This window comes from Gopherus flavomarginatus, chromosome 6, assembly GCF_025201925.1.
Source record: "Gopherus flavomarginatus isolate rGopFla2 chromosome 6, rGopFla2.mat.asm, whole genome shotgun sequence".
Classification (NCBI taxonomy): domain Eukaryota; kingdom Metazoa; phylum Chordata; order Testudines; family Testudinidae; genus Gopherus; species Gopherus flavomarginatus.
In genome coordinates, this window is record NC_066622.1 from 88,131,193 (window position 1) to 88,275,371 (window position 144,179).

Genomic DNA, 144,179 nt, shown 5'->3' on the forward strand with positions numbered 1-144,179 from the left:
AACAGAAGTCCCAATGACTTTCAACAATACTTGTGTTCCTAAGGCACTTAGCCACTTTTGAAGATCCCACTCATTGCTCATAAGGATTTGTACCGTGTTGACTATGACTTGCCCATCTAATTCTTCATGCAAGAGGTTGAAAATATAATGAAGAGCCTAAACACTGTTTCTTACACCAGCCTACAAGCTTTCGAATTTCTAAACATTTAAGCTACATGCATGGAGGGGAAGAACAGTTTGTGGTGAAGGCACTGATATAGTGCTCAGGAAATAAGACCTGTGTTCAATTCCCTGTTCTTCCATGGTCTTGCTGGATGACCAGCCATGTCACTTCATCTCTCTGTTTCTCAGTTCCCTCTTTGTAAAAAGGAGGTGAGGATAATACTTCCTTTGTCTATTTAAATTATAAGGTCCTAGGCAAGGCCGGCTTTAGGCCTATTCCACCAATTCCCCAGAAGTGGGCCCCACGCCTAAGAGGGCCCCGCACCCAGTGAGATTCTCTTCCCTGGCTAGAGGCGCCTTTTTAGTTTTTACTCACCTGGAGCCACTGCAGGTCTTCGGCGGCACTTCGGTGGCGGGTTCTTTGCTCGCTCCGGGTCTTTGGCGGCACTTCGGCGATGGGTCCTTCGCTTGCTCTGGGTCTTCAACGGCACTTTGGCGTCAGGTACTTCAGTGCCGCCGAAAACCTGGAGCGAGTGAAGGACCCGCCGCCAAAGTGCCTCTGAAGACTCGGAGCACTGCCCGGTGAGTACAAGCCCCATGTGTTTTTTTACATTTTTTTTTTTTTTTTTTTTAGTCATCCCTGCCGGGACCCCATCGAAACTGTTCGAATTGGGCCCCACACTTCCTAAAGCCGGCCCTGGTCCTAAGAACAGTTATCGTCTCTTGCTGTATGTTTGTACACCACTTAGCACAGTGGGTGTCTCATGTTGGTAGTGCACTCCAGATGCACAAAACAAATGATAAATAATAATTGCCCACTTTATTGTGTATATCTCTCCATCCAACTACACACACATACAATGTTGAAAGATATATAAGACTGAATAGTCAAAATCTTCTGTGCTCAGGTCTACTTACTTTTCAAAGAGACAGCATTTAGGTACATAATTGTATTTCAAATTTACTGTATAAAACACCATTACCTCAACTTTGAACTTCTCAAATACAGTGCCTCTTGATATAAGTGTTATACCAATATAATAAAAACCAGCAGGATCTTATCAAAAGGGATAAGGCAAAGATGCCACATTTATTGTAAATATAATAATAAAGCAAAAGATAAAAGTAAACAATGTTGTTTGACTAATTCATCTTACTACTTATTCCTTATACACACACACACACACACACACACACACACACACACACACACACACACACACACACACATATATATTCATTCACACAGTCATCCATTCAAGTTCTGCATAGGTATTATAGTTACCAGCCTAGAAGTTGCTCATGCCAAGTAACTGGCCAGGTATCTTGGTCATGAGGATGGAGTTGAGTCTGTGTCAGATGCACCTGATGCTCCTGGAGGTTGGCAGCAGAACCAGAGACTCAAAGTCCTCCAGTCTTTAGAGCTCATTCTTATAGGAATTAATTCCTATGTTAGTCTATGGGAGCTGTGTCATCCTGCTGTTGCTGACTCAATCAGCAGATAGCACATTCCTGGTGGCTCCACATTGTCTAAAGTGGCACATTCCTGGTGTTGGGGTGGATCCCAGTTGACCCTCCGGGGGTTGTCTGGTGGTCCACTTGACACATTCTTAGGCCAATGGATACTCCCTTTCTATGCTGGCACCTCCCTAACCATTCATGTATATCAAGCATTTATCAACACACATTCCATATCTTAACCATATTTTAAATTACTGTCTCCACCGCTTTTGGGGTGTGTGTTAATTCCTATGAGACTCCCAGCCCTGTAATCACAGAGGGTGGGGTCTGTTTGTTTACATTGTATCAATTACAGCTTAAGGCTAGCATAGTGTTTACTTCAAGAACAAAGTCAATTAACTTGTTTGTAAGTTTTACATAGTAATAGAGTATCTTTCACAGGAGAGATACAATCAATGATTTCTGCAGACATTAGCTTACAAGTTTTAACAGAAGAACTAAAATATTTTTGTACTTGGTGAAACTGGGGGGGTCACTGTCACTTGGGGGAATCACTGTTAGTACTTTCTTTAATATCCCTACATAAGCCTTAGTTCATTTGTAGTGAATGAGGAAACTGCAGACAAAACATAGAAGGAAAAAAACACGAGAGATGCTGTTGAGAATAACTGGCAGATTTGTGATAGCCTTGTAATTGCACGATGCACTCTCTGAAATATTTACAGAATACAGCCAAAACTTTTTAAGCCTTGCTTAGAAAATTTTCATGTCCTGCCAAGAACAGCCTAGAGTGGGCATTCAGTCAGACACAGAGAGACTGTCTGCAAACCTATTCAGCAGACAGTAAAAGGCAAAATGGCAGCGATCACTGTACTGGAGGAACACTTCGAGGAATTAGCTGTCTTAGCTGTGCACAGAAAGAGGGCCCTCACTGCAGGGCTGACAGACACACTGAAACCAAAGTGAAACTAGCTTTTCATAAAAGTTAAAGACCAAGAATAAAGTTGTCATGATTCTCAAACTGAACTTAGCTAGATTCAGATGCACTGCATACTATCATTCTTTCTCTTTTCTTTTCTTCTTTTTTCCTTCTTTTAGAGAAAGAACAGATATAGAAATCCCTAAATAAGTTATACTCCATCTCTTTCTTCCACTTCACTGTCAATCTGACTCAGTTGGGTCACTTTTTCCTTTTTTTCTACTGAAATGCTCCTCCACTTCTTTCTAAGTGATAATTTCTCAACTGAGATTAAGTTTCACTTTATACATGCTCCATTTTTGGTAGGAAAGTTGAATCACAAAGCTAAAGGAATGTGAAGCCTTAAATCAGCATCCTGTGGTGTGTCCTGTTCTGCTCTTCTTCTTGAGGATAGACATTTTGTTCTGCATACTGTTAGTACTGAAGCTTATTCCATACAAAGCTATTTCTCACACATGTTGAAGTCTATATGTGCAATTGCCTATTGTGCAGGCTACAGTGTCAGAACATTTTTTTTTTAATATTGCGAAACTATAACAATATCTGAATACAAAATTTCGTCACTGAAAAGCTACAATACTGATAAGAATTCATACATTGTCTCTGGAATTCCAAGACACAATGTACTACAAATAAATAATAATAAATAATAATAACAATAAATGCAATTACTAAGAAAAAATACATTGATTTCTCTAAAATACCCCACAATAGGTATTTAATTTTTTTCTCTTTCATTTTATCATTCCCATCAGTATAGTTCAGTGCTTTACAATTTGTCACCAAATATACAAATACAATGAAATGTGTAGGCAAGAAATGGTATAGAAATTCTATGAAGACTTCAATGTTACAGAGCCTAATTCTGCAAAATTTACACAACTGTGTAACTTACCCAAAGATTTCTATTTAATTCAATGGGGCTACATTTAAGAGTAAAATCATATTTTACACCAATGTATTCAGATCAGGATTGCATTTAGTAGTGTCTTGTTATTATTTCTGAAGCCCTGATTCTACACTTTGCACAGGTGTAAATAACTACACCAGAGGTCGATTATTTATACTATGGCTCCTTTGCACTTCTTTGAAGTATGTGCAGAGGTAAAATTAAGCCTGTAAGGTCCGTTACGGCATACTGGCAAGAGCTGGTACACCTCCGACTGAACCAGCAGGGGTCAGCCTCCCCAGGACAGTGATTTAAAGGACCCAGGGCTCTTGGCAGTGGCCGGAGCCCAGGGCCTTTTAAATTGCTGCCAGAGCCCCGCTGCCAGAGCCCTGAGGTAGTGGCAGCAGCCCAGGGCTCTGGCAGTGATTTAAAGGGCCTGGGGCTCCTGGCCGCCACTACCGCAGTGGAGCCCCTGGCCCTTTATATCTCCGCCAGAGCCCCGCTGCTGAAGCCTCAGGTTAGTGGTGGTGGCTGGGAGCCCCGGGGCTCGGGCAGTGATTTAAAGGGTACGTGGCCCCAGTAGTGGCCCCCTGGGCCCTTTATATCACCTCCTGACCTCCAGGGCTCTCAGCTGCCTTCGTAGCTCCCACTACCATGGGGCTGCGGTGGTGATTTAAAGCGCCCAGGGCTCCCAGCCGCCGCTACCACAGCCAGAGCCCCAGGCCCTTTAAATATCAATTTAAAGGGCCTGGGGATTTAAAGGACCTACCCCCTCCAGTTGAGGCCCCACCCCTTCTGGTTGAGGCCACCCCCATCCCCACCCCACCCCTCTCAGGACTCCGGCGTACCAGTAAGTCCTTTAAGTTACATTCACCCCTGAGTATGTGTAACTCTAAGGCTCCTTTGCACTTCTTTGAAGTACGTGTAACTGTAAGGTCCCTTTGCACTATAAGAGTAGAATTAAAGGGCCCTAGTATAAATGAGAATCAGGGCCAAGATGCATGGCAGTGGAGAATTAGGTCACATATGAATTTTTAAGTATTGGTTCAGACATTTTTGAGTTCTGGGTATGCAAAACTTCTCTCTTTCTTAACCTGAAAAGTTGTATGTATTTTTCTCTCTCTCATAACTCAAACACAGTTGAGAGGATCATTCTATAATTTCTCCAATACATTCACCTCTGGAGGAGATCAGAGATAACCAAGATAACAAATGTCTGCACCCAAATGTTTTTTTCCCATAAGTTCATTAATTTTCATAAGTAAATAAAATGGTTTATATGGGAATTCTATTTATAACTCCAATTCTGCTTCTCTGGGCATTCTCAGCCTGGAGATCATGATCATCCTGCTTTTCCTATCTTGATAAATGGGAAGGGAATCCTGGCTAAATGGGATGATATCACGGGATGGCTCCAGTGTGGAAATGGGGGTTGCAGTGTGGAAAGGATTGAGAATCAGTATATTATTGTAAATATTGTAATACACTGTAGCATATATAAAGTAATTCAGAAAAGTTAAAAACAACATGTTTGTTGTATTTAAGTCCATGTCACTGGACTGGGAGTAAAAAAGACATCTCAGCTAGTAAATCCCTGTGTGATGTTAGTTAAGTCACTTCCCTCCTCCGTTTTTTCCATTTCACTAACTGTTAACTGAGGATACTGATGCTTACCTATGTTTGTGATGTGTTTTGAGATCTATGTATAAAAAAATGATGTGTTAATAACAATACTAAGATCTGGAGAGCCATGTAGGTTGGATTGTACAGGCAACGATGTGTGGGAATTTTTAATTCTAAATTGTAGTAACATAAAGCAGAGTCTAGACTGAGTAGTGGAGAAGGGATTCTGAAAAGGGAAGTACTGTTGACTGGATAAATAAATAAATACCCCCTGCAACAAACCAGCCACCACACTATCCATGCAACAGTGTTTTCTTTTGTTAAATGTTCTGTCTTGTCAAGAGATTATTTATATTGGGGCAAAACTCCCAAGTTTACAGACAATTTACGGTGCTGCTTAAAGAACAATCATAAGTGTGAAAAGAAATGTTTGCTGAATTATTGTGGCTGAATACACCAAGAGAGCACTTACTGCGCAGCTCAGTCTCAATTCCTCTTACATACATCACCACACAATCCTCATTTACTGCCAATGGCTTTGTGGGGTACAGATAGTGAATGATCAAACAGTGACTAACATTATTTATTATTCTGGAGTCCTGTTTGCCAGGAGGCCTGTAATTACTGTCTGTTTCCTTGACTCTTGAAGATTTTCAACCACCTGTTGGAATTTTCCTTCCGCCCCTGCCAGTTTTAATGGACGATACATCTTGAAAAACTCCACTACCCAAGGTTGTTACTATTGATTTATGCTCATTGTGCAACAGTGGATTTTCAGGACAAAATAAATGATGGCAGCTGGTCATTGCCCTAGAAGTCAGATACATCTGAATATTACTACTTCTGTCAGAATATTTCTGTCATAAGCTCAGCTGGGCCAGTGTGGCAGCATGCCAATTAACTATCTGATGACTATTAGAGGTTTCACTTGTGAGATTTTTGAGGTTTTATAGACTATTTAATTATTAGCTCTATCTTTGTCCTTGCTAAGTGGCAGTGGCCTTTTTAGCTTCCTCCAAAGCTTCTCATGCCCTTACATGTTTGTGAGGGCGCCTAACTCTTCCTGACCTCTTGCAGGTGTTAAAAAAATACTTGCTAGGTGTCACAGGTACTTAGAATGGGTCACAGCTGAGGGTGCAAATCTCAGGTCAGACTTTCAGAAAACAGGGCAGACATACTCAAACCAGTGGTATGGTCTATAATTAGATTTAACCAAACCACCAACAAATATGCGTTCCTGATCACTGTACTAGCTTACCATGAAGCCACAGCAAGTCGCCTTAGACACCCAGCCTATACTGCCACCCTGACACCTGGATTTAATGATGAAAGGTTATGAAAACCAAAAATTGTCATAAATTAGGTCATAGGTGCCGACTCCGTGGGTGCTCCGGGGCTGGAACGCCCACTGGGAAAAATTGGTGTATGCTCTACACCCACCAGCAGCCAAGCTCCCCTCCCCACCCCTCCGGCACCCACCCCGCCTCACTTCTGCCTCCTCGCCTGAGTGTGCCACGTCCCCGCTTCTCCTCCCAGCACTTGCCACAGCAAAACAGCTGTTTCACAGGGGGAGAAGCAGGAACATGGCTCTGTCAAGGGAGGAGGTGGGGAAGAGGTGGGGCTAGGGCAAGGATTTGGGGAAGGAGTCCAGTAGGGGCAGGGAGGGGTAGAGTTTGGGTAGGGAATTGGGGAAGGGGATGGAATGAGTGTGGGGCAGGGGCGGGAGGGGGCTGGGCAGGGGTGGATTCGGGGTGGGGGTGGGGGTCAAGCCACCACCGGAGCCAGGAGAAGTTGGTGCCTATGCATTAGGTTACTTCTAGCCCCAAAGGGCCAGTCACTTACCCCAGATCAAGGGATATTTCAAATCTCACCAAAGTCAGAGCTGAAGCCAATTTCTTTAGTAAACTAAATTAAAGATTTAAGAAAAGGAAATGAACGTTATTGAGAGGTTAAAGCAGGTAAAATACTTTACAGCATTCTTTGTTCTTATTTTATTCACACAAATTCATCAATCTCTACTGATTATTGCCTGTCAATATTTTGTGCCTCCCACTATATCTAGACAGGCTAAATATTTCAGTCCTGGTTCATATATTGGCTTAATATTGCTAGCATATTGTGGTTATAAATTATATGGAGGTGGTAAAATTACTGTATTGATTATTAGCTGTAAACTCAACTATTAAAAGCAATTTATTCAGCATGTTTGGCAGCTGGGATTCTGGAAACTGATAACCTCATTAATTTTCTGGATGTCCCTATCAAGGTTCTATACCCAGACAAGGCTGAAAGAGAATTAAATTCACAGAAAGACTATAAATGTGCATATTGATTCAAGTCTTTTGTTAAAATACTTTGTAGGTTCTATGTTGACATTCACCACAGTCATTCCAATCCAGAATACGTGTGTGTGTGTGTGTGTGTGCGAGACGGGGGGGAGGAGGGGAGAGGAGGTGGCTATGGGAGGTCTGATATCATCATAAATATCTGGTACTTCAGTGAATTTCACTGAGATCTTTAGTACTTGCTGCAATGGGTTGTGCGGGGTGGGGGGGCTGCGTGAACTGACAGGATTACAATGGGTAAATGCATATTGCATTAGTCAACATAATGGGGAGTGATTAGAGGGAGAATATTGCAACCTTCAGACTGATCCCTAGATAACCACTTAAAAGCACAAAAAAGAGGGTCATCATTCATCCAAAAGCCCTCTTGTAATCAGTTTACAGGAAGTCCATGCACTGCTTGGGAGAAATTGTGGTCAATAATGGCCCTGAAGTGCTTTTTGGTTTTATAGCATTTCTGAAAAGCTTCAGCAAGGAGGAAAAATTAAACAAAGGTATAAAAATGGAGACTTGGAAAAGGCTTTCAAAGCTCTTAGAAAGGGAATTGTACCACATAGCTAAACATCTAGCACAGCTGGAAATAAATAAGTGTCAGAAATTCAAGCCTACAGGATCAGTCCTTCAAAATGTGCTATGAGAAAGCGTACCTTCTATCACCGCTTTCCAGCTTGCTGAAAATCCTAAGAGATCTTGTTATGCTTCAGGTGTGAAGAGTACAACATCAGGCACACATAGTTCAAGATACAGGGCATTTGTCATGTTTTGTTCAATTTCTGTCTCTTCTACTGTTCTTTTATTCTTTTTGTCAATTAAATTTAGTGTTCGTTAACAATGCCAGGCTGCCAACGCTAGAGAATGAACTGAATACAAATAACATGGGCAGCGGGATTGGATGCTTCAGTGACTGCAGCCAATGTTCCTCATCCCAGAGCTGTGAGGAGATGAAAATGTAATTCAGGCATAATCCATACACTAGTGATAATTTAGTCTCCACAATTATTTCATGCTCCTTTCCATGTCCAGCTCTTGGCTTCTACTGACACCACCAATAAGTGTGCCAAACATGAAGATGTTGTCTTTCTTGAAATGTGATCTTCTATTCACTAGGAATTGTTTTGATACCATAAACCACTCTTTCACAAAGTATCAAATAACTTTCAACTGTTTGCGAATCTCAGCATGGTTAAATTTGAAACACCAAGAAGAAGGCAGAGATCTTCATATGCATTAAATTTAACATGATTCTTCCACTCCCTCTTTTGCAGCCTGTTTTTCAAAAATTTGTCTCTAATTTTGTCTTCCAGTCAACTGGGTATAAATCACACATTCTGGACATCTAATTACACAAGGTGCAGACAGTGGAGAAGCAGGCCCATAAATTTATAACTGTCTCTTCATTTATTTCCTATTACTATACTATATATGTAATCATTGGAGATGGACTGAGGTGACAGCGATCAGATCCAGTTTATAATTCTGGGTTTGGATTATATCTAAAACCCTGACAGTGGTTTTGATTTGAACTCAGATTCAACTGCAGAAACAAACTGACAACCCTTCTGTCAAGAACTTACACATACACATTCACCCAGGCGCATCTTCCATCCCCTACAGCAGTCACTAGCCACTAGACATCATCAGTGATGGGAAGCTGCATGTGTCCACCTCTTCTTCATAAGGGACACCTGAGGATCCCCAGCGTGCGATCTGCCCCAAACCTGGTTGTGGTCTTTAGGAACCTTTGCTTTGCTGGGGACTGCTGGAACACTTTGCACTCTAGCAACTATTCCAGCTTACCCTCTTTGTCTTGACACACACCCCTGCATTGGGGTGCAAGAGAAGGTAGGTGTACTAATCTGTGCTGCTGAGTCTATGCCTTTCTGTGGCATACTGTGCTGGGGAGTAATCAGCAAGTAATATAGGGGAAATTTCTGCTTCCTTTGAACAGCTTGAGTGGTGTAAAGAGAGTACAGTGGGCCGGAGAATCTTAAGTTTTGCATTTCCTGACATTTTGTGATAGATAAGTGCAATCTTAAAGTTGAACTGAAGTATGTATTTGCATTTTTATATTCAGTGAAGAAAGCAATAAACAGGATATACAGTTAGCCATCTTAAAATTATGGTTTGTCCTGCATAATGAACATTTTAGATAAAAAAAGATAAATGCCAGAATGACTACAGTTGCAAACAAAACACCTTATCTGGCAGTCCTTTGCAGCCAAACTATTACTGAAGCCTCAGTAAATACACTAAAATAACCTTAATGCTGCCCCATAGCTACGCCAAACTTTACTCTTCCTTCCTTCATACTGGGAAAGAAGAAGGTCTTCAAGTACCATTTAGTAATACAGCCATGGAATGAAGTGAGTGAGAAAAACCCACAAAAGGTGGCGGAGAGGAGATGAAGATCTTTACCAAGGGAAATAAACATGACACTTGGGGTAGGGCACGGGGAGTGAGAGAATAATGTAGTCTGCAGAGCTTTATGCATAAGAGCTTCATTCTGAACATCTGCAGTACACAGTTTTCTATGACTGCACTAGCTGGGAAGGGAGCCAACTCTAACCATAATTTCAACTTTTCCAGTCATCTTATATGTAGTTTGTGTACTGCGGTCAGTACATTTTCCTTTTGTGTTTCTCTTGTTTTCTTTTTTATTCAAGCTTCAGTTTAAGAGCTGTGTTGCAGTCTAGGGACCATAGCATACTGCTTTAGGCTGAGGAGAGGAATACATACATGGAAATACGTCAAAATGAACAGAGACCATGGGGCTGTAGTTGGGATAGCTAGCTATGATGTAATAAAAACACTCTGAAGTTCATGCAGTATGGGAAGTGGTGGTTGCTTGGTTGAAGGAAAGAATCCTTTTTGGTAACTCAATAAGTAACCCAGGTTGGGCATATGTCAGCTGACCTGGGTTTGCAGGGCTCAAGCTGTGGGGCTGTAAAATTGTGATGTAGACCTTTGGGCCTGGGTTGGAGACCGAGCTGTGGGACCCTTCCCATTCACTAGGTCCCAGAGTTCAGACTCTAGCCCAAGCCTTAACATCTACACCACAATTTTAAGAGCCCTGCAGCCTGAGCCCTGTGAGCCTGAGTCAGTTGACATGGGCCAGCCCTGGCATTTAATTGCAGTGTTGATATACCCTTATATGGAATAATTTAACTAGATGCATGTTGTGTTATTCTGAACAGCAACCTTCTAGAAGCAGAAGAGAGAACATATATTCTGTTCATTATCGGACTCCAAAACTGTGTCTGTGCTGAAAGTGCAGCTTGATTTCATGGTTTATTGAAATGAATCTAGTATCCAGTGTGACATTTCAAACAACAGCAACAATATAGTTTTCCAATACTTTACATTAAGCACATGTGTTTTGCAGTTAACGCAGCTGCCTCTGATACAAGAGTGCAATGGAAACAAAAGAACATGCTTAATGCACTGAACTTTGACCACATAACAGCAACTAGAAAATAAAATCCATTTATTTTTCTTCTTCCTTTTGCTTTAAGGAGCTGAATGGACTTTGTAGGAATGCTGCAGCAGGTTGTGAATGAGGATATATGAGATGAGAAAAACATGCCCTTCTGCTCAGAGGACAGGGTGAATGAGCAAAAGCAGATAGTGCTGCGATGTTGGGCTGTTTGTTCTCTGCTGAATATTCAGGTGCATTCATGGAAGGCTAGGAAGCCTGATAAAACAAAATATGCATCAAGGTGTTTGTCTGTTGCAAAGCACTAATCACTAGGAGAATGATTCAGTTAGGCAGTCAAGCCTTATTCAGAAATCAGTGAAGTCTATGAGAGTCTTTCCATTGACTTCAGTGAACTTTCAATCAAAAATACCATAGTCTAGATTTTTAAAACCCAGCCTTCTTTTATGTGATTATAATAATTATTGGATGCTATTTTGCAATTGGAGTTATCTGTATGCGCTTTTGATGTCATTTAAAAGTATAATTGCATAGTACGCAGATACAATCACTTAAGTATATTTTGAACTTATGTCATGTTTTCTTAAAATCCTACCTCCTCAACTTTCTGGTTAAGGCAGGAGTTAGGTGAACCCTGGTCTAATGCTGAAGCAGGACTCAGAGTAACATCCATTGAGTGGATTGGCAGGGTCCCAGCCTCAGCTCCCATTTTGTCTGAGTGAAAGAGGGATGTTCCTTCTTCCCTCATGTGACTGCCTTTAAGCCTGTAGGGTGGGGAAAATGGGGGAAGCCACAGAATTCAAGGGATGTATGGTGAAAATAAACTGGGATTTCTGAAGGCCTGTGAACCACCAGCAGGGTGAAGAGGATAGCCATTGATGGCTAACTTGCCTGCTTCCAGGTAAATCTACAGAGACAGTGATGGAATAGGTAAAATGGATTTTCACTCCTTGAATTCCCACTCCTTATGCCCATTTAACTGTCCACTGAATAGCTAGTTCTCCTATCTCTCACAGGGGCACCTTCATGACACCGGCATTTTTTCTCCACTGTGAATGTTTCCAGCCAAAGGTACAATAGCAAGCCAGGAAGCAACAGGGCTAGGTGTGATGAAGAGTCCCATGTAAAGGTAAGCACTCTGCTGGAAAGCAATTCCTTGCTTTGCCGTTAAAGTATCTTCCTGCTACATAAATTATTATTGACTCTGCTAAATAATAAATGAAGTCATATTACCAAATCAGCCTTTCCTTATGCAATAATGAAAACATCTTACTGATCTCCTTGCTCATCCATGACTCATTTTCAATGAGAAATAGAAGTGGCAAGAGCCATCTCTTGCAGCCTCTGACTCAGAAGCCTCTTTTAAAAAAAAAAAATTTTAACTTGTTATGTATTAAAATGCTCTGGATACTGGTTAACTTGCTTTGTTCAATATTTATTATTGTTTCACCTGCCTTGAAATGGGAGTAGCTAAACCTTTGACAAATGAATTCAAAGGCAGTCAAAATTCATTGTTCTTGCTATAATTGTCTTTATGTCCTCTGCTGGAATTTTATTTGGTACCTTCTGGTGACACCCTTCTGGAAATGAAATAGATATGCCTTCTGATACAATAGAACATCAGTAGCATACACACATCATTAATTCAGACATTCCTTAATTCACAAATGCCCAGTTGCCTTTTCTCACTTCTCGGCAATGATGTGAAGTCTACTATTACTAAGAGCCAGATTATCCTACCCTCCCACATGTTTTCCTACCCTCCCTACCTTACTCCACCTAACGTCACTGGGCCCACTTGCGGAATCAGGTGCTACTCAGTAGGACTGAGAATCTGGCACTATGACTTCAATCCCTTACAAAATATACCAGAAAACATTCATTACTATAGTTTGAAGTATCATAAATAATTTAGCATTGAACTACACATATCAAATACATGATCAGCATGAATATATATTGTGATCAGCTAACCTTTCAATTTTATTATTGTCCTTGTTTATGTGCTCACTAATTTGCAATATCCAGCCATTTACAGTGGGTCTCCCAATTAGCAAGGTTTCCTGAGGACTGTCTCTCTTTTATTCTCTGAAGCACCGTGCAAACTTATTGCATGATGTAAATATTAAATAATAACACAATCTCTATCTAATTTAGCAACAAGACACTAAAGGGACTATTGTATCTTTTTGATTTTGTGTAGGTACATGATTATCATAAATTACTGGAAAAAATGAAGGCAATATTCTTCTTTGGACTGATATGACAAAGACATACTTTAAAAGGTATAAAGTTTAAAGATGGACCCTTGTGCTTATAGTTATAATAGAAGGATAAAGGCTTGTGCCACTCCCTCTTTTTTCTAGTCATGGCACACACAAGAAAGTTTTTAAAAAATAAAGGGGACGTGTGGAAAAACCCAGCTGATTTAAATTAGTATTTTCTCTTTCACAGAGAGCAGCTAAAAAAGAAATCACCCAGATGTAAATATCCCTTTAAATTTCATTCTGAGATCTTCTCTGTCAACATAACATGATGTGATGCAACTGAAAAATGAAACGAGGGCAGCAATAGTTTAAAGTGACTGTTGTTTCCATTATAAAGTCCTGACTCATGGTGCTACAAGGGAACACGACATGACACGAGTAAGTGGTGAAATGGATGCAATGAACATCTAAAGCAAGGCATACACAGAGAAGCATACAACAGCTGCACATTAACAATCCAAGGCACTTCAGAAACAAACCAAAAAAGCCAGCCAGTCCAACCCTGCCTTATTTTTCCTGTCTTCTTTCCATCAACTGGTTTCTAGAGTGCTCTTCCCAGTCCCTTGCTTCTTTAAAATCAAAGCTAGATGTCTCTTTCCTGAACTATTTTAGTTATTTAAAGCCTTTCAGTGAATTTATCCCTGGCAAAAGACAACTCAGCAAACTAAGGTCCTCTGTTTATCCACAGAAATCACAATATTGTCAAACAACACAGCTCAATGTTTTGCCAATGTGATTACAAGCACAGCCAACGTGTGTGCATACTGGACAGAGGTGCTGGAACAAGGGGAGCTGGGCATGCAGCAGCACCCCTGTCTTGAAGTGGTTTCCCTCATATACAGGGTTGACAGTTTCATTCAATGGCTTTCAGAACCCCCACTATACAAATTGTTTCAATGTCACTGACACTGGATGATAATCAGAATACTCACTGTTGTGTTATTGCCGACATAATCTACATACAGACAAGGTACAGGTTTAGACCCAGACTGTGAGAAGAGCTGATCAGAAATGTTCTCTATATATGTTTTTTTTTTCACCAGAATATGCTGATTTGTCAAAACCAAGACTATGAAGGGGGCAAGAGTTTTGACGACTCTCCACATTTCAAAAAAATGTGAAAAGAAGTTTTGAAATTGTAAAAAAGTCCTATTTTAACATTTTTTTAAAGAAAATTTGTTTATCATTTCAAAATAACTTTTCATTACGTTTTAGTTCATTTATATTTTAAAAGGAAAAACATTTTTAAAAAGGTCAAAATCTAAACAAAATCTTTTGATTGACCCAATCCAATGTTTTTTGGATTATTGGACTCATTAACATTTTTGCGATTTCAACTTTTCAGTCTGATTTGGTATAGGAAAAATGTCCAAAATCTTGAAAATTTTCACAAGGAGAACAATTTTCCACCTGGCTTTGTGGCCACTTGGAGAAGAATGGGCAGCAGCAGGACTATCCCTCTAGTAGTTACACAGGAGTTACTCATAATAACAGCCCCCGAGCTCTTAGGACTCTGAACAGTACAGAAATTGTTCGTCCCTTGTCCAGGATATTGAAAACAGGGAGGGATGACTGTGGCCATGTTGACCCCTCTGCATGACCCAGATCCAGCATGACTGGGGAACCATGGAACAATTAGCTCCATGCAGCTGGAAGGATTAGGTAGTGCTGGCCCCATTGCCAAACAAGAAGCAGCAAAGGAGAAACAGATATAGTGGTACGGGCAGGCCTATGGCTTTAGAGCCACAATCAGACCCTTAGTAAGTAACTTGGCTATTTGGAGCCAGATCATGCCTGGCCTTTAAATGGGTATGCAAGGGAAGGGAGATTGTAAGGAGTTTTTTTCCTCTCCATCCTCATTCTAGAACTACATACAGCTGCACTTTCTGCACTTGGAGGACTGATCCCTCCATATTCCTCCCCAGTGAGGCAAGGTGCCCCCAAATAAGCATGGAGGAGTTTGAAGGAGGTGAGGGCAGGAGATCAGAGAAAGGTTTTAACCTGCCACTGAGCAGCAGGTGTCCTGAGATGTATTTGCGTTTGCAACTGTGAAATCCATGTTGCTATGATATGTAGAAGAGTTGAAGACTGTGATGTCCCAACCAACTATGGAATCATGTGCTTTGGAGCCAATAACAGTCTGCTAGGAACTGCTGATTCAGTTGGTGCAGAGGGCCTGACATTTACTATAATCTCTTTCTGCACAACCCATATAAAAATAGACTGAAATTTTATGCTGTCACTGTGATCCTACAACAGTCTAGACTGTGTCATGTACAGAAATTTATGGGAGAGAGAAATTGTTTTCCTGTTTGGCAATTCATTTCAGTAGATTCTGCAGCCACTTGATTTTCTCAGTTGAAAATCATTGATTTATTTGTCACAAGGGAAAATAGAGCCCAAGCACTGGTCCTTTTGCATTCAGAAAGACCTCAAGCAAATTCCCTTCCTTTACTTCAGCTGGCCAGGGCAGCTTCCATTTTCCACTCATTTCTAGTGACTTAGTACAATATAGAGAAATCAAATGAAAATATGTTACAAGATTACAGGTGCTGCAAATCAGAGCAACCACAGAGAAGCCCTGCGTACCTAATGAATACCAAAGCCAATACTTCTTTGAATTCCAATCCAGCTTTTCAGATTATCATGGAACAATAGTAAAAATGAAACAAAGCTGTTTCCTCTTCAAAACTGTCACACTTAGTTGCAACCTGCTGTATCCATGTCAGTAGTAATAAGTCATTTCACAGTTGGTCTGGAATCCCATAGGATTCATTTGGCACACACTCATCCTCTTCTACTGCTACCAGAGCTATTCCCTCTTAACTTTCCTTAGGATGGCAGGAGATCCAAAGTGAGATAGGACAACAGGACAGGAATACAGGAAAACTGTGTCCATATCCCAGCTCAACTACAGACAGCCTTTGCAACCTTAGGCAGCCACTTAATATCGTTTTTCAATTCTATCTGTCTATAGATCTATCTTTGTATAGATCTCTGAAAATGTTAAGGTGTTAATTTCATCCTATTGACACTGCATGTATCTATCAAGAGGCACAGAGGCAATAGAAATAGGGCAAGACATGGAGACATAGTTTAGTGTTCCCTGAATCAGATACTGAATCCAGTTTGATCCATTATACTACGGATACAACTGTTAAATAAAAACATTTCTTTGAAACCTGATACTCCTTGTTTCCTCAAAATGACCTATTCAATTTCCACTGAAGACAATGGAATTTTTTCATTGACTTCATTGTGAGTTAAATCAGGGCCTAAAATGTGTGTTAGTATTATTTTATCAGTATGGTCTAGTTAGTGGTTTGAACATTAAACATGGAGTCAGGAGAATTGAGTTATATTCTCAATTCTACTGATGACTTGCTGTCATTTCATACATCTATTTCTCTTTATCCTTTCCTATCTTAGTCTTATCTACATAGATGTCAAGCTCTTTGGGGCAGAGACTAGCTCCTAAAATGTGTTTGTACAACACCTAGCACACTGAAGCTTCACTTTCAGCTGAGGCTTTTAAGTGATACTGTAATAAATATAATTAATAATAATCATAAACTTTAACAAAACTTTTAAATAGTTTTGGTAACCACACATTCCAGAAGAATATACATTTTACAGTAAAGAAGGATGAAAGTTAAAGTATATAATCTGGTAGACAGAATTTTTTCAGTATGATATAGCAAAGAACCTGTTTACACTAGCAAAAAATGTCAACACCATAACTATTCTAGAATCTGCATCAGCTTCTAGGATGCATTTTAGAATTGCAACAGGTATAGCTTTAACTGACACCGACTACTATGTATTCATATATATTATTTAAAACCAAAAATATAGGGAGCATACATGGTATGATATGGCATAAATGTTTTGCCAGTTTGAGTCTGGTATGGCTGCATTGTCATGGCATGAATGAAAAATGCCAAATGCAAATCATACAGGTCTTTATTTAGACTGTAAACTCTGCAGCACAGACCATTTTGTGTTCTGTATTTATACAGAGCCTAGCACAGTGGAGTCCTGATCCAGAAAAGGGCTTTTAAGAACTATAGTAGTAGAAATAAATAATAATCCCAAAGAGGACTGATAAATCTTAACAGAACATCAAAGTTTCATATGATCTCTCTATGCCACAGAGGTTGAATTGGAGTTTAAAGAAACTGTAATGGTACTCTATTAAACTCTACTTGTGAAATGAGGTCATCCTGAGACTCCAGAATGAGACATTATTCACAGTAGATTGTGCAAATGTTCAGAATATTGTCATGTGTGTTTTCTGGGATCCATTGGGCTCCTTAGGATTGGCTTTACCTTGATGAGGCTGCACGGCTTAGCCTTAGCTCATTCTTGCATGGGAAAAAAATAAGTAGTGGTATCTTCCAAGCACATCCAGTCATGGCATCCAAATGAAATGTCATTCAGAGCAGTGTGCAAATCTCCATAATGTGATTCTTCCCCATTCTTCCATGCAGTGAAATAGTTCACAATATTGCTATCTACACTATCATCACTGGGCATCTGAGTTAGTGTACACTGAGTTGAATAGGGCAGTTTGTGTCTCTCAGAGATATTGTTTCAGGCTGCAAATCTAGGCAGATCAGTTTGCTTTCAAGGCTTTCACACAATGAAAACTGAGATTCAGTTAAACATGTTTGGCAGCCTGGAAGAAGGCTTGCCGTACCCCCTTGTAATAGCCCAATTCCAGCCCTGCTTACAGAACAACTGCTTTGAAATGATTTAGAGTTTAATTTAATATATATTGAAGTCAAGAGCCAGTGCTTGAACCAGGGTGTCCCAAATCCCAGGTGAGTGCTACCCTATTATCTATTCAAAAGTGGGTTTCTTTTTTAAAAAAAAAAGAAAAAGAAAAAAGAAAGGCTATGCTTGAAACAAATTTGAAACCTCAAAATATTTTTCAAAACAGAATTATTGTTTTCCAGGCAACTCTATAACTAATTCATCCGAGATCATTACAAACTTAACACAGACCATCTGCGAACAAAAAAGAGGCTGAGTTAATCAAATATTAAGATTTTTTTCCCCAGTCAAACAGCATTTTTCCTTTCAAAACAGAACCTAAGTCATTCAGCTCTACTTATTCATTCAGGAGCCCAGAGAATATTTATTGACCATATCCCTGGATATAGCAAGATGCTCAACCAGCTCTCCCTGAATCTACTCAGTCTCATGCCCAGGTGAAAAGTCAACACCCTAAGCCATGTAGGCTGGGAAACAGCTACAGTAAGCACATTTATTATTTAAGGAAAGGAATTGTAAAGTGATGAGTGTGTCCTCCAGTAGGCACTTGGGAGGAAGCAATGTGTTTTACTGTCCTCCAGCTCCAAGTCTTTCCTTTACCTCAGCAAATATACTGCTTCATTTCACCAGCACAAGTATGTAGTTTGGAAGAGCAATCCACTGAACTACCTCCTGTTTTGCTGGACACCTTAAATATTTTATTTTAGTCCCAGACTAAAGCACATGTAATGAACAAAATAAAGCAACCTTGCTGATAGTCTGTTTCATCTTTTTTTGGCAGAGGAATTGCTGACTCGTATCACATAGAAGAGGACAATAGGAGCTTCCCATAATGCCTGGTCTCTTTTTTTAAAGGGTCTTCATCAACATGATTTTTTAAAAAAAACTCATTTCTAAGTTTCTTATCTGGCTCATTCCTACTATTTTTATTTCACAATTCCATTTTTTAAGTATTATGTTTTATTTTTTGGCAGGGGAATTCAACACCACTTCAGCCTTTCCCTGTGTTTTCATTACTTCTTGCCCTGATGCAGGTATCTGGGGAGGAAAGAATGGGGCTCCCAACATCTGCCCAGGATCGCATTGTTCACTGGTCCCATGCTGGTGCAAATGGAGGGCTGAAGGTGATTCCTTAGCTGTTCCTAAAGCCTCCCTGGATTCATGCAGGAGTCTAGGATAAAAAATAAGTCTCAGTAACTCACAAATCCCATGGTCAGATACTATAGTAATGGGAAACAGTACAAAACCCAAAGAGAGACAGCCTCATGTAGAGATCTAACAAGTGAAGGGTTTCTCTTCTTTCTCAAGTTTTTCAGACCCACACTGTAACTATCTTGAAAAAAAAAGAGGTTTTTTTTTCCTGACTTCCTCCTGTTGTATCCTAACACCATGCAGGTTCCTTAGAAAAGAGAAAAACTCTACCCCCAAATTCAGAAGCAAACACAGGTGTGATACTGTCTTTCTGGTAAACACTCTCTGACCCAGGACAGTGCAGGTATAAGAGCACCAGAGTCAGACCTGATAATGAAGTCATCATCTTATTGCAAGAGTCAGGAAGTGCAATTGTCCATTAACCAAACAGTGAGGATGACTAGACACAAAAGGCATGTCTATATAGCAATGTAAGCCCTGGGTTAGTGAGACTCAAGTCAGCTGATCTTTGTTAGGGAACCCTGGGCTTGAGTGTCTACATTATATTTTAACCCCAGGTTAAGAATTTTCTGACCCATGCTCAAACCTAGGGCTCTGGCATCCACACTGCAATGCACAGACCCAAGTCAAAGTAACCATCTCCCAGAATCTCTCATGCCCCTCTCCCAAAATTGGCCACTCTTCCCCTAGGAACATGGTCCATTGTGGGAAAACTTTAGAGCTCGCCCTGCACATTACCAGGAAGCAGCTCACTTTGCAAAAGGCTTGATTGGTTCTGTCTCCATGGCAAACCCAGGAGGCTCTCCGATAGTGTGCTTGTAGGTTGGTGATCAGAACAGAATAGGTTAACACTGACCTGAGCTGCTGCCGTTTGCCGAGGGTGGGGGGAGGCTTCCATTTTCAATAGAGTGGGTTGCAGATTGTTGGGATAGAGAAGACTAAGAGAGTTGCCCCAGAGAATTGTGGGATACTTCTGGATGACTCCCAGGACCTCAGACAAGCAGGACTGCAGCTAAACTGCAAAGGCATAGGGCTCAGATCCTAGATCCAGACTTGACTCGAACTTGGACCCTTCAGCTCTGCAGGGTCCTGGGACCAAGCCCTGGGTTAGTGGAATTGCAGTGAAGATGGAATGGGGATTAGCCTTGAGTTTGGGCTAAAGCGTGAACTTACACTGCAATGTAGACATACTTCCAGAGCTGTCAAATGCCCAAATACACCAACTAAACAAACTTTTTTTAATGTAATCTAGTTCAGTTATAGTCATCTTAGGTGTTACTTTCAATTATAGAAGATAAATACATTTTAAAGACGTCCCCTGGAAATGTGATTTTCAAGTTGATGGTGTCCTTTTAAATGCAATGTACATTTTTGTATATTGTTCACTTTGTGCCACTTTCCTAAACCCTAAACAGCTTGAAACACCATAGACTGATGTTTTGTAAGAGTATTTCAATTGTATACATCTCCTAAACCTGCTACGTACCTCTCAAATGTTTATAGACTTTCCTACTGAATAGTGCTCCACAGGACTGTAAAAACACTCTCTAATATCCTTTTCTGGGGATATAAATAGAGGAATTCAGTCTCCAGTAATGAAAACATGGAAACTTTAATCAACTAAAATTCACTGGAAGGAAGGAAGAAAGGAAGGAAGACATGCATATACAGAATTAGGCAGTTAGGAACCAATATATTAACCTGTCTTTCAGATGAGCTATAAAGAGAATAAAATAAATAAATAAAAAGAGCAGGGCTACTCTTGAAGTATCCTGGCCAAATTCTATATGAATCCAGTAATTACATTACCTAAATTCCTCCATTTCTGAGTTGTCTTCTTCACTTCTGTGTTTAGAATTGCAGGTACCACTCTAATGGCTGTTAGATTTTGCCCTTAAAGGGGCTGCATTTCAGTGATGGTTGTAGTGAAATGATATGTATAATATAGATTCTCATCTTACTGGCACAAGTATAATCACCTGTGCTGGTGTTGCTCCTGAGTTACAGAGAAAGGAGAATCAAGACCTTAATCTGAATTAAAGCCTCTTTCTCTCTCTCTCTCTCTCTCTCTCTTTTATAATCTCACTTTCTAAAGTTTGGTGTCACCTTGCTACTTCTGGTGCAACCCCTCTCATCAGCATGTTGAATATAATTATACCACAGTCACTATTAATGTCTCAACTATAGTTACTTCTTGAACTAACTTCTGGGTTACTTAGATTTCAGATTAAAACAGCCTTTCATCTTATATGTGCTATAGAACCAACTGCTACAAAAAGTGGTAGATGAAGGTGTTGAGAAATTAACTTCACTAAGCCGTGTCCAGTTCTGATATTTGACCCTTCTATTTCAAAGTACCTGAAGTCACCTATTATAACATGTTTTACTGGACTCTATTACCTCCTTCAGTCTACTTTCTTACCCACACTTCCTATATAGTTTATAGCCAGGCATTCGCTCCTTGCACAAATGTCTATTAATAACATTCATGGAGAGGCAGTGACCTCTGCCTTAGGAGTCTTTATGTTCCTGTTCCTTCAGGCCTAAGAAAGAGCACAACAACCATAGTTTCTATAGACGAGAGAGAGTATGTCTTACAGGATAAAGGGATAATGCCACAAGTATAGCTGCCAGGTAAGAGAAAGACCATATGTTACAACAGAATTATGGTTCTTGTTAAAGAAGGGGTGGGGCTCAGAAGAACCCCATCTTGTTTGGCCTCAATGGGACTGTACATAAGTGCGGAGAGGAAGACCCCAAGCTCAGATGGCTAAAGGGGGCCATTCAATCAAAATAAACATATCAGTGACCCATCCAGAAAAAATAAAACTGATGTCCCAGAGGAGAGAAAATGTTTAAAGAGTATGATTTGTCAAACAGAATTAGAAAGTCAGAAATCTGAATTTGGTTCAGGCTTAGTTCAACATGTCTAACCTCATTTGTTTTATTATTATTATTATTATTATTATTTATTATTATCACCATCATTCAAATGAGCCTTACCTCAAAAAATAAGTCACTGTGCTAAGAAAAGTCATTGGTCCTTCAGCTTGGATCAGGGAATGTGACGCGATACTATTCCTGTAGAAGTTCAGACAGCTTGTGTTTGCCTCAGTCATCTTTTCCTGAGGTGGTAACATCCTGTGTGATGTTGTTTTGTGTGATATCCCAAGACACTGTCATTTCAGATGCTGTAAAATCCTAGAAGCAAGAGAAGGAGCCAGGGGATGTGGGGAAGAAATAAAAGGGAAATGTCATTAAATACTAAGAGACTTCAGATATCCATCTACTGTTTCCAAATCATAGCAAGCCTTTATGACTTGTTAATAGATCCATAGCCAGATCACAGAGTATGTCTACAGCTAGCATGGAAAGGTACTCATCCCTATAAACTATAGCTTTAGGTCTTTCGCAAATTACATATATGGAAGGCATTAAAAATATGGTTGGGTTCTTTATTAATTGTAAATAAGCTTGAGAAGAATTATAATGAACTAGGAAAGAAATGTACACATTACACAAAGAAGTACCAGGAGGAGCAAGAAAAAATAATAGAAAACAAAGGAAGAAATAACCCAAAGTGTTGAAGTTGCTTAAGCCCTTTTTAAGTAGGGCTAACACTACTAAATTGCAATGCCTTTTAAATATACTACTCTTCCTAGCACAACTAGGCTGCTGAGCCTTTTGATGTGCATCACCCTCTGACTCTTTAATACCCATTTTCTGTAATAATACCAAGATGACATTTTATGGCTCCCCTTAGGGTTAATAAGGCCCAGGGCCTGATTTTTAAACCCTTGAGGCTTACAATTGCATACTTAATTTTCATGCGCAATTACTGTCATATGAAACTGTGTGACCAAATATTATCTTAGACATTTGTGCATGCAATGCACAATTTTGACATGGAATCATAGTAAATCAGTGCACAAATGAGGTGTGCAAGTGCCTGAGTGGACTTTTAAAAAAATCACACACACAGTCTTTGTGTGTGTGTGTGTGTGTGTGTGTGTGTGTGTGTGTGTGTGTGTGTGTGTGTGTGTGTGTGTGTGTGTGTGTAAGTAGATAGATCAATCTGAATTTTCAAAAGTAACTAGTGAGTTGGGTTGCCTCAAGTTTTGAGTACCCAAATTGAAGCATCTTACAGATGCTTGATTTTTCAGAAGTGTTAATCATCTGCATTCTGAAACTCAAAGACCCATAAAGATTTATCAGGTTGGGTGCCCACAGATGGAGGTACCCAAAAATGGAGGCACTAGTTACTTTTAAAATAACAGTCACAAGAATGAAATGCCTCCAAGCTGCATGGTAATTTTTTAAAAACCTATAATAGAGGCTCAAATTAAATATATACCTCAAATTAAAAAAAAATTAGAAAGAGGACTAAAAAATGCTACAATGGCTAAACAACAAAGTGGCAGCCTCTAAAAACTGGAAGTCAAATCCAACTGAGGAAAATAGAACGAAGCATAAACTCTGGCAAGTCAAGTCTAAAAGTATAATTAGGCAGGCCAAAAAAGAATTTGAAGAGTAACTAGCAAAAGGCTCAAAAACCAGCAGCAAATTCTCTTTTAGTACACCAGAAGCAGGAAGTCTGCCAAACAACCAGTGGGGCCACTGGACAGTCAAAGTTCTAAAGGAGCACTCAAGGAAGACAAGGCCATTGCAGAGAAACTAAATGAATTCTTTGCATCAGTCATCACTGCAGATGATGGGTGGGAGATTCCCACACCTGAGTCATTCTTTTTGGGTGACAAACCCAAGGAACTCTCTTAGACTGAGGTGTCCGTAGAGGATGGTTTGGAACAAAATTGGTAAATTAAACAATCATAAATCACCAGAACCAAATGGTATTCACCCACAAGTTCTGAAGGAACTCAGATATGAAATTGCAGAACTACTAACTGTGGTGTGTAACCTATCACTTTAAATCAGTCTCTGTACTTGATGTTTGGTGGATAGCTAATGTGATGCCATTTTTAAAAAAAGCTCCAGAGGCAATCCTGACAATTACAGTCAGGTAAGTGTAATTTCAGTACAAGGCAAATTGGTTGAAACTATAGTAAAGAACAGAATTATCAGACACATAGATGAACATAATTTGTTGAGGAAGAGTCAGCACAGCTTTTGTAAGGGGACAGCATGCCTCACCAATCTATTCAAATTCTTTGAGTTCAACAAGCATGTGAACAAGGGTGATCCAGTGGATATAGTGTACTTGGATTTTCAGAAAACCTTTGACGAGCTCCCTCACCAAAGGCTCTTAAGCAAAGTAAGGAATCATGGGATAAATGGGAAGATCCTTTCATGGATCAGTAACTGGGTAAAAGATGGTGAACAAGGGAAGGAATAAACACTCAGTTTTCTCAATAGCAGCGCCCCACAGAGATCTATACTGAAATCATTCATAAATGATCTGGAAAAAGAGGCAAGCAATGAGGTGGCAAATGTTGCAGACAATACAAAATTACTCAAGATAGTTAAATCCAAAGCAGACTGTGAAGAGTTACAAAGGAATTTCACACAACTGCTGAATGGGAAGCAAAATGGCAGATTAAATTCAATGTTGTGTGACAAAGTTCCTCTTCTACCTTGGTTTGTCCTGCACTCCTTTGGCATATTTGCTCACCTCAGTGATCTTCCCCGTCAACTTCTCCTGTGTCTAATCAGGAGTTGGGAGGTTTGGGGGGAACCCGGGCCCACCCTTTACTCTGGGTTTCAGCCCAGGGCCCTGTGGATTGCAGCTGTCTATAGTGCCTCTTGTAACAGCTGCATGACAGCTACAACTCCCTGGACTACTTCCCCATGGCCTCCTCCAAACACCTTCTTTATCCTCACCACAGGACCTTCCTCCTGGTGTCTGATAACACTTGTACTCCTTTGTCCTCCAGCAGCTCTCACTCTTACTCTCACTCTCCTTCTCCCTCTCAGCTTCTTGCTCCCAGCTCCTCACACACACTTTCTCTCCTCTAGCTCCCCCTCACCTGACTGGAGTGAGCTCCTTTGTAAACCCAGATGCCCTGATTAGCCTGCCTTGATTGGCTGCAGGTGTTCTAATCAGCCTGTCTGCCTTAATTGGTTCTAGCAGGTTCCTGATTACTCTAGTGCAGCCCCAGCTCTGGTCACTCAGGGAACAGAAACCTGCTTCTCCTGTGGCCACTGGCTCTCCCTTCGACTGCTCTGCTGTAGAGGAAGGACGGAGAGTGCTGCTGCTGCTGCTGTTCCTCCTGGGTGCTGGGACCTCGCTGCTGCTACTGCTGCTGTTACTGCTCCAGCTGCTCCCCTGGCTGGGCTAGACACCACCACCCACCCCCTTTCTCTGCTATCTGCTTGATGGCTGGGTGGTAGATCCCCGTACAGCCCTTGAGGGGGGGGGCACTGCTGGCCTGCTTCCCAGAGAGGAGGGGAGTGAGGTACCCCAGCTCTTGTTGCTGAGGATACCATCTGAGCGGGGTCCCTCCTGCCCGGGCATCAGACCACCACCACCTAGAGCTGCTGGGGCTACTGTGGCTGTTGCTGGGGATCTGTTGGAGCCCCGAGAAGGAGGAGAAGGAGGAGTAGAAGAGGACCGCCTGCTGCTGGGAGACCACGTGAAGACCGCTGTGGAGCTGGCATTTCTGGACTGAGTCTTTTTCGAACTGTGCTCTTGTGGTAGGGGTTTGGACTGTGTCTGTTGGGACACTGGGGGTGTGGCGTGGAGTCTGCCCTCGGTCCGTCCATGTTCCCCTTCGCCCCTACCACCATTGTTGCCCCCTCCACCACCCCTACTGGCTGTTTTCCTTCTGCTTCGGACTCCTGCCTCTGGGACTGAGCTGCTCGCCTGGCTCACCACGCCCGCTTCCATCATTTGGGCCTGCAGCAGCAGCAGCCAAGCACTGACTTTTGCACAAGTGCCCGTGGGCGCACACTCTCCACCGCACCCTGGACTGACCCCTTTCCTTTGCCACATTTGTCCGCCCCACCTGTTTCCTTCTGCAGCTCTCATTGTCCTGCCCCAGCCCTGCAGCTAGCCCCGTGGTCCCTCCACCCCATTCCCAGCTCACCCTTCCCCCCCCACCCTGTGATCCCCCAGCCCTGATTGGTCCCTTCCCTCGTGCGCCCATGCCCCCTCCCATGCACTTGTGCCCTTCCCCCATTTGAGTTTGCCCTTGTTCACTGCAACCCCCCATGCTGTTATCCCCCCTATCCCCTAGTGCAGCTAGAGGAGCCGGAATCCCCTCTGAGTCGGTGACCTGACACCCTCCCACCCCTAGATCCTTGATTGCTCCCCACGCCCCTTCAGCCTTCCCTTTCTGGCACCCTCCTCTCCTGCCTGCAGCCTCGCGGGGAAGGGTGGTCGCCTCCTCTCCCTCCCCTCCTCTCGCTGTTTGTCCCCCCCCCGCTCTCGTTATGGCGGGGGATGCGGAGGGGGAGACCCCTCACGATGCTCCCACTGCGCCTCCTCCATCTGACCCCGTGTCCATTTCCCAAGCCTCTACCTCGACTGCCACTGCCTATGCACATACCACTGCCCCTGCTGGGACACCGGCGGCGGCGAGTACTGGGGAGACCTCCGCTGCTGCCACGTCCCTCACCCCTTCCAATTTGGGGGGAGCCCCCCCAGCCAGTGGGAAAGGTCGGAGTGGGAACAAGGGTAAGGGCCCTGCTAGAAGGCCAAGTCCTTCATGGCAGAGACTGCTCCTGCTGCCGCATCCCTGCTACCGGCCTCAGCATCCCTCCCTGCTGCTCCCTCCACCAGCTCAGTGGGTCTCCCTCTCCTGGCCCCCAAGGCGTACGCCCAGGTGGCGGCGGCCCCTCCGCCTGCCACTGCTCCTCCTATCGCCGTTTCTGCTACCATCTATAGCGGGCGGGGCCCCTTCCCCACCTTGACCGGGAAGCATAGCGTCCGTTGCCTCCTGGTGCTTGCCTTGCCCCACGTGGAGACCTATGTGCGGGCGTTGGCGAGAGTGGTGGGGCCCACAGCCATCGTGACGGCCTCCAAAATGTACAGGAAGTTGCTCTTCTTCCTGGCATTGGAGGCCGCCGCCCAGGAGGTGGTAGAGACGGACCTGGAGGTGGGGGGCGTGTTCGTTCCCCTGGAGCTGTTGGAAGACCTGGGGGTCCACTTAATCCTGACCTCCATCCCTCCCTTCCTGCCCAATGCTGCCCTGCTGCCCGCCCTTTCTGCCCTGGGTCTGACCCCAGTCACGCAGGGGGAGGACGACCCTCTGCTAGCAGGCCTCGATCTGGGCGGCCTCACCCCGGTCCCCATGTCCCCGAGTTCCCTTCCCCTAACCGCTGCTTCTGCTCCCACCCCTGAGGGTCCCCTGGATTCTTCCATCAACCCAGCTGCAGATGGCACCCTGTTGACAGCCACCGAGCCCATTGGGGTGACAGCCAATGCCCCGCTGCCGAGACCCGGTTCCCAGTGGGTGTCCCTCCTGGGTGTGGAGGACCTGCCCTCCTTCCTAGGCAGGGACCCCATTGACGAACATCTGTCTCTGGATACTGAGGCTGCCACACGTGCCACAGTGGCTGAGCCCAGCATCTTTAGGGGTCCCTTTCCTACTTCCCAGATCCCTGAGCCTGGCCAGGAGGAGCCACTGTCCAGCGGCTCAATTATAGAGGCTCAGGATCCTACCTCTACCCCCTTCCCAGATTCTCTCCCTGATCCCCACACGACTCCTGTTAGCCCTGTCCTTGTCCCCCCCACCTCATGTGATGCCAGTGCTGCCCCTGGGATTACCCTCCAGGGAGTGGCTTTGGTGGTTTTTCCTTGTCCCGACCCACCAGGGGCTGCTGTTCTCCTTCCGCCGTCCCTTGTTGCACTGGGGAGTGGGATGGGTAGCGTGGCATCGGCCCATCTGACTCCACGTCGGGGGTCTGCCCCCTGCCTGCCCACCCCGGTGGGCCACGGGGCTGTGACTTGGGCCCCACTGGGGGACAGTCATAGATCAGTGATCCCGCCCCCCCCCATGCACTGAGGGAGGAGCTGCGGGAGTTCCTTGAGGACATCTGTGGCTCCCGTAACAAAGTCCAGCTTGCGCTCCAGCGGTGGGAGGATTTCCATCAGATCCTCTGGGCAGCGAGGGCCCTCGTAGGGGAGGGTAAGAGGACCGGAAAGCAGGCTGCCGCAGCCTACCAGCAGGTCCGCCTCTTCTGCGACTCCTTACTCACCTATGGGGTAGGTCACGGATTGCTGCATGGCCCAATGGAGGCTGTGGATGTGTCTGCCGGCGAGGATCCCCCCAGCCCTCCTCATGGCACCGATCTTCTCTGCCACGTTAAACACCTGGGGCTGTAGGATGGGTCTCTACAGGAGCCAGGCGCTCTCCTTCCTTCGGGAAGAGGGGTACTCTGTGGTTTTCCTGCAGGAGACCCATACGGATCCAGCCGCTGAAGCTAACTGGTGGCTGGAATAGGGGGACGGGGTCTACTTTAGCCACCTCTTGGTTCGCACGGCTGGAGTGGTGACCCTGTTCTCCCTCGACCTAAGGCCTGAGGTGCTGGGAGTCACCGAGGCTGTGCCGGGCTGCCTGTTGCACCTCCGGGTCCACATGGAGGGGCTTGTGGTTAATCTCGTCAATGTTTATACCCCGACATCAGGTCCGGAGAGGTTGCGTTTTTATCAGACAGCATCCGCCTTCCTCCGCTCCCTGGATCCTCTTGAGTGCCTGGTCCTGGGCGGGGACTTTAACACCACCCTCGAGGAACGGGACCGCTCGGGGACCGAGCAGTACCCTGCTGCTGCGGACGACCTCTGGGAGATCATCGAAAGCCACTCCCTGGTGGACGTCTAGCACGACCACCACCCAGACGACATCTCGACGTTCTCCTTCATCCAGGTGGAGGCGCATCAGTCGCGCCACTCCCGGCTGGACCGCATTTACCTGTCATGTCTCCAGCTTTCACGAGCCCACTCCTCCAGCATTCGGCCAGCCCCCTTTTCAGATCATCACCTTGCCACCGTGACGGCCTCTCTCTGCGCAGAGAGGCCGGGGCTGGCCTATTGGCACTTTAATAATAGTTTGCTGGAGGATGCGGGCTTCGTGGCTTCCTTCTGGGAGTTCTGGCTGGCCTGGTGAGGGCAGAGGAGTGCCTTTCCCTCAGCACGGTGGTGGTGGGACCTAGGGAAGGTGCGCGCCCGGCTCTTCTGCTGTGACTACACCTGGGGCGCCAGCAGATGGAGGGATGAGGTGATAGAGCAGTTGGAACTGAAGGTCTTAGAGCTGGAGAGGCGTCTGGCCGCGAGCCCCAAGGATCCATTCCTCTGCGGAGCGTGCCGGGAGAAGTGGGAGGAGCTCCGGGCCCTCGAAGACCATCGGGCCTGGGGTGCTTTTGTTCGATCCCACATTCACCTCCTTCAGGAGATGGATAGCGGCTCCGGCTTCTTCTACGCCCTGGAGAAAAGGAGGGGGGCCAAGAAGCACATCACTTGCCTCCTGGTGGAGGACGGCACCCCCCTCACGGATTTGACAGAGATGTGCGAGAGGGCCAGGGTCTTCTACGTGACTCTTTTCTACCCGGATTCGACTGATCCTAATGCTTGCAGAGTACTATGGAACGGACTCACGGCGGTCAGCGTGGGTGACCAGGACCGACGAGAGTTGCCTCTCACTCTGGCCAAGTTCTCGGAAGCCCTCCGTTGCATGCCCACCAATAAATCTCCGGGCATGGATGGGCTGACCATGGAGTTCTACCGCGTGTTCTGGGACGTCCTCGGCCCAGACCTGGTCACCGTTTGGGCCGAGTCTTTGCAGAGCGAGGTCCTCCCTCTCTCATGCAGGCGAGTCATGCTCGCCTTATTGCCAAAGAGGGACGACCTCCACGACTTATGGAATTGGCGTCCAGTCTCACTCCTCAGCACGGACTACAAAATCGTTGCAAAGGCCTTCTCGATGCGGGTAGGGTCCGTGCTGGCAGACATGGTTCAGCCAGACCAGACCTACACCGTCCTGGGCCGCACAATCTTTGATAACTTGTGTCTGGTCCGGGACCTTCTGGAATTAGGGTGTAGGGATGGTCTGTCGTTCACCCTCTTGTCCCTGGATCAGGAAAAGGTGTTTGACAGGGTGGATCATGAGTATCTTCTGAGCACTCTGCGAGCGTTTGGCTTCAGACCTCGGTTTGTGGGTTCTTTCCAGGTGCTGTACGCTTCTGCAGAGTGTCTGGTCAGGCTCAACTGGACCCTGACCGAGCCGGTCAGCTTCGGGCGGGGAGTACAGTGGGGTGCCCCCTCTCGGGCCAGCTGTATGCTCTGGTGATCGAGCCCTTCCTCTGTCTCCTAATCAAGAGGTTGACGGGGTTGGTGCTTTGGGAGCTGGAGCTGCGGCTGGTCCTGTCGGCATATGCTGAAGATGTGCTCCTCATGGTCCAGGACCCGGGGGACTTGGCGCGGATGGAGGCTTGCCAGGCTGTGTACTTGGCTGCCTCCTCCCCCCAGGTCAACTGGGTCAAGAGCGCTGGCCTGGTGGTCAGGGACGGGTGGCAGGCGAGCTCCCTCACACCCACGCTTCAGGCCATCCGGTGGAGCATGGGTCCGCTGCTCTCTCTTGGCGTTTACCTTTCTGCCACGCATCCGTCTCCGTCGGAGAACTGGCACGGTTTGGAGGGCAGGGTGACAGAGCGGCTCCGGAAATGGACAGGACTACGCCGGTGTCTCTCCCTTCGGGGGAGGGCACTGGTGCTTAATCAGCTGGTCTTGTCCATGCTCTGGTACTGGCTCAACACCCTGGCCAACCTCCGGACAGCGATTCTGGAGTTCTCTTGGCCAGGGGTTCACTGGGTCTCTGCAGGAGTCCTCCACCTGCCCCTGGAGGAGGGGGGGCAGGGCCTGAAGTGCCTACGCACTCAGGTCCATGTCTTCCGCCTCCAGGCCCTGCAGAGGCTCCTGTATGGTGCAGGTAGTCTGGCATAGAGCGTATTGGAGCACGCCTTCCTCCGCCGCTTCCGAGGGCTCCGATACGACCGGCAGCTCTTTTACCTCCATTCGAGAGGTCTTCCGCGAGACCTCTCTGGGCTGCCGGTCTTCTACCAAGACCTCCTCCTGATCTGGAAGCTCTTTTCAATGACCAGGTCCGTGGCGGCCACCGTGGGGGTTGATCTCCTCGCAGAGCCCCTGCTACACAACCTTCAGCTTCGTGTGCAGATGGCAGAATCCCCAGCGGTGCGCCAGAGGCTGGTCTTAGCGGGAGTCACCAGGGTCAGAGACTACGACCGGGGAGACTGGCTGGATCCCCTGAAGCTTCTTAGCGCATGGGGCTCTCCAGCCCTCGTACACCCCAGCGTGTACTTCAGGAAGTGAAGGCCGCTTTACAGCCCACTGCTCGTGCCTACCTCGACTGGGTCCTACCTCGGCCCCCCCGCCCTTTCACTGCGAGCCGGCTGCACGATCTGCAGCAAGTTCTGTTCCAGACCACGCCAAGGAAACATCTGTACACACTCATGCTCCACACTCTCCACTACACCTCAGCCTCGCGTCCCGCCCTGATACCAAATGATGGGAGCTCCTGCCACCTCTCTAGGGTGAGAAGCCTCTGTGGGCCAGCTTATACTCTACCCTGATCCCTAGGCCTGCCGAGGATGTCAGCTGGCTGCTCCTTCATGGGGCCATGAGCATGGATGTGTACTTGGCGCGGTTCACCCATGTCCCCAACACCTGCCCTTTTTGCGGCATGATGGAGACCCTGGCGCACATTTATTTAGAGTGCGCCAGATTGCAGCCCCTTTTCCGACTCCTCTTGAATATCTTATTGCTTTTTTGGTTGCACTTTTCCCCTCACATTTTTATCTATGCATTCCCCATCTGTGGCCCCACAATGTCGCGGGATCTCCTTATCAACCTCCTCTTGGCCCTGGTCAAACTAGCCATCTATAAAACCAGGGAGAGGAGGTTGGCTGATGGGATTTCCTGTGACTGTGGGGCCTATTTTTGATCCTCCATCCATTCACGCATCCGGGCAGAGTTCCTCTGGGCGGCATCCACTGGCTCCCTTGACGCCTTCGAGGAGCAGTGGGCGTTGTCCTAGGTTCTCTGCTAGGTGTCTACATTAGGTTCCCTTCGTTTAACCCTATAACCTCACTCCCGATCCTGTTTTTTCATTAGTTGTCCCACGAAATCATTTGGTGTCACAGGCCTGTGGATCCTCCCCTTAGGCTGGGGGGAGGTCCTTTAGAAGTGGGAGGGCTTCGCCCGCCCACCTCCTGGATGCCAGTAGGACCAGACTCCTGTACCCCACTGGCCTGGGTCTGTCACAGTTGATAAATGCAAAGTAATACATCTTGAAAAAGAATCTCAACTATACATACAAAATAATTGGGTCTAAATTAGCTGTTACCACTCAAGAAAAAGATCTTGGAGCAACTGTGGATAAGTCTCTAAAAACATCCACTTAATGTGCAGCAGCAGTCAAAAAAACAAACATAATGTTTGAAAACCATTAGGAAATGGATAGATAATAAGACAACAAATATCATAATGTCACTATATAAATCCGATATGCCCACGCCTTCAATACTGAGTGAAGTTATGATCTAAAAAAAGATATATTGGAAATGCAAAAGGTACACAGAAGGGCAACAAAAATTATTAGGGGCATAGAACAGCTTTCATATGAAAATAGATTAAAATGATGGGGATAATTCATCTTGGAAAAGATGTGACTAAAGGGGTCCATAGAATCATGAACGGTGTGGACCAAAAAAAACACATAACACAAGAACCAGGGGTCACCAAAGAAATTAATAGGCAGTAGGTTTAAAACAAACAAAAGGAAGTACTTCATCACATAATGTACAGTCAACCTGTGGAACTCATTGCCAGGGGATGTTGTGAAGTCTAAGAGTATAAGTGAGTTCAAAAAAGAATTATTGATCATAAGCCAGTTCGTTTATAAGCTGACCCCCACAAGATGGATAAGTAAAAATGGAAAAATGTTATGACCATTCAAAAGCAGACCCTATATTTCATGGGTCAGCAAACTTTAGCTCCTGGGACATCAGGATAAGCTGCTGGAGGGCTGAGATGGTTTGTTTACCTTGAGCGTTCACAGGCATGGAGGTAAACCTAAGTAAACAAAATGTCCCGGTGTGCCAGCTGCTTACCCTGACGGGATGGGACAGCAACTGGTGGGGAAAATTTTGGGAGGGAGAAGCTGGGAGTCAGGGGAGTAACCCCTGTGACCACACCCCACCTGACTCTATCCCTAGCTCGGGACTCCCACACTCTCCCCATCCCATCCCTTCCAATCTTATCTGGGGAAGGCCAGGGGAGGATGTCTTTGACCAGGCTGGAGCTGCTCCAGCAGGCTGGACAGCGCAGTCACAGCCTGATCTGGTGGGCCAGACCAGGCGGAGCAGCTGCAGCATGTTCCAGCTGGGCCAGGCAGCACAGCTGCAGCGTGCACCAGCGCCCGGGCATTGCAGCCACAGCCTGGTCTGGGGGGCGGGGCTGAACTGCACAGCTGCAGCCTGCCAGCCCTGGAGCTGCAGCTGCTTCTGAGGCTGGGAGGAGAACAGCATGGCCAGAAGTGGAGAAACTCTGGCCCTGCCTCTTCCCTTCTGGCTCTGCTGGCTGTGCTGGCTCTCCTTGCTCCCTTTGTTGGGGGGAGGGGCTGTGTCCCACCTCTCCCTCTCTATACTCATTCATAAGCTGACCCCCTTCTCTGGTGCTTCCCTTTTTTACTAAAAAAAAATTGGCTTATGAAGGGGTATATACTAGATTAACTCATGGAAGATAGGTCCATGAACGGTTATTAGCCAAGATGATAAGGGATACAACCCCATGCTCTAGGTGACCCTAAATGTCTGACTGCCAGATGCTGGGACTGGATGATAGGGATGGATCACTTCATAATTGCCCTGTTCTGTTCAGTCCCTTTCAAAGATCTGGCACTGACCATTGTTGAAAGACAGGATACTGAGCTAGATGAACCATTGGTCTTATTCGGTATGGGCGCAATTTCCTATGTTCTTATGTTATGTTTGAAAATTCAGCTCATATACAACAAGTTTATCTTTCTTCATGAGTCCTGAATTTAGATAACATTTTGTGTGCTGAATATTGCTCAGTATAACCCAGGTAATTCTAACTTTGAGAAATAATATGAATTATGATCGCTACCATTCAGTAATAGTAGTCCATTCATTTCTGTTTGATTTCTGTTCCTAAGAGAGTTATATTTTAGCTGAGGGGAAAGAGCTGAATAATTTTACGAAGGGTATTTTCTGATACTTAATGTATTCATTATCAGTTAACTATGATTATTAAAACGAATTAGCTAATTAAAATAAGAGAAGTACTACTTTGCATATTGAAGACAAACTAAGAATAAAGATCCTGATTTGGATGTCATATCAGTTTTATATCATTGTGACTCCATTGCCTTAAATGTAGTTGCTTCTGAGTTACATCAGTAGGAGATCAAAATCAGGCCCATACTTCAAAGCACTTCCTATTTCATTCCAAGATAGCCATGAATGCTAAACTTCATAATAATCAGACCAGTTTACTCCGCTGGCATTTGCTTCAAGTCTGGTAACCTAGTTCCAATCTTACACTAGCAGTATTGTCAGCTCCAAACATTCAAAAATCATGAGTCAGGTTTCCCCAGAATCACGAGATATGATTTTTAAGCCAAAGATTTTCAAAAATAATAAATGTAAGATTCTTTTTGGTTGTTGAAAATTTAGGGCTCATGTTTTCAAACTGTTCTCTGCAGCCATACAGACTAAAATCTTGTTTTTCGAGGGAAAAAATTGAAAGCTGAGATTCTCATGAAATCACCTCACTTCTTGTTTTGGGGCTTTAAGAGAAGCGACAAACATTGAGAAATTGGTGATAATATCATGACAGCTGCCACCACTGTGATCTCACATTGATGAAATTACATTAACTTCATCAGAGTACACCAGTGTAAGGAAATCAGAATTAGGGTATGTCTATATGTACAGTGCTGTAGTGTCACAGCTGTTCTAATACAGCTGCTCTGCTGCAGTGCATCTGGTGAAGATGCTCTATGCCGATGGGAGAGAGAGCTCGCGTTAGCATAAAAAACCCACCTCCAAGAAAGGCATAAGCTATGTCGATGGGAAAAGCTCTCCTGCTGACAGTGCTGTGCAAATGAACACTTATGTTTGTGTAACTTTTGTCACTCCCGAGCGACATAAGTTTTGCAAACTTGGGCTGTAGTGGAGACATAGCCTCAGGTTCTCAGAGTTTTCTCTCAACAGTAAAAGAAGAGCAAAGAAATTTTTTTCCCTACATTTAATTCCACATTTCTCCATAACTAGGTCACTCATTTAAATATTTTTGAATGTGATGTTAGAGTGGCTACCTCAGCACAGTGATATGAAAAGAATAAATGACAGTAATTGATATTTTTATAGCAATACACCAGATTGTCTCATTAAATTCAATCCTGAACAGACAAAACTTAGAGTTCCCTTTTGCAAGCCAGGGCTTTGAGTCATTCAACTCTTTGTTTTCCTTCTGTTCCTTTGCAAACCTGCAAAAATGCAAATAAAAATAGCCCTCTGGTAATCTGAGTGTTAGTGTACTGCCTGGAGACCTTGCTTTAGAACTTGCCAGAATAAAAAGATGTTTCATGGACTCATCCCAATTCCAATTGTCCACAGTGTATGCTTGTGTCACGCTGTCTGGAGTGGCTACCTCAGGGCAAACCATCAAAAACAGGGCCAACACCTCAAACTGGTGGAATGATTAGATTTCACTAACTGCAGTTCGTACCTAGTCATGTGCATACAAACTAATTTCTTGGTTTCTCCTCCAAACTCTTCCTACAGTAACATATGCTTCTCCCTCCAAGATCAATGCTTCACATACAATGAGATTGCCAGAGGATAGACTATGACTTGGATTGCATGCCGGTGCAGGGGAGTACTCCTGACAACCCTTAAACCTTACACAGACTACCTGGACCTTGGATTCAGATGCACATATATAAGCATGCAACATGTCCACTATTCATCTCCAACAAAACAGACAGGTATGGAGAGCAGGGGAAGAGAGGAAAATGGGCAAGGTTTTGGCTTTCCGTACTATGCTCACCATTGCATTTGCGTCAGATGGGGAGTAGCATAATTTGCTGCTGGCACAGGCAGCAGTGAGGAAGCAAGGAGGAAATTATGCCTTAGGACTGTGCTTCAAAGCATAAACTACTCCCATGAAATTTAGCTCATTTGTCAATCTCTGAGGAGAATCTCAGTCAAGACTGCAGTAGCAGGATATTTCACATTAGGATTGAGATTCAGTGTGTGAGGATTTGAGGAAAGAGTTTTTGGGCCCTGCACTTTCACTGGACGTGCTGAGTTTTTTATGTATTATTATTAGTGGTAGTAGTATTCCAACAAAAAAAAGGTGTATTGAAACCAAGTTTCTTCTGTATTTCTTAGTTCGTCAGTGGTGGTTTGTGTTTCGGCAGAGCTCACCACATGAGCCATCAAAAGCCAGCTAAATAATTCACTAATATATCCAGTCTGCAAAAGTAACTGGAAACATTAATGATCTTCACCATGTTATTAAAGAGAACTATCTTCCTGCTGCAGGCCTTATTCAGTCCTAACTCCTGGATATTCTTGCCTTACAAAGCAGTAGAAGGCAGGATTCACTATGCTAATTTATTAGTAATTGATTTTTATTATTATTATTTTATAATTACAATAATGCCTCAGAGCTGTTGGAGAGTGAAAATATTTAGAATCATATATAAGTAGTAACGGTCAATCTTGAGCCTGCTGAAGATCAAAGTGTGCTCTGACATTTGGTGGGTATTGCTAAATTAACTTTGTGATGCTTGAGGATGGAAAATTTGTGCTAAAACTGCAAGATGTAGTCAAACTAAAATGTTGTGTAAGCTGCTTGCTAAATAACTGATAATAGCATGTCCCCACTAGTGGTGCAAATAGAATTCATTTCTTACTGGTAGGCTGCACTCATGGGAGGAGCACAAAGGGTGGGCATGTGACTTCCTCACATTCCACTCCTCCTGTGTCTTTCCGGTATGGCATACTAGCTATAAATATCTTACTGGTATGACTTACCAGACCATACTGCCCTACTTACACCACTGGTTCCCATCCAGGTCAATGACCACAAAAACAGGGAAGTTGAGGTAAATAGGGACGTACAGTTGAAGAAAACACCTCTGCGGTTAAGTAGTCAATAGATAGCCTGATCACCATATATGGTTTATGTATGAATAATAACAATTAATCAATGAAATGGCTAATATTGCATGTGTTTGATATTAATTGCAAGATGTTTAATTCCACATGCTGATTGGAAGTAAACTACTGAATATGTAATTTAGATATGAATATATATGCTAGAGCATAAGGAGATAGTTGGAGATCGTAGGAGCAATCCATCATTAACCACCTGTACCCCGGGAAAAGGCAACTGATCATTTATCTTTTTCTGTATATCTACCACTGCTTTAATAATAGTTGTTAATCATAATAAATAGTTTGGTTGAAATAAAAGTTTGAATTAATAAAGCTGAGTTTCTTGATGCGAGTGCATTAAATTACACCCAACAGAGCCCCAGTCATGGCCCAAGACCCCATTGTGCTAGGCACTGAACAAACAGAAAAAAAGATAAGGGGGAGCTCTGCCGGTTGCCAGGAGGGCAGCAGGTGGCTCCGGTGGACCTCAAGCAGGCATTTCTGTGGAGGGTCCACTGGTCCCGTGGCTTTGGTAGACCTGCCGCAGGCGTTTCTGCAGACGGTCCGCTGGTCCTGCGGCTCCGGTGGACCTCCCACAGACACGCCTGCGGCAGCTCCACTGAAGCGCGGGACCATCGGACCCTCCCCAGAAATGCCTGCGGGAGGTCCACTGGAGCCGCGGGACCGGCGAGTGGCAGAGCGCCCCCCCGCGGCGTGCCGCCGTGCTTGGGGCCCCGAAAATGCTAGAGCCAGCCCTGCCCAGAATAAACTCATTATAACTAGCAGAGCTATGCTCTTCAGAAGTTGAGGTGGATGAACTTTACTTTTCTTTAACAATCCTCTTTCTTTGGCAAGCCTGAATAGGTCCACAAAATACTAAATATAAACAAAACCATCCAATTTCTTCCCATGGCCTCAGCCTAGTGCACTTTGATAACCTGTGACTTATAAAGCCTTCACTAATGTACATTACAAATGAAGTACTAATGCAACCTTAACTACATCAAGAGTGCTTTAATGTTATCTCCTATAGCATTATGTTCTCTGATAACTTTTATATTCTTATAGATTGGGCAGGGATGGTGTCCCTAGCCTCCGTTTGGCAGAAGCTGGGAATGGGCAACAGGGGATGGATCACTTGATGATTACCTCTTCTGTTCATTCCCTCTGGGGCACCTGGCATTGGCCACTGTTGGAAGACAGGATACTGGACTAGATGGATCTTTGGTCTGAGCTAGTATGGCTGTTCTTATAAAAATAGGTTGGGAGGGGCCATTATGTGTTGATAGTTTACATTACACTGTGAATATTTTTTCCTTTTTCTTGTCCTGTAAGCTATGCTGAGATTGACTGTACATCTGTATCAAAAACAAATGTTCCAAAGTAAGAGCGCTCTTTGTCAGTATCTTGCATTGATCGTACTTGAGCTGCTGGTGCCTCTGGTAAATGACTTCCAACTTCAGAGTCATTAGAGAGCTATGAAGCTCTTAATTTATATTCCTAATCGGTGAGCAAACTGATAAACAGAGGACTATTTTCAAGGATTTAGTCTACCCAGTCTCAAAATGCACAAGATCTTCTTTACCCCATGCACGATGTACTTGTTTCCTTGGAAACCATAATACTATGCCTTGCACATACAAATTTGATTCAGAATGAGATTTAGTGATAGGGAGTGGGGGTGAAACTCAAGAAAGTTTTTTTTTCTCCTAGTTCAAGGATCTTTCATGCTCCATTACACTGGAGTTGTTAGCATTGTTTTATTGATAATTTTTGGGCACCATTATTACAACACAACAGCATCTGCTTCTTAGGGAGTATCTGATTACCTGGTGTGTCAAAATCAGGTTATCCTCAAATTTGCCTCCATTTCATTCAAATCTTTCTACAAACTGGCATTTGAAAGCCAAATCATTAAAGGGAAGTAAGAGAAAATCTTAAGCTACATGAAATGAGCTCTTGCATTTAAACCAGACTCCATCTTCTGCTATAGTAATCATCCTTAAAAAGTCACAGTTTGCTAACAGTTAATACACAGTTATGTTTGAGATACTAGAGTGTTCCTCTATGTTTGAAATAGGAAATAGTTGTGGAGTCTTTGACTGTTGGTAAATGGTGACTTTTAATGTCATCGTACTTCATTTGTTTTGTCCTGCAATCTGTGTCTTTGTTACACATTGTAAGGACTGTGGCACACATTTTGGATTTGGTCAGCAATGGAGCCACTGTTGATAAGAAGATAAAAACCACTGCCTTCAGCTTTGATGCTGAAGTAATAGAGAAGGAATGTAACTGTGTGTAGGAAAGCAGTGATGCCATTTTAAAGGGACAGGATGTCACTTTCACAAATGCCTCCATATGGTGCCATTTTCACCTTATTACTGAGGATGACATAAGAGTTTGTCATCCTGACTTTCATAAAAGGAAAAAAAATGTCCTGTCATTTGTAGAGATGCCACCTGTTCACACGGGCACCTCAGTGTCCAGGCAAAGCCAATAATTGCCTCTCCTTTAGGTCACTTTTCTTTAGCATTAGCAGCAGGACTATGACAAAAGAGAATATCATTCTATTCATTGCAGAGATGGTGAAGCAGAAAATTCACATGCTATGCACTTTCTGATCTTGTGGTATAATTCAATCCTGGGCCAGAAACATGGGTTCAGGCCCACTTGGATTCAAAGCAAAAGTCCTATGTATTTCATTGACAGCGCATAACAAGGGGTCTGAATTCTGTTGCACTCTATAGTAGCACACCAGAAACTCTGTAGCAGCTTCAGACAGTAATCCTTGTGTCACATAGCATTAAACGTAATTGACTTTATATAAACTATAATTGATCATTTTCAATTTTCTGCAGAATTTTGTACTGAAATGCCCAACTATACAATTGAATTTGTTGGAGGGAAAGCACTGGGAGATAAATTGTGGGAAGGGTTGGAATCTTTCAGCTGCCTTCTCTCATCTTCCTTCTCTTCCTGCCTCCCCAGTTATTTCATTCTTATTTATCTTACTTCTTCTACTCACACAAATCTTACAAACAAAACTCTTATATAGCCACTTCACAATCTCTGATTCCCATAAAAAACAATTGGTTTAATCAGAAAAAGAAAATCTTTATGGCCTGAAAGCGGTTCTCAATTAACATTGATGTGGACAAACCTTTGCTTACATGAATTTTTGGAAACACCTTTAACCCTCTACCCCAATTCCAAGTACTGTATGAAAGGCATGTGCCATGAGGTGCTAATATTCCATTTCTAAAGTGCTTGCATGTTTTTGAATAACTTTTCCCTACTACTAACAACCGAATGCATTTCCAATTCCACTAGCTGTCAGGCCACTGGAGGGCAGATCCTCAAGTCTAAGCAATTAACAAAAAAAAAATTTTCTTGTTTCTAAAGTCAAGCTGGAATCATGATCTTCTGAACATCTCATGGTACTTGGTTAGCACTGAGAGCTCAGGGAAGCAAATTTAGCATTGTCCAACCTTCAACTATCTTTATCTTTAAAGAAAAGATGAGCAGGAAAAATACTTCAAGCTAGTTAGTTTGACCTTGAGTGAGAACAAAGGTTAGAGAGGTAAGATACAAGAAGAACATAAGAACGGCCATACTGGGTCAGACCAATGGTCCATCTAGCCCAGTATCCTGTCTTTCAAAAGTGGCCAATGAAAGGTGTTCGGAGGGAATGAACAGAGGAGGCAATCATTGAATGATCCATCCCCTGTCGTCCTCTCCCAGCTTCTGGCAAACAGAGCCTAGGTACTCCTAGAGCATGATAATTTAAAAGAGATTTTTCCCCACATGGTCTGTGTGCTCTTAGATAGAGCTGTATTTATTAAGGCTCATGCATCACTCAGAGTGCAATATGCAGTGCATCATTTACAGTAGCAGTAACTTTTTTTATGTCAAAGCTGAATTCAATGCTTACAAAAGATCCTAGACTGACAACACTAGAAAATGATGCCCTCTAGTTACCCATAGTAGAGAAAGTGCCTGGATAGTGAGATAGTATGTTTTCCATTATATCATTTCACTAACATACATACTAACATACTTGACCTGGAGGGAACCACTCTAACGATGAGAGATTAGTTCTGCCTTCACATCCATTAAATACTTAATTTCTGTGATGATACTGCCAGTAAGGATGTAGAGTGGAGTAGTGGTTTATGTGATGCAGTTACTTATCCACTAGAAGATGGACTTGTATTATCAATTCATTCCAGAATTGTCACCAAACAGCTGTCAGATGGAAATGACTTTTGATTGCTCTGAGTAGGCCAAATTCATATTATCAACATAGAGATAAAAGGTTCTTTATCCCATAGATTTCCTGGTCTATTCAGTCTCCTTGCTTTAGCAATCATAAATATTATCTACACATTTACTTCTTCATTCATTTTAGATATTGCGGACAAAATCAGCTGGCCTGAAATATTAGGGTGGTGAGAAAAACAGATATGTCAAAAATTTCAAAAATCTAAATTTTGATTTTTAATAAATTTACCAAAGATGTTAGAGGTAGAGGATTTTTTTAAAACTTTCCAAAATTATTCTTCCAATGTATTCATAAAAAGTATTATTGTGTATTATTTATATTTCCCCTATAACTGCTTATACCACTTGATAACAAGTAAAATGTACTTTAACACAGAGATTGTCCATAAGATTATTCTATAGAGTTGCTCTGTACAAACACAGTGTACACCTATATAAAGACGATATCGGATGTACAGTATGTTTTTGCATCCAGGAAAAATTTGAACAATATGTCATATTTTTGCTATCTTCCTTATATGCAGAGTTCTAAGTACATGAATGAAAGCAAACTACTATCTTTTGATCCTTAGGAAGACATTGAAATCAGAATCCTCCCTGACACCATAATAATTTTGATTGTGAAATCAACTGTGGTGGAAATGACAAGATTTTGATTTCAGGTGAGTAATGAGCATGAGCAGATGAAATATTAGGACCTGCTCTTGCATTCACTGAAGACAGTCTGCACTTATGCATATTCAAAAATGTATGCTCATACATATGACCACATTCTGTAGATTCAAACAACCATGTGGACTTTAAAGTTTTTTTTTAAATTGGTTTTATTTATTTATATATTTGTTTATTTAATGGAGTCTGCGCTTCTGGTGGTTTATTCTGAAAGTAGTACCCCACCATTAGTGGGGCAGAATGAATATGTTGAGGTGGTCAAAAGGTTAGAAAATTCAACCACTGTACTTCTAATTATATATCTTTAAAGAGTAGAAGATAAAAAATATATATCTATAGCTGTGTGTGTGTGAAAACAGCTTGTGATTTTGAATATCTCTTCTGAGTCACAATTAAGGTTAAGGCAATATGTAAGGTGAAATATCTGTATTGATGGTAAATGTATATATAAACTATAAATGTAATAGAATTAATATGCAAATTACTTTAGCTAGTCACTTCCATTCATTTTAATGCCTAGAGTTGTTTTTAATTTATTTTTGTATAAGGGTTAGATTATTTACTGAGCATTCTTAATTTTTTGTTATTGACTTTTTATTTTACTTTGTGTGTGTATTGTGACAGGGTCAGGCCAGATGGCTACAGAAGAGTGATAGAAGGCAGATATATTAGCCCCAGATTAAGCAAGTCCCTTTTCTCTTGGTAAGATAACAGGGGCGATTGCAGAACAATCAAGAAGCTGCAGGAAAGCAGGCTAATCAGGGCACCTGGTTTAAAAAAGAGGAGTTGACCTTGACTATGGGTCCCACCAGAGGGGAAAGTCCCTGGCCTGTCCCCCGACTCCCTAGGTGGATCAGCAGAGACTGCAGAGATTGTCCTCCTTCCTTTTCCCCATGCTAGCCAGTGATGAGGTTAACTGAGTGAAGGACAGGTTTGAGACACAAGCAAAAGTAGCCAAACTGAGGGCTGCCATGAATCTCTGAGGACAGCAAATCCACCAATAAATGCAGGACCCACCAAGGCAGAGGAGGAACTTTGTCACAGTATATTATTCACATACATACACAGAGACCTATTAAGTATATTAATCATATAGGCCCCAATCATCAGCTGATGTAAATCAGCTCCATTAGTCCATAGGATTTTGCTATCCTAGTGTCTTGTGATATAACAGTGCTAAGAAACTAAACACATGTGAATGTAGCAAACTTTCAAAACTACACTAACAATCTATTTCTCTTCCTCTTTTTTTTCTTATGGAGGCTCTGAGATGACTGTGTGGAATTACTCTGGCAGGTTGGAAATAATGATGTACAAGGTAAGAAACCCCTGCCTAGAGCACCAGGCAAGTGAGAGAATACAGATAGGGTTGTGTGATCAGTACCCTGTTTGCTGTCTGCGAGGTTCACAGATACACATGATGCAGCTCAGACAGTGATGACTATTAAGCCCAGTGGTTTCAAGAGAGAGAGAGAAGCAGAAACTAGAAGTACAAAGTAAAATGAGAGTGTATGGCTTACTGGGCTACCATGGTGGAGAGAGAAAGAAAATGGAGTTGCTAACATAGATTATAAAATGGGTTACAAGCCCTTAATAGTGAGTGACTATATCAGTGATAGGTGTATGCAGGTAATTATCAGTATATATAAGGGTAAGGATTTCAATTCAAGTAGGTGTCATCAATGCAATTCTCCTCCCCGTCCCCCAATATGTTTGATTAATTCAACTGCTTAAAAATTTTAAATAAGGGTTTATAAGCCTGTGAGCCAAATTCAAAAGCCTGATCAACACAAGATGGTGTTTATTGCCTTTTGTGAGAGAGCTCTCAATTAGGGAGAGCAGCTGAAAATTTGGCAGTGTTGGTCACAGAACAGATGTGGCCAGAGAAGTGGTAGGATGCAGAGTTTCAGTGTATGCCCTAGACAACCTCTGATGACTGGACTTTGATGGAGACCCCAGCAAAGATGAATGCTCCCGCTCCCTCTGTAAACTCTGTGCTGTATCCTGCCCCCTGTTCACAGTGGCCATCCCTAGTACACACAGATGCAATTTGTATCTCCTGACAGCAGTAGGGTCCAGGTTTTTCACAAAGAATTCTGTGAAAAATTCATCCCACTTTTCAACCAGCTCTAGTACTAATTAAAAGGTATTATAAAACTGTCCTGCATCATTTTTCAATGAGAGAGAATGTAAGTACCCTGAGAGGGAGGAAAGCACTATAATAAAAGAGAGGTCTGAAAAACTGGAGGAACTATGTTTTTCCTAGGGCTGGGTAACTTGGATACCTTTTCATGGCAACACTAACAAACTGCAGTCTGCATTTTGAACCCTACTTGGTCTCTGTGGATCCAAACTACATGGCAAGTTTAGATTTATTTTCTATAGAGTGGTGCTCTCTGGAAAGAAGGAATGCGAGTATCAGTTTGACTCATCTGTCTCCTCCAAATAGATTGATAGAGTTTAAGGCCATACTGAACCATTTGATCATCTACTCTGACCTCCTGTATAACACAGGCCACTGAATTTCATCCAGTTACTACTACACTGAACACGAATTAGCCATCTAATCAGAATGTAAATAGTGGTGAGGGAAGGAAGAGAAAGCCAAGATGGGGAAATTGGGTGAGCTACAGCCTGTGAGGAAAGCAGAAGCATGAGCTTCAGGAAGTTGTGTGAAAAAGTTGCAGTGGCATTGAAGGGCATAGGTGAGCAATGACAGAAGATAGTATGGTCTCTTTCATGGCATTGTAGTGGCTCGGACTTCAGATGAAGAAATTTCCTTTCATGATGTTCTCCAGGGCTAAGTTTGTAGTCACTGTGAAAGCAGAAGCATTTGTCAGAGTTTGGTTCTTTGTGTCCAGCCACTCCTGATCAGTTTTGGTTTCTCCACTGCTGAAGGTTTTTTTTTTCATTATTATTTTTTAAACTACCTCCCCTCTGTTCTTGATTTCTTTCTATGGAAGGGAATTCATTTTTTATTCTTTTTAAAAATCTTTCTTGTTTCAGTGCTCATATTATTAGGAAATCCACTGTGGGTGACTCAGAAAACATATTTTGCCTAGAAAACAGAGAGAGAATGAAAGAGAGAGAGGGAATTTGATTGGCTCCAAAAGCAGAAAGAAATATTGCCTGGGAGAAAAACATAGTTCCTGAGACAGTAGTATGTTACCTAAAGGTGACCGAGGAAGGTGCAAAACTGAATGGTTTTTTTACCCTAGAACTATTTTCTTTCTTTCTTTACTAATATTACAGAATTATCTTATTAAAGATTAGGGATACTTCTTCCCAGTTTCCTCCTTTCCCTATGGAAGGAGCAACCTTAGGGAAAGGGTAGGCTCCAGGAAGAGACTTCAGGAAGGGGGACAAACTGCAGGCCCCAAACTCTGAATAGAGTTCCTCCACATCCATCTCCTTGAAAGTGCTGCTGCTAAAAGTGGGAGACAGATAATGCCAGACATCTTTCCTGTTGACAGTGGATATCAAGTGGAGAACTGCAATGTAGACTATTACTCTCCCTCCATGAACAAGCACCTGCGTACTCAGAAAATGAACAGGAATCTACCTTTAGCAAATGGGATTTTAAGAAAACAATCCTAAAGGTTAAAAGAAAGGGAGATACTGTTAATGGACAGTCAGCCAGATAAATACAGCTATCTATCTATAACTTACCATGTCACCCAGTCATAGTTATACAGTAGAATAATGAAGCCCTATAGTCTAGATTTAGTTCTGTGGTCATTGTATCCATCAGTGTCTTGATGGATTAAATTTTAATAAGGTCTCATGTCTAAAAAGAAAAGCCTGAATAATAAAGAAGCAGGCTAAGAGAGATATTTCTTTATTCTTGGATGAGATGTAGATAGCCAAAGTGAGAGCATGCTGGATGAGGGCTGCCAACCTGAGGGCAGCTAGAATGTGTGTATTCCTCTGTGTGAATAAATGCAGGATTTTTATAGCTGAGATTTTTCAAAGCCACTTGAGAGGATTCAAAAGGAAAATGTTCATTCATTTGGATTGGAATTGTGTCTCTAAATCCTATGTGAGGCTTTGGAATTCATAGCCTTCCTGTATAAAGAGGGAAACTCATTTTCCACGGAGAGCAAGCCAGTGGATCATGAAGAGAACTGGACAAATCTTTTGGGGTTAAACGTTGTTTTCTCAAAAAATGCAAATTTGGTCTCAACTGAAACATTTTGCAAATTTTTGTTGAATTCATAGAATTGTTTCAGTCAAAAAAAATCTGAAACTGAAACATTTCATTTTGACTTTATCTAAATAAAACATTTCAATTTTTTTTATTTCAAACAACTTTTTGTTTAGAAATTTACTTCAATTCCATTAAAAAGTGTTAGAAGAGTAAAAAAAAAAAGTTAGAACCAAAATGAAACCTTTTGTTTTGGATTAAAGAAAATGTTTCATTGACTATTCAGTTCAGCCAGCAAACTAAAAAAAATCAGTTATTCATACACCTCTGTTCAGGATCATATATAATTTGACACCTTGTACTCCAAAACTGGAGGGGGCATTGTCTTGCACTGCAAGCTTTAAACTGAAGGCTCTCTTTGAGCCAGTATTAAATGTATGAAAATCCCATCTCAGGAAAAGATTTCCATGGAAACAGAAATTAGGTTGGGCAAAGTTATTTTTTGTTAGGTACATTTCTTCTCTTTGTATTTTTTGCCTTTTGTCCCTCCTTCCTCCTTCAAAGGCTTCCATTGAGATCTTACATCCAGCAGGTGTAATCTGTGATTGTTGGCTAATTTAATAGAACTACGGGAACAAAGGAATTTCCACACTGGATCAAACAGACTCTTGGTCCATCTGGACCCCATCACTTGCCTCCAGCAGTGACTGGAATTTGATGCTTCAATTGTGCAATATACATGGGTGGGATGGAGGAGGGGGAAATCATTTAAATCTCGAACCTACAGGAAATTAGTTTGCACTCTGAAGCATGAGATTTGATTGCCCTCATTATCTTAGTTTGTTTAGCTGGCAATGTTATTAATAGACATAACATTATCGAGACCTTTTTTAAAATCCAGTCACAGGATTTGTTTCTATGCTCTCCTGTGGAGGTGAATTATAGTATGAATATACAATGTGTTAAAGAGTTTTTTTCTGTGTAATACATCTGATTTTGTTGCCCTTAATTTAATTAAGTATATCTTTGGTCTTGTGTTATGGACAGAGATGGGTTTGAACCCCAAATTTCAGATCTTAGGCTTGCTCTACACCACACAGTGAGGTTGATGTAAGGCAGCTCACATGTATGTCAGTGTACACACTACATCCTTGCTCCAGCCAATGTAAGAGCCCTACTACACCCACATAATAATTCTGTCTCTATGAGAGGCATAGGGCATATGTTGGTGTAGTTAGGGCGATGCAGTGTCCATACAGACACTGAGTTACTTACATCAGCTATCTGCTATCATTCTTGTCCATTTCCTGGCTCCATGCTGGAACCATGAAACGGACAAGAAAGCCACTGGTTCAGTGAGGGACTCCAGCTAGAGCCCGGTTTTCCCAGGCTCCTCACTCCCAACCGGGCTGCATCTGTCCCGCCCAAAGCCCAGCTTTCTTCCAGCACCCAATTCCCAAGCCAGTTGTTGCCCGGGCTTCCCACTCTGAGCTGAGTTGCACCTGCCCAGCTCCTTGTCCCAGCTGAGCTGTGCCCACCCAGCTCCCCACTCCCTGCTGCCAGCTGAACTGCTGTCCAGAGGCTGCTGGCTCCTTGAAGAAAGCCCAGTGCAACTGGCAGTTTCGATTCCAGAGGCACCCAGGGCTGAAATAATAGGTAGTGTGGAAGGGCATGATTTAGGTTCTTTGGGAGCACAGTGGTTACAGAGAGGCAGGCAGGACTTGAGAAACACCTATTTGTACATATGCCTCAGATCCTGCTAAAAGCAACTATTCCTGTAGTATTGAAGTTAATTGGAGCATTACAATTGCAATGAGAACAGGATCAGAGCTTTTTTCTCTAACTCAATCACATTAATCACACCAAAATAACAAACAAGCATTCTAAACTTTCAAAGGAGAAAAATAATTAAAAAAAAAAGATTGAGTGCTTCCGGAGAATTCCCCCGTTCACAAATGGGAGCAATGAGTTTTACTGCATGGCTTTATGCAGAAAATATGTCTTTGTGCTGGGTTTCATAGCCCTTCGCAATCACATTTTCTGCCATCTCTGCGTACCGAAAAGGTTACATTTCATCCCTTGCAGCGAATCCTGCTGCTGAGCTCACCCAGAAAGCTTGTACAACTCTCACATGACCTTCCTTCCGATTCATGTACCAGCGAAGCCAGTCATGTAAAAACTTTACAAATGTCTTCCCCCCACTCCTCCAAAGGCTCCTCACTGTTTGCTGAAGTATCCAAAGGCCTGAGGGAAATTTTGCTGACAAGCATGATCAAGGGACCTAGAGGGGAAGCAGCTCTTGTGGAACCGATTTTTTTCTAGGGCTTGTTTATATCTTTCTCTTTTTTTTTTCCAGGCCACTTCTTGGCAAAGCCTGTGATGCTAGAGACACAAAGATGGTGAGATCACAAGCACAGTGAAAACAATGAATGAAGAGAAGCCAATTCCAGATTTTAAAATGTACAAGAATCATGTCTTTGCAAGGTAGGATGGTAGGAAACCTGCTTTTAGTGCCAGTCCTGCAAAGAGCTCTCTGCAATAAGAGTTCATTGCAGGATGGAGGCCTTAATCGTTTCTACTGTGTTTCCTGAGAAGGAAATGCCCCTCAAGGTAGTGACTTCTGTGCAATGTCCTTTATAATATTACCCTTGGGGTTGAACTCCTGGACACCAAAAGGGCATGTTGATTCTGAAATGATTAATGGGGAGAGTAGATTTGGGCTATAGGAGAGGTGGGGACAGCTGTTGATGGCCTATGGAGTAATATAATATGGGGAAAACGTATTATAAACCATCACATGGTGGGTTTTAAAGATAGCAATGTTTGCCTACTTGTGCTCATTCACAACAGAAGAATCCATTGTTCTCTTTCATATTGCAGTTTTCAGAGACTGGGCATTCTCTCTGTGTTTACTTGCACATTCTTTATTAGCTTAAATGAAATAAATAAGGTTGTTCTATAATGAGTTTTGCTGTATGCTCCGTAGATGGAATTACTTTTTAATTAAATATTCCATAATTACATTAAGCACAATTCAACATTACTTCTATTAAAAGTAATGTCAATGTTTACAATATAGGCACTGTATGTTTTAATCAGTGATACTGTTAATCATAGTAGCTATATTAGATATTACAGTATTTTTCTGCAGAGTGAGTGTGTATATCTTTGAAATCATTTCTAAATAGTTGTCTTTAAGTGACTGATTGCAAGAATTTTGTCATTGATGTATATGCAATTCTTGATATTTACTCCATATTATTTTGCTTAAGGAATAAAATATTTGTTTTAAGTGTTCACATGATGTTTTTAATTATTTTAAGGTTTGGCTAGATATCTTCTGCATATAAAGTAAAATCTATAGCTTCTAGAGCCAATAAAAAGTTAACGATGCTTAAAATCCTTCAGCTATTGCTTAGTGTTTCAGCTGCATAGCTAAAGGAAAGCAATTATAGGCTAGTTCTCCTTAGAGTACTGTAGAGTATTGTATTGGCTTAGCATGCATGTTTGTTATGTTGCTCTCTACTGGCTGGCCCATACATAGGCTAAGGCAAAGATTTTTCAACAATCAGCTGATTTCAGTGGGAGTTAAGCTTTACAATTTACTATAAAGCCTAAATCAGGAGTTAGGAGCCTGAAGTTAATTTTCTGGTTTTGAAAATCTTCAAAATAGTGACCAAACTAGTGGAAGTTGCTCAGCTACTGGAGTGATGAAGGAAGTGTAAGAAAATATGTAGATTAGAACTAAATTTCTACTATCACCAGCTAAGAGAACTCTTTTCGTACAAGTGGGAGAGGCTTGCCTTTCTGTAGCAAATTCATCAGGTTTCTAATCCCAGCTCCCCAGGACTGAGTGTATAATTTGTCTGATAATTCTCTCTGTCATCTGCAGCCCATTATAACATTTCTAAATTATTGATGAGTGGGAGAAGCCTGTTGTATAAATGTTAGAGCTCATGCAAATTGCACCTTTTCAGTTAAATCCTGCCTTTGACTGATCTTTTTTTTTCTCCTCACGGAGATTCAGACTAGTCTTCTTACCTTATGTTTATCTTAAATTGTGCTTCTATGAAGTCCAGGAAGCAATTGCTACTAACATTCTATGGCCTCTGAAGGAATTTGGTTGTGTGAGACATGTGTGTCAGGGGGTTTATATGCATGTGTTCTAGTGCACAAGGTTCTGAAAATATGGTGGAATATGTGCCCCTTATGTTTGTTCTTTGCATAACCCCAGATTACTCTGTGACGTTACCCAGAGTACAATCTGGTTCTGGACAGATGAACAATTGCATCCTCTCAGTTCTCCACCATAGGGTGCCTTTTACACTCATTTGCTCTGTCATCTACCACTCCTGGTCTGCTCACACTCAGCCTCTGGCATGTAAGTTACCTCCAGTTATAGTAAGAGTGCTATAGCCAGTCACTCTTGAATTACACTGCAGAGCAACACTTGCAATTTGCCAGTCCCAGATTTACCCCCAGAAATATTTTATACTGCCCAGCTCTCTTCTGGACAAAATAAGCTCATGTAAAGTCTGCCCCTATTAATAGAAATGATATGCATAAATTCAGTTATTCCAGATGGAGTTTCCCAAACACTTTAATCCATAAACACTGGTTTAGATAAATTGGTAAAAGAAGTTTATTAACTATAGAAAGATAGTTTAAGTGACTACAAGTAATGAGGCATAAAAAATCCAGAATTGGTTACATGAAAATAATAATAAAACACAACTAATGCTTAACTTAACAAGCTAAAGTAATTCAAAGCAAATGTCTCTCTCACTACATATTTCACCAATCTTAGTGGCTGAATTCCTTTCAGTCAGGATCCCTCCCCCAGTCCAAAGCTGTTTCTTTTGCTCATCAGGTGGTGTGGAAGCAATGAGTAGAGAGAAAAGGAGGAATAATTTGGGGTCTCTCTTCTTTCCTCTTACAGTTCTCTTTTTCGAGAAGCATCTCCAGCTGATGTTCAAGAGATACAAAGTCTGTTTAGATGGGAACTCGCACCTGTTTCTTTGTCAAAATGTAGATTTTCACTCTTATCCTCTTTCCTGACAAGGAATGCGCAGTTAATCAGGCGATGGCCCATTTGATATTTTGACACCTGGCTGAGGCATTGGCAAGCCTTTTGTGTCTGAGGAACTGGTTTGTGGCTGATCCCCCAAACTTGGAACTTGTCTTAATAATACCATACAGAGGAATCTTATAACTTTACATGCAACGTTGCCACACATATTTTTCTAAGACAATAACGATCAGCAAATTTTGAGTTTTCAAATGATATCTGACAATGCATACTTTGTGAAACATTCATCATACTCTTTAAAGGGGGTGAACATAGGGGCACAGACTGTCACAAACTGCCATCCTCAGAGGTAGAATAATATGTGAAAAGCAACATGTGATGTGGAAAATCTAAAGGAAGTCCACTCTCACACAAGTTGTTGAAAGGAGATGCAAAAAACAAACACTCAATTTACTCTGCAAAGAAAACAAATATTGAGTTCTGGGAGCATGGTGGACAAGGGGGAGCTGTGTGACATGCTCTAAGTACTGGAACTTGGAATATTTTACTTAGGGAGGTTCTGGAATCTCCATCCTTGGAAATTTTTAAGAACATATTAAAGAACGCCTGTCAGAGATGGTCTAGGTATATTTAAACCTGACCCAGTGCATGGTGATGGACTAGATGTTCTCTTGAGTTTCCTTCCAGTCCTACGTTTCTATTATTCTATTTGTTAAACTATTTTGCATAGCTATTTCCACAGTATACATGACTTAGAAATGACATGGCATTGGAAGACGGCAGGGAGAAGAATTCTGTTAAAACTTTTCCAAACCTAGCAACAAATGATTTTTTTTATTTATTTTGTGGGTGAAAGTACTGAAGATGTCCATTTTTAATAAGTGTGTACTAATTGCTTAGGGGAGGAAGGGTGAAATCTATCACACAACTTTGTAAAATGTTCCTTCTTAAAAGCAAGTTACATCCCAATAGCTCAGAGTAAAATGAAGGATTTTGACTCTGGGAACCCTGAGTGGAGATGACAGGTCTTTTCATGAGTCACAGAAAGTCCTTGGGTGCTCTCCTCTTCCTATACCTGAACACCAGACAAAATCTGACCCTTAAGGAATACCTAGCTATTCTTCTCAGAAAGCTGCTAATACCAAGCTAGTTATGCAGCTATGTTACTGCAGAGTCCTGATAGAATGGGGAAGGGTAGAGGGATCCATCTTTAGATTTTTACTTGGGGCCAAGAACATTGTTACTGCACAAGCTATTTTCATACATCAACAAAAATAAATACTAACAGCAGCAAAGCTAAACCAGAACACCCTTTGTCTTTTTTTCCCTTTGGTCAGTTCCACTGTTACTGAAAGTATAACTGGAGTGCAACACACTTCACACTGATGTCTATATCTCAATAGTAAACATCTTTGTCTTAGAAACAAAGCTCAGTGCAAAGTTAGTCTGCAAAGGGAAAACATCTTCCTTGAACTCCAAATTGGTAAAAAAACCCAGAGGTACAAATGCTTAAAAGTGGTTGTCATAAACAGATGGTTAAGGTTTAATACCTCTTTTACCTGTAAAGGGTTAAAAAGTTCACCTAGCCTAGCTAACACCTGACCAGAGGGACCAATGGGGGTGTCATAAACAGATAGCTAAGGGTAAACGTCTCTTTCACCTGGAAAGAAGTATCTGAAACACCTGACCAGAGGACCAATCAGGAAACAGGATTTTTTCAAATCTGTGTGGAGGGTTTTTTATGTGTGAGTCCTTTGTTATGGGTCTTCTGCCTGCACTCTCTCGGCTATGAGGGGGTTTCTATTTCCTGCTTTCTAATCTTCTGTTTCCAAGTTGTAAGTACAGAGATCATAAAAACAATAGGAGTTATTGTTTTTTTCTTTTGTATTTACATGTCTATAGTTGCTGGAGTGCTTTGAATTGTATTCTTTTTGAATAAGGCTGTTCATTCAATATTCTTTTAAGCAAATGACCCTGTATTTGTCACCTTAATACAGAGAGACCATTTTTATGTACTTTTTCTTTCTTTTTATATAAAGCTTTCTTTTTAAGACCTGTTGGAGTTTTTCTTTAGTGGGGGACTCCAGGGAATTGAGTCTGTGCTCACCAGGGAATTGGTGGGAGGAAGAAGTCAGAGGAGAAATCTGTGTGTGTTAGATTTACTAGCCTGACTTTGCATTCCCTTTGGGTAAAGAGGGAAGTGCTTGTGTTTCCAGGACTGGAAATAGAGAGGGTGGACTTCCTCTGTTTAGATTCAGGGAGTTTGCTTCTGTGTATCTCTCCAGGAACACCTGGAGGGGGGAAGGGAAAAGGTGTATTTCCCTTTGTTGTGAGACTCAAGGGATTTGGGTCTTGGGGTCCCCAGGGAAGGGTTTTGTGGGGACCAGAGTGCCCCAAAACACTCTAATTTTTTGGGTGGTGGCAGTTTTACCAGGTCCAAGCTGGTAACTAAGCTTGGAGGTTTTCATGCTAACCCCCATATTTTGGACGCTGAGGTCCAAATCTGGGACTAGGTTATGATAGGGGGAACAAGATGTTTCAAAAGGAAGGAGGGAAGTTTTTCCTTTGTTGAGAGTTTCAGTTTCAGCCGGAGTGAAAAAAAATCAAGGAACCAGCCTCTTATCAGAGTAGTAAGTTTTAGAAAGGAATAAATAGGTTTATGTTTATTTCTTTGTAACCTGTCTTATGCAATTAGAGGTAGAATCAAATTGGGTATTTTTTTGTGTAACTAAATTGTACCCAGGGGAACATCCTCTGTGTTTTGAATCTGTTGTCTGTGAGAGTAGCTGGTGTGCTAATCTCTCCCAGAGGGTTTTCTTTTACCTTTCTTTTCTTTAATTAAAAGCCTTTTTCTTAATACCTGATTGATTTCTCCTTGTTTTAAGATCCAAGGGATTGGATCTAGACTCACCAGGGAATTGGTGAAGGAGTCTCTCAAGGCTACCTAGGGAGGGGAAGGTTTTGGGGGGACAGGGACTGATCCAGACACTGAAAATTCTGGATGGTGGCAGTGATACCAGATCTAAGCTATTAATTAAGCTTAGAAGTGTCCATGCAGGTCCCCACATCTGTACCCTAAAGTTCAGAGTGGGGAAGGAACCTTGACTGTGGTACTAGAAGGAAAACCCTCACTGAAAAGCACAAAGTCCAGTCCAATCCAACCACAGATATGGCTCTTGTTTTTTTGGTTCTATTGCTCTGAGATTCTTTCACTAAAGATGCAAAAAGGTGGAAATAATGTGGCCATATCCATCTGACATTCTGGGGTGCAATGCAGACAAGTGTGGGTCTGTGTCACCTCCTCACTGCAACCTGAGTGCTTCACAATGCTTTGCTGTTGTAGCTCTGAACCTGTGCTCCTCACAAACAGCACATGGGCTACATCAGGAGTATCTGTGGATGGCCATAGTCCTGGTCCAGCAACTCTGACCCCAGAAGCCTGTCAGCAAACACAAGTCACACTCTGGCTTTCAGCAGACCTTCATGACTACTTGCAGGATGACCCAAACATATTCCCAGTCCAGTATTTTCCCCCAAAAAACATGCCCTCTCCTGGACAGTCTAGATATATTAGGTCTGTTGCCCCTTTCAGTAGATCTGTATATAACAGCCTGCTACTTAAATGGAGTTACCTACACTGTTCACAACACTGGATTAGTTTTGATTAAAGAATAAAACAAGTTTATTTATCCACAAGGAGATAGGCTTTAATGAGTGGTAAGTATAAGACATTAAAGTCAGAAATGGTTACAAGAGAAACAAAGATAAAAAGCTTCTTAGTACTAAACTTAAACTAGACTTGGTTCAAAGTGAAGACCCCTTACATATTTCTATTATCACTGATGACCAAATTTCAGGCCAGGATCTGCTCCCAAAGTCCAATGGCTGTTTCTTTTGTCTTCTTAGGTGAAAAGGAGAGAGAGGGATAGAGAGTGATAACTTGAGTGGTTTTGCCCCTCACTTTTATAGTTCAGTCACTCTTTGAAATGCATTTTCCTGGGTTATCCCTAGATAAAATTTCTTCCAGCTGTGAGGATGGAGACATTGGGTCTTGTCATGAAAGAGGTTCATGCTGTCGTTTGCTAAAATGCAGGCTTGCCTTGTCTCCCTTTTGCTATTTCAGGAACCTAATCCACTAATTATATATAGATTGCAGTAAACATAAATTCGCTTTTTTAAGACCTTGCCCAGTTCTGCCTAGTCAGGGCTATGTGGGTTTGAACATGTGACACCAACTTCATTCAGGGAGCATTTATAACTTTTTACCATATTATTGGCCAGCAAGTTATTATTTTCATATGATACATTACAAGGCATATTTTGTACAAAGGTTATTACAAGAGTGTGCAGGATGTGACCACGGACTGCATTTGGTCACAATCCCTCAGATGAAAGGTATTTGAGATGGCCTTTCTTGAGACTTAAGTTTTTCAAGTGAAGAAAGAATATATGGCCAAGAACAAAGCTATGGTCTTGGTAGACAGAAAAAAATATGCCTCAGCTTTGAATGGAGCCAGTGCAAGAGGATATGTAGCATATTAGACAAGCAGTTCCTGTTAACTGTCTTAAGTGATTGCACTTGCACTCCTGAAATGTTTGGATGATTTGAAGTGTGATGTAAATTCATCTTGTGAGACTTGAGTAACAGGGAAAGACTGGTAGGGATGAAGGTAACTCTAAAACAGATAAGTTAATGGTTAGAATGAACTCAAGTGGGAAACTTCTGGCAAGTGACTCTACAAGTGTAAGCAATCCTGGGAAGGGAGCCATTTGTATAGACACCTGGGGGACTTCTAGCTGGCAGGAAGTCCATATTTCTGGCTAGAGCCAGGTAAGAATGGAAAAACAAAGTTTGGAAAAATTGTGAAAAATTCTAAGTCTTTTTTAAAATTTATTTGAACTTTTCCGCCCACAAAAACAAGACAAAACATTTTTTGAAAATTTGAGTCTTAGAAAATATTGGCTTTGTGGTTATTCTTTTTCCTTCCAATCTCTCCATTACCTTCAACCCTTTATATCTCTGTTCTCCTTTTCCCATTTTGCCACTGCAAAAAGGAAGGTGAAGAAATGGGAAAGGTAGAATAACGAACTGTAATAACAAAAAACGGAAACAAAAAAACCTCAAAAAGCTGTAAAACTTCTGAAGAAAATAACTCAAATGCAGTACTCAGCTTGCAAATGGAAAGCATTTTCTTTATTTTTTTTTAAAGTTGTGAGTGTGTTCAGTGCTTATGAAATAAAGAGGCTGACAGCACTCAGAGCCATGCAGAGGACAAGAACTTCATGCATTTTGCAGGCCCCACACACCCATCCACCCTCTGATAAGTGCACTTACCTCCTGATGTTCACCATCCTCTTTTATTCAAGTCTTGGAACTCAATAGAGCTCTCCCAGTGCATTTTCTTTCTGATCTGTAGTACCCTCTACTAGTCAAGACATGAGCCCACATACAACTTTGCCCAGTACACCTTAACTGGGTCCACAACATCCAGTGTTATTCAGGGGCCTCTTTTGAGCACAGAATGCCATTCATGCCAAATTGCACATTGGTCTTAATAAGGTTACCAAATTCATTTTCACTTGTGTGAAATCTTAGTGACTTCACTTGTCTAAATATGAAAAGTGAGGAAACAAATGAGAGTACTAGTGTGCTTGAAGTTTGCTATGTGATTTAAAGGATTGAGGCCTTATCTGTTCAGTTACACAGAGATTTGCTGTCTATTAGAGCTGTCTGAAAAAGATAATGACCTTTTTCCACTATAATTTTGAGGAAAATTTCATCCCATTTCTCTTTTTGTTTAATTTTGTATTTTTTTAAAACCAATCCTATCATTGGTTGAAAAATAGAATGACATTTTCATTTTATTTTGAAATGTTATGAGCAGCTACAACACAAAACACAGTGCATATATGGGCACACACTTTCTTCCATTGATTTTAGTAATTTCAACACAAAGTATATGACATCAGAACTCTACAACTCCAAGGCCCAGAGGCAATCAAGGTTAGGAGGATAACTTTCATCTCTTCAGCTCCATACTCTTGTGGATTTAAACTTGAATTTTAACATCATTTTTTCAACTTAGTTTTTCTATTTAATTATAGAGTAAGGGCACCCTGTGTTCCAAGAGCAATCATCTTACTGCCATGTTATTCTGAAGCCTGCCTTCATTCAGTATGACACATGCTGGTTATGAAATACGCTACCAAACAGAGTTATAATGAAGTGAGACTGGGGAAAGATTAAATTGGAATCCGAAGTAATGCCAGCTAAGAAAGCCTACCTCCATTTTATTATTACTATTATATTTAATAAATAATTTTTCATTCCCATGAAAGAAAGAAACAAATGAAAGCTTTCCAGTGTGGATATGAAAAGTAGCTTAAGACAGGCATAAAAATATGTTTACTGGCTTACAATTGCTGAACTTTTCATTCTAAATGGAAAGAAATAAAAGCAAACTGAAAGGTTTTCAATGAAGATATAAAAAAGAACAAAACCCACTTAAGAAAAAAAGATAAATGAATGTTCTAGGTTATGCTGCATGAGTTCCTTGATAAAAAGGCCTTGCAAATGCTGTATCCATGCAAAACAGAATTATCGGGTTTTAAGCTTGATAGCAAACCTTGTTTAAAGCTCCACTGATGGCTATGGAACACTGGAAAATATCTATTTAGAAATATATCTGCTTACACTTTTATTTATGTTTGTTTGTTTTGTATTACTCCTTCGTAGTCCATCAGATCTGGCTGCTTTTTCCCTATGTAAACTCACAATCCTGTTTGGAGCAACGTAATCAAGTTTATCCATGATTTTGCACTGGGGATCATGGATCTTGAGATGCTTCTGCTTTAGTCTGGAAAGTGGCCACCAAGAATAAAACTGGCTGACCTTCTGTCTGTTTTAATACCCAAGACTTAAAAGTATTAGAGAGAGGAATTGCCTGACTGAGTTTTCCAACTTGAGTGAAATGGGAATCAGGTATATGAGGACTTGAGTCTTTTCTTATGTACATGGGTGTTATAGATGCATACACACAACCATCTTACATAGGGCCCAATTCTGTGAGGTACTGCTTTTACAGTGAGTTGAGGGAACACAGCTCCCCACAATATTATACCACCATGTGAAGTATGCACTAATATTATTAAATATGAAAAAAATGATCTAAAGGATAAAATCCTGGCCCCAGAAGGACCAGGGTTTCACCCACAGACTTTACACCAAATATATTGAAATTAAACAATACTCTGTATTGAGAGTGTGTCCTCAAAGAGCTAAGGCTTGGGTATATGACTGAATATTTAAGCAGGAGTCACTATATCTTCTTTAGACAATCAGCTTTCTCAGCTGCAAAATAATAGCCCAAATCTTCATATCAGTGATCACCCTCAGCTCCCATCCTTCTAATGGAGCCTAGGATTCACAGCACCTGACATGATCAAACATAGGCATTGTGACCTCAAATAGTGCATATTTGGTACTTGTTAAGCAAGTGGTGACCTGTGACTTCTGACTCTCTACCAAATGCTATTCATTTAATTACTAGTTCACCACTCCACCCCAACATCACCTAATTTGTCTTTTTTATCTACTTGGTGCATCCTGACTGACATGGGGATTCTCCGTTATATGTCTGTACGGTGTCTAGCTTTTTCTTTCTAAGGCCCATCATAACATGCTATAAAAATGCCAAGGCCCATCTGTGTCATAATAACTGGTTTTCTGCATGTAAAAGCCAGGGCTAGCATTAGGGGGTAGCAAGCAGGGCAAAGCTACATTGCTCAGGCTTCAGCTTTAACCAGGGTGGCAGAGCTCAGGGCCTGGGCTTTTAACCCATGTGACAGGTCTTTGGCTTTCTGCCCTGGGTCCTAGTGCGTCCAGTCCTGGCCATGCTTGGCGGTGCTCCTGAAACCTCCCTCTTAGGGAGCCTCAGACCTCTGGTTGAGAACCACTGCCCTAGGCAGTAATGTCTTTTATTTCCTTTCCCAAAGTATTAACAAATGCCATAAAAGAGAAATCAAAATGTTCAACTGTTGAAATCAAAGCTCTGAAAAAATATATTTTCAGAGTACTTGCTTCATTGTATTTCAAGTTGAAGGCTGTCACCGAAGATGAAATCACTCCTTTGGAATAAGTAAATAGAATTTGATTATTTCACTTTCCAGTTTATATAGACATCTCTTCTGATAAGTTGTTTTTTTTGGGGGTGGGGGGGAGGAGGGGCAGGGGGAAAGGGGAATGGAAGGAGGTTTGACTTGCTTTTTGTAGAATTATGATTTTTTTCTCTCTCTCCATTTCAAAGCAAATAGATAATGCACATCCCATTTCTGAGAAGTCACATCAAAATGTATTGAGAGACAAGCTTTATGGAGTTTCCCTCCATTAATTAGTAGAAAGATTTAAGATTATTAAATGAGCTAGGTTGCTTTGTGAGCTGAAGGATGCACATTGCTTTCCTCACAGTTTTATTCCCTCTATCTCACATTTCAGGACAGACTGGTAATTCTGAAGTGGTTTCAGCTATGAGAAGGTCTGACATATGCAGAATGTATTGTATGTTGTCTGTGTTCATAAAACCATCACTAATTATTAATTACAATGTTCTATATATCTCACCATGCTGTTGCTTACCTCCAAAATTTGGTTTATTAAGCTGAACTTCCAAAAACATTAAATCATGAGAATCAAGCTTATCTTGAGTACTGTAGAGAAAAACAACTAAGCTGTACTATTGCGTGCAGTACCTGGGAAAACAGATTACAGATGTAGAAGCTGCATCACTCTAACTACAACTGGTTTAAAGGCCAAATTTAGTTAGCCATTGCAAGCCCCTCTGCTGATACATTTATATTGCTTTAAAACTGATTACAACAGTTTAACCAATGAGATTGTGCACACAAGGCTCTGCGCCAGTTTAACCACAGTATTTTTGAACTAAAACTATTAGTTTTAGTTAATCTGTTGCAACTTTTTGTGTCAACCAAGTCCAAGGAACATTTATATATGTGACATGTAGCTAGAAAGGGTTAAACAGCTTGCAGGCTGAATGATGCAGAGCCCACATTTAAAGTTATGTTAGAAAGGTATGCAAATAGTAATTAGGGCCATTCTTGCTAAATAGATTAGAACTTTGAAATGCAAACCTATATTGCTGGAAGTAATACTAATTGTGTGTATCTTAGATGCTACTCCTAAGCAAATAGTTCCTGTCTGTCACTGTAACTATTGATTCAGAGATCAAAAGGGAATACTAACATTTGGATGAATCTTGAGTAAAACAATGTCATTGTCTATACAGGGGTTGGCAACTTTTCAGAACTGGTGTGCCAAGTCTTCATTTAGTCACTCTAATTCAAGGTTGCATGCCAGTAATACATTTTAATGTTTTTAGAAGGTCTCTTTCTATAAATCTATAATATATAACTAAACTATTGTTGTATGTAAAGTAAAGAAGGTTTTTAAAATGTTTAAGACACTTCATTTAAAATTAAATTAAAATGCAGAGCCCCCTGGACCAGTGGCCAGGACCTGGACAGTGTGAGTGCCACTGAAAATCAGTTCACAGGCCGCCTTTGGCTCACATGCCATAGATTGCCTACTCCTGGTCTATATGTCTCTTTGAAGTTTGTAATAGACAGCCTAATGGATAGGTTGCCATATGTTAATTTAGGTAACTAATTACTGGTGGTGTTTAGAAAGCAAAAGGTTACATCAGAAACCTATTATTTAACCAGGACTGTGGGTCAAGTGGATCTAGAACACTGTATAAAAAGACCCTTGAGTCCTGATCCTGTTCATCTCAGATCTGCTTAGTCTTCATCGGGGGGAAGTTTGAGTCACAAGACTGAGGTCCTATTTATGCTAGTATGTCCTGAATACAATATTTGGACATTGGACTATAACCTATGAACTATTTCTAAAATTACTCTTTGTAACTACAAAGTTCACCCTCTCTATGAATCTGCACCTAAATGAATTGAACACGTCTGTATGTATATTGATCTTATAACCATACTCTCTTTTGTTTTTTAATAAAGTTTAGTTTAGTTAATAAGAATTGGCTGCAGTGTGTATTTGGGTAAGATCTGGAATATTCAATAACCTGGGAGGTAATGTGTCCAATCCTTTGGGTTTGGTAGAACCTTTTCTTTTAAATGATGAAATAAGATTTTCAGAAATCATCATATTTGATGGATGGAGGCCTGAGGCTGGATCACTTTAAGGGAACTGTGTTGATGGACATCTGAGTAAGCAGTAAGGTAATAAAGAAGCTATTTTATATTGGTTTGGTAAATCTAAGTATTGGAATATCCACTAGTTTGCTGGTGATTGCCTCATTTTTTGCAGTTTAACCTAATTGAGTGACCACAGCTGGCTCCCCACTAGGTCCCCGATTGCAGTATCACATACTGAATTTAGTCTGGCGGTGCTCTACAGGTGTTATACCATTTTCGTTACCAATGCACTGTTACTCTTTTTCATCTCTGGTAATACAAGATGTTTGTTTAAGTCCTACAGTCAAATCTAGGCAGTGCCTTCATTATACTACAATGTGTTCCTTGGTAAGAATGTGTGATATCCATACTGCTGGTCAAAATTTTCAACATTTATCTGCAATACTTTACCAAAATTTTGAATTTCAAGAACAGGGAGAACAGTACAGTAAGAAATAGACTGAAACCACCCATGCAAGTACTTTATACAATAATAATTCACTAATTTGAATTTGATCCTGTTTATTTACTACATACCAAGACCAAATTCAAACCAGTGAACTAACATTTAAAATAAAATAGTTTAGTGATCTGCAGTAGTAGTCCAAAACACTATGACTTGTAGTGGTTAGATTGAAATTTTGGGGCTATTATTTTACAATACTGTAATATGAGGCTAATGTAGCACTTAAAGGCTGTGCCGCATTATCAATTTCCATAGCTATCAATTCCCTTGGCTGTCTATTCTCAAACTCTGAATGATGCTTCATTTTCCTATTCTGTGTTTCCCTTGGTGGGGCAAAGGATTATCATCTTAATCAATGAACCTGGATTCTACTATTCAAAGCTCCTTTATAAGACCAGATCTGCAGACAAAAAAATTTGGATCAATGATAAAACCGTGGATATTACTTTTGCATTTTGCCTCAACCTAATAATCCATGCAGTTGTCACCTCAGGGGTGGACAACAGAAATGCACTGTTGTACAAATACAACTCATACTACAAGTAGCGTAGACCAGCTTCCGTTGACTTCTGTACTCTCTATTGGCTGCCATATGACATTCAGGTGAAATTTAAGGTACTGGTCATACTTATCTACAAACCCCTAAATAGTCTTAGCCCAGTTCTTTCAGAGGGTAATTTGATCTCTGTGTTCCACTACCACATTTGTGCTCTGAAAGAATACATTAGCTAGATATCCCTAATGCAGGCCTTCATCTCTGGAATTCAATCCTATGAAAAATTGACTAACCCTCAACTTGGCCACATTAAAAAAGATGCAGATTTCTCTCTTCATCCAGGCTTTACAGGAATGACAAGCATTGGATTTCCCTGATATTCATCTGCTGTCTCAAGTCTAAGGCACTGAATGCACCTAAAATATCACATGGATAGATGATTGACAAATACTTGTTTCAACAGTAATAGTAATTTATAAATATAGCATTTTATTAATAACACCACAAGCAGACATTTTTCCTTGGTCACATAAAATAGCTTGGTAAAGAAAATCTCTTCTCTGGTCATGAATTGTCTCCTCTTTCTGTATATTTTAACCAGTACACCCAAGCACTGCTTTACTTTGTTGGATTGCTTGCTTCCATCCTTGTTTGGTTGGTTAAACATGACTGGCAACTGCAAATTGAGTTATCAACTGGTATAGTGAAGAAATAAAATGAGGAATTCTTACTAATTTTAGTGATGTATATGCCACTGCACAATATAAAGGAAACAATGCAGGAACAATCTAGATGAACAGTTCAATTGTTTATCCTTTTTAGTTTCCAGGACTCAGACAATGCTACAAATTAAACAAGAGCCTCTCTAAAAATGGGATATTCATGGATTTGGAATTCCTTAAGCCATCTATGGTAAAATAAGACTATTCACAATTTTGTTGTTGTAAATACAGAGAAGTAAAAAACAACACAGGACGTCTATATTCTATTCTTATTAAAAAAAGAAAAAAAAACCTGTGGAAGGGGGGCAGGGAATCTTCTCTTCCATAATGATCTGTTTCCTTTTTGAAACAAAACTCCAGCACAAGGAATAGTTTTGAGGTTTTTATTTTTAAGAAAGGGCTCATCACTCATTATCTTCCCAAGTGTAATAGAAATGTTAACCCCTCAAAACAGCTGTTTCTGACTTATACATCATGTAGACAAGATTGGGTTCCTGTGAAAATTACAGCAAAATGGCCATTCTTAAATAATACAAATTAGCATCTACATAGCCTTTATATGTGCAATGTACAAATATTAAATAATTGATCCTTGCAACACCCATATGGTAGTGGGATAAGTATTTCCTCCATATTACAGCTGGGAAAACTGAGATGAACTGACCTGTGCCCAAGACAATACTAGGATCTAGTGGTAGAGCTGGGATTAGAATTTAGGGCTGTCCTGACTCCTGATCATATGCTCATTCTTTCAGATCATGTTGCCAAAGAAAATAAAAGCACTGGTGAAGGATCAAACACATTTGGAGCATAGAGCGGACATCAAGTGAAGAACAAAAGAAATACCATTACTTCCACCTTTCCCTGTCAAGTGGACCAGGGCTGTATTTTCAAAAATTAGGAGAGCAAGATTTGAGCACCAAATTTTCTTGGGAACCTCTACATTTCCATATCATCATGCAAATTACACTCAGTGGTCACTTGCCTGTTTTTGTAGGCATGTTCATATATTATGAGCATAATTTGTTTGAAAATCTTTGAAATATTTGCCCATCCTAATTTTCCATTTATGGTCAGGTTCTGTCTGGGCTTTAGGAGATTAAGTGACTTGTTCGTTTTTAAAAATTTACCCACAATAAATAATTTGCATTAAGATAGCACCTTTCATGCAAGGGTCTGAGTTCATTGTAAATACTAAACTTCAGAACCCCTCTAATGAGATAAAAAAAACCACCTTTTGTTTCAGTAAACATGCAGATGATGTCGATTGGTCTTACACTGATTTTACATTTTTCTCATTCTTTATGTAGCCAAAAAGTACAACCAGTGCAAAGTTAAAAACCAGCAAGTTTCCAAAGCCTGCTGCTTCTATGCCACAGAAAGGCAAATTAAAACAATTTGTGACTGGAAAGTTGTGCTTTGATGGCTTGGGATCTCACTTTACATTCTACCTGATGGGTATCTGTCAATATATACAGTACTGTTTTGCCTAATTAGCCCTGATATCTCTTCTCCAAAATGTATCTAACAAAAACAAAGCTCAAAAGAAATGACTGCCAGTCTCTGGGAATCATATTTAATTCAGAATAGCTATTATTACTTTGATAAATGGGGAACAGATTTAAAAGTGAGCACATAAAGTCAGGAGGCACAACAAAGGAATAAACAAAGGAATAAAGTAAATCTTTTCATACTCTAGCTGCACAGCCACATCCCTTAGTTTTATGACATTCTGAAGGAAAACATTCTCCTAGCGATAGCAGCCAATATGAGAGGTGGACTGGAATTCCTGCTTCTCTCACAGAGATTAAAGATAATTAACACCTCAAGTCCTAAGAACATGTCTAACCCTGAGGGTTTTGGCATGCTAGAGTGCTCAGCTTCAGTTACTCCACTTGTGCAATGAAAATTATTCTCTCCTGTCTCACAAAAATGCAAGGGCTCAGAATGGGTAGCTACAAGGAAGGCATTTGCATCCTGCTGTACAATAGATCTGGTTGAAGTTTCTGTAGAAAGTTTTCTGATTGAAAAAATTCCATTGACATGAAAATGTATTCTAAGCAGGAAAATGTCAGTTTCCCACTACGGGGAATTTTGAAGTCAACATTTGTGTTTCAAACCAATGTTTTGAGATTTAATGTTGTGGTGTTTCCGTTTTTTAAAACCTAAAAAAATATTCAAAATAAAATGACATTGTAAGTTGATTTGAAACCTAAACAAGAAAATTCCCAAGGGAAAACCAAAATTTTTCAGCTGAAAAATTTCAACTGAAGAGTTTTCATTTGAAATTTCTTATGGGAAAAATACCAGTTGTTTGATCAGTTCTAGTATATACTGGCTTTTTTTTTTTGTCCTTTGACAGTTCCTGCTGTGGAGTCCAGCACTATTCAGGTATATCTGGCTATTTATATGGCCCCTATCACTTTTGTAAAGGAACACCACAATAAGTGTATTTATCCCTACTTCACAGGGCTGTTGTGAGGAAGTACTGTTCTCCTCAGTTTACTGAGGAGAATTTCAGTCTGATTATGGCTAGTGTAAAGCAGCTTCATTGACTTATTTATTATCATTGCAGTAGTGTCTAGGAGTCCCAGTCACAAACAGGGACTGTTTTGTGCTAATCACTGTACAAACACAGAATGAAAAGATAGTCCTTGCCCCAAAGATCTTAAAGTCCAGGACAAAAGACAACAGGTGGATGCAGGAAGACAGACGAGGAGCACAAGGAAACAGTGAGACAATGTTCAGCATGATAGACAGTCATCACAGCATACCATGGTTAAATTTTTTGTAGGCTTCATGAAAACACAGAGTTTTAAGGAGGACAATGAGGGCTAAACTCAGACTTTAAGGTCAGAAAGGACCATCATGATCATCTAGTCTGACCTCTTGCATATTGCAGGCCACAGAACCTCACTCACCCAGTCCTCTAATAGCCCCCCTAACCTCTGGCTGAGCTACTGAAGTCCTCAACTCATGATTTAAAGACTTCAGGTTATAGAGAATCCATCATTTACACTAGTTTAAACCTGCAAGTGACTCGTGCATATCTCTAGTGCCCTAGTCTCTGCCAATCTGACCCTGGGGAAAATTGCTTCCTGACCCCCCAAATGGTGATCAGTTAGCCTGAGCATGTGGGAAAGACCCAGCAGCCAGGCACCTGGGAAAGAATTCTCTGAAGTAACTTAGAGCCCTCCCCATCTAGTGTTCCACCACCAACCATTGCAGATATTTGCTGCTATCAGTCGCTGATTAGCTGATTAACTGATATATCTCCAGTTTATAGCCTAATTTAGTCCCTAAATTAGTCCCTAAGTGCATGCACAATTAAATTTCATCCCCTTTTTCTACTACTCCGGTTTACAAGGTTGTCCAGATTATTTTGTATGATATTCCAGACTTTCTCCATATTGGCAATACCTCCTAACTTTATGTCATCTGCAAATTTTATTAGCAGTTTCCCACTTTTTGAGTCAAGATTTATCCCTAAGCAACTCCACTAGTAAATTTTTTCCAGCCTGACATTTCATGGTTCAGTATGACCCATTGTAGTCTCCTCTTTAACCAGTTCCTTATCCATCTCTGAGGTCTCATATTAATTCCTATCTTCTCCAATTAAACAAATAATTTCCCATGTGGTACTGTGTCAAATGCCTTATTTAAACCCAGGTAGGTTAGATCTACTGCATTTCCTGTGTCCAAAAAAAAAACAAACAAAAAAATCCAACAACACAGTTATCTTCTCAAAGAAGGAGATCTGGTTGGTTGGGCATGATCTACCTTGTGTAAAATTACATTGTATTTTATCCCAATTACCATTTACCTCTATGTCCCTAACTACATTCTGTTTCAAAATTTGTTCCAAGACCTTGTACACAATTCAGATTGAACAAACAGGCCTATAGTTTCCCAGTGTGACACTCTGAACCTCACATTCACACCATGGTGATATAATTATGATATGTTTTGTACAAAGTATACCTTGTGAGAAATCATTTTAAAAGTCTTAATCTGTTGAATCCTGTTAAATTGTATGGGCTATCATTGTATAGGAAGTTATGAAGTTTTGCTATGTATGTGCCACTGAAACATTGTGTGAACACCCACAAACAGCCTTTCAGGTACAGCAATAAAAAGGCCAAACAACATTGATGGCTCATTCAGGAGAATACAAAACACTCACAAGGATTACCCCAGGAACTAGGTACAATGGAAACCTCTCAGAGATAGCACGTACCCACTGGAGACTGTTTGACTCATGTCACAGCAAAAAATCTTTTCAGCAAGCTGGAAAAAGATGTTAAAGGGGAAATGACATCATCAATTAGCCTCACTTTTTCTACAACATATCAACTGGAAACTCCATGGAACAAAGATTGAACTGGGGAAGGCGGGGGATGGAGGGGTGTCATCCCAGGCAGGAAAGAAGAAAGCCTGCCTGTGTATTAAAGCTTGGTGGACTGTTGGTTCTATCTAACAGAGTGAGACACTGCTTGTTTCAAATCCTATCTAGTTTAGAGAACTTAGATTGTGTTTTTGTTTTATTTCTTAGGTAATCTACTTTGATCTATGCTATTAGTTATAATCATTTACAATCTATCTTTCTTTAGTTAATACATTTGTTTTATATTTTTTACTTATAACAGTGTGTTTTGCTAGAAGTGCCTGCTCAGGAACAAAAACTAGTGCATTGTCCATTCCACTTATATTGGTTAGGCTTTTGACCAGGGCAAGACAGTACAGTTCTGGGGTCCTAGGCTGTGGAGAAGCCTTCATGTAACTGCAGCTAGGTGTGTCCCTGCCTATGTAAAGGTTTGTGTGAGTGCAAGACCAGGAGTGGTTCACAGCAGCACAATGTGAGATGGAGGCCAGGCTGGTGAGACAGAGAGCTCAGTGTTACCTCAGTTCCTGGTTGCACCCCAGTTCATCTCTACAATAGACTTAACCAAGGGGTACTGGCAAGTACCGCTAGATGAACCTGCCAAGGAGAGGTCAGCATTCGTCACCCATGCGGGGGTGTATGAATTCAATGTCCTTCCTTTCCTTTCCTTTCCTTTCGGCATTTCTGTTTTCTGTCAATAATTTCACCCCTTCTTGTGATAATAAATCTGGTTTAATCCAGCAAGGCGCAACAGGCCCATAAGATGGAAGCATCATGGGAAGGGCCATTCACGGTCCAAGAGCGCCTGGGAACGGTCAATTACCTCATAGCATTTCCCAATTCCTCACTAAAACCTAGAGTTTACCATGTTAATTCTCTCAAGCCTTTCTATTCCAGAGACTTACAGGTTTGTCAGTTTACAGTCCAGGGAAATGAGGCTGAGTGGCCTGACGGTGTCTACTACGACGGGAAAAAAGACGGTGGCGTGGAAGAGGTGAACCTCTCAACCACCCTGGAACGTCTGCAGCGGCAACAAATCAAGGAGCTGTGCACTAGCTTTGCCCCATTGTTCTCAGCCACCCCAGGACGCACTGAACGGGCATACCACTCCATTCATACAGGTAATGCTCACCCAATCAGAACCCACCCTACCGGGTGTCTCCTCATGCCCAAGCTGCTATAGAACGGGAGATCCACAACATGCTACAGATGGGTATAATCCGCTCATCTACCAGTGCATGGGCATCTCCAGTGGTTCTGGTACCCAAACCAGATGGGGAAATACGCTTTTGCGTGGACTACCGTAAGCTAAATGCGGTAACTCGTCCGGACAACTATCCAATGCCACGCACCGATGAGCTATTGGAAAGGTTGGGACGTGCCCAGTTCATCTCTACAATACACTTAACCAAGGGGTACTGGCAAGTACCGCTAGATGAACCTGCCAAGGAGAGGTCAGCATTCGTCACCCATGCGGGGGTGTATGAATTCAATGTCCTTCCTTTCGGCCTTCGAAATGCACCCGCCACCTTCCAGAGGCTGGTAGATGGTCTACTAGCTGGACTGGGAGAATTTGCAGTTGCCTACCTCGATAATGTGGCCATTTTTTCAGACTCCTGGCCCGAACACCTACTACACCTGGAAAAGGTCTTTCAGCGCATCAGGCAGGCCGGACTAACTGTTAAGGCCAAAACGTGTCAAATAGGCCAAAACAGAGTTACTTACTTGGGGCACCAGGTGGGTTGAGGAACCATAAACCCCTTACAGGCCAAGGTGGATGCTATCCAAAAGTGGCCTGTCCCAAGGTCAAAGAAACAGGTCCAATCCTTCTTAGGCTTGGCCGGATACTACAGGCGATTTGTACCACACTACAGCCAAATCGCTGCCCCATTGACCGACCTGACCAAAAAGACCCAGCCAAATGCAGTTAAGTGGACTGATGAGTGTCAAAAGGCCTTTACCCAACTTAAGGCAACGCTCATGTCTGACCCTGTGCTCAGGGCCCCGGATTTTTACAAACCATTCCTAGTAACCACAGATGCATCTGAGCGTGGTATAGGAGCAGTGCTCATGCAGGAAGCAACAGATCACAACTTCCATCCTGTCGTGTTTCTCAGCAAGAAACTGTCTGAGAGGGAAAGTCACTGGTCAGTCAGTGAAAAGGAATGCTATGCCATTGTGTACGCCCTGGAAAAGCTACGCCCATATGTTTGGGGACGGCGGTTCCAACTACAAACTGACCATGCTGCACTAAAGTGGCTTCATACTGCCAAGGGGAACAACAAGAAACTTCTTCGTTGGAGTTTAGCTCTCCAAGATTTTGATTTTGAAATTCAACACATCACAGGAGCTTCTAACAAAGTTGCTGATGCTCTCTCCCGTGAGAGTTTCCCAGAATTCAGTAGTTAAAAAGTGTTCTTAAAATGTATAAGTCTGTTAGTTATATACTTAGTAGTATATGTAAAGGTGCATGTGTTGTAGTAATCTGTTTATTTTAAAGTTCTAGAAGGAAATCGCCGCCAGTGAGATTCCCCACTGTCTGCAATTTGGGGGTTGTGTCATAAACAGATAGCTAAGGGTTAATGTCTCTTTCACCTGAAGCACCTGACCAGAGGACCAATCAGGAAACTGGATTTTTTCAACTTTGGGTGGAGGGAATTTTGTGTCTGAGGTCTTTGTTTGTCTGTCTGCCTGTTTTCTCTGAGCTTTGGAGAAGTAGTTCTGTTTTCTAATCTTCTGTTTCTAAGTGTATGGACAAAGAGATCAGATAGTAAGTTATATGGTTTCTTTTCTTTGGTATTTGCATGAATATAAGTGCTGGAGTGCTTTGATTTGTGTTCTTTTTGAATAAGGCTGTTTATTCAATATTCTTTTAAGCAATTGACCCTGTATTTCGTCACCTTAATACAAAGAGACCATTTGTATGTATTTTTTCTTTCTTTTTTATATAAAGCTTTCTTTTAAGACCTGTTGGAGTTTTTCTTTACTTCAGGGAAATTGAGTCTGTACTCACCAGGGAATTGGTGGGAGGAAGAAATCAGGGGGAGATCTGTGTGTGTTGAATTTGCTAGCCTGATTTTGCATTTCCTCTGGGTGAAGAGGAAAGTGCTTTTTGTTTCCAGGACTGGGAACGGAGAGGGGGAGTCACTCTGTTTGGATTCACAGAGCTTGTGTCTGTGTATCTCTCCAGGAGCACCTGGAGGGGGGAAGGGAAAAAGGATTATTTCCCTTTGTTGTGAGACTCAAGGGATTTGGGTCTTGGGGTCCCCAGGGAAGGCTTTTCAGGGGGACCAGAGTGCCCCAAAACACTCTAATTTTTTGGGTGGTGGCAGCAAGTACCAGGTCCAAGCTGGTAGCTAAGCTTGGAGGTTTTCATGCTAACCCCCATATTTTGGACGCTAAGGTCCAAATCTGGGACTAAGGTTATGATAGCTAGGTCTTAGAGTGTCTGAATTCTGAGAACACCCACCGTGTCTTTTAGGTTGGAAATACCGCAGCATGAAGTTTGGCATTTCTGTTTTCTGTCAATAATTTCACCCCTTCTTGTGATAATAAATCTGGTTTAATCCAGCAAACACTACCACATTAGAGCTTAGTACAGTGAATACTGCCATTTCCTGCAAAATACAAAAAGATCCCAATCATTTAAGACCAAGTATAAGATTGTCTGTCTCCAGCGGGACTAGACTAGTCATGGCAATAAGCTCACGAGTGGTAATGTTTGCAAGGTCAGGCCCTTAGTTCGTGTTCACAGTTCCCTAGGTTTCCCTTTGGTGACTGATATTGAATTCCTTGTACAATAAAACTTTGTTTGAAATCATTGGGTGTGCCTGAATAATAGAACTGGAATTTAGGTGTTAGGTGTAAGGAAATGGGTTCCCTTCTTACTGCAGCTTCTATTTGTACATGAAAATATGGCAGCTGTTTTCTCAAAGTCCAACCATGGGAAGTATGGCCCCACAGTCCACAGAAAAGAGACTCCTCTGGAAATATTTGTAAGGCTGGAAATGGAAATTAACCAACAAGGCAACACCACATTTAATTGGATTGTAATTACAACATGGCAATTTATATTGTGGGGTTTGTGCAGCCTTACTGCCCTCATCTAAACCTAGCCCAAGGAGTCAGGGGTAGATAGATAATTGGTTCAGTAAGTGGCTGTTCCTTTAATATAATAATTTACCTAAAGGGAGCTCCTCTATGTGCAACAAAGAAGAGTTTGAGTAACTGAGGGCATTTGTTAATAACAAGGCAGAGATTAGGCTGGTACTGTACTGTATTCTCAGGATGCTACAGGCATACCAACTGAATTCACTCCATACCCTCAGATACATTATGTGGGGATTCTAAACATAGCAAGAAATTGTCTAAGAATGCCATTAGAATCCACACAGGGACTTCCTTCCCTGACCCATCACAAGCCTCATCTAAAACTATCTTCAGTCTACATAAACTTTCAATTAGCTGAGAGACAAAGCAAAATAGAGTTGAGGCTATAATTAGAGGTAGCTCCAACAGAAGCTCATCTTCCTATGCAAGGTTGAAGTATTCGGTTATGGCAGAATACACATTGGAGCATTGTCTTGACTGCAATGTTAGCAGCACCTCTGCAGCACAATGTCATTTATATAAGGAAAGGACTGTGGTGGAGACTGGAGAAATCTCATAAGATTCAGAAGCTGGATTGGCATATATACCCAAGGGATTAGATGCTTATTCAAAGTTTTCTAACTATCCAAAGCTTATGGTCTGCAATATGGAACTTTCCATAAGATCCTAGTATTTCCTGCTTCCAGCTCAGCTGGAAATACCACAAGGACAGATTTTCTTGGGCTAAAGTGAACATGATTAAAAATGTACCTTTTACTGCTTTGACTGTTATTTGTGGTATAGGGTGACCATATTTCCTTATGCTGAATACGGGACACCTGGTAAAAATATTCATATTCCAGTGAGTTCAATGGCAATCAATTAGAACTATGCAGTACAAATGTTCAAATTAACATCAAGTTTATTGAGCCTCTGTTGCAAAGAAATATTGCCTAGGTGGATTCTTTTAATTTACCTTCTTATCTTTAAGGCTTTAGGGTTCACACAGGGAGGGGTGACGCACGCACCCCTGCCTCCCACACACACACGAGGAGAAGTTACACACACAAACTCCTGTACACCTCTCTCACATGACTGACCGACCCTGCCCAGCACTCTCCTCCCTTCATGCCTGGCTGGGCCTCTGGGATGGACTCACCTCTCCTGGTACCTGGCACTGCATCTTCCTGAGGCAACACGTGGAGTGGGGGTATGTAGGGGTCACATGTCCCTCGCCCCAGATTCCTGCCAGGATTCACACCACACAGCACTGTGTGGGAAGGAAGGGATAGGAGCTGCTTCCAACCACAGGACAGGAGGACGGGGTGAAGCGATGACCTGGCCTGTGTGTTTGCAGAGCTCATCTCTTCCATCCCTCCCCCTGTACCTGGAAGCAGCTTGTCTCTTCCTGCCAGCACAGTGTTAAAAAGCAGCTAACATCTCCAAGGCTGCTGCTGGCTACCAACATAACCCAGATGTCTCTGTCCCCTGGCTATAGCACAGGCAGTAAAGGGTTAAGCCATAAGAATGTATTGTGCACCTGGACCCAGGGAACCTGACTGCAGGACTTCAGCTTGGCCCAGCAAGAGAGGTTGCCTAGGGGATGGAGCAGTCCCGTGATCCCTCAAGGCAGAACCTAGAGTAGGGGGCCAGGTGAAGAAGATGCTAAGCCCCTGTCTTGGGGGTTGCTGTGGAGCCTGCAGGTTTAGGGCGTGAACAAGCTGGAAATCACATCCCCTCCCACCATTCCAGAGCTTAGCTGAGGGGCAGAGAGGCTTCCCTGTGCCAGCGCTATGTGGAGCTTTGGTGTATGCAGGGCTCAGCGCTTCCTGGCCAGTGCCCCAGGCTGGAGGGTCTTGGGCTTTTCCGGGGTGTCAGCCTAGCCAGAAGCAGTGGGGGAAGGAAGGAGCCTGCCAGCCAGGCTGTTGGTGAGCTCAGTGCATTGACCAGGGGCTGGTTCGCTGCACAGCGCTGAGAGTGGGACATGCCCCACCAGGCGGGAATATAGAGGAGCAGTATGGCTGAAGGGAGAGACAAAGCAGGGAGAGGACACCAAGAGAGGGAGTAAAGGGCTGATGGGTGGACAGCAGAGGCAACACGTAAGCAGCTGCTGCCTAGCACCTGCCTAAACTTGCCAACCACTGCAGTTCACAGTGCACAACAAGTGCCGGCCAGAAATGGGATGGAGGGGACAGGGCTCTGCTGGCCAAGAGCTGACACGTAGCAGGGTCTGTGCTGACAGACCATCAGGAGGAGTGGCTGGCCCTGTGTGCTGGATATTTGCCCCACCACCAGCCTTGCACAACCAGCTCCATTGTTGGCCACTGGATCCCCCAGCCCCCACTCACCGCTGTGGGAAGGTGGCTGACAAGCAGGTATCTGGCCAGCAGCAGGACCAGCCAGTACTGGGGAGTGGGGGGATAGACACAAAATGCATGATACTTTTCCCATTTTTAAGAAAAAAGTCAGGACACCTGCAGGAGGGCTTTAATACTGGACTGTCCCTTTAAAAATGTGACATCTGGTCAACATATCTATACAGAGAATGTGGAATCTTCTCAAAGTATGATAGTGTGTACGAGTAATGCCTAGAGACCATCTGTTGGAAATAGCAAGAGCCAGAAATAAGGCATTCTTCAGCAAAAGTAGAAAAACCAACCTTTCTACAAGCAAAATAAAAAGCCAAAGACTCAGGAAAAGGTCAGCACTCCCAGGCTAAGTTCCCAAGGTCATAACCCCTAACCCTCTCTAGGCTGCTATCAGGCCGCTCCTCTCCCATTCCCTGGGCTTTCAAATATCTTGCAACCTTAACTTGGAGAAACACTCACTTGGCTGTAGGCTGTAGGCTGAACAGTTTGTAGCTTATATTTTAGATCTAGCCATCAATTTCCATCAAAACCTGAAAGTTTTCATCTGTAGGTTGCCAGTAATAAAAAAAAATGGGGGTCTTGACATTCTACATGGGGAGGAGGGGGTGTGAATCCTGACCTGCTCTATTGAATTTCCCTTTCACTCAGAAAAGTCCTTTCTTTCCCACATGTAGTACTCAGCCTTCTGTAACCCACTTAATTCCAAGCATAAAAGAGAACTTCTGCTTCTGAGAGGCAGCTAGTCCTTTGAATCCTGCTTAGCTAACTATTCCTCTCCTGACTGTTCATTCCAGTGGAAGGGCCTCCTTCCTAGCTTCTGGTTTTACAGGGTTGAGCTGACTGCTGAACCTGACAGCAGGCTAGGCTACTAACCCCTTCCTTCCCTGTCCCACTGTGCAGTTCATACATTCCATCATGATCAGTCATACCCTGAAACTGAAAGATTTAAGGTTTCTCAGTATATTGTACCAGGCCCGGTCAGAGACAAGGACGTGCTGAATTGCAGAAATGAAAAATTGTTTAAAAAATGAATAAACCAATTATCCAGCCATTTACTTACCTCAAACAAAAGTTAATTTCAGCTGCGGTTTGAGCTCAGCATGAAAGTTTGGGTCAGTTCTTATATGAGGAGAATGAGCCAACCTAAGGATGCAGAGCATGCCTAAAAATGATAGCATTTGTTAGGTACAGTATGTTATTTCCAGTAGGTCTGCTGAGTAGAGAAAGAAAAAAAGACTTTATTATAGGTCACATTTTAAACAGAAAAATATTGAATTCATCTGCCTCAGAGCTGTTAATCTCATCATATAAATAGCCATAGTAAATAGATTTACTTCCATTTAAGAATGAGTTCTTTGAATATCCTAGAAATAATAGCAAAGTACTAATAATAACACAAAGAGCAGAATATTCTAGCAGATTTATAAAGCATTTTATCTGCCTGGTGGGATTAAGACTGTGATAAATCTGCTGTTGTTTACAAACATGTGATTATCTGTGGCACTACTGAATGTAGAAAAACAGGAATTGCCATATTGGTCCAGATCAGCAGTTCATGTAGTTCAATGGTCAGTACCAGCTGCTTCAAAAGAAAGCCAACAGTAGGAACTAATGGAATAACCTACTCACTTGAAAAGTTTCAATTTACTCCACCTCCCACACACTCTTCCCCCCAAGCTAAGGAGTAGTAATTTGCAGTGGGTATAAATTCCTTTAGAAATGAATACATTCTACACTCTAGGGTATGTGTTTCTAAATGAATGAATTTCTAGTAAATGTACTAAATAATTGTTTATATGTTTCCCTATATTACCTCTGTGAAGGACATTACTATCATATGCCATTGAACTCCTGTGGAATTGAATCCTGAAAGGTGCTTAGCATCTTTTGGGACTGGGCCCATAGCAAATCTAATTCAAGCTCCAATTACAATTCAGAGAGAAGCTAACTTTCCAGTGGCACAACCTTACAAGTCCAATAGCCTAATCGTCCATTTCTGACCATTCATAATTCAGATTGTTCACATATTACATCATTTATGAGATTGCAGTCTCCGGTTTTAATTGAGAAAGCCCATAAAAAGCAAAGAGGAATAACTACCAACATAATAGTAGGGCAACCTGATAGTTTATGTCCCCCACCTGTAAGCTCCTCTATGTGGGCACAAGGATCCAGCCATGTGGATCACTTTTCAGGATATGGACTAGGTTTGTAACTAATGCAAACTAAAAACTTATTCCTGGAATCTGTAAGTTTTGCTCTGGCTTCATTTTCCAATAAAGTTCATGCCAGCTTCCTGCCAAGAACAACATACCACCAATGAGTTAACAAACAGATCAGCAGCTCACAGTGTCTCAGAGACTGAAAACAGCAGAGGAACATGGGGTGGACAACAGATATTTCATTACAGAAGAGAAACACTGTAAGAAGCATTTGACCTGTAAAAATTTACAGGGTGATTATACCACTTATTATAAGACAGATTAAAAAACAATTTTCCAAAACCTTTTGTCCAAGTGCACATTGAACTAAGAGAGCCAGTGCTCAAAAATAAAACCGGTGCCTTCCAGATATCACATGTAGCTGTTATCGCTTGCTTCAGATGCAAATGGGAAGATGAGAGGTAGCACAGGAACTTGCAAGAGCCATGCATCAATCAGCCCTCAGTTCGCAGGAGACTGATGCCCCTTTTGGTGCACTTTTGCAAAAGCATACTGAACACTCCCCATATTGAGCTTGCTGGAGATTCTGAGACTAAAAATACATTATTGATCTAGATCAATGTACTGAGATATTGGTAACAATAGATTAAATGCCTGAGAAGTGTGGGGATCATGCTGTGATGGTTGTTTTTTGCTTTTGCATACAGAACATATGCTTGGGACAGACGCACATGTTGGCTGATTGTAGGCCAGATTCTGATTCCATGTCCTGCTTGCTTCACGGTGGAAAGCCAGCTTGATCTACTGATTTGGGACTCTTCTGGTATAAAAGCATCTCAATGTAGCACAGAACTGATATAAAAGACATGTCTGGAGCACCTCTGTGCTCTGGCAAGCCCTGACTGTGTAACAGCCCTGCTAGGCAAGTCTAAATCAGGCCTAGTATCCTTGAAGCCACCTTTCTCCCACTCTGTCAGCTGGGCCAAGCAGAACTGAGGAACTCGCCCAAAATGATCAGTTTTATGATTCTCGTTCCTGCGGTGTACGTGGGGCAAAGTGTGGCAAAGGTGAAATTGTTAGGACCATCGGAGTAAAGCTAGATGACATTTTTCATCTGATTTTTTTTTAAACCAAAAAATGCAGATTTAGGTCAATGGAACCATTTCGTAAATTTGTGTCAGTTTCACAGAAAGGCCATTAAATGAGCCAAAGAAAAAAAAATTTAACCATAGTCACTTCTTATATATACTGTTACTTTGTGTGTAAGTCAATACATTTACAGAAGTCTATTTTTAAGAATATATCATAGGCAGGGCCCAGAAAAAGAAAAGTTCAACATTTTCTAAAATTCCCTTATTCTGCTTATTTCTCTCTTCTGTGGCTTGTTCAGGATGTTCTCATTATCAGAGTAATGTGTATACAAATGATATCATGTTACTCTTTATTTGGCCACTCAAAACTAAGGAATACAGCTTATATTTCAAATACTTATGAGTCAGAGTGTGATGCTGTGTTGGAATGAGACCACAGGGCATAGAAAAACTATGAAAAAATGCCAGAAAATTAATAATGAGTGAATCAGATGTGTGAATATAGTAATGGGTAACAATATAATAACCTGGATAGATACACAGAGAGATCTATAGATTCATCAATTGTAAAGAAATCAAGATCTGATAATGGACACTCCATTCCACAAGCAGACAAAGAGGTTAAATTAATCAAATAAATTACTGAAAATAATTTACTCAGCTCTCCTCTTCCTTGATTCCCATCTGTTAGATTAACAACTACAACAAGAACATAAGAACAGACATACTGGTTCAGACCAAAGGTCCATCTAGCCCAGTGTCTTATCTTCCAACAGTGGTCAATGCCAGGGTGTCTCAGAGGGAATAAATAGAACAGGTAATCATCAAGTGATCCATTCCCTGTCACCCATTCCCAGCTTCTGGCAAACAGAGGCTAGTGACACTATTCCTGTCCATCCTGGCTAATAGCCATTGATGGACCTATCCTCCATGAATTTATCTAGCTCTTTTTTGAACCCTGTTATAGTCTTGACCTTCACAACATTCTCTAGCAAAGAGTTCCACAGGTTGACCATGTGTTGTGTGAAGAAATACTTCCTTTTGTTTCTTTTAAACCTGCTACCCTTTTGGTGACATTTAGTTCCTGTGTTATAAGAAGGGGTAAATAACACTTCCTTATTTGCTTACTCTGCAACAGTTATGATTTTATAGATCTCAGTCATAGCCCGTCACCTTAGTTGTTTCTTTTCCAAGCTAAAAAGTCCCAGTCTTAGTAATCTCTCCTCATATGGAAGCCATTCTTTACCCCTAATCATTTTTGTTGACCTTTTCTGAATCTTTTCCAATTCCAATATATCTTCTTTGAGACGGGGCGACCCACATCTGCATGCAGTATTCAACATGTGGGCATACCATGAATGTATATAGAAGCAATAGGATATTTTATGTCTTATTATCTACTTTTTCCTTAATGATTTCCAACATTCTGTTTGGTTTTTTGACTGCCTCTGCACATTGGGTGGATGCTTTCAGAGAATAAGCCACAATGACTCCAAGATCTTTCTTGAGTGGTAACAGCTAATTTAGACCCCATCATTTTATATGTATAGTTTGGATTATATTTTCCAATGTGCATTACTTTGCATTTATCAACATTGAATTCCATTTGCCATTTTGTTGCCCAGTTACCCAGTTTTATGTTATCTGTTTGTAGCTCTTCACAGTCTGCCTGGGACTTAACTATCATGAGTAGTTTTGTATCATCTGCAAATTTTGCCACCTCACTATTTACCCCTTTTTCCAGATCATTTATGAATATGTTGAATAGGACTGGTCCCAGTACAGACCCCTGAGGGACACCACTATTTACCTCTCTCTATTCTGAAATCTGATCATTTATTCTTACACTTTGTTTCCTATTTTTTAACCAGTTACAAATCCATGAGAGAACCTTCCCTCTTATCCCATGACAGTTTATTTGCTTAAAAGCCTTTGTGAAGGACCTTGTCAAAAGCTTTCTGAAAATCTAAGTACACTAGAACTTCTGGATCTCCCTTGTCCACGTGCCTGTGGATCCCCCTCAAAGAATTCTAGTAGATTGATGAGGTATGATTTCACTTTACAAAAACCATGTTGACTTTTCCCCAACATATTATGTTCAGTTATGTGTCTGACAATTTTGTTCTTTACTATAGTTTCAATCTGTTTGCCCAGTATTGGTGTCAAGCTTACCAGCCTGTAATTGCCAGGATCACCTCTGGAGCCCTTTTTAAAAATTGCCGTCACATTAGCTATCCTCCAGTCATTTGGTACAGAAGCTGATTTAAATGATGGGTTACAGAGTACAGTTAGTAGTTCTGAAATGTCACATTTGAGTTCCTTCAGAACTCTTGGGTGAATACCATTTGATCCTGGTGACTTATTACTGTTTAGTTTAGCAATTTGTTCCAAAACCTTCTCTAATGACACCTCAATCTAGGACAGCTCAGATTTGGCACCTAAAAAGAATGAGACTGACTGAAGCATTTTCCATGCTTCCTTCAGTTTCTATGGTCTAATATTCACAAAGCATTCAACAACTCCTCTTTGGCATGCACCTGGCAACCCTTCACTGGCAGTTGCCTCTGCTAGCTACCTTCACAGGTTTAATATGACCAACAAGTCAAGGTTTTAGAATGTGGTACTGCGGTGTACAGGCATCTACTTGGAGCAACTAGTGAGAACTGAGATGATTTTACCAAGGTTCCTCCCACAGCAGTGAGTCTTGGAGAAGACAACCTACTGAGGTCAGTAGAGCAGTTCACACTTCAAAGCTATTTGTTTCAGGCTGGTTGCAGACTCAGGTAGGCACTTATCCATTAATTACACTCAGGTCACTTTTTCAAGCTTTTCTTCACAATGTTGAAGGATAGAAACTCACTTTTTCTTATAAATAAAAACTAATACTCTGTTATAAATCACATCATTCCAGAAGCTGGGGCCATCAGCATGGTTGTGGAGTGTTTATCTCTTAATCAGGCCCTGTATGGCGATTGAAACCCTGGGCTGGCCTATGTCGATATCACATATGTCATTCAGGAGTGTGAAAAAGCTGGCACTCCCATGAGCGATGCAAGTTAGAGCAACCTAAGTGCTGTCCACACGTGTGCTATGTTTTTAGGAGATGGTGTCCCACTGACATAGTGGAGTAATTATGCAGATGAGAGAGTTCTGTCCTGTCGGCATAGAGCGTCTTCACCAGACATGCTATAGCAGAACAGCTGCATTGGTATAGATGCAGTGATGTAGCACTTTAATATAGACTAGTTTATTGTCATTGATAGACTGGAGCAGTGGACTCATTCAATGCACCTTCCTGAGCTCCTGTATTTACATCCGCATAGTCCCTATTTCATATATGAAATTCATTTACAACTTAGCATTACCTTATACATTCTCTGTTTTACTGCTGAGACTCTTTGTGATGGGTTCTGAGGTTATGATAAAGTGTTTAAGATACAACTGTATCATCTACTCTCTTAGGGCAGTGGCTCTCAGCCTTTCCAGACTACTGAACCACTTTCAGAAGGCTGATTTGTCTTGTGTACCCCCAAGTTTCACCTCACTTAAAAACTACTCACTTCCAAAATCAGACATAAAAATACAAGTGTCATAGCACACTGTTACTGATAAATTGCTTACTTTTACCATATAATTATAAACTAAAATCAATTGGAATCTAAATATTGTACTTACATTTCAGTATATAATATAGAGCTGTATAAAGAAGTCATTGTACAAAATTTTAGTTTGCGCTTTAGTTTGTATTTAGTTTCTAGTGTTTTTTATGTAGCCTGTTGTAAAACTAGGCACATATCTAGATGAGTCGATGTACCCACTGGAAGACCTCTGTGTACCCCTAGTTGAAAACCACTGTCTTAGGGTATGTTTCCAAGCCTGGAAATATTTTTTGATCAGCAAGAAAAAGACATAAACATCCTGTTTTTCATATTTGTCAAGATGCAAGGAAAATATCAATTTGAAATCTATCTAGATTATAAATAACTCTGGCCCTTAAAGAGTTTGTGTTGGCTAGTACTTCAAGCATAAACTGTGCTATATCTATAACGTTACATGATATCTTCACAAAAGTTCTTATTTTGTCAAGATCAAACTGAAATACCCATCTATCAAATGTGCTATGATATAAAGTCCTTAATTTTATTTCCAAGCTCTTGCACAGACTGGTTTGCTGAACCCTATTTGTAACACTATTAAACACGACAGTGAATCATTAATAAGTATTGATGTTTTGCAGCATGAAGTCTGACATGACACCATGTTCTTATTCATGATACAAATCAGAAAATTAAAACAACAGAATTTCAGAAAACTCTTTAACCTGCTATTTCTAACCCAATGATCTGGGGAGAAGAAGGAATTTGGAGGCAGCAGAATTCAGATGCAAAATCTGACAGGTATCATGACCACTAATTTTCTAACAGTGAAATCTTCAAGGAACTATTTGAGTAGCCATGAACCATAAACCAGTGAATCCATTAAGGTTACTTTTCTTTAACTAAATGAATGTGTGTGATGGGACACAATTTGGAAATTTGGACAAGAGAACGCTTTTTGTAGAAGCTTGCCAGAACCTCAGACAACATCTTCTTCCACTTCCCCTACAGATTCATTAACAGCAAATTCCCTTCTTCTGGTAATTACTTAAAGCATCACTTATATGAATGAATCTCATGTCAGCTGAGAACCTGGAAAACTTTCTCATTGCCTTTGCTGTTTATACTTTTGCTGTTTTCATGGAGGGAGTTTCTATGTTTGGGAGGTTGTCCAGATTCTTTTCCTGCTGTGGATCATTCTTTAGCCTACCACTGCAAGAGAAGAAAGCAGCATGGTAGGTTTGGTTGAAAATGATCACGTGGCTTTGTTTCTAAGCCCCACCTCCCTCACTCCAGTGACTAAGGATTCTGAGGATTTATTAGTATTAAAGTAAGAATCAGATGAAAATACCAGAGAAGCTAGGATAAGCAAAATGAGTTACACAGTGTTACTTATGATATATTTAGCTCACGGCCCTCTACCTTAAATAAGATTCCCCTGTTGCTCTTCTCCATCAGATGACATAAATCTCCCTCAGCAGAACAGAATTTTACAGACCATTGCTTCAGGGAAATGTCCAGGAGAATTAAACAGAACACAATAGCATGGTAGCTTCATATCAGAGATTGCTAGAGGCCACAATACTGTAAACCTTTAAAGGGGGAGTGGGAAACGGGGGCTGAAGACAAGAAAAGGAAGCAGTGAAAAATGAGTGAAGGAAAAAGGAGAGAAAGGAAGGAGAAAGTGATCAAGAAGAGAACAAACAAACAAAACACAACACAACAAAAATAAAAAGAGCACTAGGAGATTGAAAAGGAGAAAGGAGGCTTGGAGCATTATAGCTAAAGCAGTGTCTTAGTCAGAGCCACTGGAACTGGATTAGATGCTTTGGGAAAACTAACAAGTCCTCACATTCTTGAAGTCAAAGATTTGGTGACCCCTATAGGCTGTTAGGATACTGTGTACTACATAGGAGACTTCTCTCACTTTGGCTTGTGTAATGATGGAGAGAGGTCTTGGGAAAAAGTAAATTCTCTCTTTTCCCAGGTAAATGAATGTCCCTGGACTTTAGTGGAGCTGATAAAACTGCTCATCCATCTGAAACAAGGGTGCCTAATCAGCAGTGATCTAGGAGGACATGCATCTTCAGAAGATGAGGGTAGCCTCTAAACATTAACAATTCAAGTTTTTCTTCCATTGAAGATTAAACAAGTCATGAACCCAGGAGGCAAGGTCTTAGTAGGATCACATTTCTTGATCTTCTCAGCTAGACAAGTTGACCTCAGTTTATGAGTATGTTGCTTGTTTTTGACTCCCTCAGCTCTGTTTCCAAGAAAGGAGGATTTATTCTCAAGTATCTGTAAATATGATGATGTGGTCATTTGTAGAGTCTCCGATATAGAAACTTATATCTCATCCTTCTTAAACTTTCAATTACCACTCTCACAAGGTGAAATTCATGCATGTGCAGAAGGTCAGCAAATATGTAAGTCCTGTTTAAGGGCTGTTTACAAATATGGCAAGCCGAAGCAGTGTGATTCTCAGTTGGCCTTCATAGGGCTCCTGGTTTTAATGCCAGATCTTGGAGCAAAGTCCTTCTGGGATTTAGTAACTAGCTAGTTACATCACATCACAAAGGCTATGTCAGTTTAGTTGAAAACTAGCTAGAGTTTACTTATATGTTGCAGGATTCAAACACAGGCTAGATGAACTGAGCCAGAGGCATCCTAGCCGCTGCACTATATCATGGGATGCCGCTTCTCTAGAATATTCTTTTAAGGGCAAAGTCTATGTTTGAAGCTTTTTGCTTCTGCTGCTGGAAAGAAAGAGACACCATTTCTCACTCCTTGCTTCCTACTGTTCTGCTCCGTGTGCATATGGTAAAATTCATATTAGGAGGCTTCCAACAATCCCCCTAGAGACTGATGAATGCATCTCACTGTGGGCGTTTTCCCTACTATTCAATATATTCTCTTTCTTAATTCCACTCCTTTCTTCCTAGACACACTTGTACCTTGCTAAATAAACCTTCTCTCTCCCCTTGGTGTTTACACCCTCCAGATATGTGTACACTATTACCCCACCACCCCTTAGTAATCAATTACCCATGCTACTGCACACAGATCTTTTAATCTTTCCTTATAAGGCTCTCCCCAGCCACATAATCATTTTTTGTTGCTCTTCTCTGAACTCCCTGCAATTTTATTTATTTTTGTGGTAATAAGATGCCTGTAACTGAATGAAATATTCCAGGGCTCTAAAGAGAGGGGTTATTACATACCTGCTATATATTGAGAGATGTCTGTATACGGAGCAAAACAGTCCACTGGCCTTTTTTCCTGTCATCTCATTTTACAGATTTAGGTCTGACTACTGTCATTCTCCTCCAGTATTTCCTGGCTTCCAGGCTTGTCTCTCTCATTGAATAGCAATGTTTCAGATTATTTCTCCCCATATGTATTCAGATTTCAAGGTACTGGCGTTTCCTATGGGAATAACAATTTCTGGTTACCATCTTCTGGCCAGAAAGGGACATATCACAGCTCAGTACTCTATTTCATTCCTAGAGAAATCTCTAAAATTCAGCTCTCTGAAGATTTTTCCCCCCCTTAATTTAAGAGTTGAATTCAGTGCTTGTGAAAAGTTCTAGCTACAACATTCTGGAAATAAGAAATGAGCTGGATCAAATCCCCAGATCTGAACACCACCCAACTTTTAGTGAAGTTCAGATTGAATCTTTGCTATACAGCTGGCCTCATTAATGTACTTGATCAGACACCGCAGTGACTGGTGTGTAAACTAAATAGAATAGAATATCTATTATGGAATAAAAGAAAATCCTGGATCTAAACACTCTTCACACTTTGGATCAGTTTAGGTCTGAACCCAAGCTCTCAGAGTCAAGCACACTGCTACTGGAAAATGAATTTTTCATTCATAGTTACCTGGAGTGTAGCTACCATACTGTTCCATTTATGTGCTGGAGCATTTCGGAGAGTGACTATCTTTATGGGTGACATGAACCTCCATATTCATTCACTGTCTGGCCTCACTGAGGAGAGAGAAGGTTTGCAAAGGTACCAGCTGGGATTATAGCTTTTGTGATGTCAGTCCTTTGGCACTGGGAACTGGACTAATTAGCCCTTAATTGCCCACTTCATTTTAAGTGGTCTCCTACAGCATGAGTGAAAGTATTTTGCTTAACAATCTGTCTCACTTTGTATTTGGCTCAGATACTCTGGTTACTTTCTCCAGATCTGAGGAAGAGGTATGTGAAGCTTGAAAATTTGTGCTTTCCACCAACAAAAGTTGGTCCAATAAAAGATTTTATCTCACTCAGTCTTGTCTATCACCCATTTTGTCTCAATATCTATCTCATAGAGAGCAATGAAAAGCCATCAAGATAGTAATACCATTCTGGCACTGCTTCTCTCAGTTACCTTTGAGCTGGAGGAGAAACCATTAACACTTCAGTTTCCTGTTTATGATTTTTCTAGTCTTAACTAAGATGGCCACAGACATGGCATGTTATGTTTTTTATTTAATATTTTCTGCTTGTCATGCAGGACATCAGTGATGACTATATGCATGTATAAATTGTGATCAAATCCAAATAAGTGTATGCAGCACTTTTATTTTATCATGGCACTAAAGCCATTTTCTGATGTAATATAACCAGTAGTAAGTGACCTGGGAGAGAACAGTACTGCAATTCCATCAGTGCAGTACATCCATTTTTATGCAATCTCTTTCAAGGTCTTTAGTGAAAACAGCAGCATGCTTATTGATGCAGCTAGTCTCATTGATGCAGATTGTCTCAGAGCGATAATATGCAATTTTCACATTAAAGTGCTGTTATTGACATAGAGCGAACTGTTTTCCTAGTGACCAATCTAAATATCTGCAATGATATGAACTTGATTGTTTTTCTGTCCTTTTAAGCTTTGGAACTATGATTCAAGAACAACTTCACTGAAGTGTTGAATAGTCTCTAGGGAAGAATATTTTGCAATCAATAATATATTAGTGAAAGGGTGGTACATGCATGAATGATCTAACTGATGGATATGTTTCCTCAATTTAGGCTTTGTTATCTTATTTTAATTTTCTATAGTTCTTGCATCTTAAAGTCTTTTGGCATGAGAATAAGCTACTGATTTTGAAATGAGGGCTGCTCTACATGCTTGCTTCCTTGCAATAGTGTAGGCTGACTCACAAGTCTCCAGGTCTGACTCAGCTGCCATGCATGTCTTTGTCCTGACCAAGTCAAAGATCAAGAAGAGGGATGGTATTTCAAAGGAAGTTCAAAAATGATAGAAGTAAGGGCTTACATTTTCGGAAGTTACTAGTGACTTTTTTGGATGCCTCCATATCAGGCATCTTAAATGGACCTGATTTTCAAAGTCTGGCTGTTGAGAATTTTCTGAATACCTGGCCCCCTTATAAGGTGTCCCAAGTTGAGCACCCAGAAACTGAGGCAACCAAGTCACTTTTGAAAATCTAAGCCTAGAGTGCCTGATCTTGAGACTGAAACTCTATATTGTGTCCATCTATTTTCTGCCTCGATTAAGCATAATAAATTCATTTCTACCAGATAATACTATTATAAGTAATATTCTAGAAAAGTAAGTTCAGGTCAGGAATTGCCAGTAAGTAGGAACACCCAAAAAGAATAATTCTGGTGAGAGAACTTTGCCTTTGCTCAAGTAGTTCATAACTGCATTACTTGAAATAAAAGACTGCACTGGTACTGTCTTTTCTTTTGTGGCTAGATGACCATTCAAAAAGATTTCTCCTGGAAATTTTACTCATTTTATCCTCCTTCCACATGACATCTGTTTCATGAGTGTCAGGGAAAGAGATCAAACAAATTTAATGTGATCTTGTAAAGGAGTACTCTGAGGTTTGTCTGCCAGATGATGGGAGAACCTGACCATACCCAGTCAGCTGCGGATTACCATTTTGTGGGGCTCTGGGCCGGAGCAAGTGGGAGCTCCTCCCCAGACCTTCTGCCTGCAGTCCCCCATCACCCCTGGTCCTCCTGCTGGGGAGAAGGGTTGGGGTATGGAGGCTTCTCCCGCCCACTTAGTGCTTCTGCCGGGGGGGAGTGGGGTTGGGGCATGGGGCTTCCCCTGCTCCCAGGCAGGAGCACTGGATGGGCACGTGGAGCAGGGCAAGCCCCCACATCCCAACCCTGCCCCCTGACAGGAATGCCAGGTGGGCGGAGCAGGTCGGAGCGTAGGGGTGCCTATTTTTCCATGGCCCCTGTTGGCTCAGTATCTAATCTGCCACTGCACCCACTTACTTGAACTGGGAGGGTCTTGCACAGGGCCAATTCCTTACTTATTACCCAGGCCCTTTATCCCTTGCTGGTCTTTTAAGTCTCTCTCTGGGAATTCACTGCTGTCCCGGTATGGTCAGGGTGAAGAGCTTCTGGATGGAGTTCCTCCTGTGGCTCTAGGAGTCACAACAGCAGTCTCCTGCTTGGCAATCGTTCTCCTTCCCACCTCCTATTTGACTGAAGTTTCCTCTCTTTTAAAGACTTCCTGCCAATCATACATGACTGGCAAGGCCAGAGGCCCAGGGCAAGCCCTGTCCCCCAGGGCCCTCTGACACATTCTTCATCAGTGTGGGGTCTATACACCCCATCACAGATCTGTTTAGAGTATTTTCCAGATTACAAAGATTTTTTTTTTTAATTTGTCTAACATTTTGGAGTCATTTGTGTAACACTCACTCAGGAAGAAGAGCACTTATCGAAGCACACACTGAAAGTAACAAGACTGCTTGCATGAACAAGTGCTGACCACTATGAGTATGGGTTGCACAATTAAGCCTTGTGTGGGATATTTTCAAAGGCATGGAAGGGGTAGTTAGGCACCCATCCACTCTGGAAAGTCATTGGGTGCCTAATTCCCATTTGTATCTTTGCAGCTTTTCCTCTGTATGTTTTGTTATTTCAAATATGCTATTGAAGATTCAACATTTTGCATGGGCTGCCTCTTGACCTCTGAAAATACAGAAGTAATCAACAAACTAAGAACCCCTAAGCAAAAGTGAGTCAAGAAAGCACCCTGAAAAATCTATTCAGAAAGAATTAATACATAATGTAATTTGTATGCTAACTCAAAAGATTTTTGGATGTTCTTCTTATTTCCCATTGGATTAGATAGCTATGCCCTTTTAATACAATGTATTAAATTTTAATGCTTTACATCAAGCATACTCTACTATATTGAAACTACTGAACATCTCAGCATAAAAGATTCTGCAACAGATATAATGCAATCACTTTCCCATTATTGGTACAATACTAAAACCAGAGTGAAAATAAAACAGAGCAAGAAGCCATTCTCTACATTTCTATTAAAATAGATTCCTAAATTAAAATTTAAAATAGTATAATTTTGCTGTGGGGAAAAAAGGAGATGAATAAAAAACCCAAAGGACCTGTTTTTCAGTGCCCTAATATTTCAAATTCATCTTACAATTTTCTGTATGTATAAGAAATTCAACACGAGAATCTATTTCAATCTGCAGTCAATCTGAAATGATGGTGACTCCAAAAAGTAGACCAATTTTCTCCTAGTAGATGCATTCAGCAAATAATTTGCAATAGTGAATACATTTGAAGAAATCAGAAGGTGTGTGAAGATGATTCATAAACAGAAAAAAAAAACTCTGTCAAGCTACTCTACAGAAAGGGTACAGCTCTCAAAAGGCTACATCTATGTTAATGTACAAAAACTTTGTTGCAAAGCAGGTATGGTTTCTACACACGTAACCTACCTGACACAAACACATGAGAACATGGAAATGAAAAATTGATCCTAATAGTGCATATCCTCTACTCCTTCACTCAAATCTTACCATTACCACAATCTTAGTATGCCACAGACCATGCATCACAGTCTCACAGCCTTATCTTTGCCACCTCAAAACATCCCTCTACCAAGACTACTCTTTCTCAATAGGAATAGCTGTGTCTGTTTGCCATAGTACTGTGTTGCAGTGGAAGAGTATAGTTTGGTAAAGAGGGCAATGGAAGGCTGGGACCCTTCAAGGTGCAGAGTTCTGGCTGTGATATGTAATCTGGGGTGTGTGGTGGCTGTAGTACTGATGATGTATAAACATTCAGTTATGACAAATGGCTAAAATTATATTAAATTCATTTTTTATTTAAAAGACCTGCATGTTACACCAGATCTACTCAGGATGCACACCTCTCCCAAATCTGGTCAGTTAACAATGAGAGGTTGGACAAACAAGGTCAAATTTCAGTCACAAATCAACTTCAAAGACTTCTCATTAAAAAAATTATGAAGAGAAACCAAAATGAAGACAACACAGAAAATTAAAAGGCATAAAACTAACACTGTATGAAATTTCATACTAAGGATACCAACTTTTAGAGAAAAACAAGGGTTTATGCCCCATTTCAGAACACAACTCTACTTAGGGGGTTGCTATCAGGTGCCTCCATAGTATATGCCTCAATGTAACCTTATGCGGGCTGCAGAAGCCGCACAGAAGATTATGGGGCATCACAAGCTATAGAAGCTTCAAAGTTTGAGTGGATAAATTTTAATAGTGAGAGGCAGTATCATCCTTTGGTTCTCGCAGTGTTGTTGCATTCCCAATGCATTGTAGAAGTTGTTAGGGAAAGCTGGAGATTTTGACAGCTGGGTAAGGAACATCTGGGAAAGTAATACCTGGAGCCTGATCCAGGCTTGTTTATTTATATTGCAAGCTCTTCATGGCAGGGATCATCTGTTACTATGACTGTGCCTACCACAAAGAGGCACCAATCTTGGTTGGTTTCTCCAAGCACTAGTTTAATACAAATAATAACAATAAATCAAGGACCAGATTCCTTTGCAGTTCCTTATCTTGATCATCTCTTAGTTGGAGTTTATATATACACAACACTGCCCACCTGCCCTGCATCATTAGGTAGATCTCTATACTGCATAACACTGGCAGTGCTGTTTAGGGTATGTGTAGCTGCATGCTCTGGGGAAAGGCAGTGGGGAGCTGCCAGAGCCTTTCCCCACTGCCTGCCACAACCTTTTCCTGATGGCAGAGCCTTTCCCTGAGGACACTATACTGCTAAAAATAGCAGTATGGTAGATACCCTAAAGGTTCAGGTATGTCTTTACTCACCTAGGCAGTTCCTCCATGCCTACACAGCTATTTATACCCATGCTAGAGGAACATATACTGTATGTATTCTACACACCACCACAAGGAATGGGCAGTGTAGACATACCCTTTAAGGCCACAGAATGTATAACTCAGGAGTGTTCATTGGTACAGGAACTCAGCTTCATGTGGCTGAGTGGGCATGTTTATGAAGAGGAATATATGAACAAGTCTCTGGAAATTCACTGTAATATGATGCAGACAATGAGCTGTATAACAATCCCTATAAAAACAAACTATGTAAAGAAATTTGGATGGAAATTTCATCACCTCACTAGTTCTCTGTTCAGTGGTAATTTCCCCTTTATTAGTTTCAAACATGATAGTGAGGATTTGGGCATAGCACTTGTGAGAATCATGATGTCATGGAGAAGGCAGTACTCTATACATAGCATTTTGATCTGCCATGTTTTCCCCATATATTCCCACAGAGCTCCAGACTATGTGAGAAGTCCTGGCCACACTCACTCTTCTAGTCTATGCAGCAGCTACCACATCATTCTAAAGGTGATTATACAGTGAAATAGTGAATCCAAATCAGTTGTAGAAGTGTGAGTGGATGGGTACTCCCATTATGCATGGATTTTGAGTATGTATCACTGAACTGAGAAGTCCTGCTCTAGAACTTGTTAGGAATTTTTCAATTTCTTTTATCAGAAAATGCTAATTAGTAAAACCCGGAAATGTTTCTATTTTAAAAATTGGAAAAAAATATTTGGACTTGTCTAAATGCCCTGTTTTGACATCTTGAAGAAGTTCAATGTTTGGGTCAAAACAACTTTTATTTTTAAACTTAAGTTAATTTATAATCATATTTTTTACCATTTTACAGAATGAGAAACCGAGACACCATTTTCAACCTACCTGATCTGAGATCTTTAATAGTTTTGCCACATTTATTAATTTCTTTGCCATCCACTTTTAGCCAAAGTAAAATCCATAAGCACCTTTAGAGTCTTGCCTTTAGAGAACTATTTGTAATGAACACTCCATATTTCTAAGCTTTCCATACTAACAGTAAATCCACCATCAACAAACTTCAAGAGGAAAGTTCTTAAAGTGATGAATGGTAGGGGATTAGCTGCTGCATCCTGCTGAAAATCTATGCCCCGAAACATTAATATCATTCACTGAAGTAATTCTGCTTTTCCTTTCCACAAAGTTATTCTTTATTCTTTTTTGCATGGGCAGGCAGGGGTAATGTCTAAATTCGGTTAGGAGAAGTAACTAAAAATAAAGCCACTAAACTTAACTCCAGCGCTATCCTTCCACAGAAATATTTTAAATGGATAATATTAGGCTGTTGCCAGAAAGTGACAAGTGTCTGTTTTCATTAAAATCTTCTTATGTGCATCTAATTGACAACCTCTGCGAGATGCTGAGAAACTATACACAGCTTTTGGGTTACCATGGCAACTTAGCTCTCACTGCCTGAGCAATGATGTCCTCAGATCACCAGTAGAGTGACTGAACTTTAGAAGGATAGCAAGATTGCCAGAATTTTAACATTTTGCAGGTTAAAGAATGCTGTCCTTTTTCAAATTTATCAACGCAGGGGTTTGTTCTGGTGTGCAGTTTTTAACAATTTGTTTCTTGGTGTTTTATTGTGTTTAAACAAATGGGATCTTTAAACCACAGCTTTCAAAATTCACGTTTGTACTAGATTTTCTCAGGTTGTTTGTTTAAGTTTTCTCCAAACTTAGAGCAATTTGTTAAGAAATCTCCTAATCAGGGCAGAACACAGTGAAATCTTAATGCTTTCTAATCCCAACAGAGGCTTAACTTCCCAGCTCCAAATGTTGGTGTTCACATAAAACCCCAGTGGTAAATTTACCTACTACCCTTTTTAAAATGTCAATTTTGTTCTGTAAAACCTACTCAAAGGGAGGAATGCAAGGTGCAGGAAGGGTCAAGACTCCTGAATCAAACCGAGGAATAGTTTACAGATTACTGCTTATGGCTTCTGAAATGTGGGCTCCTTTGGCATTTACAAAAATAATTGTCCTTTCCCTCCTTATGTCACCAACTCCTGGTACTCACTCAGATCTGATATAAAGATAAATCTAGGTCTGATATGTAAATGACAGATGTACATCTGACTATTTGTTCATCATGCTATTTACCCTGAGTAGATTGTTTGGCATAGTGGTAATAGATTTTATCATTTAATTGAATCAGTCACTGTCCATTTACCTTTGAATCCCCCTGATAGGATCAGCAAATATTTCTCAACAATCAGACTCCTTCCAGAAATTAGACAAAACACTAAAATGTAATGTTTGCTCCCTTGCATTCCACAGGTGATCACAAAGAAGGAATTTTCAAGTGCAGATGTTCAATTACTGTGCAGTACAGCCTCGGTTGAAAGCCTGAGATACTTGAAAGGACAAGGAAATATAATCTCTTTAAATCAAAAACTAGTTACTTTTTGCACCATGGCAGCAAGATGAGAGGTATCTCAATGTATGTTCAGCTACAAATTCAGCTGGAACAGCGGCTCTCTATTGGTTTATGTTTATACAGCATCCAGCATAAAGATTCTTCATCATGAATGGGGTACCTGGGCTCTATTGTAACACAAATAAATGGATAGTTAATAGTACTGATATAAATACCCTTAGTTCTTCTATGCACAGAGTGCAACATTGTTTAGCAATCATAGAATCATGAGAGCTAGAAGGAGGCACCGATAAAATACCTACTACATCCTCATAGATCCTGCAGCATTGATTGAACTACCCCTAAATCGGCCTGAAGGGTGATAAATATAGCTTAGACTATCTCCAGTGATAGAAAGGTGACTGGCTATGAGCGAGTGCCCTTCACAGCCTGATTTAAAACAACATCTACACTCTAGATATTCACTCTAGAGAGACAGACTCCAACTTCCTTTATGCTGAAGCAGGGTAATTAGCCAAATGCCTCACTGAGTCAGCAGAATCTAACCTTTACCCAGCAGGATCAACACCTGTTAAGCTGTGGGGTATTGCAGGCAAATACTGCCAATCTGTTACAATGGCAGTTCCACAGTCTCCTAGGGTAGCTGGTTCCATTTCCTAGCAACCGTTAAAAGTAATAATGCTTTCTCTAATAGATGTAACTGAAATTTCCCCTACTGTCGCTTCACTCTGTCACCTCCTGTTCTTTTCTCCTTGAGAAAGGAGAACAATTGATCTCTCTATATCACCTTGTGTTTGTAAATAAGTATAATGTTATCATGTCAATTTTCTTGTTTTTAGACTGATCATATCTGGCTCTAGTACCCTTCTCTCATAGTTGTACCCTGACTTGGAAATCCTTTCAAAGAAGAAAAAGCAATTGCATTTCTTCTTTTTAAAACTTCTTATTCTGCTGACTTTTTTTTTTTTTAAATGGGAGGAGAGTTTGTTCTGTTTCAGGTTTTGTCAGAGGTTTCAATCTATATTGCACAAAACAACAAAAGAACATTATGGATGATACTCCAAAAATAGCCTAAAGATGGGTATTTGCAGTTTTCATTTTGTTATAAGCAGCGAAACAATCTCTGACTAAAATCAATTCCTGGAGAAATGGTATGCTCTTAAACATATGTTCTTATAAGCAGTGCCAGCTGTAGTGCTTTGTGCAACCAATCACTATGTTAATTGAGGTAATGAAAGCATAATCCCCACAGTTAGATAAACTTCAAAGCTATGTAAAGGTAGCTTGCACAGGATAATCTAACTATTTGGCCTTGTGCTCTCCCATACTTTTTTTTCCCCTTTTTTTGGTCTCTTGATATATAAAGGACTGAATTTTGTTTAAAAAATATTTAACTATTTTTTTACCTTTGAAATCTGCAGAATGTCAAGTCTGATCATTTCTGCTTTCACTGAAAACTCCTAAGAGTCTTCAGGGATGTTTATCGTGAGCCCAAACCCCTTAACTAGAGGGGTGTTGAAGCTTTGACAGAGACTTCCTTTCTCCACAATGTTCACTGGTCATTTATATTTTAATAGCTTCTAACAAAAAACAAATAAATAAAACCCAAAGAACTTTGAACTGTCTCACTTCTCCTCTCAGTTGTTCACCTTCCACAGATTTTAGTCACACTGCTTAATGCACTACTGGAAAGTGCCAAATGCTATGACAATAGCAGCAGTATAAGAAATGATGCAAAATAGAATAGAAGTTTCATTCTCTTAGCTCTTTGGATGTCACCTTTGCACAAGTTTATCCAATGATCATAGTGTCTCCCAGCCTAGAAAAGCCCTAGATTTCTAATATAAAAATCAAGTTCATTTTAAAAAAAACCAAACACACACAAGCCTTGGGAGGCGATTTTATACATCACAATAATAACAATTAATAATAAAAGAACAAACATTCCCCTTTGCAGGCCATTTTTAAGAATAAGAGCATTTCCCATCTCTTTCAAGGCTGCAGTGAAACTTCTGGCTCCCAGAGACAATTTGTCTATACCACATTACCAGAGCAATACTTGCGAGAGAGCGTGTAGTCCTCTATCTTGGAACTTGTCATGTATTCACCTATTTGTTACAACCTCTGAGGAGCCATGCAGTTTTGGACTCCAGCCTCTCCAGGAGTGAGTTATTCCTTTGATGAGGGGGAAATGAATGGACCCAGACACTGAACACTTTGTCCTACTCAGGTTTTATTTACAGCTTGTACAGTTCCTAAAGAATATGGTTTTAAACTGAGATTTTTCACAGCAAAAGTCGAGCACAGTTTACAGCTCCCAAAGCTACAGAAAGCAGCTATATCTAAGCATAAATCCAGGCAGTTTGTGTCTTAAACTGTTCCAGGACACTGTTGGCCCATTTCTCAGATGTAATACAGCCCCTGTTGTGCCACTTCACCCATGCACAGAGGCTATAAAGTCAGTTTGCCTGGCTTTCCAGGAATCCTTCCGATTCTTCTGAATGATGTAAAGTGGGCATAGTTGCCCACTGTCACTTCCTCACATGGGTCTGGGGCAAGGAAAGTGCCCAGTCAGGCTACTCCTGCACATGTCTAGTCCCAGCTGCTGGAATGGTCCCTTGGTACCATGGGCAACCACGTGCGAGTTAGAGCAGCCCTCCAGTAGCTTGAACATGTAATGGGAGCCAGACTGGCTCTTAGACTCAGAATGCAGAAAGCACAAAGGTGGCATAAAACCACACTTGCCTCTCCCAGCTCACCCATTCACTTGCCAAGTGGAGCTAATCTGGAAGAGAGAATTAAGCCCAGTGTGTTTCCTCCACCCAACACAGTAAACCCATTATTCTGTAACTGTAAGTGATTCCTGGTCAGGTGACAGAGGTGGCTATTAAAACACACTGGAAGTTAAAGATTTTCCTGAATTGAAATATGCATTGCACAAGAAAAGCCTATCTAGATTTAAAAAAAAAAATTCAGAGGCAAGTTATTGTCTGGACAGTATGTGGAAGGAATCCACAGAGAATCATTATCATTTCATAGATTACACTGGTCAGGAAATGAATTGTGTAAACCTTTGGATGCACATATTTGTAGGAGAAGCTGTGGTTGCATTCAGAGATTGTACAGATGGGCTGGTGGCTAAAAAAATGGATTGGGACTTAGGAGCAGAACTAATAACACTGCGGGGCACAGACTTTCCAATAAGTTCCTGGACTGCATTGCAGACAACTTTTTATTTCAGAAAGTTGAAAAAGCTACCAGGGGGGAAGCTGTTCTAGACTTGATTTTAACAAATAGGGAGGAACTTGTTGAGAATTTGAAAGTAGAAGGAAGCTTGGGTGAAAGTGATCATGAAATCATAGAGTTTGCAATTCTAAGGAAGGGTAGAAGGGAGTACAGCAGAATAGAGACAATGGATTTCAGGAAGGCAGATTTTGGTAAGCTCAGAGAGCTGATAGGTAAGGTCCCATGGGAATCAAGACTGAGGGGAAAAACAACTGAGGAGAGTTGGCAGTTTTTCAAAGGAACACTATTAAGGGCCCAAAAGCAAGCTATTCCGATGGTTAGGAAAGATAGAAAATGTGGCAAAAGACCACCTTGGCTTAACCACGAGATCTTGCGTGACCTACAAAATAAAAAGGCGTCATATAAAAAATGGAAACTAGGTCAGATTACAAAGGATGAATATAGGCAAATAACACAGGAATGCAGAGGCAAGATTAGAAAGGCAAAGGCACAAAATGAACTCAAACTAGCTATGGGAATAAAGGGAAACAAGAAGACTTTTTATCAATACATTAGAAGCAAGAGGAAGACCAAGGACAGGGTAGGCTCACTGCTCAGTGAGGAGGGGGAAACAGTAACGGGAGACTTGGAAATGGCAGAGATGCTTAATGACTTCTTTGTTTCGGTCTTCACTGAGAAGTCTGAAGGAATGTCTAATATAGTGAATGCTTACGGGAAGAGGGTAGGTTTAGAAGATAAAATTAAAAAAGAGCAAGTAAAAAATCACTTAGAAAAGTTAGATGCCTGCAAGTCACCAGGGCCTGATGAAATGCATCCTAGAATACTCAAGGAGTTAATAGAAGAGGTATCTGAGCCTCTAGCTATTATCTTTGGGAAATCATGGGAGACGGGGGATATTCCAGAAGACTGGAAGGGGGCAAATATAGTGCCCATCTATAAAAAGGGAAATAAAAACAATCTAGGAAACTACAGACCAGTTAGTTTAACTTCTGTGCCAGGGAAGATAATGGAGCAGGTAATTAAAGAAATCATCTGCAAACACTTGGAAGGTGGTAAGGTGATAGGGAATAGCCAGCATGGATTTGTAAAGAACAAATCGTGTCAAACTAATCTGATAGCGTTCTTTGATAGGATAACGAGCCTTGTGGATAAGGGAGAAGCGGTGGATGTGATATACCTAGACTTTAGTAAGGCATTTGATACGGTCTCGCATGATATTCTTATAGATAAACTAGGAAAGTACAATTTAGATGGGGCTACTATAAGGTGGGTGCATAACTGGCTGGATAACCGTACTCAGAGAGTAGTTGTTAATGGCTCCCAATCCTGCTGGAGAGGTATAACAAGTGGGGTTCCGCAGGGGTCTGTTTTGGGACTGGTTCTGTTCAATATCTTCATCAACGATTTAGATGTTGGCATAGAAAGTACGCTTATTAAGTTTACGGATGATACCAAACTGGGAGGGATTGCAACTGCTTTGGAGGACAGGGTCAAAATTCAAAATGATCTGGACAAATTGGAGAAATGGTCTGAGGTAAACAGGATGAAGTTCAATAAAGATAAATGCAAAGTGCTCCACTTAGGAAGGAACAATCAGTTTCACACATACAGAATGGGAAGAGACTGTCTAGGAAGGAGTATGGCAGAAAGAGATCTAGGGGTCATAGTAGACCACAAGCTTAATATGAGTCAACAGTGTGATACTGTTGCAAAAAAAGCAAACGTGATTCTGGGATGCATTAACAGGTGTGTTGTAAACAAGACACGAGAAGTCATTCTTCCGCTTTACTCTGTGCTGGTCAGGCCTCAGCTGGAGTATTGTGTCCAGTTCTGGACCGCATTTCAAGAAAGATGTGGAGAAATTGGAGAGGGTCCAGAGAAGAGCAACAAGAATGATTAAAGGTCTTGAGAACATGACCTATGAAGGAAGGCTGAAGGAATTGGGTTTGTTTAGTTTGGAAAAGAGAAGAATGAGAGGGGACATGATAGCAGTTTTCAGGTATCTAAAAGGGTGTCATCAGGAGGAGGGAGAAAACTTGTTCACCTTAGCCTCCAATGATAGAACAAGAAGCAATGGGCTTAAACTGCAGCAAGGGAGATTTAGTTTGGACTTTAGGAAAAAGTTCCTAACTGTCAGGGTAGTTAAACACTGGAATAGATTGCCTAGGGAAGTTGTGTAATCTCCATCTCTGGAGATATTTAAGAGTAGGTTAGATAAATGTCTATTAGGGATGGTCTAGACAATATTTGGTCCTGCCATGAGGGCAGGGGACTGGACTCAATGACCTCTCGAGGTCCCTTCCAGTCCTAGAGTCTATGAATCTATGAATCTATAATCAGAAAATTGGGGGGGGTATTTGTGAAAAAAATCAATGTTATGTTTTATTTTCTGATGATAGTATTGACTTTTTGATGAAATAACAGAAACAAAAATATTTTTGTCCAAAAGCTGAAATATTTCCTATGACAATAGAAATACTTTAGTAAAAAAAAAAAATACTGGGGTGAGGGGTTGGGCATTAGTTTGTTGCCATGAAAAGGAGACATTTTTTGTGATTTGTTTTGTTTTTAAACTAGGAAACTCAATTTTCCAATGAAAAACATTCAGTAGAAAAATTTTGGCCAGCCTTACTCAGGAGACCTGCATTCGATTCCCAGCTCTGCCTCAGACTTCCTTAGAGACTTTGGACAAGTTGCTTAATTTCTCTGTGTCTCAGGTGCACATCTGAAAATGGACATAAAAGCTAGGAGCTAAAAAGTATCATTATCTGCCTTGTCTATGTAGTCAATGAGATATTCAGAGCAGGGGCTATCTCATTATTTCTACAGAGCATAGCTCAAAGGAGGCTTTAGAGACTACCATAATACATATAATAGATTATAATAATTCAGAAAAAATGTGCATTTTTATTCAAATGTTCTTGTGATTTTCCAGAATTATAACCAAATTCTTGCAGTGATTAGTTCTCTGTTCCTTAAATGGAATCCATTAGCTAAACATAAACACGCCCTTCTCACAGTATCGGCGGGTAGCAATCAATTTCTCGGGGATCGATATATCACATCTCATCTAGACGTGATATATCGATCCCCAAATGAGCTCCTATCAATCCCGGAACTCCACAACCCGAACGGCGGTAGCGGAGTCGACATGGGGAGCCGCAGACATTGATCCCGCTCAGTGAGGATGGTAGGTAATTCAATCTAAGATACTTCGACTTCAGCTACGTTATTCACGTAGCTGAAGTTGTGTATCTTAGATCAATTTCCCCCCCGTAGTGTAGACCAGCCCTCAGCCACCACCAACCCAAACGCATAGAGGGCCACAGCATGGGAACAGAGACCTAGGAGACCTTTGTGTTGGGCCTTGAATTTTCCTGCTCTGTCCTTGTCTATCCCTTGCTGGAAGAATGGATGCCTAGACCTTCATCAGCTGCTTCTCCCCATCCTCCATGCATAGTGTACGAAGAACAAAATAGATGTGTTTGAATCCAATGTAACTAGAGCTGGGCCTAGACTGCTTGCCATGGAAGAGATGAAATGGTGAATAACGATAATTTTCACTTGAATCAATACTAAGAACTGAAAAAAAATCTCTCAAGCTTAAAATATAGCGAATGCCTTCCTACTCTGAAAACTCATCATAATGGACAAGATGAAATCTGAGAACTGAAGGGCTGGTGTAATGATCCATGACAGCATGGAAACCATGAGCAACAGCTAACTGCATGCATGCAGAATCCGCAACAGAACTCCTGACCTTAACTCTAGAAACACAGCGAGCTAAGAAAAGTGAAACTAGCTCATCTGGCAAAGGGAGCTAGCATACATGCAGGGCTTGATATATTTTTTCCTCTGGAGGGCATTATAATACAGGTCAATATATTACAACAGCACCTCTCACAGATTCCATATCTTCACTATTTGAGTTAATATTCATTTCACCATTTCGAATATCAATAGGACAGGATCATTTATTTGAAAGGCGCAAAATGTGGGCCCAAAGTGGATGCAGGGACATATTACAGCCTAGTTTTCAAAAGGCCTTGTCCCAAATGTTCCCTTTTGGGCCCACAAATACCTACTGGTATAAATAATTACAGACACACATGATATCACTTAGCTTATTTAGGCCTCCAACTATCTGATTTGTAGGAAACAAAGGCAAGTCCAGTTTCGCGCGTGACCTGGAGTTGATAAACTACTGGCCAGACTAACATTAAGCCATTGGCTATATTAATGGGAAGCAGCAGAAATTCCTTTCTGTCAGCCTGAATTCCTCTTGGGGCTCAGCCAGCCTCCTTTTTACTGAACCAGCCCAGCAGCAAAGAGTAGGGTTATGGTCCCAACCTCACCTCTCTCCACTCCACTAACATAGCACAGAGCCTATGCTCCCCCACCTGCTGAGAGTGGAAAGTGAATGAATAGGGCCCTACCACATTCATGGCCATGAAAAACACATCAAAAACTATAAAATCTGGTCTCACCCGTGAAATCTGGTCTTTTGTGTGCTTTTACCCGTACTATAGAGATTTCACAGGGGAACCAGAGTTACTCAAATTGGGTGCCTGGACCCCAAAGGGAGTTGTAGGAGGGTCACAAGATTATTGGGGGGGTGGGTATTGCTACCCTTTCTTCTGCATTGCCTTCAGAGATTGGCAACTGGAGTATGGTGGTTGCTGACTGAGGGCCCAGCTCTGCAGACAGCAGCACAGAAGTAAAGGTGGCAATACCATACCTGGCTATCCTTACTTGAGCGGTGGCTGCAGGCCAGCTGTCCAGCTCTGAAGGCAGAGCCGCCACCAGAAGCAGTGCAGAAGTGAGGGTAGCAGTATCTCAGTCCCCCCCTATAATAATCTTGGAGGCTCCCTCCCATAACTCCTTTTTGGGTCAGAATCCCTAAAGTTACAGCACCATGACATTTCAGATTTAAATAGCTGAAATAATTAAATTTATGGTTTTTAAAATCCTATGACCATGAAATTGACTGTGAACTGGTAGGGCCCTATGAATGAGCTAGCACAGCTCTGCACTCTGCCCAGCATCCTTGTTCCCGCAAGCAGATTTTTGGCTTTCCTGCCTAAACAGCTATCCCAGGTGTGTACAGTCAACGGCCGTGCAAGCCTCTTCCTTTCCCTTCTCCACCTCTGCAGTTCTAGGTGGCTTTTCAAATAACAGCCTTTCTGTGTTGTCCTTGTGATTTCTTTCAACCTTGACTGTATTAAAAGTAGCTACAGAGCAATTATGTATCACATAAGAATAAACCTGCCTGCTACTGCATCTTTCCCTGTCACTTCTAAAATAGCAGCCCTTACTGTTTCTACATTTCAGTCATTTTCTGCAAAGATCAACAACTTCTGCAGTAAAAGGGTATGGTATAATCAGGAGGTTGTTTGTCTAAAATAGGTATGAAACTTGCAAAAATTATACTCTGTTGAGAATCCTGCTGCTGTGTTTAGCACCAAGGACACTTACTGTAGGGCATATCCACCATAGTATAAGTAAATACAAATCAGTTAATTTCAGTGGAATTACACCTACCAATGCCAGGGATAAATTTTGCTGATAAAGTCAGATACATAAATAAACTACTGCTTTTTTGATTGAGAGGATGCAAAGCAGCTATTAAATCTGGCATAGCCAAACAATTAAATTAGGATTATGGCTGCTTGGTTTATGGAGCAGTGCAGTGCAGCTGCAGCATATTGGGGAATGTGGTTCCAAGTGTCTATAGTAAGTTTTATACTGGTCTAAAGTTCAAAAAAGTGATGCTATATAACTAGAGATAGGAGTGACTGATGCATGCCTTTGCTTTTTCCGGCATTTGTACATTTTGCCATCTTTTTAGTATCCTAGAGATTAGTTTGTGTTTTGAAGAGATGATTCCACTGACATTTCCAAGTGACATTATGATAATCACACAGAATAGTTTACTCTAATATTCCCCTCTAGCTTCACTCAATGTGTTAATATCACTGAAAGTTACATAAAAGTGCTTTTTCTTTCAAAATCTCAAAGCAATTGTTTTCTAACCCTGAAGTCACATCTTCTAATAATGATTTCACATTATATTGTTTTTCATTTTGAAAGATTTCAAAACACCATAAAAATCATTTTTGTACTGCCCACTTGGCACTGTTCCTGTGATATAAAGCAGCCTTAACCCACTGCTTTCTAAAAGTGTTTCTGTCTTCTCAAATTAAAATTTCAAGTAAGCCTCTATGAGCATATCCAGTTTTGGTATTTCAGCTTCATCATTCAAAACATACTAAAAACGTCTCTGGATGGAACCACAAACAAATAGATACAGCATCACTACCATCCTTTGTGGAACAATGAATGAAATTGTTGATACATACAACTTGGACAATAACTAAAGCCAAATAGACTAGCAAAGAAGGACCATCCAAGAGATAAGCAGCTTTGTCCCAGAGGCAGTAGCTTGTAGGGGAACTACTGTTCCAAAATGTTCATTTAGTGAATAATTGAAAGCAGACTGTGCGCTGGTGAATATCTCTGTTGAGCCATAAAGGTGGCAAATCTTTCGACACAGCCTCCCCAATAGCTGCAAATCTAATCCACAGCCACTACTGCCACCCCAGTGCAGACAGAAAGCTACCAGCTCTGCAGCTGCAACAATTCAACCAGACTTCCTAACTATACCCCACAATGCAGTGCCTTAAAATTAGGGGCTTCCATCAGCTGGCATAGGTGGATAGCTTGGACAGCAGCATCTCTGTCTCTCTAACTGGTCAGATGACTCAAGAAGCTGTTGAACAAACTGAGCAGGGAATGTCTTTAAGTAATTCCTTTAATCACTACTACAAGCCTCAAAACCAGAGCTCTCATCTGGTCCTGAAAGCCAAAAGGGATGGAGACAAAATGACCTCTGAATGCCAAAGGGGACAACTGGGAACCCTATTGTTCAGGAAATGAAGGAGAGAAAAAGCTTCAGTGGAACTGAAGTCAGCAGCACTTAGATGAAGGTGATTTGACAGGAATTATGGCAGCCTGGCCTTATCCCTGAAGTTGGCTCAATGTTAGCAAGATTTTCTTGTGACTTCTGTCAGAGCGATAACTCCAATAACCTCACAGAATGTTGAGATAACAAAGAAAAACAGTGTCATGGAAGAACCCTCCTGGAAATTGAACTCAAGATCTTATTTTTGTAATTCTATTATTAGGTGGCTAGTTTTTCAGTACCTTGAAACAATAAAAATTCTTCCATTTATAAATTATACAGGTAGATTAATTTACTGCAAGCAAGACCTGTGGGACCCTTGTGTCAGACTTCTTTTGCTAGGGTAAAGTGGGTTTTATTGTTTTTATAAGAAACAGTACCATTAGGATACACAGAGTGGTTCAAGAAGATGTACAATTACATTTCCTACAGAGCACATTATATCTGGAAGTTCATAAGTGCTTTTTAACATTTAGATTTTAATCACTGCTCTGAGATAGCCTGAAATAAACACACATACAACAGTAGAACAAGATTTTGCTTGCAGTGTGTGTATGTGTGTGCATGAGAGGGTGACCTTAGGATCTCCTAAGAGGCTGTTGTTGGCATTCTGGCATCCCTACAGGTGATGGAGGCTATATAAGAACCTAGATAAATGGATGAACAGATAAACACATATATAGAAAATTGACTTCAGTGGATCTATACTGATTTACAACAACATAGGATCTGGCTCTCTTATCAGATTGCTGGCCTCAAGCTATTATTTTGCAAATCTAACTTGCTACCAGTGAAGTATTTGCAAAGCCCCAAGGGGTTGCTTGTTATTTCTACAAACAGAGATGAAAAAGAAAAGGAAGTCCTGGGATGCCCTAACCTGCCAAATCACAAACATTCCTTCTTAGCTGCACAAGCAAGCATCAATTACTGTAGATCCAAATTACTGTGGCAAACACTGCAACAAAGGTTGTTATTTAAAGAAAAACAAACATGAACCGAAGGGACATTATTGATCACTGTTATTAACATTTCATTCCATGGTGGGTCAACATAATTTAAACCTCTCCATTAAGACATAAAGATGTTTTTTCAAGACGGGGCATCCATGCAATTATTGCACTGAGTAGGAGGTAGAAATGTAATTATGTAAACTAAATAAATTAAGAGGATTGCACGGTTCATTATAGTTCTTTTTTTTTTTTTGGTCAGCATTTTGGATCACCAGCTAGCATGGAAATTCATTTCCATTAAAATGCATTGATTGCATCTCTTCTGTGAAAATGGATCATTCTGCTCACATGAGTGGCTCAGGCTTGGAACATTCCTTCTGCCTATCATTGTCATTATAACTCAGGTCTCTAAGCACCTTTTGTCTTCTCTGACTGCAGCCAGGTGGACTCTTATCCCCTGCTGGAAAGAAGTCTTTGAGAAGGCAACACACTATGAGCAAGCAGTTATAGAATCAAACAGGTTAGAAGGAATCACTCATGATGCATGCCTTGTTCTTGTTTATAGTACAGTGGCACTGAGATCAGGACCCCATTGTGCCAGGCACTATACAAACACATGCCCTGCCCTAAAGAGTTTACAATCTGCATGGGCAAAAGAAGAGAGAGAAGGAAGGAGTATTATCCCTGTGTTACAGGTGGTGAACTGTAGCACAGAGACACCAAAACTAGGATTTTTGAAGTCATCTAAGGGAGTTATGCATGCATCTCCTATTCTATTTCAGTCAGATGTGGTACCTAACTCCCACACTCTTGAAAATCCCAGCCTAAATGACTATCCAAAGTCACATGGGATGTTTGTAACAGAATCAGGTGCTGAATCCTCTTTGAGTCACATGCCAATGGCTTAGCAACAAGACCATTCTTCCTCTAATTCACTTCTCAGACCACTTAAACGTAGAAATAAACAAACCTCTATTGCAGGGTACAAGCATTAGGGGCTCACCAACATAGCAGGCAATGCTGCTCCATTAAAATGGGGTTTTTACTTGGTGTTTGTGTATGATGGTCCCTGTACTTTTCATATGGTCCTTGTCACTTGTTGACTAAAACCCAGACAAATCAATCTCAGGCTGTTCTTTCTGCCCCCTGAACAAGTGTCCTATCTATAACAGGCAAATTATGCTAGAATTCCTGCCAGAATGTTTTCTGCTGTCAAAGAATTCTTGCGCCAAAAGGCTTTCCAGTCCACGGGCTATTACCCCATAAAATTGGGCTTGCCTGGCTTCTCTGTTTGGTTATACATGTCAATTTCTGACTTAAAAGTACATCCTTCCTTTGGAAGATTTTTTTAAAGTATTTCTTATTCAAACTGTTAGCATGTGACACTTGATTCTGCAATCCTTTATAAACAGAAAAATGTCCTACAAATATAAAGATTGTAAATGGACACATTTAGTCATGAGAACTATCTTAATTATTTTATTTGTTGAACATTAAAAAAGAGAAAGAAAGAAAGAAAGAAAGAAAGAAAGAAAGAACCCATTGAAATACAGGCACAGATGTCTGCAGTGAGAAAAATGGCTCCTCACTCAGAAACTTGCTCAAGTAATATTTTCCCTAAATACACAGGAAAAGAGACCCAATTTGGATGTCTTGAGTAAAGTGACGGATGTCTATGCTGTGTGAGTTTCATATGGATGCTCATTTGATATTTTTCATCGTATAGCATTTGGAAAGGTTTTTCCTGACTTAAGCACCTTACTCTGTACTTGTGTGTAATAAATGAGCATTCCTGTGGGTGACTAAGAGATAGGAACCTATGAAAATCTCCCCATATAGTGTGTAAATCACAGATGAAACATTTTCTTCTTCTCTTCCAAATGGATTAACATACTAGTTTTGCAGATAAATTAAGGACCTAAGAGCACTACATCTTAGTATCCTCAGTATAGCACAAAGACACACACGTCACCTACACATGGGACACATTGGCAAGATAACTGGTCAGATATCAGAGGTCTGCCCCAAATTTGCATGAAGCATAGATTATTGTGGTCACTCCCATTTTTAATATGAAGGTATGGCACACTGAAGTTACAGACCCCAATGCACATCCCAACAGAACTTGTGCTGTTTATGGGCAGTATCTTCAGGCTGAGGAAGCTGCATACTAGAACATTAAGGACTACATTTGACCCACAAACCACAATTTGGTATATTCAAATGTCATTAATAGCACAGGTTAGCCCGAACATATCTCCCCAACCTCCACTTGCTCAATGCTTGCTGCAGGCCAGATTCTGCCACTTTTATTCAAACTGATCATCACTTAACTCTTCAATGAAACCTCCTAATTTCAATGAGGCTACTTGAAGAATAAGGTACTAATCATCATAAAGATGGCAAAACCAGGCCCTAATGTAACAGTTACTGATTATATATATATATATATATATATATATATATATATATATATATATATATATATATATATATATATATATATATATATATATATATATATATAATGACTCATCTGGAAAGAGCAGAGATAACCTAGTCTTCCCTCTAATCTAGTAATGCCTTCAGTAAAAGCTGGTGATCTCCTTTCGGATTATTTTGTGAATGGCTGTAGAATCCATGCTTTAGTTTTTTATTTAATGTTGCTGTATTTCTACTGGCTTTCTTTGCAGCTGCACAGATGTGCTGTAGAGCCTGTAGCATATTCACTGCTCATCTCAGACCACGTCATCATGTCAAATGGACTAAGAAGGTTCACTAGATTGTTTGGTCACATAACCTGTTGTCCACTGCAGAACCTGACTTCAGTCTGCAGTGTATTTCACACAGCTTCAAAACAGAAGGAATAATAGTACCACAAGTTGCTATTCTTCCTCTTGGCTACCCACCCACATATGTACCAAAATAAACCTTGCAATTTCCTTCAAGATGAACTTCCACTTAGTTATGATTAAATAAAGAGTTCAAATTTGATGGGCAAATTATAAAATCATGCAGCTAAACTTAATGCATTCAAAAAATGCTAAAAAGCAATAACCTTCTTTTTTGACCTTTGTTGACAGAAGTGCTGACCACTCACAACTCCAGCTGTAGTCAATGGGAGGTTCAGGTCCCTAGTGCCTCTGAAAATCAAGCCCATGGTATGCATTGTATATACATGAACAATTAATAGACTTTAGGTTAAAAAAACTCTTGGTTAAATGGAGATCAGTAATAGCCTTTGAATGTAATGCATTCAATGGATTCTTCCCTGTTTATAATATCCTCCCTTTCCCCCCAAAGAAGGTTTGGATATTTTTGAAACATTTCAGAAAAAAAAGATGTTGATCTGTGTGTTTGTCGGGTGGGGTAGGGTGTTTCTTCTGTTTTGTGGGGACAAATCTGATAAAAACGAAACAAAACCTTCACCAAAACTGTGAGCCAAACTAAGCCTGATTTTTTTTAGTCAAAGAATTTCAGTTACCAGCCATTTTGAGTGGGTTGCTAAATTCTTTTAAAAAGAACTCTGAAATCAACTGTAATCAACTCTAAGTCTACAATTATTTAACCTTTGTACAGTGCTTTGGGATCTGTCAGTAAATAGCACGAAGTCACTCATTATTTATTGAATTTTCAACCTGTTAGTTCAGATTTAGAGATTCTCTCTGACTTCACCACCAAAGCATTAATGCCAGGAGCAAGGGCTGTTAACGAACTATTGTGGATTTCCATTCAGGGGTTGATATGTAGCTATTGGCGTCACTGGCAGAGATTGAGTTGTGAGCACAGGTCCTGTTGTAAAATTCATCACTCTGGCATTCTAAAGACAGAATTCTGATTAGTTTCTGTTATCTGATCACTGGTTCCACTGGCAGAGGAGAATGGTCTGTGATTAGGTGATGATACGCCTGCAGGCATGAAAGGTTCTGTTTCTAACCTTCATTTTCACTTCTGTACATCTGTAGGCAGTTCTGTTCCTTTTTAATTTTCATTTATTTGGGGTGATTCTTTTCCATCACTGTAAACTTCCCTTGAATCTCCTTATCATGTATCACAATTCCAAATATTGAAAGAGTTATATTGATACATGTGAGAAAAATACCCAAGTAGCTTCTACAATGTAACTAGTGGGACTGCTAAAAGAACAGTATCAAAATGAAGTGAAGTTCACTGTAAAATGATTGGCTGATATTATTTCCCATCAACCAAGAATGAGTTGTTTGTAAGTGTCTTGAAATCCAGATGTAAATTAAAAAATTTTTAAAATGTGCTCTGTTTTCCCCTTTTGTTAATCACCAATCTCTCTCTTTCTCTCTCTCTCTTTCCATGAAGTACAGTAAGTTAAAGAGCCAGCTCCTTATTTGCTAAATCATTGTAACTTCATTGACAGTGAATCAGATGAGGATCTGGCATCAGATGTAGAACACAATCATCTGCTGCTTCCTGCACTGAAAAACAAAACAAAACAAAAACCTGCACCAGGATATAATAACCAAAGATTCAGGCATTATTTTTTGGGTTGGTAACATGCAATTCAAAGAAATGCCCTGTGTGTTTCTCTCATGCAGATGGATGCATATATATATATGCATGAATACTGGAGCTCTGCATGAATATGCTGTTAATAATATTTTGTAAAGCCATCTGCTGCACATGCACAGTGTGAGGCTCTCAAACACAAACTTTGCTGTTTCTGAGACAAAGTTCTTCAAATATATCAAAGCTACTTGTCCTCTTTGAGGACCAAATTCATGGTGAGTTTGAAGTTTTAAAAGAATCTATTTCTGAGTTATCTGAGTGCAATATATAGCCCCTGAAGATTTTCCAAAGGAATGGAAAGAATTTTAGGCTTGGATAACTGAAAAATAGCTAAGAACAATGTTAAGAAACTTTGCAAGAAAGAAGTTCTTTGGGATGGGAAAAAGAATGATAAAGTTCAGGTGAAAAGATAAGAAAATCCATTGACTATGGTTGGTGCCATTGACTTCAATGGGAGTTCTGCAAGAAGTGTTTACAGATAGGGGTCACTGTGTATTAAGTTAACATGTAACATGGGGTCACCAAAGCATTTAAAAGAAAAGGTCTCCAGAGTTTTTTTAAACAAAACAACATATTTTCCCCTACCCTAGTTCTCAGAAACAGCTAAGCATTTTTGACTGATATTTTCAAATAAAACTTCCAGTTCAGGAGGAAACCCAGCTTGGAACATTTCACCCCAAACCGTTAAAGTTTAGAAAAATTATAAGCAACTGAAAAAAAGAGTCTCACAGTGGGCAGTGTCAGGCAACTTTAACTATAGGTGTCAGCAACGCCTATAATCATGTTTAGTAATGTACTTTTGAATATATACTGTAAAATACTTTTTAGGTCCAGATTCTTATTTACACTAAGATCCCCATACACCACTCTGGCAGTGTAAAGGAGCCTTAACATGAGTGTAAATCTATGCTCTTAGTAGAAATGAGACTCAGGCCTTTAATGTTTATATTTCATTATGCTTAAAAGTTTAGATATATTCTAGACTACTGTATTCAAAATTATGCCAACAAGCTGTCTCCACCCCCACCCAAACTACCAAACTAGCCCCCTTTACCATGAATGGCAGCCATAACTACAGAAAAGCATCCTACTTTCTCTTTTCTGAAATGCACTTTTCCCGCTGGAGTCCCTACAGCATAATGACACCAAATCACTCCCGCCTGCCAACAAGGAAAGGTCATTCCCCAGTGGAAATAAAAGCCAGTCATTACTGGCAGATATGTCCTCAAAAGTTACAAAGAATTCTCTGACAGGGACCCACAAGGAGGCAGTGCTGTCCAAGTCAGGGCAGGGGCACTACTTCCCAGGGTGTCCGCAATGCTAAAGCTAGTGTGTGTCTGTTTGTTGTATTGCAGTGCAGGTGGAGTACTTGACAATAAAACAAGCTAAGATGCTATGATGTGCATGTTCAATCAGATTCACTCAGGGTTTTTGCCATCATTGCACTTTTATTAAATACCCCACTTAATGTAGAGATTAAATATTCAATAACTACATTTGGCCACTGGAAATGGGAGCTTAGAGTAAAAATGCTTGTCTATAATATAATACTTGCACATTTTATCCTTCTGCTTAAGGGCTAGTTTGTCCTATCATAACTCATGGTGAGAAGTGTTTTAGTGCTTTAGTCTTCAAATAGTAGATATAAGTCTTTACTTACAAATGCTGTCAGTTATGAACCTTTTTGCAACACTAAATTCATGTAAGCAAATACAGTCTGCTTCTTTATGCACTGTGCCTATAAAATACACAGTTTGTCTATATTACTAACCCAACTGATTTCATTTTCTACAACCTCAGGAATTAAGTTTCAGTAACTCACAGCAGATTTAGCTCTATACTGGAGCGGCAGCTCAGCTGACTGTTTATTTAGCGTAGCCCTTGTACCAGGCATTATTAATTTTCCACTCTTAATAACCACTTCCCTAATATTAACATGAATTCACATTAACAGAATTAATGTGAATTAACACTACCTGTAAATCTGAAATGTATTTGGCATCAATTAAGTTTTAAGTGTCGATTGTATGTGTGGATTTAGTCTGATGGACAATATCAAAACCAAATCATACACAGATTAGGGATAGATCACACAGATAAGCCAGTAAGAACTGAAATCTCACTTAGCAGCTTTGAAAGGCTAAGAAAGATAGAAGAGAGTTTATTACACTAGCAATTTATAGTATATTTCTGCAGTTCACATGTGTCTTTATTCCTTACTAGAAAAAAGAAAAAAAACCTGTGAAGAATGTAGGAAATATCTGTATTATTTTTATAACAATTATATATAACTCTGCTTAGTTGATTATTATCATGTGGCTGGCTCTATGGAATTTGCGTTGGCGCTTTCCACACATTCATAGGCAAGAACAGTAGCTCACCTGTATTCAAATGAACAATGCAGGTGTTAATTCCTTTGAAGTTTACCTCCACCAGGAAGGAATCAGGAGTCTCAGAGAGGGGGGAGATCACAGCATGTAACCGTAAGGGTGCTATAGACAGGAATTAAGAACAAAAGACTTCAGAATTGTTGAAAGGACAGCCCTTAGACACAGAGGTAGGGTCTGCAGAGAAGCAGACTATAACTTGGTCCCAGAGAGCTGGGGGTACCAGAGCTAAATGTTGCTTATCTAAATCTTTGGTAAGACAATGCATGTAGACCTAATGGGTATGTCTACACAGCCGGGGCAACAAGCTCCATAGCCTGGTAAGGTCAACAGACCTGGGCTTGTGTTACCACAAAAAAAATAGATGTGTAGACAGTGCTTTTAAGTTACAATTCAGACTGGAGTTTGGGCTCTGAAGTCTAGTAAGGGGAATGGGCTTCAAAGCGTGAGTCACGCCACAATAACTACATAGTTAATTTTAGCATAGTGGCACAAGCTCCACAAGCCCAAGTCTGCCACCTTGGGGTTGGAGGGTCTCTGCTATTGGCTGTCTAGATATACTCTTTATTGTGTTTACCCTTTTCTCTCACATTTCTATGTTCCTATGGACATAGGCACCAACTTTTCCTGGCGCAGGTGGGTGCTTGCCCCCCCCACCCTGGCCCCACCCCTACTCCACACTTTGCCTGCCCTTGCCCCACCCCCATTCCAATCCCATCCCCAAAGTACCCGCCCCAATTCCTCCCCTCCCTGCTCCTATTGGATCCCTTCCCTACATCCCCACCCAGGCCCCACTCCTCCCCTGAGCACACCGTTTTCCTCCTCCTCCCCTCTCCCTCCCAGCAGCGCACAACAGCTGTTTCGCAGCACAAACACTGGGAGTTAGAGGGGAAAAGCGGGAACGCAGCATGATCAGGGGAGGAGGCGGAGGTGGAAGTGAGCTGAGGCAGGGTGGGGAGCTACCAGTGGGTGCAGAGCACCCACATATTTTTCCTCATGGGTGCTCCAGCCTCCAGGATAAATATGATATTTTGTTTTGAAGAGACTGTTCTGTGTAACTGTTCACTGTTCACACTATTCACAGCTCCAAGAGAGAAGTCCATAGCAGAAACCAAACCCAGTTGGACCTGCTGAGGTAACATGATTGGTAAGCAGGAGTTCTGAAACAGGGAAACCCAGTCTAAAAGTGAAATGTGAAGGAGAAGGGCCTGTCATTTGGATGGCTGCCCACAGGGGGACTGAGAGAGAGGTCAGAAGTACCTGGAATTGTGATAGCGATGAAGACAGTGGCATTTACTTTTATAAATAGAGTCATTAGACCTAGATGAAAAACCAGTATATATATTCTATATATAAAGGTAGAAATTTCTGTGGATAAACATGGACATTTAATCATCAAAAAATTCAACTAGTTCTAAAGCTGGTCAAAAAACAAAACACAAAACAAAATTCAAAAAAACCAAAGAGAACCAAAAATTCAGAAAATGTTGACCAGCTTTATTGGCTATCAGCTACGGAGATCCATCACAATAGCGAAATAGAGAGCTCAATACATAATGACAAACAAGTTGTTTCTCAAATATCTCCTTTCACTCAATTGCTTAATTTGCTTCCTAGTGGTTGTTTGTGTCACCACTGCCTGCCAGACATCATCAACAGGACATCTCACACTAAACACATGAGCATCGAATCTTTGATCTGGATTAAGTTCCTTAGACGGCAACTGTAGCAGACTCACAGAGGCCCCATTTCAGCAGAGGACTTAAGCAAGCGCTGAAAGCTAAGCATATGCTTAATAGCAATTTTTAATTTGGGCTTACCCTATTATATAGACCAGCCCATGGGAGGAACAAAGACTCAAATGGTGGCAATGTGGGTTACCTTTGTGTTAACACTTGCCACATACTATGCACTTAATCTTAGCATAGTTTCACATGGCATTTAACACAAAAACATAAATATGAATATTTAGCAAATGTGAGAACTAGTTTATTCTGAGTTTGAATGAAAATCTGAAGCATTCCTGGTTCCATTCAATTACTCAATAACAAAAACACCAACCAAACAAAAAGGGGTGTCTGAAGCTATCTATGATCCTCAAACCTTAAGAGGCTCTAAGACAGCGTGGAGTCCTTAAAATGGATCATCTGTTGTTTAAACCATTATAAAAGATGTAGAGGGAGTCTTGTCCCAGGAAAGGTAGAATGGATTATTATAGACCATGCTCTATAACATATGTTTTGCAATACCCCTGTTGCCCTGAGAGCATTCCATGTGAATGCTCAGCGAAGTTAAACCTTCTCACATTTCTCCAAATTTACCATGGAAAATTCAGATTATTAGCAGGATTTCTGTTTTCAGATCCTGGGAAATAGCTAAAGAACTGAATCAGTCCCATCTTCTTTGCCAACACCTGCTTTACCCAAGATTTATCAATAATTATGTCCAGCGCCGCTGACTGACTGAAGACACACAAACAAAATATAGTGTTCTTGGAATATTTCCATGCCCAGTGACAATACATTTCAAAGGCTGCTGATTTCTATTGACAGGTAAGTAGAATTTAGGCCAGAAATACTGTATTGTTGTACTGATGCCTCTTTTCTAATATGCAATCTACAGTGAAATTTAGCACACTTGTACTGCTCATGTTTTTCATGGAGGAGAGCAGAAATACATACACCGCAAAAGCTCCATTAATGAAACATTAAATAATTCTTATTCTTAAATACTCAAAAATTAGGAAAAATTTAAAATTTAAGTTCCCACAGCAATGTTAACTCATCCACATCAAACCTTTAATGTCATTTGGAATACTATGTGTGATGCTGAAATTATGCCTTTAGGTAAGCAATGGGCCAGAGTCTCTGCACTGCCCGCTGACGTCCACAGACCTGCACCAGTTTTCACCAAGAGCTGCAAAATGTCTGAGTGATCATTGTAACATTGCACTCTATGTGATTTTATGAAAATATGCTAATATAACTGGAATATGCTTCATGCAAAAGGTCTCCTGTAAGGTATCATTACAAAGCTTATAATCTACTGAGTGTGATCATCCTATTTGTATAAATGTACCACTCATAGACTCATAGACTCATAGGTCAGAAGGGACCAATCTGATCATCTAGTCTGACCTCCTGCACAAGGCAGGCCACAGAACCCCACCCATCCAATTTTATACAACCCCTATCCCAGGACCGAGTTATTGAAATCCTCAAAAATGGTTTGAAGACCTCAAGCTGCAGAGACACCACCAGCAAGCGACCCGTGCCCCACGCTGCAGGGGAAGGCGAAAAACCTCCAGGGCACCTGCCAATCCGCCCTGGAGGAAAATTCCTTCCCGACCCCAAATATGGCGATCAGCTAAACCCTGAGCATGTGGGCAAGAGTCACCAGCCAGCACCCAAGAAGGAGTTCTCCGCAGCAACTCAGTACCCATCGCATGCAACATCTCCCCGCAGACCATTGAGCAGACCTGTCTGGTGGTAATTCAACATCAATTGCCCAAATTAACGATCCTATCATAACATCCCCTCCATATACTTATCAAGCTTTGTCTTAAAGCCAGGAAAGTCTTTTGCCCCTACTACTTCCCTCGGAAGGCTATTCCAGAACTTCACTCCCCTAATGGTCAGAAACCTTCGTCTAATTTCAAGTCTAAACTTCCTAATATCCAGTTTATACCCATTCGTCCTCGTGGCTACATTAGTACTAAACTTAAATAATTCCTCTCCCTCCCTAACGTTAACCCCCTTGATATATTTATATAGGGCGAGCATATCCCCCCTCAGCCTTCTTTTGGCCAGGCTAAACAAGCCAAGCTCTTTGAGTCTCCTTTCATAAGGCAGTTTTTCCATTCCTCGGATCATCCTCGTAGCCCGTCTCTGAACCTGTTCCAGTTTGAATTCATCCTTCTTGAACATGGGACACCAGAACTGCACACAGTATTCCAGATGGGGTCTCACCAACGCCGTATACAACGGTACTAACACCTCCTTATCCTTGCAGGAAATACCCCGCCTGATGCATCCCAAAATCGCATTTGCTTTTTAACAGCCGTATCACATTGGCGACTCATAGTCATCCTGCTATCAACCAGTACCCCAAGGTCCTTCTCTTCCTCCGTCGCTTCCAACTGATGTGCCCCCAACATATATCCAAAATTCTTATTATTAATTCCTAAATGCATGACCTTGCACTTTTCACTATTGTATTTCATCCTATTTCTATTACTCCAGTTTACAAGGTGGTTCAGATCTTCTTGAATAGTATCCCTGTCCTTCTCCGTGTTAGCAATACCCCCCAGCTTCATGTCATCCGCGAACTTTATTAGCACATTCCCGCTCTTTGTGCCAAGGTCAGTAATAAAAAGGTTAAATAAGATCGGTCCCAAAACCGATCCTTGAGGGACTCCACTGGTGACCTCCTTCCAGTCCGACAGTTCACCTTTGAATACGACCCTCTGGAGTCTCCCCTTTAACCAGTTCTAGATCTGAAACTAGAAATATGAAATATAACTAGAGGGCCTATTGTAATTATGCACAGTGTGGGCCATTAATGGTGGTTTGGAATCTTGATGACTCCCATTAACCAGGACAGTTGACTGCAGATGGCTGTTTTACCTGTAAGTCTTCCTGTATAAGTGTGTGCTGGCAAGTGAGTAATGAAGTCTTGCAGTGATGTGATCCAGTCACGTGAACTGGAATCCATCTTTAACCTGGTGTCTTTCCATTGAAAAAGAGGGGTGGGACAGAGAGGGACAAAAGATTCCTGCCTTATGCAAAAGATATATAAATGGTGGAACAGAGAAAAGTGAGAGTCATCATTAGGAATCCCCTAGCTACCACCTGAACTGGAACAAGGACTGTACTAGGGGAAAGGATTGTGTCCATATTAGGAAGGCATCCAGTCTGTGAAAGAAACATATTGAAACATCTCTGAGGGTGAGATCTTATCTGTATTCAGTTTCTTAATGTATTAGACATAGACTTGCATGTTTTATTTTATTTTACTTGGTAATTCACTTTGTTCTGTCTGTTACTACTTGAAACCACTTAAACCTTACTTTCTGTATTTAATAAAATCACTTTTTACTTATTAATTGACCCAGAATATGTATTAACACTTGGGCGGGGAGCAAACAGCTGTGCATATCTCTCTATCAGTGTTACAGAGGGAAAACAATTTATGAGATTATCCTGTATAAGCTTTATACAGGGTAAAATGGATTTATTTGAGTTTAGACCCCATTGGGAGTTGGGCATCTGAGTGTTAAAGACAAGAACACTTCTATAAACTGCTTTCAGTTAAGACTGCAGCTTTGGGGCAAGCAATTCAGACCATGGGTCTGTGTTGGAGCAGATGGGAGTGTCTGGATCAACAAGACAGGGTGCTGGAGTCCTGAGCTGGCAGGGAAAGCAGAGCAGAAGTAGTCTTGGCATATCAGGTGGCAGCTCCCAAGGGGGTTTCTGTGATCTAACCCGTCATGATCATGCATTTCACAAAATACATCAGCTCATGCAGTTATTTGAATAATGTTTATGAACGCATAACCGAATAAAAGACACTTGGAATGTGAGATCAGGAGTGGGATTTTCAAAAGTGCCCAGTGTTGGCCTAAATCTACTCCTATTGCAGTCAATATTTTAATAGGAGCAGAGTTAGGCCAATGGAGAATGCTTTTTAAATCCCACCCATAATATTCACACACCCTTAAAATTCCTTGTTGATTCCAGGAGGCCCTAGATGTGCCAGTGATAGATCCTATATACAAATAAATGCCTCTCTTTGGAGCAAGGAATTTGTGTTATCTACATTCTGGAAAGCATGCAAATTTATGACGCTATATATAACTTATTAGAAATAATAAAATTGAACACAATTTTAATCATATATAAATACAGCTACTTATTCTCAATGTACACAATACCTAATATAACATGTGCATGTTCAGGACTGAGACATGAAAGAGGGTAGCCACAACTACCCATTCACCCAGGCCATATTTATTATTGGGGTATCTCAGTGCCATACACAAAAAGGTGTGGCAAGAGCCAATGGACAGCACTGAGTTAAAGACCATACTGTATCTGATTTGAAATTGTGTAGACAAAGCCTATCCTGAGCAGTGTTCATTACATATATTTGAAATATACCACTCAGCTTATTTCATTAAGAATTAAAGCTTAGCAATGAACACATTCTTCATTGAGCACTATCTGCATGAATCAGAAGAGGAGGAACAATGTGGAAAAAAGAGACAAGATTCAGTCAGGTGAGAAGAGATGGCAGAGTGAAGTTGTTAATTATTAATTATTATTATTAATAATGTTTATAGTGCCTTGGGATCCGCTGAATATGGGATCCCAATGTCCTAGGCACTAAAAAACAAAGAGTAAGAGACAGAACCTGCTCTTAAAGCCATTTTTAAATAGGTTTGTTGGCTTGCTTTGTGTTTAATATTTTGGGTGAGGTTCTGTTTGAAGAGGATTAGCTAAATGGAAAGACCACGGATAGAACAGAATATAGAAGGGAAGAGGGAGAGGGAGACAAGGCAAAGGAGAGAGGAGAAGGGTATGAAGGGCAAATAGAGTGAGGATGTGCTGAAGACAATGTGAATGAAGGGGTTGGAGCAAATAGCCAATCAGCACTGGGGAGAGAACACCAGTGAGAAAACTATTGTAGGCAGTCTGATGACATCCTGCTGAAGTTGTTTCTGTGACTGGTCCGCTGGCTTGAGAGTTTCTTTGGCTTGGGGGAAAGGCGTCTCTCTCCAAGTCATGGGAGAACATTTCTCTAACCCAGGGGCGGCTCTAGGGATTTTGCCACCCCAAGCATGGCAGGCAGGCTGCCACCGAAGCCGCGGGACCAGTGGACACTTCGCAGGCAAGCCGCCAAAGGCAGCCTGCCTGCTGCCCTAGAGGCACCGGCAGAGCGCCCCCTGCGGCTTGCCACCCCAAGCACACGCTTGGCGTGCTGGGGCCTGGAGCCACCCCTGCTCTTACCCCACGAGAGGGGCACCATCTGCACAGTTCTAGGTCCGGGGGCACTGGTTGGAACAACTGGCCCCAGCTAAGCCCCATCTTACCCCCCCCTTTCCCCCCTAAATGCTGCAATACATTCTGAAGAGTTTTCTGTGTATGAGGAAAGGTATTGGAGGAAATGAGCACTGAGATGTAGGCAAAGGTGGCCCTGCATGGACCTTGAAAGGGGGGACATGGAGTCTGAACTGTATACAGAAACAAACAGTAAGATATTTGCCAGAATATTCACAGAAAATATGAGAAAAGGGGATACAAACTTAGTGAAAGTGTCCTGTGCATAACCACTGAAATGCTTATACAAAAAACATTTTCTACTGCATTCTACCAGTTTTTATACTAACCAACCCCACTGCTGAGCTTCCCTCTTCACTCTAATGTATTTTTCCTACGTCATTAATTCACCTAGAAAATCCTTACAAAAATGTAACAGTATTCTAATGTCATGATCCCACAATTGTCAGCTGAGGGAGAACTACTGCAGTATTATAGACTATTGTTGTAAGATACCCTAGTGTCTGTTTTACAAGGGGACTGACCAGGGCTTGCTTTTGAGCTCTGAGCTATTCCTTTCACTAAGGTGTTCTTTAAACACAGAAACTACTGTTATAAACCATTTAGTTATTTCATGCTAAATATTACTGAAAACCAGTTAACTAACGTTGTGCATTCTCATTAACCCCTGTCAAACTGATATCATTAAGCACAGGGATGGATCCCAAGCCCTTGACAGATCAGCATGAGCAGCAGCAGTGAAAAACTTGTGGTCCATGCCAAAAGCTAAGTCATTATGTGCTAAAGAAGAAGCTGCTATAATACCATGTTTTTCTCAAATGCCACACTGTAGTGGGGATATTATACCATGAATGTTTCAGTGGTTTAGGAGCTGTCTCAGCTGTACACAGCAATAAACCTGAAACAACTGGCAATAAAGTGAAAGGCATATAATTGCTTCGGTTTTGGGGGAAGTGGAATTAGTTTTGCACACGTCCAAATTTCTCAGATTTTGCCAAGTCTCAGAGACAACCTGGAAAATAAACAATTTGCTTGTTTATGACAAAGGAAAAAAAGAGAAAGAAAAGATAGCGAGAATCAGCTTCACGACAAATACCATCACTCCTCAAAATATCAGAAACAAAGTAGAGAATCACGTTGTTTTTGTGACATTGAAGACATGGTTCTACATGCCATTATCAAGGTGACAGATGATTTGCCCAAGATGCAGACTTAAATACCATCTTGCCTGGCTTGAGTACATTTGCTTGCACTACACCAAAATTAGGGCCTGACCCTTGTATGATGCTTAGAACTCACTTTTGTTATGTGTTCCCATATACAAAGAACAGCCATGTACTTTCAGTCTGAATGCCTATTACTAGGTGAAAGAAAACAACAGGAAAGAACAAATATTGGGTCTGATTTTCCACTGCCCTGAAGTGTATTCATTTACACTTTGACAAGTAGGCATACAATACTATCATTTTTTATTCAAAACAGTTTTGAATTCATAGGTGTAAATGACTACACCAGGAGTCGGCAACCTTTCAGAAGTGGTGTGCCGAGTCTTCATTTATTCACTCAGATTCAAGGTTTTGCATGCCAGTAATACATGTTAACATTTTTTTAGAAGGTCTCTTTCTAGAAGTCTATAATATATAACTAAACTATTGTTGTATGTGAAGTAAATAAGCTTTTTAAAATGTTTAAGAAGCTTCATTTAAAATCAAATTAAAATGCAGAGGCCCCCGGACCAGTGGCCAGGACCCAGGCAGTGTGAGTACCATTGAAAATCAGATCCTGTGCCACCTTCGGCATGCGTGCCGTAGGTTGCCAACCCCTGGACTACACAAAGTACAATGCAGGTCCAAAGTTTACAGGAGAACAAAATGTATGATTTCCTCTGTACAAGCTGCAGCAATTCTGAGAACAAAATGTGATGAGAAGAGTTCTGAAAAATGTAAAGATTCAGTAAAGAGAAAACAAGATGATGTAAATTCACAGCTTCATATGGAAGCTGTATGAGAATGTGTTTTTGTCCCCTTCTCACAAATTTTTTTTTGATGAAAATGGAAAAGTTTGTTTTCATCAAAATTTTCCTTCAAACGTATTCTGGTTGAAAAGAAAACAAAATTAAAAATACTACTTTTTTTTGGTTTAAAGTTTTTGGGGTTTTGGCAACTGTAAAACAAAACAATAACAGTTTTCAGATGGAGGAAGGAGGGTTCAGCCCCTGACTCCAACACAGTTTCCTGGAAATTAAATATTTCCCATAGAAATTTTGATTTTGATAAATATGTAATTTGTAGTTGAAAAAATATTACAGAATTTTCTTTGACCAGCTCTACTCTCACTGCAGCAAGGAAGTCAACAGAAGTGAGTCACTCAGCACTTCATAGAAGGTGTTCAGCACACATCGTAATCTGGCCCTTGGCTGTTGCTTTTTTCAACCATTAATTTCAATATCAGAGCAACTGAAGCTTGCATCATGCTTTATTTTTCCAGAAACACCTAAATTAGCTTTAAAAGAATTTGCTTGCAAAATTATTAGCTTTTGTATCCCAATTAAAATGGCAAAAAATACACAACAATTTCAATAGAAAATAATTCCCGAAAGATTTTGTGATATATATGTAAACCAATATTTACACAGTACAGGGGGTTTAAATTACTATTCAGGAGACTGATGGAGATGATTGTCTAATAAATGTGGGGCAGAATTGTACTCATTAATGTACATTTGGGGATATATTGGGCAAGTATCATACAATGTCAGGTTGCCTGTAAATATGGTCTCATACAGGTTTCACTATTTATACATATTTAAAAACAAAAACAAAACAAGAAAAAACCTTGACTATAAAAGCTGTAGGAAGCACTAAACTATTTGTGGAGGGTGTTGCCAAAAAAAGTATTTTTGGTATCTTAAGTACAGCCCCATATTTTATATCCAGTTAAAATGGAGAGATTCTGCATGGGAGAATAAATGCTTTTCTGTAAGTTAATTAAGCAAAATGGCAACCATTTTCTTTTTTCATATAGGGCCAAATTGATATCACCACAGTCCTACTGATGGTCCTATTGAAATTCTTCAAATCAGCTGGAGATAGGCAACTATGATTAGGCCTTTGTTGGTGCATTTTTTTTCCTCTCATAGACTAGGGGCTTGAGCCTATGCTGATTGAAGTTGATGGAAAAATCCTAGCTGTGAGCATTGGGACTGGCTTTATGTGGACGGTGATCTTAGAGCAGGACAAAGAGTACAAATAGTGGAGAGAAATGTTCATGAATATGCAGTCCAATTTTGAGACAAACTCAGCTCAACATGATTGCAAATGTTTGTATTCATTTTTCTGAGCGTCTGTGTGAGCAAGGGCTTTGACTGCTTGTGTGGCCATCCCAGCTTCTTGCTAGGGGCTTGGGAGGAAGGATGGCAGCAGGTAGGGAGAGAGTGAGGGAAGAAAAGGAAGTGATTTTCCAAAAGAGAAAAACAAAATCAAAGAGCAGTATCGAGGAGGAAAGGGGGCGAGTGTGGGTTCTGCACCACTAACAGAAAGTTCTCTTGCACAGAGATGTTTTGGTATGTTCAAGGAGCACGGAGCAAGGTGACTGCATTGGGTCCACATAATAGGATGCAGCAGTTATTGCCCAGAGACAAACTCTGTCTTTCTGCAGCACGGGTCACATGACCCTGTGGCCAGATGGTTGCTTTTTGTGTGTGTGTGTTCATGTGGAAAGGCTGTGAATAATTAGCCCTTCGGGAACTGGTACTTAGAGAGATGGAAAGCGCCAATATGTGAGGAGTGAAGTGTCACAAGAGCAGGTGGTAGAAGGGTCCTTGCTGCACTTGATTGCCAAATAGAAGATGCTGAGCACTCTTGGGAGCTGCTGTTGCCAAGTGAGGTTGCACACTGGGTTGCAGAGAGCAAGCATCTGATGGGGAAGAACTGGGAAGAGCTGCAGGAGGAACAGCAGGAAGGAGGGGGAGAAGGAGAGCTACAGGAGGACTTGCAGATTCTGGAGGACTAGAAAGAGGGCTAGAAGGTTGTGTGTCAGCTGCAGCAAGAGATCACCATGCATCCTGAATTTGATGGCATATCTGGACATCTTGGGAGCTAGGCTTGCTTCTTCTACTGACTGCTCCATCTGCTTCCTGACTGCTCCATCTGCTGCTGGGTGGATCATTTTTCTCTTAGTGTCTTGGTGTGGTACGAATTCAGCCCTGACATAAACTGGAAGTCCCACTGAAGTGAACTGGACTCCAGTGTGATTTGGATAAGAACACTTCAGTTTCAAAGGAGCTAGATAAAAAAGGTGCATAGTGTATGTTGTCTCGTCATGGTGTGGGTCTAGAAGCATGAATCCATGTAGAGAGTATTTCAATGAACCTACCCACTTCCAGGTTTGCTATTTAGAAAGAATGTTAATTATTAATGCCTTGTTTTCAAGTCCAGGTCTGACGCATAAATGTAGGTAGATAGTTATTATGATCACACAGAAGATAGTTGTGATTCAAGACACAGCTCTGCAAACCAACACACCATACCCTCCATTGTCTCTCTTTTAATATATTTCTTTCAGGTTATAATATGTCCAATTTAACTTCCCCAAAGTTGCACAGATAAGAAATAGCACTCCTCTCCTACCTGCATTCAGTAACCATGGTAACTAAATCCAATGTGCAATGAACTCAAGTTCTGTTCTAAAAGGAGGAGAGTATCAATGAAGTTAAGAATCAAGATGTAAATAATTATAAGGTTAAAAACAAAACAAAAAGCTGAACCAAGGCAGAGCATTGCTAGGATTTTATATATAATACAAGGCAATACATTTTGTATTTATATCTGTTATGCATGTATGCAATATCTCCCACTATAGTCTCAGAACACTTTGCAGTTTTAAATGCTAAATAAAATAAGCAGCAAGCAAATATTTCTTGAAACAAAAAGACCAGAATAGATTTATTGTTTTCCTCCACCAGTCCCCATGACGTATAATTGCAAGAAGTTCCAGATCCAATAATTTCTAAATGATATTTGGACAAACAAGATAATAAACAGATGCAAGCCTAGAGGACTTCATAAATCTGGTGTTCAAAAGTTATGTGCTCAGTTCCCTGATTTACAGTTGCCAAGTTCTGCTGGGAAGTAAGGCAAGATCTGCATTATGGACAAGCTGCAATCAAGCATCCTGCCCTAATAAACCTTTTAGTTATTTCCTATATGCTGAGCATTTCTGCCATCACATCGAAGTTTCCTTACTGAGTGGAGGCAATGATTCTTGGCAGAGCCATGTTGTTTACGGGGTCAGCACATTAGTATGTTCCCTTTATGCTACAGTCTGGAAGTGATGCTCTCATACACACCTGGTTGACAATGATATTGGTTCTGACCTGCAGGTCACTGTTTCTGCCTTCCTCAGACTGAAATGCACTAGCCCATTACCTAGTCCAGAACTCTATCTCCAGGTATCTCTTAGCATGAAAAGGCAAGATAGGACTAAGAGATTTCCCCAAGTCCCCACAAAAAAGGTGTGTCTCAGATAGAATTAGAAGCCAGGACCTACCTGTCTTTTAGAAATGTGTTGTAACCAATAGGACACCATACATAATCCTAAATCATAATCCATACATAATCCTAAAATATTCTGAATATTACTCTTATTGCCCCATTGGTGTTTATGATGCTTTACAACCCAAAGTGTTTGTCCTGTGGAGCTTAAACAATAAATTACATTGAGTTTATCTTTCCATGTATCTTTCTAAAACAGGTTTCTTTTTATTGTCAATATGACTGAAAGAAGTTCTGTACTGAAACTAAGAATCAGTTAACATAGTATGACTGCTTTCTAGCCACAAATTAACCCCCCCACACACACCCATATTTTAGATTGCTTAGAGTGATGTTTTAAAGAAATAACCAGCAAGCTACCTTCATTCCTTCAGTGGTATGTACCAATGTAAGTGTTGGCAGGATATAAAGGGTTGAAGAACAACAAATAAATTATCTTCATTTACATTCATTCCTGTTTGCCTCACAGTCACAGGGGGCTGTCAAGAAATAGCTTGCTTTGGTATGCAAGCTGAACAAATACTGGTCTCTAAGTGACGTTTCCCCCACTGTACACCCCTTAGGGCTGCATTCAATGCACTGAAATATCATTCAGACCTCACGTTTGGAGAATCTGGGTGATGCATGCAGAGCTAGTAAAAAGCAACGCCTGGAGCATATTTCATGTTCTTTTCCACGATCTTTCTAAACTTCTCCATCAGAAAAATAAAAAACAAAATCCAGCTCTATTTAAGCAGCCCTAGTACCTCTGATTACTGCCAAAAACTTTCCCCCTGTCTGTGGTTAAAAATATAAATGACCTTTCCATTCCTTTCTTTTCGTCTCCTCATAAGCTACAATCAGAACCAGCACCTGCTGTTAGTGAAAGCCAAATAACTTCTCCTTGTCTGCGCCTTCCAAAAACTTCAGGAAACAAGCATGTTTGTTATTCTTAGTTCTTTCAACCCCAGTTTTCTCTTTGAGTTAAGGAAAACAATATTCTCCCTTGGAAAAATGAGGACTTTAAAATATATATTTTAAAAGGGTATTTATTTACACCAAACCATTAGTTTCATCCATGGAGACCTGAGATCAAACATAGTTAATGGATGGAATTGAAAACATTTGGAAGTTTTTGTATGGCTAAGCAACCAAAGTTGAGATGTGTATGTTCTATCTCACCTTTGCTTCTCTCTGTGACCTCTGTCAGGCCTCTCCAAGCCCTCACATCTGATCACCTTCTCTCTTTCTTTCTGGACCCTCACTTCTTCCCTCTGTCCACTATAATTTCTTTACATCCTATTAAATTATGGAAGGAAGGTCCATCAATGGCTATTGCCAAGATTGGCAGGGATGGTGTCCCTAGCCTCTGTTTGCCAGAAGCTGGGAATGAGCAACAGGGATTGAATCACTTGATGATTACCTGTTCTTGATGATGTACCTGCCCCTATGGGGCACCTGGCATTGGCCACTGTCAGAAGACAGGATACTGGGCTAGATGGACCTTTGGTCTGACCCAGTATGGCCATTCTTATGTTCTCTCCACATCTGTTTGCTTTCCTTTACACCTTTTAAGATTCCATATTGGGACTGAGCTGGTGTCTCTGTTGGGGTCAAGCTGACAATACCATATTCTCTATGGTTTCCATGTAGATGTTTCTCACAATTGTGGTTTACCAGATCCATGACAGTTTGTACAATCTGAATGCAGCAGGTCTTATGAAGTGATAGAGGTAATGTGACAGGGTGAATCACCATCACGAGTTAGCAAAGGAAAACAATCCACTTGTGTGGTGACTAACCAATTGCCTCCCAGCCTAAGGGGGTGAAGCTAACTAAGGCATATGGGCTTATAAGATGTTAAGGGAGCTCAGCTGACAAGGAAGACCCAGAAGAGAGGAGGTAGTTCCCCATTCCTGGGAAGTGTCTGGAGAAGGAAGCACTTTTCTTTTTGCAGAGAGAAAACTTAGAGGAACAAGGGTAGGCCTCTGTGAAGGAAGCCTTGAGCTAGGGCCTACATAAGGGACATCTCTAGGGGAAGGTGCTAGAGTGCCTGGAGAAGGAGGTGGTGAGGGAAAATCTGTTAAGACAATAAGCAACAGAGGAGGAACTCTGAAGGAGCAGACTAGGCTCCTGTGGGGGAGGTCCTAGGGGCCAGTAAGAGCACAGAGGGGCAGAAGAATTATTATTTGGATGTTTAGCTTGAACTTTCTGTTGGACTTTTTGTTACGCTGGAAGGGGACTGAGTGAGAGGCAGGTGGGCAGCAGGAGGTGGTAGAGATAAGAACCTCTTGTGGCATTGTACCCTGACACATGGGGGTGTTATAGAAGGTGAGACCACTACCTTACAGAAGCAATGCACTATGCAATATACTTTAAGAGAAAATGAATGAAAAGTAATCGTAAGAGTACATATAAAATGGAATGTGTTACAAGTCTGATATCTAGGAACATGATGAGGACCAGGGAGACAAAGGAGAGAATCAGAAGTCCTGGACAAGCAGGAGTCCTGTAGGAGAGCACATCAACCTGCTGGAGCTCTAAGGGGAAGAGGAAGCTACAGGAGAGCATGGTGGCCTTTCCTGAAGGGAAGACACATCTCATTGGAACTGAGAATGGAGGATATCCCTTTGTGTCTGGAGCTCCCCTTCCCAATTGGAAAGCATTCAGCTTCCTCTGTATTCCCCTGTTCCGATATCCAAAGGTAGGCCTTTTGCAGAGAATGGAATTTGTACCAGGGAATGGTGTGAACTGGGAACAGGTCAGGGAGACTGTTTTGCTGTTTACATGAGACCCAATCCAGTATAGCATTTAAGCCTGTGCTTAACTTTAACTCTGTGCACGTGAGCAGTCCCATTGAAGTCAATGGGTTACTCGGGTGATTTAAGTTATGCACATCCATAAGTTTCTTGACAGATAAGGACTACAGTCTCAGCAGTATGTTAAAGATGACTGTATATTGAATATCAGCATAAAGCTCAATCCTTCTAAAAAGTAGTGTACTGCCAGCACTACTGCTATGTACTGCATGAAGTTATCCAGATAAGGGTTTGTACTTACAAAATAAACCAGTCATACAATGAAAGTTATATCACTGGATCCAAACAAATTAGTATCACAATTAAGACACACATTTTCCTAAATGCTCATCCACCGTGCTAAATAACTGCAAAACATACATCCTAGAAAGGGCTGTATTGTGATAACAAGTTCAACTTTCATCCGACTTCTTCATTTGTTAAAAGATTAAACAATAGCTATAAAGTAACTGTAATGTCTTGGAAAACCACTCACAAACTAGTCCTAAGGTCAGGGTACTCTAAACACACCTTTATCCTCCTAACAAATTGATTAATTATAAAAGATTCTCCTCTTCCTTTGCTTTCCTACTTTCCATTTGCAGAATCTATTAGTACATTAAGAAGCTAAACAAATTTGCAGTTTTCAATATTTTCTCCTTCCTGTTGGACCAGAAATGCAATGAAATAAGCACCTCATGCTGTATTTCAGCATTTGGTGTAGAATAATACTTAGTCTTGCAGTGAGTGCAAGGGACTGGACTAGGTGACCTCTCAAGGTCCCTTCCAGTCCTATGATTCTATGATTTTCTTGTTATAAGAGACTGAAGAAATGGAGACACAGGAAAAACAAGTTCTGGTTGAGTTATGGGCAAAGACTAGAGGTGTTTAACGGCTTATTCACTACAAATAATGAGCCTGATTCTTTTCTCACTTGCTTTGGGCATAATATTGGTGAAGTGTGAGAACAGAACCCAGCCCAATATCGTGGAAGAATTCTTCATCACAGTAGAAGTGATAATTTGAAGATAAATGAGGAAAAAGCACTAATTATATTTAAAAATCCCACATGGCATTGGCAATACATTGCTGCCATCCAGCTAAATTGGGTGACTCAGAACTGAATAATAAAATTTGAGACTCCTATGCAACTCTTTGGGGATAGTTAAGGTAACAGAACTTAACATTCAGTATATTCCTGATTGATCTGATGTGTTGTCACAGCAATTTGAATTGATAATAGATATGAAGTCCAAACAAAACTTGGTATCTTGGGACTACCTGGAAAGTGGTGGTACAGTCAGAACAGCTTCATTCAACACTTTCTGCACCTCACATTAAATTAGTTCCCATCCATTACCTTCTGTTTTGTAGGTCTAATAGTTTGTAAGAAAGTTCAGTAGTGAGGAGGGGAGTTCCTTAAAGGCAACCAGTGCACTGGAACAGTTCTAAAATGGCACCATCAGAAGAACATTAGCTGTTCTAATGCAGATTCACAGCATACTTGTGCTTCAGACTCCCCTTATGGCTAACATCCTTTGCTCCTGTATATCTCAAAATCTTGCTTACTCATTTATTACTTTCCTTCTTTTTGTTTCTTTTGTTTTGTTTGTTCATGGGTGCAATACAGAGCTCAGAAAAAAAGAGGATGTAAGACGTGAAACTATTGTCCTTGAGACTTGAATGAAAAGCAAAGCTAAAGTAAAGTGAACACTCCTTTATGGCCCAAGTCTGTCATCTCTAGTTGAGTGGTACTTTCTTCCAGTAGTCCCATGCATTAATGATGGCAGAATTAGGCCGCCTAATAAACTAATATTTCAAAGTTCATGGCCAGACTGTTCTTCTCTCATTCTTCATCACAGGTTTTAATATGCCCATTTTTCTTGTGAATAAAAGCAAGGATAGAAAGAGTTAAAAGTCAGGCCACCTATAGTAGCTAATGGAGAATAACTACTGTAAGTCAGAAAATCCGTGAAGCTAAGGAATTGTAATGAAGCAATCTTCAGTTAATTCTAAGGACAAGGAAGCACTCCCCCAGTGGGACCTGAATTAAAGTTGCTTAAAATCAGAGTTAATAACTGTCACTGGAGAGAGAAGAAAATCACCACTGACTCTTTTCACTGAATGAATCTCAAGTTTCTAGACACAGTGGTTGCTAAATGCTTACCAGGCCTGCAGTTATGCTTATCCTTCTTTCACTTCCACTTCCTGCTCCAACTCCAGCCATTCCCTCCATTCTGGTTTCTGACTCCTAGCTCTGACTCTTGGCTACCCCCTGACTCCAGCCTACTCTTCAGTTTAGACTTTGATTTCTGACTCCGATTCTGACTTTTGGCTTGGCCCTGTTGATTCTGACTTTGGCTTCTCCCTTGGACTGGTGTCTGATCTATGGATCTCTGCTTGTCATTATCTGAACTGTCACCACAGCCACCAGGCAAGATCCCACTCCACTCACTAGGTAGGCCACCAATGCCTCAACAGCTTACATATCCAAAGGGTATTTTGTAAGATTTTTCTCCTAAGTGTTTGAAATCCTGAGAGTTTTTATCCCTTTAAATTGTGTTTCCTTATGGCAGTCTTTATACAAGTCAGTGATAAGAGTTCTATAAGTCTAACACAGCTGTAAAATAAGCTATTTGAAATCCTTGTTCTTGGTAGAAATTTTATTTCTTTTTATTATATCTGAAAGCAGAGAAAGTGCACAGAAGAGAAGTGTTGTGGGTGGGGGGTGACGGGTTCGGTCACAGAGACCCCTTTGGGACTGTCACCTGGTGTGCTGAAACTACCTCCAAGGCCATTTTCCCTCCCAGACTGGGACTCCAACACCCTGTCTTGTTGAGCCAAACACCCTGTCTTGTTGACCCAAGGTCTGAACCATGCCCCCAAAGCTGCAGAATTAACTGAAAACAGCTCAGCAAGTACTCCTGTCTCCAGCAAAGAGACATTCAGTTCCCAGTGGGATCCAAACCCCAAATAAATCTGTTTTACTCTGTATAAAGCTTATACAGGATAAACTCATAAATTCTATAACACTGATAGAGAGATATGAACAGCTTTCTGCTCCCCCGGTATTAATCATTTACTCTGGGTTAATTAATAAACAAAAGTGATTTTATTAAGTATAAAAAGTAGGATTTGAGTGGTTTCAAGTAACAACAGACAGAACAAAGTAAGTTACCAAGCAAAATAGAACAAAACATGCAAGTCTAAGCCTAATACATTAAGAAACTGATTCAGGTAATATCTTACCCTCAGAGATGTTCCAATACGCTTCTTTCACAGACTAGACTCCTTCCTAGTCTGGGACCAGTCCTTTCCCCTGGTACAGTCCTTATTAATTCCAGCTCAAGTGGTGACTCAGGAATTTCTCATGACTGGCAGCCCTCTTTGTTTTGTTTCACCTCCTTTTATAGCTTTGCCATAAGGAAGGAATCTTTTGTCACTCTGGGTCCCCACCCCTCCTTCTAAATGGAAAAGCACTAAGTTTAAGATGGTGACATTTCACATGTCCTGTGAGACCCCAAGCCGCTACTGTTCCCAGCCTGACTCACAGAAACACAGGAAGGCTTGCAAGTAAACAGAGCCATTTACAACCAATTGTTCTAGTCAATGGGAGCCATCAAGATTCCAAGCCACCATTAATGGCCCAAACTTTGCATAATTACAATAGTACTTCAGAGTAATACTTCATATTTCTAGCTTCAGATAAAAGAATGATACATACATAAAAATAAGATTAACACACTTGGTAGATCATAAGCTTTGTAATGATACCTTACAAGAGACCTTTTGCTTAAAGCATATTCCAGTTATATTATAGTCACACTTAAAAATATTTTCATAAAACATATCGAGTGCAACATCACAGGGGGGCCAATTGTGGTCACCCTAGCTCAAAAAAAGACTATAACAGAGTTCAAAAAAGAACTAGATAAATTAATGGAGGATAAGTCTCTCAATGGCTATTAGAAAGGATGAGCAGGGAAGGTGTCCCTAGCCTCTATTGCGAGAAGCTAGGACTAGGCGACAGGGCATGGGTCACTTGCTGATTACCTGTTTTATTCATTCCTTCTGGGGCACCTGGCATTGGCCACTGTTGGAAGACAGGATACTGGACAAGATGGATCTTTGATCTGACCCATGCTTATGAATTCTCTGTTATATCAGTACAGCTCCCATTGACTTTAATGCATCTTGCACCAGTGAGATTCAAAACACAATCTGGTCCTGGATGTGAAGTCTGGAGGAAACTAAATAAACTCAAAGTCAAGACCTGACCAAAATTTCAAAATGAAAGTCAGTCTCAATAGTTTTCTGTGCAGCATCAACCAATTTTGAGAGAGAAGAGCATGTTTCTGATGCTTCTATATATGTTGCTATAAACCCATTACAAAGGAACTGCTCAACAAGATGTCTCCTTCTGATCAGGACAGATTCTTGGGATCCTAGCCCAGTGTCAGTGAAGGCCTAGACACAGCAAGTGTGTAAAAGACAGAGCAGCAGCCAGCACAGCTGGTAGAGTGGATCAAGGCTGACTAGACTGTTTAAGGAAAATTGGGGAAGTGGCAGAGAGACAAAGACACGCTGAGAAAGAGGAAGGACCTGAACCTTTGCACAATTGTGTCTATATCTATAATCCCTGGCAATAGGGTTTCTAAACATCTGAAAAATTATTGGCATATGATTATACAAACAGATAAAAATGATGTCTGATGCATTAGTGTTTCTTTTTTGTCTAAGCTACTTGTGATGAAATGGTGAGAACTCTGACATAACTACTCTCAGATGCTGTCTAGCAGCATTGTACTCATGGGTGCCATAAATTTCAAACACCATTAAAGAAATGGCCAATGTTCCTTGTTTTAATTTCACTGGCCAAACCATTGTGTTAAATGAACAAGACTAAGGGCACAGGTGAAGAGTCAACAGAACGTGCAGAACTTGCGGCAGGTGGTATCAGACACAACAGTCTATTTCCAACTACTGTCACTGGTAATGTCCTAGTAAAGCTACAGCAGCATAGCTATGGAGCCATAGTTGTGCCACTGTAACACCCATAAAGTAGACAAGGCCTTACACACATACATAACTTTGCTAACATGAGTAGTCCTATTGAGGTCAATGGTATTACTTGATTGAGTAAAGGTAAATATCTAGGTAAGTCTTTGAAGGATATGTACCTCAGTGAATAAGTTCATGGGGTGGATATAATACAGGGCTATAAAATCGTTAATGATGTGGAGAAAGTGAATAAGGAAGTATTATCTATCCTTTCACATAACATAAGAATCAGGGCTCACCCAATGAAATTAACAGGCTGCAGATTTGAAACAAACATAAGGAAGTACTTTTTCACACAACACAGTCAACCCATGGAACTGATTGCCATGGGTCTTGTGAGGACAAAACTATCACTGGGATTAAGTAAGAATTAGATACATTCATGAAAGATAGATCCATGAGTGGATCTACTCTGTGCTGGTTAGGCCTCAACTGGAGTATTGTGTCCAGTTCTGGGCACCACATTTCAAGAAAGATGTGGAGGAATTGCAGAGGGTCCAGAGAAGAGCAACAAGAATGATTAAAGGTCTTGAGAACATGACCTATGAAGGAAGGCTGAAAGAATTGGGTTTGTTTCGTTTGGAAAAGAGAAGACTGAGAGGGGACATGATAGCAGTTTTCAGGTATCTAAAAGGGTGTCAAAAGTAGCAGGGAGAAAATTTGTTCACCTCAGCTTCTAAGGATAGAACAAGAAGCAATGGGCTTAAACTGCAGCAAGGGAGGTTTAGGTTGAACCTTAGGAAAAAGTTCCTAACTGTCAGGGTGATTAAACGCTGGAATAAATTGCCTAGGGAGGTTGAGTAATCTCCATCTCTGGAGATATTTAAGAGTAGGTTAGATAAATGTCTATCAGGAATGGTCTAGACAGTATTTGGTCCTGCCATGAGGGCAGGGGACTGGATTCAATGACCTCTTGAGGTCCCTGCCAGTCCTAGAATCTATGAAAGATGGTCAGGGATTCAACCACATGCTCTGTATATCCCTAAACCTCTGACTGCCAGAAGCTGGACTGGATGACAGGGGATGGATCACTTGATAATTGCCCTATTCTGTTCATTCCCTCAGAAGCATCTGGCACCAGAATACAAGGTACTGGGCTAGACAGACCTTTGGTTGGACCCAGTAGGGCCATTCTTATGCATATAAATGATATATATTTTACATTTTTTCTTGCTATCCTCATTTTCTTCCACTTCCATACTGTTATTGCATTTAATTACATTTGCCTTATAGCTTTACAAGCCTAGCAAATTTAAAAGTTCACTCAACTACCTGAGCTGTTTCCAAGCTCATCCAGCAAGAACGAGGAGCTAGCATGTTAGTTGATTGCACCAGTGCCAAATATGCCAGATTACCAGACACCAATGAGAACAGATATAACAGAAGCAGATAGTTTAATGTTATGCAGTTAATCTGCTGTTATTTTATGTAGTATTTCCTTTGAATTAAAACTGAGAAGTGTGTGAGATGCCATTCCTCAGAACAATCTCCAAGGAATCCTTAGCTGAGCACTTCAGATGTTGTAAACCATTAATTTCTTAGATAAATAAAATAAGAAGGACATGGCAAAACATGGGAATTGGCAGCATTGTGTCAGTTCCATTACTTGGTTGAAGTAGCCAGTTACTCTGCTGAGCACGGAACAGAAATTTTGCATCCTAAGCCCTGCAGGTTTAATTTGTAGCCTCTCCCACTGTGCTGGGATTCAGATCACAAGCTGCCAACAACACTTACAATACAACAAATTCAACAGCAGCAGCCCGAATTAGTTTTCTTTCCCTTGCTGCTGACTTTCCAGGCTATTTCTAAAGATTATGTCTTGAATTAAACCGATGGACTCTCACTTTATTAACATTATTCTTGTTTAAAATGTCTTGTGGTTTACACAGCAGTTACACAAAAGTAAAGCCCTGTAACACAAGCTAAACAAGTACTTTTGTTCCATTATGCCTGGCTCCTGCGATATTGGTTTCCAGGAAAACCCTAAGGATTTCTAATATTTTATTTTTCTTGTTAACAGAACACTAATTTGTTTTGTTCCTTTAGTTTCCTCTCTCTTCATTATTTGCAAACTTCTATTAGAAGCTGAAGCATTTTATTTTATTTTGTTTTGATTGTATCTATTTGGCAAACATTGATTCCCACCCCCACCCCCTTGTTTGTTTTCCAATGGACCTAAAATTAACCTGGCTGCTTTGGTCTAACAACAGCTTCACTTTATATATCGTATCTTCTCATGCCAAGGCCTGTTTATTTGTGCACAAGAATAACTGATGCTGGCAGCAATACTCTAAGCATTTTGTTACTATAGCTTACAGTTGCAGAGTTCTCAGAGACTACAAACCATTTGGTGGTCCTACAAAATAGAAATTTAGGTTTATATCTATCTGTTATGACAAAGTTCCTCCTCTACCTTGGTGGGTCCTGCGCTTATTGGCAGATTTGCTCACCTCAGTGATCTCCCCCACAGTCTGGATCAACTCCTCCTGTGTCTGATCAGGAGTTGGGAGGTTTGGGGGGAACCTGGGCCCGCTCTCTACTCCGGGTTCCAGCCCAGGGCCCTATGGATTTGCAGCTGTCTATAGTGCCTCTTGTGACAGCTACACCTCCCTGGGCTACTTCCCCAAGGCCTCCTCCAAACACCTTCTTTATCCTCACCACAGGACCTTCCTCCTGGTGTCTGATAACACTTGTACTCCTTAGTCCTCTAGCAGCACAGCACAGCACAGCACAGCACAGCACAGCACACCCACACCCACACCCACACCCACACCCTCTCCCTCTCCCTCTCCCTCTCCCTCTCCCTCTCAGCTCCTTGCGCATCTTGCTCCCAGCTCCTCACATGCACTTCCTCTCCTCTGACTCCTCCCCATCTGGCTGGAGAGAGCTCCTTTTAAAACCCAGGTGCCCTGATTAGCCTGCCTTGAGTGGCTGCAGGTGTTCTAATTAGCCTGTCTGCCTTAATTGGTTCTAGCTAGTTCCTGACTATTCTAGTGCAGACCCTGCTCTGGTCACTCAGGGAACAGAAAACTACTCACCCAGTGACCAGTATATTTGCCCTCTACCAGACTCCTGCACTCCATCCGAAAGGTCTTCCGCGAGACCTCTCCGGGCTGCCGGTCTTCTACCAAGACCTCCTCCGGACCTGGAAGCTCTTTTCAACGACCAGGTCCGTGGCGGCCACCGTGGGGGACGACCTCCTCGCGGAACCCCTGCTACACAATCCCCAGCTTCGTGTGCAGGTGGCGGAGTCCCCAGCGGTGCGCCAGAGGCTGGTCTTGGCGGGAGTCACCAGGGTCGGAAACTTCCTGGACTACGACTGGGAAGAGTGGCTGGATCCCCTGACGCTCGCTCAGCGCATGGGGCTCTCCAGACCTCATAATCCCCGACGCGTACTTCAGGAGGTGAAGGCAGCTTTACTGCCTGCTGCTCGGGCTTACCTCGACCGGATCCTGCAAGAGGGCACCCCCCCGCCCGCCCTCCACCCCAGGCCCCGTGGACATTTTTATCGGGCCCCTGCCCCGTGGACCCAATCGGCCCCCTCACCTTTCACTGCGAGCCAGCTGCACGATCTGCAGCTGGTTCTGTTCCAGGCCGCACCACGGAAACATCTGTACACGCTTGTGCTCCACACCCTTCACTACCTCACCCTCGCTTCCCGCCCCGATACCAAATGGCGGGACCTCCTGCCACCTCTCGAGGGTGAGAAGCCCCGGTAGGCCAGCTTGTATTCTGCCCTGGTCCCAAGGGGATGTCAGTTGGCAGCTCCTTCACGGGGCCATGAGCACGGGCGTGTACTTGGTGCAGTTCACCCCTGTCCCTAACACCTGCCCTTTCTGTGGCGAGAAGGAGACCTTGGCGCACATTTATTCGTAGTGCGCCAGGTTGCAGCCCCTGTTCCGGCTCCTCTTGAACATTTTCTTGCATTTTTGGTTGCACTTTTCCCCTCACCTTTTCATCTACACGCTCCCCATCCTTGGCCCCACAAAGTTGCGGGATCTCCTTCTCAACCTCCTCTTGGCCCTGGCCAAACTGGCCATCTACAACACCAGGGAGAGGAGGTTGGTCGACGGGATTTCCTGCGACTGTAGGGCCTATTTCCGTTCCTCCGTCTGTTCACGCATCCGGGCAGAGTTCCTCTGGGCCGCGTCCACTGGCTCCCTTTACACCTTCAAGGAGCAGTGGGCGTTGTCCGGGGTTCTCTGCTTGGTGTCCCCATCAGGTTCCCTTCGTTTAACCCTATGACCTCACTCCTGATCCTGTTTTTTCATTAGTTGTCCCACGTAATTACTTGGTGTCCCAGACCTGTGGGTCCTCCCCTTAGGCTAGGGGGAGGTCCTTTAGAAGTGGGCGGGTTTCGCCCGCCCACACCCACTGAATGCCAATAGGACCAGACTCCTGCACCCTACTGGCCTGGGTCTGTCACACTATCTATCTATCTATATATTTTCCTGGCCAAAATGAGTGGTGATTGTTTTCCCTCCTAACAAAGGATTTGCAATATGGGGAAACATCTCCTTTAACATTGTAACATTTTAAAACAACAAATTTTCTTTATTTAATGAAGATACAATTACATCACAATGAGCATAACATACAGCAGAAATCACAAACCCAAAGCACTAAATTAAAGCATAGGAGGGTTTCTGTAACAGATTAATGAACAAATCATGTAACAGGAAGTATGATCATTTTTTTACCATCTTCAAAAGGCTTTTTGAATTAGGAATATATTTAAGTTGTATCTCTTAAACATAATTTGCATTAGTGACTGGAACACATTGTGAATTACTGAATTTGGCAAATTAGCAAGTAAGAGAAGAGACACAATCATTATTTTTAAAGGTTAATTGATCCCCAAATGAACTTTGTTCATGGCTTTTGAAACTGATGTGCAGTTTTAATTATTCATAATCATGATATATTGGCAAATGTACCAAGGTGCATTTTGTTGAAATAAGTCACATGATCTCACTAGAACATCATCTGTGCTATTGAGCCTTTGCTTAACGAAGTGTGGTTAAGGGAGCTCCTTCTGTAGTGTCACTGGTCTTCTGAGTGAGTGTCAAAAAATGAAGCTTTCCATTTTCAGAGAGAGAGTGGTGAAATGTGACTGGGGAAGCTTGCACAATTTCTGCCCAAGGAATGCCTGTGGTGTAGATGAATACATGGCTGCAGCGTCAAGAGCTGTCATTCAAGCTCCTTTTACTATCACTAAAATTGACTTAGGCCAATATGTTCCCCTTTGTAATAAAAATGTATGGGTAGGGCTATGACCCACAACAGCTTACTAGCCAAGGACTTAACCATGTCTTATAAGCCTTGGCTTGCATTGGAGCAGAGTGGAGAGCCAAGGGAGGCTGAATCCTGCCAAGGTGGATGTGTCCCATGTTCTACCCCTTCAAAGACTGCGGCTTATTCCCTATGTATCTAGATATTTCTACTTTGTGCAGAGTAAGAGGAAGGTGGGGCATGGCCTTGCCTTCTCTCTCCTGCCTTTGTAAGTGCTCAGAGGGCACAGTTACTGCACTACATGAAGCATAGGGACTGAACCTAAGCCAGCTGCTGAAAAGTGGCTTGATTAGGACACACAAGTGGATGAAAGACAAATGCAGGGATGTATTTAAGCAGCAAGTTGTGACTTTATTAATTTACCAATGGGGAAGGGCACTATTCTCCCACCCCCTCACATAGCAGGTATTTAATTGAGTCCACTGTGGGGTTACAGGGCTCCCATTGTATAACCAAAATCTCAGCTTTCTCCTAGGACCTCAGCTCTTTTTCAGCTTTCTCCTAGGACCTCAGCTCTTCAGAATCTACAGACCTCAGTCTGCAAAGATTTCAGGTGCCCACCGCTCCTGATGGGAAAAGATCCACCAGTCTCTGGGAGCAGGCCCTTTTAGGCTTTATCCATTCTGAACACAAGCTGCAAGTTGCAATGACTCTAAAACTTCTTGTATTACTTCCTAACACTTACATTCCTATTCCTGCTCCTTTTAACCTAAGCTGTGCTTCCACAATGCTGCAAGGAAGGTGAAAAACCCTTCACAGCCCTGGCAATTTAGCCCACTGTGAAAAACTTGCTTCATGATCCCCCAAATTAGTCACACCTACAGCATCCCGAAAACACAGACTTAAACTAGATGGAGGAGAGGCAATAATAGTAGGAAGATGGCTGCCAGGTGCCTGGGGAGGCTTTAACCTTGGATGTCAGAGGCCATGGGAGCCAATCAGCTGCCCTACTTCCCCTTTGGCTGTTCAGTGGCAGAAAGAGAAGCCTTTTCCTCAGGCATACTCCTACATGCTCTTTGAGGCACTAGGAGGGGCCGGGTTCTAGTATGTCTGAGCACCCGCTCTATACTACCCTTCCAAGAATTGGCCATCCTCCAGCCAAACCTTCCACCTCCTCTGTCCCCACCAGTGAGATGGGAAGGGTCTTTCTTATGCCCTCTTTTCCCCTGCCTGCTCCCATTTGTGGAGCTGTGGACCCACAATGAGCTGTTCATTATATATTATATTATATAACATGTATATTTCCATCCAGCCATAAGGAAAATGTGAGTCATCAGTGACAATGAAGATGGCGAGAAAAAAACCCATTGAAGAAATGAGATGTGGTGGTGGGGAAGAAGTGGTGTTCCGCACTACTCTATATGTAGCAGCACCATTAGTGAGGGGAAATGGAATATGGAAACATGCAACCAATTACTCCAAGACCTGTGTAGTACAAGATACAAGTGACCGCTATGCTTTGACATCCACTGAAACTATTCAATTTTGCAATATTGATTTGTGGATTTCTGCCCCTAACAAGTTAGTGCTGCACAGCACTTCCACCGAAGTCCAGAACTAGCAAGCTTAATCCATTTCCCACTGAATTACGAAAAATAGTGTATTCTCCAAATTACTCATGTTTAGGTCAGAATTGTCATTTTTTCCTTAACAGCAAGTGCTGTACCCTATTTTGAAAATGACTATTTTTACTAGTGAAGAAAAAAGCCCAACATTATTGGATCCAGTCATCACAAGCAATTTTAGGCCCATTTCTTCAGCCATGACTATCTCCAATGCTTGAAGGAAAAGCAGCATTTCTCTCACTTATAGCATGTAAGTATTTAACTGCAATCTCCGTAAGGAGTCACAAACAGGCTTTAGAGTTCTTAACAGCATAGAGACTGTACTATTTACGATTTTTAAATGACTTGCCTAATGCTAGATTTGAGCTCTGCCTTGATCACAAATTGGATCACATTGTGCTAAAGTGATTTAGAAATTGGGTTGATCTGGCTAAGAGTGTTACAATGTATTGAACTGGTTTTGTCCTTGCTTAACTCCTTAACAGCTGGATGCCACTCCAAGTGCTGCTAGATTAAATCAACATTACGGTGTACTAGGGATATCTGGGAGGCTATCCCATACCCTAGAAAATTTCAGCTCTCGGGATCCTGTTCCAGACATTCACCAACATTTTCCCCAGACATAAATTCATTCTGTTAATTCTAATTACACTGCCAGGTACCACACTTACCAATTCCTCTCTTTCTTTTACAGCCTTTAACTATTTGTAATCTAGTATTACTTCGCCTCTTTAGGGCCTGATCCAGAAAGTTGCTTAACCCTCTGGCAAGGCATTTAAGCACATATGATTAGTCCAATTGATTGGTGCGAAGGCGGCATAAAATTCAATGGAAATTTCTCATGTGCTTAAATTTAGGCAACTGCTGAAGTGCTTTTCTGCATCAATGCAAGAATGCTTAGTGCCTTGTAGGAGAGAACTTAAGTCATTTTTAATCAAGTTTATATATATATATATATATATAAAACTTTTCTAATCTTCCTCATCAGTCAGTCCTTCAAGTCCCTTGATCATATTTTCTCTTTTCCCTCTAGTTTGCTAATATCTATCTGGTAGTAGCTGAAAGTAATATTCCAGAGCACTTCTACCTTCCTCTGTGTGAGAGTGTTCTCATTAGGTGGACCCAAACTTCGTTGTTGTTTTGTGGCTGTCAGGAAATCTCAAAATGAGACTTAACATGGAAACATGCCATCTGGCACTTCTAGGGGAAAACAATCTGAATGGGGAAGAAACCTGGGAAGCAATAATACTGAAAGAGATGAAAAGGTGATAGAAGGCAGTAAGCTAGATATCAGTTTGCAATTTGATATGGCAGCAGGAAAAATGTAGTTTGGGGCTAGCATATGCTGAGATGTCTCTTCATATGTATGTCATGTATCTGTCTGAAAGGGGCAATTCATTTTAAAAAGGGAACAGAAATACCTTGCCTATAGGAGGCTCAGGGAGACAAGGATATTGCTTAGTTTATCCTCAGATTATGTAGCCATTAATTATCAGTGCTGCTTTACTTCTGTTGAGCTACTTATGCCTCATCACCTTTTGTGTCTCCTCACCACCTCTTTGTTAAAATTTCCTCTTTTACAAAGTCCTTTAGGAGTATATATGTTTCCAATTAAAGTTTTAATAAAATCAATTCATATTATCAATAAATATTACAGTGGAGGAAACTGAGGCATGGTACGATGTACAAGAGATCTGATAGAATTCTTCACTTCAAATAGGGAGGTTAACCCTTTCTCCTGTTCAGGAATCACTTCCTGACTGACAGTTCTACAGACATAATCCCTGTTCATAACCATTTGACAGATAGTGCAGACAAACAATTTTCAACCTGTTCATTTTGCCTAAATATTCTTTATTCATGTCGTGTGATTGGTCCTCTAGATCACATAGCTTTGTTCGTGCTCTCTGATTGTACAAGTGAAACTTTCTAAATGACAGACTGATTGACTGAGTCATGAGTAATATAACAAACTCTTGTCTGGGCACAAATAAACTTTGTTCATATTAATTCCTCTAGTAAAGGTGAACAGCCATCCCTCCAATATTTATGCAGATAAAAATCTGCTCTCATGAATGTTCATAAATAGCAAACATGGTTAAATTGAACTGTATTTGAAATTTGAATTTTTGTTCATGAATGCATAAGGAATACCTGATCAGGCTTCCAGATCACACAGATTACATTATAAAATATCAGATTGTGCAAAAATTAAGGTTTGGAAAATAAACAGCATGCTACTTTGTTATTCTGGCTACCTTCATTATATTGCTCATTGTCTAATAATTTATTAAATTTAGTTAATTTTATTCAAGCAATGTGAATTCTTTCTTTTTTAAATAATCGAGCCTGCTGGTTTTTCCAAGCTTTTCCAGCATGAGTCAGAAATTAGTTTGTTCTGCTAACCTACTGTGCCGTCACAGTCTCCAATACACTGGATTTTAAACATCAGTGACAGGAGTCATAACAGAAGAGGATACTTCGATGTAGTGCAGTTAATCTCTTGCTATTTTATGTCTTACTTTTCTTTGAATTATTGTTGCAATGTGTACAAGACGCCATACCTCAGGATTCACTCAGCAATCTCCAAGGCTTCTTTCTTAGGTTGAGCACTTCTAATGTCATAAATACATGCACTCATTTCTCAGATAATTAAAATAAAGAGGAATCCTGGGGCAGAGTGAGAATTTGAAGCATCAGTATGCTCCAGTGCTTACAGAACTAACCTAGGACTTGGGAGACTTGCGTTCAGTTCCCTGCACTGTCATATATTTTGTGTGACCTTGGGCAAGCCACTTAGCCTCTGTATGCCTTAGCCTCCCCCACACACCCAGCAGTAAAATGGAAATAATAGCACTTCTCTACCTCACACAAAGCTGTTGTGAGAATAATTACATTAAAGATTGTGAAGTGCTTTGAGATCTATTGAGGAAAAGCAGTATATAAGAGCCTATCCTAGAAGTTTCATTCATTGACTAGTCATCTTTATTTAAGGACTCAGGGTATGTCTGCACAGGGATAAAAAACCCATGGCTGGCTCAGTCAGCTTACTCAGGCTTGTGGGGCTCCAGCTTCAAGACTGAAAAATCTCTGTGTAGACACTCAGGTTGCATAGACCCTGCGAGGGGCGAGGATCTCAGGATGGAGTCTGAACTTGAATATCTACACAGTGATTTTTAGCCCGGCAGCCAGAGTCAGCTGACCCAGGCCAGCCAAGGCTGTGCTGCAGGCCTTTTATCCCTGTAGAGACAGGCTAAGCTCTTGGCTTGGGTACGAGGAATCCTTATTAATACCAGGATTATACATCAGGGAAGGCTAAAGTTATGAATTGTTGATCAAATTCCAGCTTACTGCAACTTGTTTTACAAAGAGTAGCTGACATGATTCTAAATATAACTTGTCTTTATGTACACTGACCTTAGAATCATGGTCAGCAACATATTAATTCAGTTCTTCAAGGCCATTTTCTGACATAATACCATTTATGTCAGGAACACCAGGCAACAGATGAGCCATTTTTGCTTTGAAAATATTCACTCATGAAGATTGTATTTTTTTCATTTGCAGATTTGATTAAGAGCAGCGTTTTGCCATTCCAGCCAGCAACTAATGTTTCACCATGAAATGCTCTCTAATAGGCCACTGTGAATTACCCTGCCTCATATGAGTTGTCATTGCTGACATTGGAGAACCTTCACCAAATTTTCATTGAAAAATGCTTTTTGAGACAAAATGACAGCTTTCTGCCTGCACAAACTCCTATCTGTCCTGGAGAAATTTTCTTGGTGAGAATTAAAAATATTCTCTCCCACGCATGCAAGTCTGGCTCTCCGATGGATTTGCTGGAGATGAGAGTTTGTTATTAAAAAAAGCAGTCTTTCACAGAGATCGACAGGCCTAAAATTAACCCATTCATGACAGCTGTCCCAATGCTGAAAGACTAAAACACATTCAGAATTCCAGGTATGCACTTTATTTATTTATGACAACTGGTCCTGTCATAAACAGATAGCTAAGGGTTAATGTCTCTTTCACCTGAAGCACCTGACCAGATGACCAATCAGAAAACCGGATTTTTTCAACTTTGGGTGGAGGGAATTGAGTGTCTGAGTCTTTTGTCGTCTGCCTGCTTTCTCTGAGCTTTGGAGAAGCAGTTTCTACCTTCTAGTTTTCTGTTTCTAAGTGTAAGGACAAAGAGATCAGATAGTAAGTTATATGGTTTCTTTTCTTTGGTATTTGCATGAATATAAGTGCTGGAGTGCTTTGATTTGTATTCTTTTTGAATAAGGCTGTTTATTCAATATTCTTTTAAGCAATTGACCCTGTATTGTATCATCTAAATACAGAGAGAACATTTGTATGTATTTTTCTTTCTTTTTATATAAAGCTTTCTTTTAAGACCTGTTGGAGTTTTTCTTTACTTCAGGGAAATTGAGTCTGTACTCACCAGGGAATTGGTGGGAGGAAGAAGTCAAGGGGAGATCTGTGTGTTGGATTGCTAGCCTGACTTTGCATTCCCTCTGGGGGAATAGGAAAGTACTTTTTGCTTCCAGGACTGGAAACAGAGAGGGGGAGTCACTCTGTGTAGTTTCACAGAGCTTATGTCTGTGTATCTCTCCAGGAGCATCTGGAGGGGGGAAGGGAAAAAGGATTATTTCCCTTTGTTGTGAGACTCAAGGGATTTGGGTCTTGGGGTCCCCAGGGAAGGTTTTTCAGAGGGACCAGAGTGCCCCAAAACACTCTAATTTTTTGGGTGGTGGCAGCAGGTACCAGGTCCAAGCTGGTAACTAAGCTTGGAGGTTTTCATGCTAACCCCCATATTTTGGACGCTAAGGTCCAAATCTGGGACTAAGGTTATGACAGGTCCATGCTGTGGTAGGGGAAAACAAACACTAACTTTCAAAACCTCATCATATGCATGACTTCCTGTTAGATTCATGGCAAACAAGCAGTGCTGCCTTCATGACAGAAAACAATATACCCAATGGTACATCTATGCTAAGGCAGACGGAAGAGGAGTTTTAGTTCCATGCTAAAATAATTCATTTTTATCCGTGGGTTAATTTTAAGATTGGAAAATAGCTTTTTATGTTTGTATACTGTGGCCAGATATTCTGCCAAAGGAGTCAATAAAAGAAAAGCAAGTGGTGGTATCTGATATTGGATGAGATCTCCATCTTTGCAAACCTAATCTGTGACACCATGCATCCCTTCTAATGCCATACAGAGCTGTTGTATTCAAAAGCCTGGTGTCTGGAATGTGTCAAATTGTATTATCATTAAATAACAATACCTTGATATTTACAGTATTTTTTACTGAGGCAAAATTGTGTAAGACAACACTGGAAAGTAACTATATGTATGATGTACATGCCATAAATGACATAAAGACTACACCTTTACTCAAGGTCTCCAGACTGTGTGCATTTATCCTCAAAATGACAGTGCTTTTCTGGATCATTGAGCTCAGCATCTGATAACACGTTAGTTCTGGGCTGTTGGAGTGCCCTTCCCAGCTGCTGCTGAGTGGTTCCCTTCTACTTGCACCAACTGCTGAGCTGGTGCCAATGCTGCATAAACCTGTTTCAAACACAGTGGAAGCAAAGCAGTTTCAACAGCTGGTGGAAATGTGAGTAAATGGCAATTGTAGCAGCAATGAAGTCTCCTACTGGGCTGATTTGCTAATAAGTCTTTCAAAGAGAACTCCCCTATCATGAAGAAAATGTGCATAATAATAAATATGATCATTACCTCATCATTAGCCAACCAGCATCTGGTGTTTCCCAACATTCTAAAGCACTTGTGTTCAGTTGATCTCATGCAGCTCTCCAAGGACCTGATCCAAACCCAGTGTAGTCAGCAGGACTCACAACATCTTGAATAAGACCCACAGTCCTGGGAATGACTGCTGCTGAGTGTCTTTCAATGTAAGTGGAACCTCTGGAAGTGATCCATAGGAGAAATTTTGACAGTCAGGGTCCAGACACCCCTGGGGAGAAAAGGGGGTTTGATCCCCAAGTGATCACTTGAATCAGATTGAAAACAATGTTACTGTAGTAAAAAACAAAATGTCAGGTAAGGTCTTTTATGAAAGTTTATGTTCTGAACTTGATAGCCGCTATGAGATCTATATACAGCAGGGGCAGGCAACCTATGGCACGAGAGCTGATTTTCAGTGGCACTCATACTGCCTGGGTCTGGCCACTGGTCTGGCGGTCTCTGCATTTTAATTTAATTTTAAATGACGCTTCTTAAACATTTTTAAAAACCTTATTTACTTTACA